We start from the raw sequence: 106,405 nt of genomic DNA, 5'->3' as shown, positions 1-106,405 counted from the left end.
CAGCACATGGCAAAACCCACCAGAAGAGGTACTGCAGAGGGTACTGGAGCACATACATCCAGGATTGCCCTGGTTGAACTTCACATGGTTGGTGATTGCCCAGCCCTCTGATTTGTCTGGGTCTCTGCAGAGCCTCTCTTCCCTCAAGGGAGTCAGCAACTCCTCCCAGTTTAGTGTCCTTGGCAAACTTAGTCGGTGTCCCTTCCAGCCCTGCATCCCAGTCCTTTATGAGGGTGCTGAAGAGCACAGGGCTGAGGCTGGGGCCCTGTGGAAGCCCTCTAGGGATGGGAGACCAGCCTGGTGTAACCCCATCCACTGTAACCCTTTGTGCTGACCCGTGAGCCCAGCGCTCACCCATCCCATGCTGTGTTTATGCAGAAGGATCCTGGGAGAGACAGTATTGAAAGTTTTGCTGAAATCCAGAAGTGTGGGAACCGAGGACATCCCTCTGGGTGCCCTGGATGGCCAGAGCTGCTGGCAGGGGGCTCTGAGACCCTGGCATGCAGCCAAAGACACACGTGGGGTTTTGATCTTAGCCCATGGAGCAAATTACCAACTCTGCATGAAGAATTACAAGCCACACACAAAAGTTTAGGTATTGTAGTAGAAGTAGTCATGAAGTGAAAGGAAGGATTTCTGAGTGCTGTACAGGGGGGTTTTAAGCCTTGTACGCAGGGGTCCAAGTTTTGTACATGGGGGTCAGGGGTTCTAAGATGGAGGATTTGGGTGTGCCCTGTCCTCTTTCTTTCTCCTTCCTAACCTCCATGTCTTTGGTGGTGTTGGCACTCACAGATTGGTTTGGAGTAGAAAGTCACCATTCAATATAGATAGTAGGCATTGGGGAAAAAGTATAAACACCTAACACGTAATATATGATATAAAAGATGGCACCAGCCCCCTGGGAGGGCAGTGTGCCTTTGTCTGAGCTGCTGAACGGGCCACAGCAGCTCAGGAGAAGAATCTTTTAGATAACCAACAATAAACAACCTTGAGACCGGACAACAGAAGACTACTGAGTCTTTCTTTGAAGGCACGGGTTGGAGGAGAGACTTTTCCATCTTTCGGGGTCACCCCAATCCGGGGGCGAGACCCCACACAGAAGGATTACATAACTAGCTCATTAACATTTTTAATTAGTTCTATTTATAGGACTAATAAAACTGAAAAGCTTTTAGATTCAGAAAACCTTCAAAGGTATTTGCAAAAGTATGAAGTCAAAGTGTCCTGTGTTTTTATGGCTTGCTGCTTGCAGCAGAAGCCTGGAGTACTGTGTTAAGGGGCATTAAATCTGATGTTGCTGGCAGAGCATCAACATTCCAATAACAAAAGAAGGTCTGGTGAGTCTGTTAAAGCTGGTATCAGAGATCCAGGCTGATATCCAAGTGCTGAGTCATTGAGTCAGAATAAACGCTGCTATCAAATAGTCTTAATTGTTTAAGAACTTTCAACTCTCCTCTGGGAACACGAGGGAAAGGTGTGGTCGCTTCACCCAACTTCAGCTGTCTCAAACATCCAGTTTGAGGCCATTGACTGTGAAGACAGAGGAGGAGAGGGCACCTCCAGGGCACAGTTCATCCCATCCTCTTTGGACAGGGTGGAATTTTTGGTTTTGTGTTTCAGTACAGAAGGAACCTCCTGCCAGAGCTCTGTCCCAGGGCTGCCTTTTCTCCCCAGGTGCCTCCACAGCCACCTCACAGATGCCTGAAATCAAGTGAGATGAATTCAGGCCTAACTGGTAGCTATAACCTAATGATGGAAATCATGTGGCAGCATTCCAGGAGGTATTGGCAATTCACATAATTCCCAGATTCCTTTTTTTAAACCATCTTTTATGATTTATGTAGGTCAATTATATAAAGCCCATCAGAACACAAGAAATGCTTAAAAATGCTGCATTAGAGAGACATTAATATTAATCCTCCTGAGGTGGTAATGGCTGTCGCCTTCCCAGCCTGCTGCTCTGCCCTGCTGCTTAATGCATCCCGTTTTTCTATTTACAGATTTACAGATTCTATTTTTGGTGTTAACAAAGAATATGAGCACATGTATCAAAGACTGTTCTCACATCATCTAATTATAGCACTGCTGGCAAAGTAATTCTGGAAAGTGCCACTTAATTAAATATAAGCATTAACTTTTTGCTGATAGTTTATCCGAAACAATTAGACTTGAAATATGGGGAATACACCTAGAGTTTATAACTTTCAGTAGAAGCATTAAAAGCACAAAATAACCCATTTTCCCTTGCATTCTCCAGTGTTTTCCTGCCAAGCACAACCTCAGTTTTCATTGGTACAGTGTGTCTTAGGTAACCTAGAGGCTGCAAGTTTGTCTGCACTCCTCTTTGTGTGCAAAAGCCTCGGCTAAGTGAACGCTTTTGAAAGTGGTTAAACCACTTCAGCATAGTTGATGTTTTTGCCAGTTCCTCCTGAAATATCAGATGTATTCTGCTGATTATTTGGGGTTTGCACACAACAACCCAGCAACTATCGGGGGCAGTCAGATGATCTCACAGCTTATGCCAGGTGCTTATTCTTTGCAAAGACAGCTTCATCAGCTTTTATGTTCATTAACTCGATCAGGGATATGCTTTTTGTCCATGTGACAATACGAAATATTAGTTAATTCTATTTAATTTTTCATCAATAGCCAGATAGATCTACCAGATAATTGTACCTGAAGTATCTCTGCAGAACTTTGAGCTCGGCCGCTTTTTGCCTGAAAAGTGAAGAGGGGAAAAAAGAAAAACAGAGCTGTAATGAAAATAATTCTTAAGCAAAGATACAACGGCTAAAAGAAACAATTCCTTCACAAGGTTTGTTTGACAACAATACAGCAAAACTACATAGCAACTGAGGAGAGATGCTTTTCCTAGGTCTAACATTTGGGCAAGCAGCAGCAGCAGGAGGATCTGAAATAACACCATCTGGTGAATGCCTGTTTCTTTCTTCAGCAATCAAGAACTATGTGTAACTATAAACAAGGAATGAAATAGAAATCATGCAAAACTACTTTTCAGTTAAATGTTACACAGAATGAACAAACAGCTGCTCTGGGAATGCAGAAAAGAATGATGTTAAATATAGTAGGAAATTTGAGCACGCTGCTCCTATAAATACATGAACCAACTTTGCAAACAGAATGTATGATTCTGCAGAGCTGTGGACAGGGAAGCTTAGTCCCAGACTAGAGAGCAACTATTCTGGCAATAACTGCAGCAACGATTTAACCATCACACAAGAAGAGCTCATCCCGTGACAGTGTGAAATCAAGCTGCAGGACATCTGTGCCTGCCTTTATGTCCCATTTTTTGCCAGTCAGAATTCCCATGTTTCTCCTGTTTGACTGTCTGATGTGCTTTGCTGAATTCTGGGCTACTCGACCTTCAGGAGACAGTCAGAATGCAGGGCTTTGCAGAAGAGGTTGCACTTGGGTGTTTGATACTGTTGGCGGCAGAAGCATGTATACATTTAGGTGATTTAACATCAGTCCTATGGTTTTTATATCAATGTTTAGCATCCTATCTATAAAAATTTGTGAAAATAATCCAGAGCTCAATTTTTACTAAGTCTGCTGGTTTACATTGAGAAGAGATTTGCAAAATCCTTGAAAAGTCAAAACAGCACTGGAGGTTGAAAAAGCAGAGCCACAAAATCTTGAATCCACCTTACCTGGTAAGTGCCACTGATTGGCAATCACAGGGATCGACAAGGAAGAGATTTACTGTCACTTAACTCAGTCCCCAGACACGTCAAAGTCCACAGAAGGTATTTCGAAGACGCTGCTGGGATCACTAACAAGCAAGGCACTTAGAAAGATGATTAAGGTTTTGGAGGCTGTGTCATATGAGGAGAGGCTGAGAGAGCTGATGTTGTCCAGCCTGGAGAAGGCTCAGATTCCTTAGCACTGCCCCACAGGACAAGAGGCAATGGGCACAAGCTGGAATACAAGAAATGTGTTTAAACCTGATTTAAAAAGTTTTACTGTGAAGTTAATTGATCACTGAAAACAGGTTGCCCAGAGAAATTGTGGATTCTCCATCCAAGAAGACATTCAGAACTCCACGGGTGAAGGTCTTGCCCACCCTGCTGTAGGTGACCCTGCTCTGAGCTGGGGGTTGGAGTAGGTGATCTCCAGACATTCCTCCTGACTTCAGCTACTCTGTGTTCTCTCTAATGGATTCAGCTTGTAACTTCCTGATCACTTCTTGCCTTGTTTTGTCTCTCTACACACACGAGAAATTTAATGCCCTTTCCAGACTATCAGATATGTACTGAAAAACAGGTCAGATACATGGGCATTTGTGTTTTTATTAATGTTACAAATTAGGAAATGCCCTACAAGAGTTTTCTGTAGTTTTATGTTCACCACATTTTTAGTAGCAGATAAGCTGAAGCATGTATGCTGCTATTTCTAAACACTCAAAAATAAATATGCACAATACTAAGTTTATATATTAAAGTAGAACTAAAAGTGTATTTAGCAATGAAAATAACAAATAAACAAAGGGAAGCAGGTAAGTCTAATTATCAAAGGAGATAAAAACTAAATTGCACCTTCAAAGGAGTCCACATGTGCTAGAATTCCAGAAGCTGAAAGAGAAATTTTTGTGTTTGCTGACAGAGTAGCATTCTTCACTATCAATTACAGCTTCTCAGACTTCCACCTATGGAGTTTTATTCTTTCCAAAGATTCTGAAGAAGTTTTTACAAAGCAAGTGCAGAGCACGTGCATTGTTTGAAAGACACCCTGAAACAAAGGTAACCCTCCGAGCTGCAGCTTCCTTGGCAGGGTGGGAAATCACAGCTCGAAAGCTGAAGGTAGGAACCATCCCAAAGCAGAACCATAGGAATGTCTGGAAAACAGTGATGACTGAGTCCAGCCATTAACCCAGCACGGCCAATCCCACCACTGAACCAAGTCCCTCAGTGACACATCTCCAGGAATCTTAAATTCCTCCATGAACGTGACTCCATCACTGCCATGGGAGGCCAGTTCCAACATTACTACCTTCAAGACCAACAAGCAGTTAATATTAGATTCTTTTAGAACCTATTCAGTTTTTAACAAGAGAATGCCCAATTTACTGAAAAAAAAATGAAAGAATGTTTCTGCAGAGTTTCAAGAAAACTCAAATTATTTTATTCACAAAAGCAGAAGTCAATAAAAATATAGTTATCCTGATCAGTTTTACAGACCATGTTAATTTCTTCTCTCCTTCACTGACAGGTAAAAGCATAATGAAAAAAAAAAGTAACAAGCATTTACATCACAAACCATTATTAACATAGATTCATGTATATGAGCAAATACTACAGGTCCAACAAATACTCCTCTTTTTCCTTTTTTTTTCTGTGCTGTAGTGCTTTTCAGTGATGGTAAGAGTATGTGCTGTCTCACTGGTATTTAACTAATAGTTTTTGGTAGAAACTGAAATGTATGAACTCACTGCACTAAGTGTTTCCTCTAAATTCCAGACCCCCTTACAGGATTTATTGAGGATGTTTGTGCTATATTATTCAAGTGATGCCAAAAAAAAAAAAAAAAAGTCAACATTGCTACTAATAGAATCAGTAAGCTCAGCTTTTATTATTCTTATGGACCACCTCCCCAAAAAATACCTGACAATATCCTCCTCATTGAAATCAAACTTCTGTCAGCTCAGTGTTTATCCATGGAACCGGAGGAAAATCTTCCCAATCTTCCCTCTTTTGAAAATATATAAATGTTCCCTAGAAATCAGTTTTGTAACATTTATGCAAGTCTGGCTTTCAGGACCATGATGGAAGACAACAGAGATTAAGGACAAGGCCAATTACAAGTTTGGCTTGCTGTGCTTTATTTTATTTTATTTTAATCCACCTAATAGGACTGAACCCTCGTCTGTAAAAACTCTTATTGGAAGAAAGAGACCAAGGGTTAATTTTATTTCTTTATTCCACTTTTAATGCCTTTGAACTTTGTAGAGATGAAAAATTCGTGAACTCTTCTATCATACAGACCTTGACAAAAATGTTTGTAGAACAGGTTACAAAATTACTAACCCAAACCTACTTGAAAACAACCACCAATCAGAAAATGATTGCTTTTTCAAAAAGCAAGTACTGAACTAGGAGGAAGAAACATTGTAGTACAGAAACTTACTTTATGGAAGGGTTGTCTTGTACAGAAACCAACCCCAAACTCATAATTACTGCTTTAAAATTCTGATGATCAAATCTACAATAAAATTTCAGGTTGCTTGCATGCAGAGTGCTCCTGCCTCTACCTCCCTAAACCCTGGGAGCATCAGCACTGTGGGACAGTTTGCTCTTCTTTTGAAATCCAGAAAATGGAGTTTCACATAGAAACAATTCTTGCTATGTAAGTGGTACAAGAGATCATCTCGGTCCCCCTGCTCCCCAGGACATGACTATGTTACCTGTCACACCTTTACCTCCTGTTCCTTAAAATATCCAGCAATAGGTCACTGAAAAGCAGGAACTCGTGCCTGATCCTGCCTGTGTGGGAACAGCTGGCAGAGCTGGAAGCACTGGCTGCCAAAGGAAAGCCCCACTCTGCTCTCACTGCAGCCTGGATCCTGAAGGTGGTGAGCCGCACAGACCTGCAGTCTGTGCACAGGGAAACAGAACTGCTCTGCTGCCCTGCCTGTGCCAGTGTCACACTTCGTGTGCAGGACACACAAACATCACCAAGAACTGCTGCAGAACAAGGAAATAAAACACCAGAGTACTGTCAGCAAACTCAGGTTCTCTCCTGGAGGTTCCTGCAGCTCCATGACTGCTGCAGTTACAGCTCTGTGCAAGTCACACTTGTCCCAGCCTCCCTGTGGCACCCGCTGCTCTCCTGGCCACAGACAGCAATAGTGGGCACTGGCTCCTTTTCAAAAGCACAAAGTGCACAGTACCAGTCACCAGTACTTGGCATGACTCCAACACAATCTTCAAAATACAAATATTTAATAGAAAAATTAATTTAATTTTACAAAATACAGATACAACACTACTCAATGTAGCAAAATAATGGAAGTGAAAAATAATTTCAAAATATTTAAAGCATTAGGTTCTAAAATAAATAATGCTATCTAAAAGAAGTGTTCAGGTTTTGCAATTAGGAGGAGGCAGTTTCACTATTACTGATCTCTTCAACTTCTTTACAAGTTTCATAATTTATGTAGAAAAATATACAAGAAAAGAATTTGGGATAAAGAATAGGTTGAGCATGTAACATTTAACATAAATAAAAAGCCTAAAGCAAAACCAAAAAGAAAACCAATCATTTTATTTCTGTACATCAAGACTACAAATAGTATTTTAACACTTCATTTATTACCCAAATTAAGAAATTATACATTTTTATATGGTTCCTAGTAAACATCTTAAAACCACTCAGTTCCCCCACATTTAAAAGGATATTGCTGGTTACTGCTTATTAAATAGGAAATCCAGCAGAGTTTCCAGTAACAGCAAAATATTTTTTTGCATAAGAGATGAATACAAATTTGATTGTAATTCTTGATGATTTAAAATATAAAAGTAAAGTTCAGAGGGATGGACTGATGAATCTTACAGTCTGAACTGTAATTCCTTTTCTAAACTCACTGGAGTTTGCATACGAAACCCTACAATGTGCCTACTATTAGAGGATCAGCTCCTTCCATATCAGAGCAATTTTCTCCCCAGATATCAAATTACATTAAGCAGCATATTCCCACTTACTTTTCTCAGCAGAAATACTGCAGGGAAATGGATATAAAAGCTGTTTAATCACAAAAAAAGAAGTTAATTTGTTTAGTGTCTACAGCACAGATATGGCATTTAAGATGGAAAGAAATGATAGGGAAAAGGAATGTGAACACCACAGGCTTCAAATATAAAAGATAAAGCCTGATAACTTTGGTTCAAATAACTTTAATAATTATTACATGTATATTTTTCCAAAGTGGTGATTTCTATATGTACTGTATGCAATAGGAGACTGATTCATTTAAAACCAACCAACCAATCAACAAACCTGTACAGGCACAAAAGACAGAAACAGGACAGAGAAAACCTGGAAAGTCACATCCATTCAGAACAGTGTCCAAGTGATAATGATGCAGCAAATGTTGAACTTAAAATAATGCAAATCCGTTTTCTTCAAAGTGTTTCAGAAAGCACAAATGGAATATTACACCCATTTTATCTCAGTGTCTACCATCTTGAGGGAAGGTAGTAAGAAACAAAATCAGTTCTGCAACAACTGTCATAGAATCATGGACTATGCTGAGTTGGAAGGGGTCAATCAGGATCATCCAGTCCAACTCCTGGTCCTGCACAGGACACCCCAAGAGTCACAAGTGTCTGAGAGCATTGTTCAAATGCTTCTTGAACTCTGGCAGACTTGGAGCTGTGACCACTGTCCTGGGGAGCCTGTTCCAGAGCCCAGCCACCCTCTGGGTGAGAAACCATTTCATGATACCCAGCCTGAATCTTCCCCAATCCAGTTCCATGCTGTTTCCTCAGGTCTCATCACTGTCACCACAGAGCAGAGATCAGTGCCTGCCTCCCCTCTTCCCCTCACAAGGAGTTGTTACTGCAATGAGGTCTCCCCTCAGGCTGAACAGAGACCAAGTGACCTCAGCCACTCCTCACACAGCTTCCCCTCCAGGCCCTTCACCACCCTCATGGCCTCCTCTGGATGCTCTCTAATGGCTCAGTGTCTTCTTTATATTGTGGCACCAAAAACTGCCCCCAGCGCTCAAGGTGAGGCTGCCCCAGTGCAGAGCAGAGGGGACAATCCCTCCCTTGCCCAGCTGGCCATGCTGTGCCTGATGCCCCCAGGACAGGGTTGGCCCTCCTGGCTGCTAGGGCACTGCTGGCTCGTGTTCAACTTGCCATCAACCAGGACCCCCAGGTCCCTTTCCACAGCTGCTCTCCAGCCTCTCATTCCCTCGTCTGTCCACACAGCCAGGGCTGCCCTGTCCCAGGTGCAGAACCCAGCACTTGCCCTGGTTGAATTTCATACGGTTGGTGATTGCCCATCTCTCCATGATTTGTAAACAACTCTGCAATAGAAGTTACAATGTTAGGTTGTTAGAAGTGAGCATTTTCATCCTCTCAGTTCTGGGATATCTGCAAACATCTGCTTGCCTTCCTTCTGAAAGATTAATTACATGATGTTAGCCCTGTCTCATCCCAATGCACCGCACAGTACACAACTTTATTGCCAGTTTGCAAAATTATTTATGTTTGAACAGCACAAAGCCAAAGCTTCATCTTTGGTTAATTTCACTGAGATGTCACTGTTCTTTAAATGTGCTCTTTCTTCACATAAACACAGAAATCAGCCACGCTGCACACAGCATTCATTGTTTTGAGTCATAAAGCAGTGTCAATGCAATATTCAGTAATGGAAGCTAACTAAGAAATCGTGTTTAGAAATGAAACCTATTTGAGGGCATTTGGTAAGACACAAGAGCTGCAGAAATGTAGACAGAATTCCCTTAAAACTGCTTGGGTATGGGTGCTGCTTAGAGTAGGCACTGGTTCGTTCTTCTGCAGATCATCCACGTAAGCATGGGTTGGACTCAGCTGAGTTCGAATCCAGCAGCACATTCAATGGCATAGAGGAGCTTGCTTCGCATCAGGTTCTCGTCATAAAACTCAGGAAGCTTCAGCAAGTTCATGCAGGTACTGGCAGTAGGCAGCCTGTCTAAATCTGATCCTCCGTTGTGAATGCAAAATGCAGGATATAACTCCTGGAAGATGCAACCAAAACAAAAAACAACCACATATCAAAAAAAGGTAGACAAGGCAAAACCTACCCTGTAGCAGCTGGCACACATTTCTAAAAAGTAAATCACTGGATGAAAACCTCAATGACACTCAAGTGGCATTTCTTTCCTTCCTCATACCACCAAAACCACTCTTGAATTGTGTAGTGACTCCCTCCACTTTGCTCCAACATGATCCACTCATTTGGAATACACAAAGCAATTTATGTGATGTAAGGAAAATACAGTGACTTGTTATTGTTCATACAGTCTATGGTACAAATTTACAATGCTACAAAAACATACTATCAACATGCATAGTGAGTCTGTAATGATAAAAACTTTTCAAGCTCTGATTATTCTTCTGATGTGTTAACTACTGATCTGAAGAACACATATAAAGACATTTTCTATGTAGTATATAATTGTTTTAATAATATCCCATTTATCTTCTTCCAAAAAGTAGTATAATGAAAAAGACATTTGTTACCTCCAAATCACTGCTTTTACTGGCAAGACAGTATTCATTTCATCAAAAGCTTGCCTGAGGTAAAAAAGTTCTGATTTTAGAAACTGGAAAAAAATTCCAGCTTCAAAGGCAAAAGGTCAGTGAGATTCTAAGCTAAATTATTGTTCAAATGGAGGCCTTAAAAGTATTTCATGGCTAAAATGTTGCATTTTTAGTGTTCCTTTCAAAATGCTAATTGAATTCCCCTACTCTAGCTTTAAAAATGGAGAAATGGAGTTCTAAATTGAAATGTCATGCCAAGGGCACCATTTGTTGCATAATTAAATACTGTACAGCGGGAAACTGCAATAGTTTGGAAGGGAAAAGTATCATCAATTTATTATGTGACCTGATTGGAACTTAACAATTTCCAACCACACTTTAATGATTTTTTTTTTGATCTGTAACAATCACATCTATTAAACTTATTAAACTTTAACTAGCTTTAGTAATGTTATTCTGAACCTGACTCTGGCAATGAAAGCAGAACATTTTTAAATGATGCAAAGCTAGACTATGTTACCTATAAGCTGTGACCATCAAGATATTTCATAATCTTAAATCAACATGCACTGACTTAAAGAGAACACGCCAGTCCCACAATATAATGCATACACAGAAAACTTCAGAGTGAGAACCAGAAATTGTGTTTCTCTCACAAAAATACAGCACACACACTAAAAATGCAAACAGATTTTGAAGATGGTTTGTGTTCGTGTCTCCCACCAACATAAACACGTTCTCATGCTTACTTGGCTGGTAATACTCAGCACTCATGTGGCTTCACACTCTGCACCTTCCAAGCTCCAAACAACGCACTGTCAGGAGCTACCAAGACATTCCTGCTGATGGCAGCACCAGTCACCCACTGCCTTTCCTGGCAAGCCCCTGGTTTGAGGTAAATCCCTGTTCACAGGTCCTGCTGCAGCCACCAGGGCTGAGGTCGCGCTCAGAGCTGCCCAGCGGAGCGGCTCTAACGCCCTTTCAGCTGCTTTGCTCTGCCAACACTGCTGCAGGTGGCTGAGCATGCAAGCCTCTCGTACAGTGAACTCATCTTTTAACTTACTGCTTTCATGCTGAAAATCTGGTGACTAATCTGCTTCCATTTTTTCCAAGCCATGTCTGCTACAGGCAGTTTGTGGCCCATCTCCCAAGTGAACACACAAACTGCAGGTTTCACATTTAGCTTTTCTTTTGAGTGTGTCACTGTCAGCCTTATTATTTTTAGACTTTTGATTCACTTCCTCCATCTCTTCAAATGTCACACCGGATACCTCAGAGCTGGCTACCTACATCTGCATTTTCTCCTCTCCCCTTGTAATTAAAGAGGATGACAACAAATGGGAACTTCTGCTTCTTTGGTTTCCCCAGTTGTTTCCCAGTTCTCCCTTCCTCATGTGACTGATGTGCACTGTTCTACCTTATCCTGGAGTTTTCCAATTGCTCTTCCTGCTGTCCTGTAAAACCCTGTTCATTGCTAGAGTACTGTACAGTGATATCTGCATGGACTTGGGGGTTTAGGAGAAAAGCCAGCAGACTTTTAAATATGGAATCACATAAATCAATAGACAAATACCAGAGACAGGATTCATGGGATTCAACAGCCATGTCCATTGTCTCCATATCCAGATCTATGGACACTCTTTACTGTTAAAGGGGATCTTCTGGTTAGCATGTTTTGGGGAGTCTGAGACATGACTCATTTCATCCTGAAGTTGACACACGGAACAGTCAGACCAATTACCAACTGAAAGTGTCAGTTCCACTCCTAGAGGTCTATAAAAGGAGTGGAGCTGAGCTGCAGATTACAGATCCTGAAGATGGAGGATGTTGCCCATCCACACGGTAACACCACCACACAGCACTGAATGTTCCCACATTTTGGAGGAAATGATGTGATGGCTGGTTCTTAGCCAAAAATTTTGCAATCCACTGAAATTCATGGGTAGAACAACCTCAGAATTTAGTTTCAAAATGTCTTCACCTTGCCTTGGCCTGTCTTCAGTTTTATTAGCAATACAGCAGATTGTGATACTTAAGCTTCCCTGTAAATAGCAATCTGGAGACTGCAGCTAAATATTTTGCTGCTAAGGGTAATGAGATGTGAGCTATAAGCAGATAAATGGCAATTAGAAGAAAAGAAAATACATGTCCTGCTTCAAATGGTTACTTTCCTAACTTCTATTTTGCCTGACTTAGAAGACACTAGGCTTAACTCAACCTGTTGCTTGAAACTGGTAGCAACTCTCCTTCTGCACAACATGAAATGGCACCTTCCATCACACACAGCAAGTGCTCCACTCAGTGATTTGCAGGCTTATCAAATTTCACAGTTAAAACAGAAAGCAACAGAACACTTCATTACATATTTTAAAACTGTGCTTATTATATATGCAAATGCAAACACTGAAGCTGTTTCTGTAGTCATGGACAAGCATTCTCAAATTGTAGATTCCTAGACAAGAAAACTGGGACCAACATCTGCAACAATTCTAAAAGCTTGCCAGGAAGTCAGAGGACATACCTTAAACCCCAGAAGAGGTGGTCGAGAACAGCTCGTTACAAATTTGAGTAGTTTGCGTTTCTCTTCATCAGTGAAGCTTTCTACAACCCTCCAAAATATTTTAATTACAGGATGGTCTGCTGTGTAGCCACCTACAATGAGATTTAAATGATTTACAGCTAGAATAGTTTTATCTAAGAAATAAATTCTTCAGAAAACCTAGCATCAATCTTGAAGATTTGGGGAATATATTATAGCCAGCAGGGCTTCCAGTACCTACAGATCTGTCATCAGTTTCACTGCTTACCTATGGCTACTATATCCCTCAGCTTCTTAAATGCAGTTTTCTTCACTGAAGCCTATTTTAAATTAATTTTATTTAGTTTAGTATTTAGCTAGTAACTTCAGATTATTGCCTTTCACTCCAAGAGTGTGCAAAATCTGCAAGACCCAGAATGTTACTGAATGAATCCGTTTACCCTGAGGTAAGCCCAGATGTGAACTGATGATTTGGCAGGTACTTTCTTATTACATTCATGATAAATGCAGGGGACAAATGAAGATACCTCGCATTTTTCACAAGGAAAATATATGATCTCTCTTCAGACTGTCTGAGAAATGATAAGTATCTAAATGAGGTGGTAGAAACTACTATTCCAAAGTAATTCACTGACTTCTCTTCAGATCAATCAGACACAGTCCAATTCTAATTTAGAAAAGAAACACCCTCAAATTATCTGGCTATAAACTTTACTAAACTTTACTTTTACTTGCATTTAAGCACATGAAAAAATAAACTGTGTATCTCAATTTCCCACTATTTATAAAATTGAGTTGTAATTTTAGCCAATTTTCGAATTTGGCCAAAGGTAACAAGAATGACCCTGCAACTTTTTCTTAAAAGGTAGAATGAAAAGCAAGTTCAGTTATTCCCAAGTCAGTCATAATAGATTTTTTTACTTAAGTAAAATATGCTTACCTGAATAGTTTGTGAAAGATTTAAGGTCATCCAAACTAATAGGAACTTGTGCACCAGAAGTCAGAACCTGACAGCAAAGGAAATGAGACCGTTACATGAGAGGCAGAAATCAGCAATTATTTCTGTTTGGAGCAGTTGCTTTGTGCAGCTTTAAGCACAAGTACCTGTATTTCCTGCTGATCAAACATGCGCAGCCACTCGAGGTTGACCACGTTGGCCAGCCCCTGGCGGAAGGCCAGGCAGTGCTGGCGGATCTGTTTGTTCAGCCTGTAGTCCGCCACCAGGTGGATGTACGCGATCCGGTTGGCGCTGGTGACGGGAATGTCCTTTCCACCTGGCTTCAGCTCCACCACCTACAAACACAGCCATTCTCATCACCTGGGAAACTGCACCTCTGTGCCCCAACTGTGAAATGGGGCTGCAAACATTCTAGTCAGTGATGGAGCTGGCTAGGATACACTCAGGAATATTCACCGCAAAGGAAGACAGAAGATCAGGAGTTATAAAGGGAGGTGTTTTTTCTGGTTATGTGTAAGAGCACATTCTGTGCTCCCACACCTCCAGCTGCCAATGCAGCTCATCTCATCACACAGCCCCATCAGAAAGCTGGATTAGGCAAGCTGTGCTTGACTGGCTGGGCTCTTCCCTAACTGCTGCTGGTGAATTCTGCAGGGTCACATTATGGTAAAAGCAATGTCTGATGAGTCAAAATTCAAAGTCTGATACAAGCCTGATTTGCAGAATGCTCAGCATTCACAATTCCTCCTGTGGAAAATGTACTGTTGTACATACTCAGTATATTCAATGAAAGCAAAAAAAAACAACCACACAAATCAAGCCTAAGTATTGTTTTTCTACTGGGAAGCTCAGCTTTTGTCCTTCAAGTTCACCAAGGTACCTCAGTATGGGAGAATTTTTTTTAAAGAAATTTTTCTTTTTTTAAAAGAAAAACCCCAGAACTAAAGATACTGTACTTGCATTAAGATATAAACCAGGTTCAAAGATAGCTGTTATCAGAACACTATAGGCCTTCACATATTCTGCTCTTTACTACATGAGGTTAATTTAGTTAAGCAGCAGCCCAACTGGAAAGTATTATTAGAGTACTTAACAGAATAATGAAAAAAACCTAAAAAGCCAAAATACCATCAACTTCTGAACTCTTCTAAAAACTACCGCTTTTCCTCTACACTCTGGAGTCAGCAATTTCTTCATTTAAACCAACAGTGCACTTCAGTATGTGGTAATAATGGCATCTTTAGAGCACAGAGAATTAAACACACGAATAGCTTCTTTTCTAACATGCTACCTAATAATGCGAGCTGTTCATGTCCTAAGTAAAATGTGCAAAATGGTATGATTAAAAATTCACAGTGCTTTTGAGCAGTTTTTTTCTTGATTCATAGCTCTTTAAGACAAAAGAAACCATAAAGATCTGTGAATTCTGAACTCCCAGATGACACAGGCCAGAGGATTCTGTCTAAAGATTCCTGTATTCAACTCCACAAATCCACAGATGAGTTAGAGCACATTTTTAGAGACATGCAATCCTGTGATGGTGTATCTACCACTTTGTTTGATAAGCTACCACAACATGTATTACAGTAAGTGTTGAAATATGTCTTCCCACTTTAACTCTTCAGCTGCAAGCTTCTGGCTTTTGTTAGCTCCCACAGTAAAAAAACTTATCAGTACCCCACCACGTCTGTGTGCAGGTACTGAAAATGCTTAAACCCTACTCGTGCAGGAATTAAGCAAAAGGAAGGTGCCAGTGTAGGTGGCACCATTTCACACCCTGTACACATTATCTTGTTCCCTTCCACAAGAATCAGGGACACAGGAGGGATCTCTCTGGGATGCACCCATGGCAGCACCTGGCCTGGGACACAGCCAGGGACCATTTCCAGAGGGTACAGGCCAGTGCCTGGGGCCGCTGGCTGGCCTGAGGGTGAGGGTATTTTTACTGGTGAAGTCCACACAGAGTATTAATAGAAGTGTGGGGCATGTTCCATACCATAGTGGAAACAGCTGATGAGAAGGGACCCCTGCACTGCTGAGCTCTCTGTGTTTCATCCACTGTAGTAATTTTACTACTGTCACTGACCAGTTAATCATCAAATTAATCCAATTATTGACAATAAACATTCTAATTTTCACTTCAAATCCAATGGGTAAAGTTTGTTCACACCTACTGTCCTTATTTCAGTGTTGAAGAGCTTAATCAACTCTTTCCTTCCTCCTCAAATATATCCATGATGTATTACTTAAGGGCAGCACCTTCATTAATCTTCCCAGAAACTTTTACATAGAACTAAAGACAGTTCTTTTAATTTCCTCCGATAAAATACCTTTTACTAAGCCTAACAAGACCAGAAAGCTTTCTCTTACTTCTTAAATTCTTGTCCTCTTTAGCTTTACAAGATCAGAGCAACCAGTGATGTTCTACATGAACAGATAAGTGTTGTGACCCCAATATTACTAATACTTCACTATCTGCCCACTTACAAACCTTCTCTACTTGTTTTGCAGAACTGCAAAATCCCTTGGGGTTTTGACACCATTTAATACAATCCCTCTCTCTGAGGTATGCACACACTGAATTAGGCCGTATTAAAATGCATTAAAACATATTTCTATCACCTAACTTATGGACACCAACAATACACTAATAGATATCACTCCATGTGCATACAAAAATTTCTCTGAGCTCAGTATTTACACTAAAAGATGCTTGAATTGACCTCCTCCCTAAAACAGCCAAAGGGAACTACTGGCAGGGTGTTCTAGAAAACTTCTGTATTTTAAGATTCATCCCAGCACTAGGTGAGGTAAAATGTCTGACCTTCCCTGCAGGCCAGCAAACAGAATCAGGACACAGATTAATTTACATTTGCACTGTAATAGCACTGGCTCCAAAATGCTCTAGGGATGTCAGGAAAGCTGTGTTCATTCTATAATAAAAAAGCTATTCTCTCCCTAAAAAGCTCTTCCTTCAAAACAAAGAAAAAAAAGGTGTTGCATTCTTTCTGACCACTATTTTTAGAAAACAGGACAAAGTTGTTTTGTTTTGTTTTTTAAATCCTATTATTCATTTTTTATATATATTTTTAAGAAGCAAATCTTTATTTCTGATCCAGCAACATTTCTGTAGCTCCCCTTCCTCCCCAGAGCCTTGAACTGCCACAAGTACAGGCACAGCACTCAGTTAAGAGCATTTCCTGGGGTTTTCCAGAGACCCAATTATACATTTTCAGAGTTTGTCAGTGTGAGGTTAATTTCATCGCTGTTGTGTGAAAGTATCATCCAAGACCAAAACAAAAGGGATAACAGAACACAAATAAATATATTATGCCAAAAAGGCTAAGAAGGACGTAAAACAGAAACCAGTAACGCTTGGTAAGCATACAACTAAAGTAAAGGTAGATGCACTCAGTGTTTTCATGGCATTAAAAGAACTATTGTAGAATTCTCACTTAATTCTAAAAGTCAGGAATGACTGTTGAATAGTTCCTTTTCAAAAAGGCCACAGTACAACTTAATAGATCTTAAACACTTCATCAGCTTCATTTTTATTTTATCCGTCCACTCTTGGCCACTAGATGGGGCAAGACAATAACCCAGGTTACCCGGGACGGCCACAGGAGGAAGCCACAGCCCTGTGTCATCTTTCTGTTCTGCAGATCTAAGTTTAAACAAACAAACAAAAAGCATTTTACCTTGGTTTGTAATCAAAATCGCATGTACTAAAGGCAATCAAACCACAGATATAATTTAGGTAAGAATTCAGATCATTCAGATAAATTTGATTCCCTACTCACTAAGTGCATCTTCAAAATGAAGGGGGAATACCAAAAGGGGACAGAAAAGTCCTGTATGAAGATATAAGACACATTATCTCTTCACAGAATCACAGAACCTCCAGTGCAGTTTCATAAAGCTCTTACAGATATTCAAGAATTCCTACAAGATGAGAATCTTTTATCTTTTCTCTTGGGCTCTGATCACTTTTGTTCACATCACCCCTACAGTTTTTCCCCATTTTAAAAATAAGTCAGTAAAGTTTTTTTTTTCCTTTCCCTGTCATCTGCCTACCAGATGTTCATGCAGGAGTTCCAGGTAAGAGACTGGATGCCTAAGAATGCATTTTCCTTAAGTGTTACGAGTCTGCCTGAGAAGGCTCAGCCTCAGCTTAATTACTTTGCTGCTGAAAAACCTCTAAAATCATCCATCTAAGCCACTACATCCTAGTAAAGAGGTTGTCAAGACAGCAACTTTCAAAACTCTTTTTAAGGCTTCAAAATTTTCCCCCAAAGGAATTCAAAAGCGAAGAGCTCCCCTTTGGTGAATCAGCATATTTTCAGTGACAGCAATGGCATTCACACCTGTTTAAAAAGCCCAAGGTGTCCCAAAACCAAGTTCTGTATGATATGGATTTCCTAGAAACTGCTGCCACATATACTGCACACAGTGCTTCTCTGTGGATTTGCACCTTTACACTTTATTTATGGAATCTTCTGATCACACTCTACTTGTGATCCATGTACTCTCAAGTATCAGTGTGAGACTGATATTCTCAAGCAGAGTTTCTGAGTACAGCATCCAAGATTTCTGAAGGAAGAGGAATGAGTATTTACATCTCCCTCTTGCCCTGGGCAGCCACAAAACTCGCCTTCCTCTCTGAAAGAAGGGGAGGGAGGAAGGTCTGAGGAGAGAAGGTATTTTCTTGAATTTGCTAATCTTATTCTTACAGACCTTTCATAACCATCTCATCTACAAGATAAAAGGCAAAACTAAATCAATATACAGACCTGTAACCACAGGCTGACCTCCTCTGAGACTTTGCTACTGGCCACCATTTTCTGCAGGAGACCCAACAGCTGAAATGTAGGCTGGCATCACTGCATTAGATAGATCTTTATCAAAAGCTATTTGGAGTTGGAAGATAAGGTTGATGGCATGGCTCCCCTAATTAGCAGGTCTAATGTGCAAATTATTAAGTACCTTTTTCAACTTTTGGTGAATGCACTTTGACAATAGTTTAATGGGGTCTAAAAGCACATTACGGGATTGGAATCAATACACTGATAATAGAATTTCCACCTTCTACTACTGACAGAGGCAATAGAGCCCCTTTTGAATGTGTCTTTCATTGCAGATAATGCTTTTGTGTCACAATTGGTGGATGGACACTGTCATGAGCGGAGCTATTTACAATGCTAGATTTATGATGCATTTATTGGCCACTAATTTATTAAACACTAAAGTGGTTGTTTAGCTGAAAAATACATATAATGTACATTCAACATAAGGAGTGCAAATTAAGCTCTTTTCCCAAAGTGAATTAGCCTTACCTTGGCACAATCAATTAGTATGCAATGGTTACCAGTCAAACAGCAGATAAAATGTATTTATCCATATCAGGTTTACTAAGGTAATGAAATGAAGTATAAAAAGAGAGACTTGTTGCACTGAAAGGCAGAAGACAGTGACAAGAACCAATGGGTTCCGTTGAACTACACTAACAGGCAGAGAGCCTCATAAAGATGGCTGATACTTTGTGGGTAAAATGTTAAAGTATACAAACAGCAAAACAACATCAGAATATTTATTGTAACTTACATTTCATCTTCTTACTCAGTAACTCACTAATATATTAAATCTTCCTTTTAGAGTTATGCTAAACAACTACAAATCATAAGTCTTGAAAATGGCAGCCACAGCCCTCATTTTAGTGAGATGCTAAACTGGATTTGTGTTAGCTGTGACCAACAAGGCTATTACTTTAAGTAGAATTAAATACATAGATCTAGAATTCAGACTTTCCCCCCACTGTTAAAATCCCAGGTAATACTGGTAACTGCCATTTGGTGTGCTTTGCTCCCTAGAACGCAACCTCTGGGTGCTCAGTTCAGTACCAGCCACACAGAGCACTCTGAGAATGTGCTTTTGGGTACATCTGTATCACATCTCTATCTCAAGTTTTTCAGTGTTTTTCTAAAGACAGTGCAGGTCAGATGTTTTCATATAGGGAGTGTAATCCAGGGAGGAAAATGACATATGGCATGTGTTTAATATTAAATGTTACTTATATCAGGCAACTGCTGCCTCTCCCTTTTAGTGTGCTTTAGGAATCCCAAATCTGAGAGTACCATTTTAAAATTTAATCCAACCCACATTTTAGGATCTTCCAAAATGCCAGGAAACAGATGACAGCAGAGTAAGATAAAATCCAAGCCTGACACCATTCAAGCAGAAGTCTTGGCCAGCAAACTTGCCATGACTTAAGCAGCCTCAGAGAATTCAAGCTCCCAATTTCCAGGACAGGTTACTGCATCTCACTGGTGCTGCTGCACTGGAGATGTGCACAGTCCTGGCCTCCCTGAGCAGCAGACCCAGAGCACTGCTCACCCCCTCCTGGAGTCTCTGTTCCTTCCTCACAACAGGAGGCTGAATTCAGATGCTGCTTCTCGTCACTATGTGGTCAGGTCTACTTTTTTCATCCAATTATAGGCCATAATCAAGTGTAAGTTTGAAATCCTCAATTTAAAACCCTCAAAATTGAAAGAGGAAGTATGACAAAAGACTTTACCTAGGAGGTTACCTGCATTACACACTAAGGCAGGCTTTTAGAGCTCTAGGGACATTTATTTTCTACTATGAGTGATCTTTAGTAGACACAACAGAGCAAATAAAAGCTGTAATCAAATTATATGGTGCCACTGCATTAAAAGCTCAGACTTAAGGACCTAAGTAACCACTTTTCAGAAGCACTGAACACCATTTATCCCCTCTGACTAATCTGGTATCTCAAGCCTTAAAAAAAAAGGGCAGGGGATAAAAAAAATTGAGGTTGGTCAAACTTCAGGCTTTCTTACTTTGGAAATTACAGATAAAGGAGGCAATGCTTATCTCACAATAAAAGGTCTTTACTATCAGTATTATTTAAAACCTCTCTGATTGCTAACTGCATTTCTAAAACCAGGAAACCAGGCAGTACTTCTGTAGTTTACACATCATCTAAATGTTGCTATTATTAGGGTGCAATTGAAGAAACAATTTTTTTTTCCAAGAAACATTCTCAAGCAATAGAACTTTACATGTATGACTGTTAGAAAATAACCACTGCAGTTTACTCCTTAAAAGATCAGACCTTTTAAGTAATCATCAAAAGTTTTTTTTTTAAGTACATAGTTACTCTCTACTCCAAATATTGAGTCAGAATCCCAACTGATGCCTCACAGCACTTTTAATAGTTGTTCCCATCACATTTAAATTAAAAAATTAGTTAGTAGGAATAGTAAAGATTCATCAGTCACAGATAAAAGCAAAAAAAACCCTCAAAGCCATTCTTACCTGTGCTTCCCCAAGGTCATTATTTACCACGGTGAAATTTAGTCCAAGTTCTTCCACATCCCCTTCATAGCTCTTTAGAAAAAGCAAATTTTTGTACATTTCTGGGTCTAGTGAAGCTAAATGATGAATGTCAACATCAGCACTTGTCCCTAATAATTTTGAGAGGAAAAAACTAGCAAATGGCAGCTCCACCAGCATATTTTCATAAAGAGCCTGAAAAATAAAGCAATTAAAAGCACATTAGATTTTATTGTTTGTACATGCAGGAATTCAGAAGGTTATTGTCTATTTCTCAACTTTTGAGTCATTCTGTCTTAATTTGGTGCCCAAGTAGATTCTTCTGGCACAGAAATAGCTCAAATATATTGCATAAATTTAAGAATATTCATCCAAAATTTGAAATGTGAATATTCTTATGAAATACCAAGGTCCCAAATTATCTGTCATTACTCTTCCTATCCAAATTGCATTTATTTTCAGGAAAAGCAAGGTTTGCTAAAGGACAATGCAACTGCATCAAGAATGCCTTACAAAATAAATTTACACCTCTACTTCCATTAGCACCATCATAAGCAGTATTATTCCATTCATATCAATCATGTAAAACTGTCATCCCCCTCAACCCCTTAGAATAACTCTGTAAACCCAGTACATTTTAGACTAATACAAACTATCTGGTGCATGTTACAGAGATTCATGGCTGCACATTCTCTGAATTCCACTGCTCTAATGCCACAAAAACATCAAAACATCCTCATTTCCAAACCAAGAGTTGACCAGTTCTCACTGTGTCACAGATCCAATCCTTTCTGTGCCTGACACTGCTACAGTTGTCAAAAATGAATGAACTAAATGTGTACCTGACCCAAATCTTTTGACTGCAACCTCAAATTATCCCCAAGAATTTTCAAACTCCAGCAACACCATTCTAGGTTCATCTTCTATATGAGCCCATTTCCATGTAATGCAAAGTATCTTTGCATTGTTTTTTATTAAGTCAGTAACAACTGCTTGCATGGAAGAAAAAAGTACTTATTGGTAGCTCTCAGAAGGAGAGGTGCACCCTTCAGAACTAGTCTGAATAAAGGTCCACTGCTTTAAAAAGACCCATTCCTGGCACATGCTCCCTTTCTCATTGTGCACTCTGTTTGCCACATTAGCATCTCTACCAATGACCACCAAATCTTTACAGAACATTAATAGCACTGCCAGGCTGATCACACAAGGCATCACCAACATAACATCATTGTAACATCATTGGTTGCTCCCTGTCAACTCTCCAAGAGCAGAGTTTTGGTGTTACTGAACTCCTCCCTAATCTGCTGCAAACTTAGAAAAGGAATCTCACTAAGGGGAAAAAAAACCCCAAAACTGAAAAAAGATGAATAGATGTAGCTCTAATCACTCAATGATATTCCAACAAAGACCTTAAGAAAAATATCCACAATTCCTTAAACTTCTGAAAGAACATTCTTCTATGAGGTGAGTTAGACCTTGCAAAAAAACCTGAGAATAACGAGTTCAAAGCCAAAGGGTGCATTATATTTAGAGGCATATGATTTATTCAAGGTGTAGAAGTCAAAATCCTCATTTGTATAGCTGACTTTAAAAGCAAACTAGAGGGATAAATCATTAATTTGCAATGTGTAAGGTCAGTGTTTGCTGTTCCTGCATTAGTAACAATAAAGCTATTGTAATTCCTTAAATATATCAAAGCTACCCGAATTTAAAATGGAATTCCATCTGTGACTCATAAAATGTAAATGCAGAGGTGTAATTTTTTACACAAGGCAGGTTTAAGCCTTTAGAGCATTCAATATACAAGGACTAATAAATGATAGCACTAAAAACTATGATCACATCAGCTAAATGGATTATAAATTAAATTTCCATAATGTATGCAAGTGAAATACAAATGTAGACATAAATCAAGGTATTTTCTAAACACAGGTTAATTACACAAATTCAAAACCTGTCTATTTTTTATGCAAAATAATCCACTTAGCATTTTTCAAACTGGTCTTAAGTCTTCACCACTTGCAACACTTGATCCTAGAAGCCTATCAATAATTCCTTGTCAGGAAAAAAACAGCAATAGGTATATTGAAGAAACTTGTATGTTATTTTTCAAGTGTCTGTCTTTTATGAGTGTTTATTGCTAGAAATTGTGCCAAAATGATTTGAAATAAAAAGGATTAATTATGGTAGAAGCTTTTTAATATAAGTGAGTGCAGCTGCAATGCAATTAATGCAAATTGTGATGCTATCAGGAAAATAAATGTGAACAACATCATGGGCTATTTCTGTTTGCTGCCAAATAACTTCAGTAATTTACTACATTAAGAATCAATAAAAAAATAATGCATTTCAAATGCATCACTATTAATCTTCAGGTAGTTCCAAAGTGAACATTTATAACTTCATCTAAAAACTATATAAAGCATTTTTAAATAAACTAAATTGTGCAACTTGAGAATAACTTTAATTAGTCCCTCTCTTAGCTAAGTGATTGCAATATTCAAAATAAAGTATTTTTGGAAAGAAGACAAACAGTAGTGTTTTAATTAGTCTGAAAGTCAAGCTATCCTAATAAAGTTTAATAAAAAATGCACTAAAACTCTGGTGAATAAAGTCATGATGAACTCTGGTTTTGTTTCAAAGAGGTGAAGGCCACCATTACAGCCCCAGCACTGCGCAGAGATGCTGAGAAGTGCTGTGTACAATATGAATAAATAAACTGAAACTTTATTTTCTGGATTCCATCTAACTTTCCTGTTTCTCAGTCAGCACCAGGTGATTAAACTACCTGCTGTTGCTAAAAAATGTGATGCCACATATTCCTGCCAGGGCAACAAAAACATCAGCTGCTGATTTCCCTGTGTTGGTTTGCAAGCAGGGCAGTTGCAGAGTGGAGGCTACAGGGTCATTACAACCTGAACAAGGTTCAAAACTCTCAAATTATTTGTGCTGTGCTTTTTTTGGGCTGTTGGATTTGGGGTTTGCAGGGTGGGTTGTGTGTTGGTGGCCACAGCAGGGACACTGAGGTTTCTTCTAAATTAGAGGAAGATCCAGCTGACAGATGGTAACTATCACTATACCATTTAAGTACTCCATAGTCACACAAGGTATTGCTCAGGTATGACACCAAGATTGGGGAACTGCTCTTCAGAAAGAGAAGATTTCACACCATGTTTTAAATTTGGACAAAATGTAAGCTATTGGAGTAATTTCAGCTAGATTAGCAATACACAGTAGAGGTTCTATGAGCACTACAATGTGCTGAATAAGGTTCAACAAATTGCATAAACAAATTCACAGATGAACTAATTACACCTCCCTCCCTGTAAGGCAGCTTTAGTGCCTTTACTTACACTTTCAGGTCTACAACTAATTCTCATTTATTATTTCAACTAAAATCTTTCTTAAGAAAAATAATCAGTCATTGCTGCTACTTTCCATTAATCCTTCACAACCCAGAACTGTATTTTAAAGCACAAACAATGCTAAAGTCATATCCTTGTAAAGATGCACGGCTTTTGGAATAAGGCAGTAAATGACTGGACTTAAATTCAGTTATTTCCATAATCAGTCCCCAAGACCATAACCCTTTCTATTTCAGTAATTTTAAACAGTTACTATTAAATAATACTTAGCACTTACAGAGTGCAATAGATCTTCAAAGCTGTACAGAACCATTAATAAAAATGATCGAAAAATAGCAAAACCATTAGAACTTCCTTCTACCTTATTATTTATATCCTAGAAATATTTCATCACACTCACAGAGCTTTTGGGGGCAGCAGAGACTTTTCAACCCTAATGAAAAAGATTAAACTAAAAATGCAAGTTAAATTGAAATCAACATGTACTCATATTTCAAAGCACTTTTAGAGCTACTATTTAATAATCTCTAGATAAAATAACTTCTTAAAGATGTGCTTAATAATGTGTTTAAAAGTGAGCAAACCCCAAATGATATTGTTTCTAATGCCAATACAGTAAAATAAAATTTTTTCTCCCAGGTGTGTGTCCCAATGCAGTGTGTCCTGTTACCTTGGAGCTCTAAGCCACTGCTTCCAATCCTCTGAGCAGCAGCAGATGTCTAGATGCATTTGTATTAGCACAGTAATGGAAAATCTGGTGCAATATCTTCCCTGTATTACTGTGAAAACTCATAGTTCACCTTTGTTCTGTCTTTTAAAAGAACAGGAGTCCAAAATTCCACAGCTTGATGCGTGTAATGAGGCTTCTGCGAGCTTTAATAGCCCTTGCAGCAGTGTGAATATCATTACGTTTTAAAATTAGTTATTGTTTTTTTAGAAAAAGCCTTTTGAAAATTGGCTTTACTTTGAATTTCCCACTCAGTGTGAATTTGAAGGTCAGCAAGTACAAGTTTATAGAAGTTTCAGAGATTTAAGGGGGGCAAGACTCAGGTGTAAAGGATTTGCCTGTCACAGCTGCCGCAGTCAGTGCAAATCCCTGAAATGGATGGCAGGGGTGTGGCAGCACAGACCAAACTCCTAACACAGGACCAGGAAAATGTAAGGATCCATTCTCAAAGACTTCATTGGATCTTATCAACTGTAATGACCTTGAGTTGATTTTTAATATTAAAATGGAAAGTCATGCTAGTGTTTTTATTCTAGGAATTGAGGATGTCTTTAATTACATTAATGTTTATTACTAAAACAGAGTGCTTCAGAAATGCCAGCACGTGCAGCAAACTGCCATTTCATCAGTTTGATACTTTCTTTCTCATTTAATAGGAACAGTTATCTCTGTAACTTATGCCATAAATATGATATAAATTGCTATTAATATCATTTGGGAGGTTTTGAGGGATGAGAGAGGAAAGCACTATGGATACCTGCGGATGTACTGGATAACTGATAGTTATCATTCATTACTGAAGTTCCAGTAACGGCTTAATAGATTTTTCTTGTCTCAAATTTAAACATAATTTAGGAAGAACTTGAAGATAAAAGGGAAACTTCTCTTCGTATTTAAGCTTAATCTTCTGACATACTGAAACACTTAATACTATATAACTAACCTCTGGATATGCTTCTAAGATAAATCTGTATTTTAACAGCAGTGAAACTAGTAATTTCTGAAGTCCAAACCAATGTAAGAATTTCAGTAAATATTCCAAACCTAATTGATTTAAATGGATGTAGGTGTTCCCAACTGTGAAAAAAGATCAGGATACCATTACCACACACTCTAACTGTTTATTTATTCCCTGTCTAGGAACCTGATTTAGAGGCAATAAAATGCAATCAGTACACAAACCAGAAGCAGGAATCATCTGCTAATGGAACTTTTAATTGAGGAGTGACCACTGACATGAGGTAATTCTTTCCATGCAGAACTCCTTGCAGAGACCTCTATGCACTTTATCACGGTAAACAATCACTAACATATGCATTAAAGAAAATTTAAATACATTATGACCCAATAAATATCACAATCCATCAATAAACACTTTTCCTCCCTAAAGATTTAGAGTTAAAATACCACATTTCAGTAGTCTTTTAGCACTAGACATATATTTACAAGGTTACTACTAACATAGCTATTTGTAATCAAAAGATAATTGGTTTTGTTAAATGCACCAGTACACAAAGGAATTGTCGAGCTGAAGAACTGTGTCAGAAAATTGATTCAAATCAGTTTACATCTGCATTCATAAATCATGAAATAACTTCCATAAGGTATCAATTCTGCTCTCTTAGGATTGTGTTTCTGCACTGTAAGTATATCATTAAAGGACCACGCTACTTTCCCTGGTAAATTCCTGGTTTGATTCCGTATGAGATGATTCAGGATTTTCTGAGACAAGTGATCATCAGTTAACTTGCTCTTAAGCAAAATGCTGAATCTACAAAAACATGTGAGAGGTAATTGAAATTAATAAAACCAAGAATTTATATTAATTACCTCCTCTTTGCATCAGTATCACCAATCCCATACCTACTGTTCCAGGTACTAGTAGTACCAATTGTGGCTGCAGCACAAACTAATTAAGGGTATACTGACTTAAATCAAGCCAAAGAGAGTCTAATTAAGTGAACAGTAAGAAAAGGAAAAGGGCAGCCTAAAAATCAGAAGGAAAATCCCACATCCTCCAAATCAGAGTGGCAGTGCAATGCTTGACACCAAACAATCAAGTATATGAAAGCCAGTTCTCACTGTAATTTTCTTGCTTTGTTTTCTTTCCACAAGCTTTTGGTGCATAAACAGCACTCAAATGTATTATTAGAAACATCTCCTTGAATGTTTTAGCTCCATACATGCAGCTTATTTATAATTTAAGAGTTGAAGATCTGATGCTGACCTTGCTGTGGAAAGACACCCTTGACTGAATACTTCCTAGATAAGGCCTGAGAACGATGAAGAACTACTTTAGTTTACCTGCAGAATGGATTCTACAGACACTGCTCATCTCAGAATTGTACCTTCCACAGAGGCACAATATTCAAAGTTACAAACAGTAACCATAAGGCATACTCTCTAATACATAGAAGAATTATCTAACCAAAAATTAGGTCCCATTAATTTACTTGGAGTGTAATAAAACACTTTCTCTGTGTTTCATCTACTATTACTCTTCTAAAGCTTCCTTTTACTCAAGGACTTAGTTTGTACTATTTTTTTTCAATTATATATATTTAATAACATTTACATGTGTGCAAAGAATAGTCTGTTAGATCTTAAATCAGTAAACTACAAAAACTCATAGGAAAATAAACAACTTTGACTTTCATCAACATAATATCCACAAGTCCATGCAAATTACTGACCTCCTATCTATCATTTAGTATTAATGATCAAAGAACAAAACCTAGACTGACCATCAAAATAATGCTAAAATTTAAAATGAACACGTTAGTTTTTCTCAATCCTTGCTGCTGCTTCTATGAAACTTCTTTACTTGGTTCCACAAAGGAAGGACTCAGCTCAAAACAACTCAAAAGACATTTTGTTCTCCATACTGCTTTCCCAATCATTGAAGACAGAAGTTGGGTCTTGGCAAAACAAATCTAAATCTTTACAGAAAACCTCAGTGTCTTCCAAGCACTGCAGGTTCTATTGTTTACTAAAAGGGACTTAATATTATATTGCAAAAATAGATGTTCTTCGGCAACATGAATGTGTGACTCACGAGTGCTATTTAATATTCTGGAATAAGGGAGGTGGTAGAATTCAGTAAATTCAGAGACACTGAGTGTATTATACAAAAATCTCTACTGTCAGTCACTTTGCTTAATATGCAAAGACAGTCACTGTCAAACAAAATAAATGCAAGAACTAGCAGGTTTATGTCAAAAGGGAAGAAGAGGAAACCATAAAAATTATCATACCAATCTATCTATGGATTTCCTGACATATTCTTAAACTAACGCTGATACTTCATGAAATTATCCTAAGAATTAGCAGCTTGATGTCAAAGAATTCCAAATGCAAATAATGTCCTTTTCCACAACATCTGTCACAGTAACATCACTAAATAAATGCAAATGTAAGCTGGAAATGGAGAAGTATGTTGTATACTAGACTGAGTTTAGGTCAGAACATGGTGAAGTTCAGATTTTAATTCTCTGTCACTGTTCTTCAACCTGGACACTCTTTCTGCTTGAATGGTTAACCAATGTTTCCCTCTTAGGTTTGCAGCAGACAACTCAAGAATCAGCATGGAGAAAACCCTCATTTAATATTCTCAGGTGTTGCTTCCAAATTCCTTGGAAATTTCCATTTGTTGCTTCTTGGCAGTCTGTCAAAGCACCTTTTGTGTTCTCCTGAGCCAATTCCACTACAACCCAAACCTGCAGCAGCAGAGTCTGCACGTGGGGAGACTTTTAGTGCAGCCAGAACAACTTCTGCATTTGGAAAGGAAGTGGAACCAAACCAGGAGCCTGCCCACAGCCCAAAGAGAGCAAAAGGATCACATCCATCCTTCTGGGACACCACTTGGGACAAGAAGACTTTACTTTGCAGAGAGGACAACAAAGAGGATTTGGGGTTAGAACTCCTCTGCCTGAGCACTCCTGACAGCCCAGGATACCCTTGGCTCTCAGGCAAAGCCTGGGACTCAGACAGTCCCAGCTGTGCTTCCAGTGGGCAACACTGAGAGGTTCAAGCCTCTAACCCCTCTGGCTGTGGGAGACTCTCACCAAAGGTGTGCACAGCAAGCTGAGCTTTAACTTTTAAGGAAAAGAAAGGAAAATGCTTACAAGGCACCAGAGTTAAGGTAATATTTACATTTCAGGGTAAAGTCACTGACAGTTGAGAAATGTAAACTTTGGAAGTGTTTGAGTAGCTGCTGTTTAAGCAAACTCATTTCTGTTTTTTTTAAAGGATGATTTCAGACAACATATGCAATTACATGATCACAAAGTATTATTTCCACAAAACCTTTTGCTCATCCAGTGACTACAAAAGCTGCGTGAACAAGCTATGCATTTTGTACACAGATTTTAATTTCTTCATTAACTAGAAAGATACCCAAAAAATCAGTAATTTATTCAGAATTAAAATTATTTATATTTTCAGATATACCATTTGTAAGATATGTTTTATATTTTAAGATGTTTCTGCTTCTGAACCAACCAATTAACAAAGAAGATTCCAAGCTGTTAGAAACTTCCTGATGAGAAGAAAAACTGAATTAGGTGTAACTTCATGGTGCTGAAAGTTAAATGCATTTGGATATTAGTATAAAGTGGTTACCAAGAGACAGAGAATTTCTATAAATTATTATATTTTAATGTATTTGTTTTCTGATAACATTGAAGCTTCTTACGTGAGAGTTTTTGGTGGCAGCACTCTTTGCACACTGATTTCCACAAATAAGAAATTGCTGTGGATGCCTGATTGCTTCCGTTGCATTATATCTACTTTGTTTGCAAAGGGGCTTTTAATAGTTCACTATTGCTCACAAATAACCCTGTGCAAAGCATAAAATGGACACATTTTTGAAAACGGATGAGTGGGTGTTCAATAACCTAACCAAGATCATAATACCAGCAGGTTTGGAATAGTATGGTCGTGCCTTATCTTTCTGTTTAATTCATCAAGTCTCTAAATACACTACTAAAAAGGTGTCTGTGCACCTGGGCAAGGGTAATTATTAAGTAGCACTGTCAATTCTTACCTTATCTACACATACTGCAAATACAAAAACAATTTATGTTTTCAAAATGTTAAATAAGAGATTCTCTGTTTAAAAAAAAACTCAAAAAACTCTACTTGTAGCACTCGGTGAGATGAAACATCTTTTGCAACTTCTGTCTCTATGCTAATATCTGAAATTCAGTTACAGAAGGCAATGTGTTGTTTTGACAGAGGAAACTGAAGACTAAAAAATACCATCTTTTTTTAAAATAATGTTTCAAACTTTCCATGACAGTTAAACCCTTCTAGATATACACAAAACATTTTTGTGGTGAAGTAATCCCCTTAACAATACCACAAGTGTTTGCTTTCCCACTCCAAACATCTATACATGCAGAAAGACAATGAAGCTTGGTTAAGTAGTATCAGAGATAATTACCAATTATTGTATTAGTACTGAATCCATCTCCCAGCAGGAGGTTGGGAATAACACAAAGGTTATTTATTGAAACGGCCGATTAGTAATTTCATTGTTTAGGAAATTCGGATATGGCAGTAGCTGGGATGCATTAGCAGGGTATTTGCTTACAAAGAGGCAGCTTGATCTAAATCAGTTGACTGGCAACTCCCAAGCACAGCACTATTTCAACAATTCACTGTTTGCCAACATCTCTTGAAACGGCTTCCAGCTACCCTCCACAGACATCCAACTGCACATCAAACCTCACTGCAAGGCAGCAGCAGGATTTTAGCCTCCAAAATACTGCAGGCAATAAATGGGACTTTTACATCTTAAATACCTTCAGTATTAGACAGCTAAGTAGCAGTTAATACTTTTTTTTTTCCTGAAATGGAATTTGTATTCCAAATTTTGTTTCACAATTATTATCTTTATAAAAATTATTTCGAGTGCTTAGAATGAAATAGCCTCAGTATTAAACCTGACCATAAAAGAAAATTGAATGTAATTAATGTTTGTAATGGTTTCTGTCTTTGTTCCTCTCCCTCCATTTTTCATCGAGCTCAACAAGCATCTATTAGCCTTTAAGCATTCATATCACTGAATTATCAAGCACAAAAACTCCAGAAATATGCAAAATGTACAAAGCCCCAAACAGAATATGTGAAAAGCAATTTGCATGTGCCTTCTAAGTATGGCACATGCTGATGGCAAATTTTATATGCTACCAAAAATGGTACACCTCATACAACTATTAACTGTTTAAAACATTCATTTCATATATTCCAAATGACAGAAATGTAAACTGCAGTCATATTCCTAAAAGCTCCAGGTTGAAAATCAAGGATAACATGAATTTCCTGTACCTCCGAAGTACATCATTTATTAAAATCAACCAGAAATTTAGTAGTAATGTTCATACCTAATATCTGAGAGTTACTGTCTCTCAAGTCTGGGAAAATCTTTGGGTTTTCCCATCCATTGCTCCTAATTAGATAAAAACCAGTACTGAATCATTTCAGTATTGCTATAGCTTTGTATTCCAGACCACTGGTTTTACCTTTCCAAGCATTCTCCCAAGGAAGTAGTAATGTCGGGCGTACGAGTCTCCAACCAGCATCTGGGCAGCAGGGTTAGGGTAAAGCAGTCCCTCATTGGTGGTCTTAAAGAAACCCTGGTTAGGGTTAAATCCTGATTTGAGGAGTTCGTTCAGAAATTCTCTGAAAATCCCACCACCATCAATACCAGCTTCATCAAGACCGTGTGCATTAAGCAAGTGAACACGAATGCGCTTTTTTAGGTCAGGTTCTGCAGGGAAAGGAGAGAGACAAACCCAAATGCAATTGTCTGTTTCAGCTTTGTAGGGATAAAAACACATGTAACTACAAATACAATATGTGCTAGAATAAAAATTGACCTAGTAAATAGCAGCAAAACCGTTATTACTGGCTTGAATTTTGGAATATTCCATTTGTGAAATGCTCACTTCATAGAAAAGGTATTGTCTTAAGAGTCATCAAAAAAAGAAGTAGATAATACCATAGGTAGGGGAAGAAAAAAAATCCTACAAAATATTAAAAGAGACCAAGGAATAACTTGAAAATTGTATTTATATAAAATATTGTGAGTACAAGATCACACAGATTAATACAAACATGTGATTTAATTCAATGTAGTAAAATTTATAATACTACATCCCATCATTAAAAAGAGCCCTGCACTATTATCAGACATACTGTACCAAGCAAGTCCTGTTCAGTCCGTATGTATTTCTTGGCAAAGATTACCAAAGCAGATACTATCTAATGAATTATATAGAAAAATATAGAAATTACAATTATTTGGATGAGCAAATGGGTAGAAAAGCACCATAAGAAGAGGCTGTAAAGAGATCATTTAGACTGCAATAATCAGAAATAATATGGGTGAGAATTACTTCTGTAAAACGAAGGAAATTTCACTTGTAAGAACTTTCACATCTCAGAGCTGATACACCTACAGCATACCAGTCAAATAAGCAAATATAGAACTACATGGTAAGAACAATTAAGTGTTGTAACAAGCTGGTAACTGTAAACCTACCATTCTCAGGAGAAAGTTTATCATAAGCATCTTCATAAATATAATTTCTTCTGATAGTGACATTAATTCCATCCAAAAATGGCCCATCTCCTTGAACTTCTTGTTTATCAGCATAGATCAGCCTTTGAAAAATCTGTTTAAATGAGTGAAAAGAGCAATCATGTAATTGTGCAGATCTAAATATTCAGTGAGAGATGGTTATTCACTACTGTTACTGTCCTTTGAGCTGCCTCTGGCACTCACTTTCAAGTTATTTGTCTTCTCTCTCATTGAGCTGCAGAAACTTTATACAGAGCCATGACCCATGGAAGGGAAGGAGTGGGACAGAAATGCAAAGAACTTTTCTGTGCTAACATCCTCAGTTCTTTCTACAAAAAGAAGCACATCTACAGACCTTGTGCCAGTGCTTCCAGTTTCCTCTCCCTAACTTTCAGAGTTCTGAAATGCAAAGTATTCAAAAACAAATTTAAAAAGTCTCATGAGTATTTCACACACACAGAGGTTATTCTCAATACTGGTAAATAATTTTTTGTTGCTGTTTGCAATGGTCAGGAACATTCTCAGTAATAAGAAAATATTATTATGCAGTTCCCCTTGTATAAGTAGTGAACAAATAATTCAGATTAAAATCATGGATATTACTGCCATATTTAAAAAAAGAACGAGAGCATCATAAAAATTCAAATCAATTTTTCCAGGTGAAGCACAAATTGAACTTCACACTGTCTATTTTCAAGTCTTCAAAACAGGGAACCTGTTCCCCTGAAGAGTAACTGTAGCTCACTGTGTTTCTATGCCAACATGTAGCATGGGAGGGGGTTGCCCAATGTATAATAATATTTCCTCTATCCATGGAGTGGTAGGTTTACTATCTTTTCTCTTGCTGTCATTCCCCTATTCAATAAATAGTCTAGCACATTTTCCAAGGGATATAATCTCCCAGTAATATGTCAGACCATTTTTTAACTAAGAACATTAAGTAAGAGTCTGCAGGGATTTTTAAAAACAACAAATTTACCATGAAAGAGGAAATCTGACCACAGCAAACAAAGGTAGAGTAAGGTCTCAAATCTACTGTTTTTATGTGCAACTGTTGCTAGTGGAGAAGATGCTTTCCAACCAGGAAGATTACAGTATGGACAAAGCAGGAATCTTTCCTAAGGTACACAGCAGGAAAACAAGAGAAAATAGTCCTAAGCTGCAGAAAGAGAAACAAGGGATGGACACAAAGAAAAAAGTTCATGATGGGAGTGATTAGGTACTGGAAAAGGTAACACGAGAATCTCCATTTCTGGAGATAGTCAAAAGTCATCTGGACAAGTCCTTGTGCATGCTGACCCAAGTCTGAAGTTATGCTTGTGTGAGGAAGGATGTGGACTACAGTACCTCCAGAGGTCCCTTCTGGCCTAAAGTTTTTTAGTTTTATAACACCAAGACATATAGTCACAGGCACCTTTTATGTACAGAGCGTGAGAATATGTTCACCACCACTCTCTTTCCTGAAGCAGGACTAGATACAATTTATTAGCTATTGTTACCCAGCTGTAGATGGAAAAAATCACCTGGTATAACATCTCATAGCAAAACTCATTTTGGTACTGACTCTGACTCCCTACCTAACCCAATGTTCATGGGTATGTTAGTCCTGAGAATGAGAACTCTAATGCACAACTGAAGCATTCGCAATGACTTCAGACAAACAGAAAAACAAGCAATGCTGACTGAAGCACACACCGTGGCAGTAGCATCACCACAGGCAAGCTGACCAAAGTATGGCCTAAGGAGGTGAGAACCAAGGCACTGCTACAAATTCGATGCATTATCTCCCACAGACTGAAAGGTGCACCCCAATGTGCCTTAAGGCTGAAGGGGAAAACACTCCCTGGGGCCAGAAAGCTGAAGAGCCTACCATGGAACTGGACTCTGCAATTGCTTAGAGTATCTGTTATCTGGTAAGTCAATGTAAAAATGGCATGAGGAAGTCAGAAAATGAAAGGACATATGGAACAACGCACACACACAAGGAGCATTGAGCTCACCATATTAAATTACAGAGCAATAGACAGCAACTGACCAAAAGGAAAAAAAAATCTTATTATGGTAGTGGTATTTTCTTCCCTTATTGCAACTTGCTCTGTAGAGGCAGTGGGAGACTCCAAGGAATGCTGACTCCAAAATATTATACAAAAAGAACTGTACACACTTGTTCCAAAACACAGTGTAACAGGATCTCCTCTTTGAACTATAGAAGGTCAGTTGTAGCTTTATCCTTATCTCCAAGCTCTCATGACATTGTTACTTCAGTTCTTGTGATAAAAGCACACAAGGTTCTATGAATTCCAATTGCACCAAAAAAGGCTTTATGAATTCCAAAAACATAACATGTATGCGTCTCAACACAGCTTTAAGAATTCCAGAGGCTGGAAGGCAGTGACTGAGTCATGACATAGAGATCCCTGCTTGAGATCAGTTCCTATCTTTTCCCTGTAATCCTGGTGTGGCATTGCCATACAGTAATAAGATGTTTTGTTGGAAAAACTGTTCCACAGAAGCCTGAGAAAAACCCACACATTTTCTACCAAAGGTGCCGCTGTCTGTTTTGACAAATAAAGACTGACTTTCCCTATTCCCTTGATGGTGTCTTGAAATGTAACATTTCCAAAACAATTCAGGGACAAGTTTTGAAATAATTGATATTGTTGAAAAGTAAACCAGTTTTAAAATAATGTGCTAAACAGAAAAAAAAGCTTTAGGAATATTAATGATGCAAACTGAAACAGGTAATGGAACTAACAATTACAACTATAAAATCTCAAAAACATTCATAAGCAAATCAAATCAATCAAGTACAAGAATCCTGCAAGTTTAAAGCTATACACTCTATTAAAGTTCAGATACCCAGCTATGAATGCAGGAACTTAATCTGTAGGTGTGAATTTCCCAAAATGGAGATCCATAATCTCATTTGGAGCAAACCCACCCAGTGCCACCGAGTCTCCAGCTGTGACCCTGAACTCTGGTACACACAACTGGCCGCTGCTGTGCCACCACAAGAGGGTGCAATCACGTAGAGCCATCTCAGCCGGGACTGCAAACTGCTCTCAGCTGTCTCAGAATAAAAGTTCCTAACTTTAATGCAAATGTTATTAAGGGGAACATAAGCAGGAAAGTAAGAGAGAAGTCACTAACTTCAAATGTTCAGTTGCTGCATGAGTGCTGCAGAAAAACAGTGCAGAGTGCCATACCATTCTGCAGGGAATCCATCCAGTTTCTACTTCACTAAGTGCTCTTTTTACATTTACTCAAAAAAAAAAAAAACAAAACAACTGCATATTAAATTAGAAATTAGGTACCTTTACTCTTTCTTCAAAAGGAACTACAAAAGGTAGCTCTGTCAGAATTGCAAGTTGTCGTTCTTCAGATACAGAAAGAGGTGCTGGTTCCAAACCCACTTAAAACAGAAATAATAATTTTAAAAATTTTGGAAAGAACATTTTTTTAAACAATTTATTTTGTATCAAGTGACTCAATATACTTTGTATAAAAATACATACATTAAAATAGGTTATTTATTACATACTCACTCAAAGCCTTACCTCTCCTTAAACACTGGTTGCTACAGCAAACTTAAATACGAGTGAAAACACACAAAAATAAAATGCATACAAAAATGCATACTTCTGTACCTCTATTTTATTCAGAACAAAAATCTCCTTATTGACATTTTAGCTTAGGAGTTAGGAAAAAATGTATGATAGAAGACAGCTAGTAACTATGATGAGTTAGAATTTTCGTTGCAGGAATATACAATATTCCTACTCTCATGTTCAGAATAGTTAACAGTTATTGCGCCTTCAACCACATAATCTACTTTCCATCAAGTCATTTTAGGTAAAAACCTTAAGAATTAAATCAAATCTAAGGAAAACAACAGAAACATTTATTTCAGTGAGTTTTCTCTCCTAATAGCACAGTCACAGTGACCACATTAAATCCCAGTGACTGCAGAAACAATGAAAACATCATCAAGAACCTGTATATTGTATTTAAGACAAAAATCTTGGAGAAGAATTCAAGAAGCCACAGCAGAGAGGCTCATTCATGCAGTTCCCAAACTACTGCGCAGCTCCTTTGAACTCACTCACAGGATATTTTTAGGAAACAACTCAACTTTTGGCGATGCACAGTAGAAATGACAATCCTGCTCTAACTTTATGGGAGGAAACTCAGTCGGTGAGCACATACCTGACTGTAAATTAATTAAGTGCAGTCAGTACTGCTCACTGACAAGCCACTGCGGCAAAAGGTCCACCTGACTTCAGCCTACAGAGGTAACAACACCCACAGCTCCTTGGTTGTTTCATTTTCACATTTAATAACCACCTCTGAAGAAAGACTCCAGAGTCTAGACAAACACAGTGTATTACAAAATAAGTAAATGCTTCATGTCACTACCCTGTCTGCAAGTTTTTGATTACAGTTGCCAGGGTTTTTCTTTGGCTTGTACCCATGGTGACAAGCATCTTGTGCAATCTTCTGGACTGAACACTTCAATGGTTTTTTTTGTTTGTTTTTTAAATCCTCAAAGCACTTTAAGTAGGGATATTTTAAGCACCAATTTAATAGGATATGACCCTAAACATCACTAATCTTGATATATATTCATTGGGAGCACGTTTCAACACTGCAAGCCTTTGGAATTTCTGATAAAATGCTGATTTGTGATTACCTTTAGTTTACTTAGTAAACATTTTTAATTAAAGTCAATGTATGAAGCCTATTAGGCTAACAGTTAAAATCATTTTAAATGAAAAGTGCATGTACAGCAAAGGTAAACTACTACATGACTTCGACAGTTCAATTATTTCAGTCAATTAGTCAATTTTATCTGCATTTCTCCATCACAGCTTCTTTCTTTAGAGAGAAATATGGCATGGAGTCATCAATACAGAGGGCATTTAGAACTCACAAGTCTGCCATTTAAGTAAATGAAAAAGCACAAATAAACATGACCATATGTGATTCAGCAGTACTTTCATGCTAATTGGCTTTAACCCATATGGAGTCAAGAGGAATTAAACAAGTCATGTGCACAAGGTTACCTGCTCGTTTTCACACGTTCATGTTGACTGCACCTTCTTTTTAGCCTGACTTTATATGAAAACAAGGTTTACATGAACACACTGCGCCATCTTTCCTCACCATCCTGCCTCCAACACACCTCTTGAGTTCATCAGCTGAACTTCAATTTTGACAGACAATAGGGAGACTCAAAAATACCAAGTACTGTGAAAATTTTCAACAGGCCAGAGAGGAGAAATTCCTTTAGCAACCTGAATAAAGGCACAGCCAGGAGAGCAATGCTCAGTGTGCCAGCTCACCTGGAGCCAGCCAGGAAAAGGAGGGCACACAGCTGCTCACACCAGCACAGCACAGACATGCCTTATCCCCCAGCTGCCCACACCAGGAGAGGCATGAAATGGAGGGAACTGGGGCATCTGGGGAAGGAAGACCTGGCAGAGAGCTCAAGGTAGTGTAGGTGTGAGGGCAAGGAGAGCAAGAGAATGTGGAAGTGACAAATGTGGAATAGGTTTGGCACTGGAGAACTTCCAGACAGTATAAACAGCCGTGGAGAGTCATGTAGGTCAGTGAAAGAAGCAAGGATTGCTGCTGTGGATGTGGAGAAGTGGAGAAGCTGTGACTTCCAAAGAAATAAACTAACTGGAAAAATATAAAATCAATGATTCTCAGCAGTACTTGAACTGAGCCAACTAGTTATTACCTGGCAACTACACTAATAAGGTAATCAAAATAAACTTTTACCTTCGTAGCTACTCAAATGAAAATTATCACTGCAAGTCTTTAGGTTTCAACCCTGGCCAAAGCTCTTAATTCTGTACAACCCTACAGCAGCATTCAAAGGCTGCAGTCTCTCCATGATCTACTGGATCTGGCTAAACTAACTCAAGCAGATTGCATCACCTTGAAAGAGAGTAAGGACTCTTGTAGATGAATCATTTTGCTGCTTAAAGGCCCCATTTTAAATTCATTATTAATTCTGCACAAGTGCCAGTGATTTAATGATTATATTACCTTATCACAGAGAGGTAAAATTCTAGAATAGAGAAACTGAAAATTTATGAAAAGCTGGAAGAAACAGATTATCTACATGAGAAAGCATATTGGAACAATCTAGAGTAAATTTACCCTGATTGCTAAGTTTGTCCCATTCTCTAATCTTTCTCTGCAAGTTCCATAAAATCCTGATACTTTGAGTATTTCAGAGGTTTACATTTCTGCCTTATCTAGTTAGACACAATATTTATAAACAGGAATTAATATTTACCAGGAAAAGCCTGTTTGTTACAGTTTAATACATAACAAAAATGTTTCTTTATAGTATACAGTAAAAGCGAACTCGCAATGCTTTACATCTTCTGCAACTGTATTCATTTTCTGTTCTATGCAACTGCCTTTTATACATATTAATACATTATTTAAAGAACACATCATTTCTCCACCTCATCACTTCCCCTCATCAATGCCAGTGGAAGCTTGGGCAAAGAAATTATTAAATTAAATAACATGACATATTATAAAGATATGACATGTTATTTTTTACAAGAACATGCATACAATAACACAATTTAAAAAAATATCTTAACCAAAATTATGAAAGATTGTCCTGCTTTTGGTTAGCAAAATTTTACTTCTAAATACTCAACTGCATTCTAGAAAAGACAGATTTCTCTGCATAAGGCAATCTCTTATTTTGACTTCGCAAAGCTGAAATTGCATGGACAGTGTCTTACCATCCAGAGTGGACTGCAGTGGTCCTATTCTCCCCATCCTCCTGACTCTCCAGACGTGTCTGGCCGATGGCACATACAGCTGTGTGACCTCACAAATTAACAGGATTTCACAGTTAATCAGGACTAATTACACATTCTCATTTACTGCTGCATACTAAATACACAGAGCTGTCACATGCAGGAGTGTGTCTGAATGCCTTAATTCGCAGAATGACTGGGCTGCAAAGACCTTCAAGATCATCAAGTCCAACCCCTGCTCTAACACCTCAACTAAACCATGGCACCCAGTGCCACATCCAGTCTTTTTTTAAACATATCCAGAGATGGTGACTCCATTCCCTCCCTAGGCAGGCTATTCCAGAACTTCATCAACCCTTCTGTAAAACACTTTTTCCTAATATCAACCTTTATTTCCCTTGACACAGCTTGAGAATCTTCATTTCTGCTGATCCCTCCTTATACTTGTGCCTTACAGAACAGCTGCACAATCAACAACAGTGCAATGTAAATCCCCTGTATTTAAAAATATCACACAATATTACATTCAGTTCTGGTATTTAGGACACTAGTGAAGCCAACTTTGAATTTTGAGATATCAAATATTCTGTTTATTTTGTACTGAGCATGTGTCATGATTCAAAAGAATCTAGTCCACAGCAACTATTAGCTTTTTCTTTTGCACACACATACACACTTTTTGAGATCTACGTAATTTTTAAAAGCTCTTAGGAAAAAAAAAAAGTCATTTCTAGGTAAGTACAGAAAATACTGCTAAATTTTCTTTTATTTTGGAAGAGAATTTTCCCCACTATAGAGTAATTCTTTCATTTAGCATTCTTACTATGAGAAGATGCTACCAGATTCCCCATTCTCCTCTGTTATAAATGCCAATTATTTACACTCTTGCACTGTAGGGCAAGTTCCCCTTTATGGACTGGAAATGTGCTTTAACATAAAAGTTTCTTAACAAATGCAAGACTCTTACATTAGAGAAAAGCAACATTATTCCAGGTTTTAAACCATACAATCTGTGCAACATGCAACATCACCAATACTGTCAAGAATCAAACATTTTACCACTGAAAATTTGGCACCTGTAATGCTTTGTGGAAAAGAATATGACTCTTACCTTATCTGCTTTAATGTTTTCTTGTTCTGAGAGCCAGTGATTAGGTGGACAGAAATTTCTCCTTGTATCTCTAGATTTCAACATTTTCACTAAGTTTGTGATGACCTAGGTGTCAGAAACACATACATTCAGTATACACTTAGCACCGTGAATGAAATTACATAATTCACAAAGCAAAAGTTTTTTTTAAAAAATCAGTAACATATAAAATTGCCACTTATTTTCAACTCACAAAAACCTGCTGTTAGACTTAAATACCTTAGAATGAAATTAAGTAATCATGGCTCACTTGTAAGACATCAAAAAACCTGGCTTAATAAAGTCTCATTCCAAAATTCAGGAACCAGCACTACATAGGATTTAGCAGTACTGCACACCTGAAGTGCTGCATGCCAGTTCAAGGAAGCATAAACAAATCATTATCAACACTAAACTATTTGTTTAAAGAAAATAACACCAAATCAAATATACACACAATGTATATTAGGTATGTATATAATGTTCTTTTATCTTCCTAGCAAAATTGAGAGGCTGAGAAAAATTGTCATCATGGTCACTAGGGTATCTTTGCAATTTTAGTGTTTTTCCTGGCAATTTCCTCCAACCCAGAAAAAAATAAAAAAGTAGAGAAACCCAGCTAACAAATTCTCCATCTCAAGCAGAACTGCCATACTCAGCTGCATGTCTTCTGTCCAAAGCTGAATCAAGTTCACCCACCACTACATAAAACATAATTAAGTGGAATCAATACAATAGTAAATTACTAGGCTAAAAAGACATTATCACTGCTACAATGATCAGCCATCTGTTTGGCAACTTCAAAGTACAGCACTTGAAAAATGAGTAAGAAAAAAGTGTACAGAGAGCTTTTCTGAAATAATCTTGCTAAAAGACAGTCTTAATAGACAGGTGTCAAGAGTAACAAAGTTCAATGGGACTTCTAAAAGATTCTGTGTCTAGATGCTACACAAAAGAGCTTTTAACATCCAGTTTTTAAGGTAATGTCTTTATTCAAGACAGAACAAAGAATGCTATTAAGTGAACTGTCTAATTACATGGGAATTTTCATCACCTTTCCCTTATAAAATTCAGTGCAGGTTACATGAATCACTGAAGCTCTCTGGTCCCATTACCACTGTAAGTGAGGCAAACATTTTTAAAAATTGAAATAAAATCAGAAAAGACTATCCACATGAAGACCATGAAAATACAATATTTTACAAGCAGCTAAAGAAACCTTAAAGGAAGCTGAATCAGATTAGGTAAAACTGCAGCTTCTCCTGCAGAATGCATTGGTACTGAGAACGCTAACCTAGGTGCCACCCCAACTCAGCATTCCTTTGTAAAAATTTTTAGAACTGTGTATTCCATGGAAAGAGAAGATATACTACAACTAAAAATATTAAAAGGTGTATTTCTTTCCAATAAAGTGTCCAGTGCAAGCAGCATTTAAAACTAAAATTCAGCAAAATTACAACCTTGATTTCACAGGATTAACTCAAGATAGTGAAATAATTCTTTTGTTTAACAAAATCCATTACCATATACTCATAACTTAAGATCTTCTATGGAATCTGTAACAGTTGACTATACTGCTCATCATTCTACCAAAAGTCAAAAATGGGAGAGTCTGTTAAATGAAGACATTTGCACACATAAATCTTACCAAAGGCCTCCAATCTGTTAGCAAACATGCAGGTCATTGTTAGCAGCCTCCCTGTTTCCAGATTTACCATTACAGCCTATATTTGCATGTACATATGTGTGTGTTTATATATATATATATATAATTTCATTCACTTCATATATACACATGTATTTCACTAAGAAGTGAGGAGGTAAAAGAAAAAAGAGAAATTAAGAGCACAGATAAGGAAAGAATGTGGTTTTTTCCACCAGCAGCTTGCAAAAGCTTTAGCAAAGATAAATTCCATATATTTGATAGATATATTTGACAAAGTGCAAAAGAAACAAAAAGCAGTTGCTGCTTGCATTTGTAATTAACTACTTTAGCTTTGTTTTAATGATTTGGAAGAAGGTACTGCTGCCTGCTTACTGGCAGGAAGCAATTTTGAAGCTGCTGCCAGGAAATACTCAGTGCTACACACAGGAGTCTTCTTGATGACATTAACTTTAGCCATGTTCAACTTTTATCTGTAACAACAAACATGCTTCTGAAGAAGCAAACAAGGGAAGCTTTGCTATTATCTTCTTTCTGGGGTAGAACTGGAGCCTTCCAGACACCCTCAAGATTTGTATTTCCAATTCAGCTGAAGGAAGACAACCCTGGCTCCTGAACATAGTAAGAGTACACCCAGTTTTGACAGCACTACAAGTTTAATTTCAGACTGCCAAAGTGGGACAAAGTAACTCAGAACTTTACAGATCACTGAATGACAGCAAAATATGATCAAATTCACCTGAAATCCACCAACTTACACAAAGACTGATTAAGCATAACAAACTAAAGCAAACGAAAAGGAGGCATGATACAAACTGCATGTAAAAAATACCCCTGGTCTGACATCTTTCTCAGAAAAAAAACACATAGTGGGGGGTTCATTAGTGACCTTTAGATCCAAAGTTTATTTGGCAATTTAAAGACAAGTAATTAAATTACATTGTGCAAACATATATTAGATCAATCTGTGCAAATTACAGATTCAGTGGTGCATTAGGACTGTATTCAATGCAATCAAAACATTATCAGTTACTCTCGCTGCTATTAATGCTTATGCTCATAAGTGAAATGTGTTGTAAAATCAGGCAGAATAGGCTGGATAGAGGCTACCTTAGACTTGTAGAATGAATAAGCATTCCTTAATTAGCCCATCAGGTTAAGTGCAAGCCTTAATGGGCCTTTCCTAAAGTCTAGCATGACATCTTTCTCCAAACATGGCCAAGAAGAAAGTTCCATTAGCAATATTAATACAAGCTTAGTTGATCATTTTCATTCAATTAACTTCTTTCAATTAAATAGATAGCTTGACAAAAGCAGTGATAAAAGACCTGAAGGGACAGCTGATGACTCGAACTGAACATTAGTGTGCGAGAGGTCGCCAGTATTAAACAGACTGTAAATCTAGCATTCAATTTGGAAAATGCATTTCTTCTGCTCCCACTTCTTTAATGAGCAATTTTAGCTGACTAGATGTGTTTGCTGCAGAATTTTCATGACAAGTCAAGCACTCTTTTTTTTTTTCAGCAACAGTTATATCAGAGGTTTTATTCTGCCAACATTTTCAGCTTCTCTTAACTCATGTCTTAGCTAGGATGCCACAGATAAAACCAGCACAAAAACACTGGTAGATATCCAGAAAGAACATACATTAAATTCACATTTGCTAAGCCAGATTCACCTTCCCTTTAGTATTCCAGCAAACCCAAAATGAAGAATACCAAAAAAACTAATACAGCATGGTACCAGTATAGTGAAGTCTCTAATACAGAAGTACCTGAGTAATCATTAGACTTTGTTAGAATTTCACACCTATACAAAGTTATGACAACATGCTTAAGCATCTTGGTTAATGGGAGTCCAAGTTAAACCCCATATTTTACACAGTCACTGTTTTACAAACAAGACAAGCAAGAAAAGTAAGAGTTGACAGAAGGAAAAAAATTTATTACAGTTATTAGAATTTAGGTACTTGAAGTTTAGCATATATGCCAATAAGCAATCTTCCCAAATCCATACTCCTTGTTGCAACAACAATAAAACCAGAGTAAAAAAAGTATCTAATTTCGTATCTTCAGTAGAATCATGAAAATTTTATTCAGCTATGTTCTGAAAATTGCCACCATTTACCTTGAATAACTGAATCCACCTTTTCTGTTCTGTCTGTATACATTGCTGCATTTCTGTGTTTTTTGTTACTCCAACACTTCGAAATGCTGCAATATATTCCTCACGAACCTCTGGCTTGGTTTCTGGGTAAGCCAACTTTATGATTCCTAGACATGCATCTCGAAGGCAGCGGGAGAGTATTACAAGCTCTTCTAGTGTAAAAGGCATCATTGATGATTGTCTTTGACCTACAACTACAAGAAACACAAGCTTAAGTTTCCTAAAATGACTTTTAAAAACCCTAATGATTAAATTACTTTTAAAAACCCTGATTATTTATTCAACTTTAATATTCACACACATAATCTAAATGTAGAGAAAAGAAACATCACCCAAAAAAAGAATGAGTAAACATTTAGAAAGGAGATCAAATCCTGGATTGTGTGTAGTCACAATTATTTTAATTACAATATCCCCTTGATCTCCTTTGTGATTCCTGCTATGTTAAATTGATACATTAAACTACAAGTTCAGTCCAGAAGAAGTTCACTCTCTTTACTAACTCATTAAAAATTATCATGATTAAGAACTTCCATATCAGACCCTGCGTAAAGCTAGGGTTCCCAAGGTGCAGACCATTAATTTTTCTCTTTTTTCTAAGTGCAATCACCATAAAAGAGCCAGCTGACAGCTGAGTGCTCAGGGGACCATCAGCAAGCCAGGCCAGAAGATCCTTCCTCCCAGATGTCAGCAAATCATTGCCCAGGGAGCCCTCCAGCCTCACACAAAAACATTTTACAATTTACTGCTATTTAGCATGTTCAAAACTCACCTTCTATTGGGTCACCAAAGAATTCATTATCATGAATAGAAATAAGTGAGTGACTAAACAAAGAACTGAAAAGGTAGAAGAGAGGGATAATTCGGCTGGAATCCTCTAAAGACATCGGAGAGCCTCTTGAAATCACTTGAAGGAGTGGCACCATAGACCTTAAAATATAAAATGCAGTGTAAAAGTGAGGGTTAATAATCTATGACAGTACTACCTTCAGCATTCTAATAAAAGAATGTAGTAGTAGCTCCAACAGCAATATAACAATGGTGTTTTCAGTTAAATAATTACTGTTTTCAATTCCTGGAAAATACAGTTACTCTTCACAAGTTCTTGTCACTGGTACCTCAGTGTCTCCGTGACAAATTAACTTGGGCATTAACTAATACAAACTGCAGATAATTTGGAGACACAAAGCTAAGAGAATAATTCTCTGCATGCCAGCACACACCTGTAGTGCCTCAGCTCCCAGGAAAGTGCTTCTGCCACCATCTACTTCTAGACTAGTCAGAGCATGTGAGATAAAACTCACACACTTGGGATGAACCACCTGGAGCTTCAGTGTTTGTTACACTGATGCTTGTAAGCACTGCAAGAACTACAAAATATTCAACTCATTTTAAAGATAAAACTCACAAACTTGGGATGAACCACCTGGAGCTTCAGTGTTTGTTACACTGATGCTTGTAAGCACTGCAAGAACTACAAAATATTCAACTCATTTTAAATAAGTATTTTTTAAATTCTGATTTCCAAGATTTTGCTCGGTTTTATGAAATCACAGGAGGTAAGTGACCATACCTCCAACTGTCCCATTCCCTTTTCACTAGATATGCTCTATTTTAACAAAGAATCAGTTCCAGAAATGGTACAATACATACCCTGTAATCATCCGTGTGGTCATTGAAGATATCAAATACCAAAGATGCCTCAGGAATCTGGCATTAAAGGCTAAACTATAGAGAAGCCTGCAAGAAGAAGTTAAAGTAATTGCATCTTCCAAAATTCACAAAACACAAATGTTTCTATAAGAACTTATCAATCAAGCATTTCTCAGAAATTAACAGTTTAAATGTACTTTTCCCACATGAAAGGTCTTATTCTGATCAAATGTGGTGAAAGCCCCAAAAACTGACAACCAAATATATAAAACCTTATACTAAAAATAACTTTCATTATCTCAGCAACAAACCATACAATATAAACCCACATTTCCAGTCTTTTGCTGAATTCAACATATATTAATAAAAATAACATAACACTGAATTAATTACCTGGGACCTTTTAAATTGTAATATAGAAAGTTACACCAAACTGGTTAATAGGTCACTTCTGTGGTTCTTCTGACAATAACAAACAGAGCAATTTTTTGCAGAAGGTAGATTAAAATATTTTCATTTATGTCAGAAACATAGCAATTTCACTGATATACTCAGCTTGGCAGAGAGAAATAGAACATCAATGGAACAATGTCAGGACTGCTATATGTAAAGTAACCCATCTGCACACTGAAAATTGTTTATTGTTTGAAAATTTCTTACTAACTTGTAAATGTGTCATTTCACAAGCCAGCTATACACGGGACTAACTTTAACCACATTACTTCAGACACGATTACACTATCGGAAACTTTTTATAGAAAAGAGAAATAAAAAGCTTCCAGAAACTAAAAAGTCATCCCTAGCATATTTTCTTCCCCTTGTAGGATACAACAAATGAGACACAATCATTTGAAACAATGTCTTCTAGGAACCAAACTGGATTTCACTGACTAAAAAGTCATTTTTTCAGGTATCAAAGAACATTATTCAGTTAGTTTTTCTAGATGCTGCTTTCCTAGGTCTCCTAATTCCTATCAGGGAATAAGTAAAACAAATACTGGGTCAACATCTCTCAGTGGCCAACAGTTTTGGAACATCAAAATTCTCTGCGACCAGGCATACAAGAGATGGGAGGCTGGGAAATGGGAGCAGGGGCAGGGAGGGGAGACTACTTGCTGCCAGAAAACAAAGTATTTATTGTGGGCCATGTGGAAATGAAAATTTGCCAGATGGCAAAAGGAAAAGCAGCACACATTTCATTAGAGAAAAAAAGTAAAATATCAATAAAGGCTTAAAAACATTGGAGAATGGTTTAACTCCCACACAAGAACACCGACACACCCTCTCACAAGCACCCCTGAGTCCTGGCTGGCTGCTCCTCCTGCTGCCTTCCCACAAGCACAGCCTCAGTCCTGAGCCCTCAGCTGGTCCCTTCCTCGGGCTCCCAGCTCCCCTGCATCCCCCAGACAGGATCTGGGCTGGGATGCAGCAGCAGGAGGCGGGCAGAACTCCTCACTGAGCACAAAGGATCCTTCCACAGGCCCAGGGAGTTCTGGAAACAGACTAGGGCCACGCAGAAAAATGGGAAATGAAACAAGCAGCCTTGAGTTTGCAGTGTGCCTCTTGGAATTTTAATGCATAGATCATTACATTTAAAAAGAGTTGGGAGCTCCACTTATTTCAAAGAAATTGCACATAGGGAACATTACCAAGTCCAAGTCAAATTTGAAGCAACTGCAGCCAAGGCCAGTTTAAGATATGCTTTGCTGTTACATTAAATTCTACTATAACTATGCAATTTTTTTTTAAATTCAACCTGAATTTGATACATGAGAATTCCATCCCCTTCTAAAGTCACATTATTTTGACATTTGGCAAAAATTATGCATTAACATGTAAGGACAGCCTTATCATACCTAGCTAATTTAGAATAAGGATTTGTATTTTAATGTTTAAATATCTGAATGATAGCTCAGATGTCTTGGTTTCCGAAATGAGAAATTTCCTCAGTGACCTTCAGTTTTCAGCCTCGTATTTAAAATGAAAAGTAATTTGGCACCTTGCCTTCAGGTCTCACACAGCTTCCAAGTAAAAACCTGGTAATTTCACAATCATCCCTGGAAATTATGTAACAGTTTGAGCAGAAGTGAACAAACATTATGGACAATGAACCTATCATAGTGCAATTCATTTTTTAATTCTAGCAATATTCAGCAGTAATGAAGGGGAAAAAAGGAAAAACCTTAAGAGCTTATAATAATAACCTTTGCCTAAGTTTAAGCCATTTTTATTCCATATCTGTGATTCAGAGCAGTAGCAACTGCTCTGTTTCATGGCTCAGATCCAGAAATGCTGAATTAATTCAACTTTCACATTTCCCTTTCCTGAAAATCTGGTTAAGTACAAAAATGCACATTAGGTAGAAGACGGCACCAACAGTCTGTTTCAATAATATGAAATAATTGTAAATATGAAGCAAATTCCTGTGTTCTAAAGCTTCTATTCCAAAGTTTCTGTGCTGTGACCAGAAAACAAACACAGAACTGGAAACTGAACACAGAATGGTGAATTTGGCTGTGTGTTAAAAGAGATTTGCATCACTAGATTCACCTGAAATTTAATCCATTGTAAAAGTAAGATAGCAGAAAAAAACAGCTACCTTCCCACTCCAAGTACAGAAGCTGGCTTTTGAAGTTGAAAACGACAACTGTAATAAAAAAATACAAAAAAAGAAACCCACCACGAAATGCAAGGATGACTTTGGAAAGTTGTAGCTACACAAAACTGGCTGTAATAAAGTTTCAAAATTTTTGATTTCACACTGACAAAAAAAGCACTATGAAAAGCAAAAAAGCAACTAAGTAAAAAAAAAAACCCAGAGTAGGAGAATCAAAATAGGTCAAAATCTACCTTATTTGATCTTTTTCCTCGGCAGATAAAAGATGTTACGTGTTTAAAAACAGCCTTTCCAGGTACATTAAAATGACACAGTGCAAAAATGCCTGATAAACTGCAAAAGAGTAGAGGGATGGCTTATACATCCTGAGGAAAAAGCCTTATGAATCCACAAGGTTTAGAGATCAGCTAATATAAAGCCTGCATGTCCATACAGTCTTGACCACTTTTTCCTTTAAAGAAAAAACAAACCAAAACAAAACACACACACACACAAAAAAAAAAAAAAAAAAAAAAAAAAACCAAAAACACAGAAAAAGAACTAGAAATAAAAAATTACAGACATTTTGATTTTTATGTAAATTTCTGTAAAATCTAGCTCAGGGGTTTCATTTTCAATATCTGCATTATTCTAAAAATAACCCAAGCTGCTCAAGTTTGAATTCCTCATATCTGAAGGTTTTTAATTTTCTTGATAATCTCACTGAATGCCACCAACTTCTTTTCTTACGAGATCATTATACATGCTTTATGTAATGGATTCATGAATAGATTTTCTGTGAAGTGCAATATTAAGATTTAGCATGGTCATTTGGAAGAAAGAAACATTTCTCTGCTACCAGAAAGGATAAACTTTTTTCAAGTGCAAGAACACACACTGCCTCAGGCTCAGGCTGTGACAGAGTTAAATTCACTTCAGTGTTTCCTGTTAAGTACCAATTTTAATCATAGCAAATTAAATTATCTGTTCCCAAAAGTAAGTACATAACGATCATTTATTTAGGACCTTGTTTCTCTCTCTAGGTATCTAATTGTCCACAAAGGCCACATGATTTATGTCTACTTGCCAGATTAGCATTTTGGGCACCTCTGGTTTAAAAAAAGTGTCAAATTCCTCCTGTGCAATGGGACAGATTAAATGACCCATTAAGCTTAATTTAGCTGAGGCACCACTACAAGTTAATTAGTTAAAGGCAAGATTTTCAGTCTAGGTCATAAATTGGGCTCAGTTTCCCACTGAGACCATTTAAGTTAATGAAGAGAATCCAGCAGAATGAGAGGAGCTCATACAGCCTGCGACAGGTCACTGCTGCTGGGGCAGCAGATTGTCACTGCTGAACTGTGAGGTGTCACAGGTATGAGACAGCAGCACAGCCATTGGTAAATAAACTGTCCTGCTCCCTAGGCTGCTTGATGCTTCTACCTTTGCTTATATTGGACCATGAACATAAAGCAAAGCTTAAAAAAAAATATTAAAACTGCATATGCAATGATTTTGGCTTTAAGAAAAAAACAGCAGTGTCAGAACGCTGCCTTAAGAATGACCCCAGCAGCCCCACATAAAGCCTGTGTACCTCAGCACACATATCAACACAGGCTGCTCAGATCACACCAGAGTGCCGCTTGCCACACAATGCTGAACCACAGGCTAAGATGAGCAGTTTCAGTAACCAAGCAGCAGTGAGGAACAGGGACTGTGCAGCTCTTAGCCCAAGGCAAGTGAACTCAGACGCTGACAGCGACTGACGTCCCAGCAGCAGCACAGCTTCCACCACCATTTAACACTCAGCTGAAACACAGCTCAAGTCTAACGTATGAAATTACACCCCAAAATATCTTACAGAAACAGAACTTACTTATTTAAAGCATCAGTTTGATGAAAAAGTCTTACAAGTCTCTCTGTAAGAGCTACAGTCCAAGACACAAGTTCTCTTTTTTTTTTTTAGAAAGTGTTTTCAATAATATGTATCAACCTCATCCTGGAAAGATTAAAGCCCCATCCTTTTTGAAAACAAGCAGAACTCCCAATGGCTCCTTCACAATCACGATTTTATTTTACACCTCTAATCCAAGTTACTGAACACAGGCTACAGTTTTTTTGTATTTCCTATTTGCATTTTTACAGGCTTTTCTTGTATTATGACCTTCTTCTTTAATTTGGCTTAATTGCGTATTTCCAGAATTACTTCAGAGTTCATCAAAATTCCTAATAACTAACACAAAGCAATGCATTTTTTCAGTTATCCACCTCTGAAAATATAGATCTCTACACAGATCTAGATTTATATCTCTGTCTAGAACATCAGAAAATAACTTTACAGGCTTGCTCCTTTCAAAAATACATTATACTTGTGGGCATCTTGTTTTGGTCTTGGTGCCTGTTACAAAACCAAGGAAAATACCGAGCTGATTCAGCAACACCAATGTTCCTAACACCACACAATATCACCATCAGTCAAATTATAAAAATACTGAGAAACCTCAAGGAAAAAAAAAAAGCATTCAGCTTTAACAGAGTGACACAAGTCTATATTCTCAAATTCTCATCTTTGTCCAAGAAGGGAAAAAAACCTCAGAACTATTAAAACAATACTGAGATATTTGTCATTTGCTCCCTTCTAAATTGTGTCTTGATCTTAGCAAAATTATTTTCAATTATTACTGTATTTATCATCCCATTTTCCAGATTTGAAGCTTCTGTTTTTATCATTTTTTTAATATCACAGATATGCTATTAGATAAACTAAGTCTTTTTAACAACTCCTATTTTAAACCATTTGACCCACTATGATTTCTAACACAAAAGAGCACTATTAAGCTCTTAGAATATATTAAAATAATTTGAGATTAATTATTTTTGCTTAACTGTTTCTACATGGTTTTATTAAGGAGATATACTTCACTCTGGATATTAAGTAATTTAAAAGTTTCAAAGCAAATGCAGCATCTTTCAAAAGACAATAATTAAATTTGATAAAATAAATTGGGCATTAAAAAAAACAGGCAAAAAAGTGAAACTTAATGACAAAATGTATTTTAATTACCTTTTTAAATTCCACAAATAAGCATCAACTATCCTTCAAAAAACACTCAAAAATTATGTTTAGACTAGCTACTTGGTAACCAAGGCCATGTCTAAAATGCATTGAGAATAAGACAGAAGACTGAAGTGCTGAAATGATGATCCCTGGCAAACTCGGCACTTACAGCTGACTTCTAAGTCAGAACTAGTAATTAAATGTCTACTTTAATTTACCAGATATCTGTGTGACTTGAGTTCATTTTGACCACAAAAGTAATTGCACTGGTATCATAGACAGAAATCTTAGTATGTACTACTCATTTCTAAAATTCAGCTATTCAAAAGTCACAATTTGTAAATTATTTTCTACTACAAGATGCTGAGTAGAACTTTCATAATTCCTGAATTTATCCAATTTGTAAATAGCTTGTTACCACAAATAATTGCAAAGACCCAACAGAGCTTCTCAGAGGAAATAGATGCCATACTCCTACAATTAAAGTTCGGTGACTTCTTTATTCATTAAACACCCTTTTCCACACAGTTCACCAGCAAGCCTCCAGTCAAAGCAGTGATGCATTTAAGCTCAGTAATTACTATCCAAGGCAATGTACTACTTGCAACAATAAAGCTGGCACACTAATTCAACTGCTGCTATGATCTTCAGGTCTCACATCCTGCTCTAATGCAATTAGTCTACAAAGAACTAATTACCCTAATCGAGCAATCACAGTTTCACTGACATCTTACTTCCTCTAGCAGCTATAAACACCATTGGGCTAAGATAGCACCTAATTAGTTTTCTGTATCACTGTTTACAATGTAGTTTGAATTATGTTTACAACATTCCCTGAATACTTACTTTACTACCAGCAACTACATAGGTACTCCAAACTACTTGCACCAGAACAGTGTTAATACTTATGGGTCTCAGTCTGATAATAAAAAGGTCAAAAATCTTCTCCCATTGTTCTCACATTTGTAGTTTGCAATCTTTGTAAAAGAATACTGCACAAATTAACAAGTCCTTTATTTTCATCTCAGGTGCTACACCCTCCCCAAACAACAGTGATTTTCAATAGTTAGCAATTATTTTCATCTGAAGCAAGAGATTTTGGCATATACTACAGAAGGGTGTGAACAAATTGGTTTCTGTGCTCAGCTAGCCAGAGAGACTGGGGAATTCAGAGAACTGAATGTTTTAGAAACAAGGTAATCCAATTTCTTCTAGAATGATACTCAACACTGCCTCTGAGCAAGGGAAGAGATAAAATGCTTACAAGAATCTTGAGAGGGCATAGTGACCAGCAAGAAAAGTAAGTAACAATCCACTCTTTGGTTTGCCTGGAATTACTGTTTAAATTCTGAAATTCTACTTTATTTCAGCTAGTCGTAAAAGAAAACACAGAAAAAACTCCACGAGGAATTTAAAACAAGACTAAGAAAATTTTAGATGTGCTACAGCCCAAGATGACTACCATTTCTACTTGCCTGACTTTTGGCACCATCATTCGGTGTTGTACCATTAGCGTGTGGCAAATTGATGCCATCAGGGTAAAGACCTCTTCACTGGCTGAATCTCTCCAAACCATGTTGAGTAGAGTGTTTGTCTGCTGCTTTGTGTCCAATTTCTTGAGGCACTCCTCAGTTATGTACTGGACTGATATTCTCCCATCACCCTACAAACACATCAAAGGAAAGTTTACTTCTAATTCTTTTTAATGATATCCCCAATTTCTATAAAAATATACTTTCAATTCTAACTAGAATGAAGCTTTCTTGTACAATAAATAAAACAGAAGCACACATGAATATGTACACATATGTATATCCAAGTTTTAAAAATATCAGATCCAAGAGCCAACTTAAAGCCACAGGCAGGTGAGTGTTGAGCTTTGGAATCCATCCTTCACTGAGGCCACTGGAAATACTGCCTTTACTGTAAGTATACTTTGCAACACTTGCTTATAATTAGGCAAAATCTCTAACTGGCATGAAACATTTGAATGATCATCTCTTCGTCACTGACATCAGTGAGCATTGGACATGAAACCCAGAAATGGATGTTGACTCTTAAGTCCTTTACAAGGAGTATTTTCACATTCACAATTCTTGGATTAACAAATGACAACAAAGTTCAGGGTGGTCAGTACATGTCTGGGTAGTACCAGCAGTGTGTGAAGAGGAATGCTTTCTCTTGGCATGCAACTGAGTAACTGAGTCCAGTTAACCTTTTCCTAATTTCCTATCTTTATCCTGCCTCCAACTGAGCAAAGCTGTCAGGCTTATTAAGGACACAAGTTTGAAGGACACCAAGTTAACCAGTTATAAATTTTTAAGAAAGCATGGTTCCCCACCCACTCACCTTTTTTTTTTTGGTAAGACAAGCATGCATGAAAATACAGAATACATACAAAAAAAATCACAGGAGAAACACACACAAAAAAATTTGCAATAAATAGTATTATTTATATAGAGCCTCCTCAGAGCAGATTTTTTTTCTAATTTATGAATTAGTGTAAGTTATCTGTGAAGAGAAATTACCGTTTTGTTTTTACCTAATCACCTCTTCAGCATCACTGATCTCTAATGCACAAGTAGAATCTGCCAGTATTTACACTGCACACAGTGTGTGTGCCTGGCAAAGAAAACATTTTATTCACACTGCAGTGGTAAAGATTTTGGTGTGACAGCAACATGCAGCATTTAAGAACACTCAAGTAAAGTGCTGCAAGTACTCCCTGGCAGCGTGGTTCTTCCTAAGTTTTTTTAATGGATTTTAAATATGGTGAAATTTCTCACTTTCTATAAGGAAAGCATGCACACTATGTCCTTTGAATAGCTGTGTCTTCTGAAAGATTACATGAGGGCCAGTAAGAAACTGCTGAATTTACATCTGTCCAACTTTGGTTAGTCAAAGCCTTGATATGAGTAGTAGGAGGCTAAAGTCAGCACAGATTTATTCTATAGTTTAAACTATAGTAAAGAAGTTCTACGTATAACAGTGTCTCTTATGTATCATTAGAGAAAGCAAGTGGTTTCCCTTTGAGGGCTTTTGAGTTAGTGTGTATATACTGACCTATTCTACAGGATAAAGACTGTAGTTATTTCTGTGAGAAAAAAAAATGAAAACACTAAGTTGGAGTATCAGCGTATTTCATGATATCTCAGCTTCAGTGTGGACCTACAGAATACAGAGAGCAAGAAAATCTCTGTAAAATATAAAAGGCAATTTTAAGCCTTTTTTAAAAAGAAGCTTTGTATTTTCACAGACATGCTACCTGTATTTTTGGATCTATTATTATTGTGAGGAGTTTGCTTTAATGTAAACAATCAGTTCCATTTGCTTGCAGGGAACAGTCATCAATTTTTAAGAAGCAAACTTCTACTCCCTTCTACTCCTATAGAAAAATAGTGGACTTAAGAGTGATCATGTTTTTGCCTATCTCTGCTGCTGCTGCTGTAGCACAAATCCATGCACAGGAATTCTGACTGCTTACTGGTGTAGTTGTCATTTTACTGATCTCTTCATCCTCATCTTCAGAATCACTGTTTGCATCTTGACAATTTGTACCAGCAGCAGACACAGGCAGCTGAGAGAGAAAAGTTTGGAGTACCCTCAAATACACAAGAAGTCCTTCCTCTGAAAGGGATCCTAGAGCACATACATAGAAACAAAAGATCATCAGTGAGACCAAATGTGCTATAAAAAATATTTCACCAGAAATACCTGACCAAAACAAGTTGTGCCAAATCTTATCAAACTACTGCATTTTTATAATGAAAGGGATAAGAAGAGGTAACAGATCTCCCCAACACTTTTATCCACAAACTGGAACCATGGCAAGGAACCATGCTGAGGAAATACAAGGAACCATGGCAAGGAACCATGCTGAGGAAATACATAACTTATTAACTCCAACATGAAATAACCAATGAAGTGTCCACTCAGCTTGCTCACCCAAATATGTTTCTCCAACTGTTAACACAAAGTAGAAAAGCCATGGGGCTTGATCACTTCTTCTTGAACATCCACTTTCTGCTAATAATAGTGCATTCAGAAAGAGTTCATAAGGGAAAATGGTCTGCACATCAGCAAGAGCTGGAATGATGAAATGGAATATCTGATCTGTAAAAGGTGCTGCCAGAAACTCCTCTGTGAAGGCTGCAAAAATCTGCTGCCTGAAAGGAAGAAAAATTATTGCTATAGAAAATACAGGCAAAATTTCCCACAATTATATCAATAGAATAATAGATCATTTTGCAAGTATGAGCACATCCATCAAGAGGACTGCAAAGATGTGCTCCATTAATTCCATCCTAGTACATAAGAGTTCTCAGATTTCTCAAAAATTAACTTCTTACACTAAATCCTCTTCCTAATCTTACACGCAATTTTATCCTTTAAACTTTTCAGGAACTGGAAGAAATCTATTATGAAATTAAATACATTTTTTATAATATTGAATAAAACAACATACATCTAAAAAAACCCTTTTATACAAAATCCTATTGTAACAAAAAAAACACTACTGCATGTGATACAACCTCAATTCACGTTCCCTCTGTCTACATACCTGACTCTTTCTGCTTGTAAGCTGCCTCAGTAACTTCTCTCCATAAACCTCAGCTCATCTGTCACAAAGTTCTTTTGAACTCTAGAATTCTTTTCATCTACCTTTACCTACATCTCTGCTCTCATCTTAATTTTCCACACCCTCATTCCTGTGTACTGCTACCTGCTATTCTCTGAGCTCTGTTTATTGCAGCATTCACATTTTATTGCCTTTTTCTTAAAAACACCTGAAAATGCATTGTTTCAGTGATGCACAGTGTTACCAAAAAATCATTACTGTACAAATAAATCAACAAGCTGCACTGAAAGAATGGCTGGACACTAGACAACAACAAACTGCACATCTGACTATAGCAAATGAGCGCACAAATGTTTCATTTTATCTTTATTTACCTTGCACCTTCTGGACAGGAGCAATATGTAAAGTGCAATGGCTTCAGAACATTCTCCAGAAGTATTTTTGCAATAGGGACACGAGAAACATCAGAATACTCAATACTCGAGGGAAGCTTATTGTTAATTAACAAATAAAGCGACTTGTAGTAGCCTGCAAGTAAAAAATAAAAAAATCACTTTTAAACACAGCATTATTTTTCTTCTTTTCCATATTAAAAAATACAAATGAAGTTGAAAAATACTTTCTAATTCATTACATGAAGCTTGACTTAGGAAGACATTAGTCCAAGTCACATTCACATAATTAACAGGCTATATCAGCAATCTCTATGGAAACATCACATTATAAAATCATTCACAGATAACCATATTCAGAGTCAGTTTGATTTTGAAAGATCAATCAGCTACTGCTGATGAAGCGACTACTTTGATTTTTAAAATTATTTATGACAAAGATGTTTTCTTCTCCTTTGAGTGACTCTAGTCACGTTGTCCTTTCCCTCTTCCAGAAATTAAGAATTTTCTACTTATTCCAAAACATGACTGCATCATACAGGCAAGAGGCCTGCTGGTAGAATGTCCCAATTCTGTGACCACCTTGCCTTAGTAGGTTGAAGAGTACAATCACTATTTCCAGAGCAGGGCTCTCTCAGACAGTAATAAAATGCACTATCACCCATGCCATTAAGACATGTATAGACAGTAATTTATTTTTGTCTCACTGAAGTACAAATGGAACCACGTGATTTCATTCTTCTTAAACCAACTTCCTTCACGCTCAATGAACTCCCAACCTAAGACACAAGTTCCACAATCACAGGAACACTGTAAATGCATAAACAGTGTCACATCACTGAGAGTCCACTCTAAGAATCCTTCTCAGGGACCACCTAACTTGTCACAGTGGAAGTCCCCATACAGGAATGACTTAGCAATGCTGACCAGACACACATGGAAGGCAAATTATATCCAAAAACACACACCAATGAAAACTGGTCACAGATTCTTTACAAGTTCAGCATCAAAACTTATTAGGAGACAGAACATTTGCAATTGCACAAAACCACTTCTTTTTGTTTTCATTATAAGTAATCAGAAAGCTACATTTTAGTAAAAAAAGTTATGATTCTATGATCTCAAACTTTCATGTATCAGTTGTGAGGACAGAATACTATACTAAAAGAATAAATACATGCATATTTACTATATGAAAACCAATGGGACAAACATACAGTTTTTGTTAAGCCAAGGCAAGTAAAATAAATGTGCTACATTTAAGAGTGACTTTTTTTCCTCATAGTGACTTCAACATACAGTCCTCAGTAACAGGATTAAGTAGCCAGGTCCACTGAAAGCACTGTAAATATTATATAGAAATATTCCAAAACCAATGACTGGAAGATGGTCTTTCTGCATTTTATACCAAAGAAGCTGGATCCCAGAGATTTATTTCAAAATGTTTTTGTCTTTCCTCATGATCCACAAGTTTTGCAAACTCAAGCCACCATATCAAAAAGGCAGAATCATTTATTTTGGACATTCCCAGAGTAATAAAGTTTCTTTGCAACTAAACATCATTTTGGTGTTAACTATCCAATTCATTAACTTTTGGTATGTTTGCACAGGTGTCACTGACTCCAGTTTAGCAAACAGTTTTGCTGATGATGGTAGGAGAGAAATAAAAGCCAGGCCACCATCCCCGCTAAGGTGTCTGAGTGCTGGCAGGACAAAAAGCTAATGCCAATCTAGAATAATAATGAATATTAACACTTACAGTACTGCAACACAATGATCAACTTTTACACAACTGAAGCTTAGATCTGCCACAGTGTGTGCATTCACGAGAGAGAGTTAAACATCTACTAGAATAAAACTTCTGTTAGGCAATATCCACCTACTCTCAAAAGCTGTGCTACAGGTCTGTATAAATAACTCAGTAGAATATTCAATTTATACAGAGAATTTCCAAAGAAATCCAGCAGCAATTTCTCAAGCCATGACTGTATTACAAGGACAATATTCACCTAATGCACAGGTTAGTGTATGCAGCACTTTAATCATTGTGTCTGTGGTAAAGACAAACATTTTATTAAACAATATGAGCTTCAGGTATTCAATTTTTTATTATTTCCCAGAACTTCTGGTTCCTAGCTACTCACCTTTCTGAACCATGTAGTGCAAAATTTGTTCAATTAATGATGTCACATAGCTGACATCTTGTAAAACAGGCAAATACGTATTCTCAGATGAAAATACCTCAAGCATTCTCATAGGAAGTGCAACATTCAGACTGTCATCATTGCAATTTTGCAGTAGCCTATAAATGAAATTAAAATTATTTAACAAGATATTTCTCATTTTTCACCACACATTCTGCCTTAAAGTAACTTATTTCTATCTACTTGGTTTCCAGGTGCTCTCGGTGGTTTAGCTACATCTTTTTGATGGCATCTTTATTATAATAACTCCTGATTTTCAGGTAGCTATGAATATGGCATTTCACCTTTAAATCCTATTAAATTCTTGCTCTGAGTGATTTGAAAATTTGGAAGTCTACTGCATAAACTATCAGAGAAGCAAAGAATAATACATGTTTTACCAACATGTACCACTAACCACGTTACAAATGAAGCCACGAAAGCCCCAGAGCAGCACAAGCTGGGAACAGGTGTTAGGGAACATCATGTGCATAACAAACACAATATGTCTTTGATTACAGACTGAAATATGAAAAACACAACCATTCCCACGCTTTTAACAAGTTGCTTATGTAACAGCTACCAGCAGCCATAGAAATTATGATGATTAAGAGCCTATTTAGAATTCAAAGTATTTTTTAGTACAAGATGTGTATGGACTGACTTGTCCTAACAATGTGCTTTCTTCCCCATCATATTAAGAGCTGCATTTACAAAAACACAATTTCCACTGTAGTGAAAATCTACAATTCCATGCAGTGGCACCACATCTGTGTCCCACTGCACAAGGACTTTAAAGCCCACCACCCAAGTCTTCTTTAGAATCTGGTGTCACTGTTTCTCATACATACAGTTTACACACTTACAGGAATACAAGCTTCAGTGACTTAAATTAAACAATTTTCTAAAACATAAATATTTTAAAGCTCCGCAGAGTGTAACTAGTCCCTACTATTGATAAGAACAAATATATTGTTTTCTAATAATAGAATAACAATAGCTGCCAGATAATCAAGTCACCTTAACAGATTTGCCTTCCTGTGATCCTCCCACTACAAATAATAAATTTAATGCTGAAGCCAATAATGTAACTGCTCAATATGCCTTCAGTTCAAAATAAAGTGTGAGGAAGGCCATATTCAATTATATTCATTTCAAAACAACATCTATCCAAAGCATAGCCTTGGAACATTAGTCGACTTCAGATAATAACATCTAAACACTATCAGTTCCCAAGAAAACCTGGTTTCCACAAATATTGTCAATGATATCACTATACAAAAACAGTTAAGAACATACCCAGGCCTATCCTAGGAGAGCATCCCTTAAGCACATGTTGAACTTGAGTCAACAGAGCTTCAGAACATTGGATTGTTCTACATAGGAACAGGTATCCTATACCATGGCCGACACATATTTAATATAAACAGTCCTCTACATAAAATTAATGTACATTTAATACTTCACTAGCTATAAAAAGAAACAAACAAGTGCCCAATAATTTCTGAACACTTTTTATGTAGCAGCACATAGAAAAAAAGAAATTACCTGCAACACAGCCCCAACAGTCTTTTTATTTGGAATAAGCAAGTAAGTCTGTCTGGACCATCCAATTGCTTAACAAACTGAGAACTCTGTTTAATTAAATTCTGACACATCCACACCTGCAACAAGACATGCACAAGTTTACAGTTTGTAATGACAAGTTCTATCATCTATGACAACTCAAGACAGGGATATTTCAATGCTGTTATGGATACCTTTGGAGGACTTAAAAAACAAAAAATTCAGACTGAATCATGTTCAGTTGAGAAAAAAAAAAATTGTTACTCATTATAAACTCCCCAACCACTAGTACTAAATTTCCAAAATTAAGATTGAGTTACACACCTGGTAATTTTTTGTTTTTAAACAGCCATAATTCTTTAATGTCCACTATTAACAGCCACTACGAATCACACTTACACATTTGGGAAGATGGCAGTGACTTTGCAATTGATATGCCAGAAATACTGAACTGTGAGAAAAAAAAAACACCCAAACACCTTAGGAATGACCATGGGGCTAAGTAGAAATACTGTCTAAAAATTAAAATCCTAATAGAAGTACAGTATTTTTAAAAACTTACCGTGAACACACACAGGATTTTTCAAGGCTTCATTTCACATACTATGTATGCATGTGGGCACACACACTTGTACAATCTAATTTTAAGTTATTGTGACTAAATGAAAAACAGCAGAGTGCAGTGAAAAGTGCACTTTTGAGTGAAACACTACTTTAAAAGTGCACAAGTGCAAGTACTACAGATCAAAGCATGTAGCAGAACTCACCAAACGCTTTGAATCCTCATTCTGTCTGTAGAAAAAGAGTAACTGGCGAACTAGAAGAGTCAAATTCGCTCCATTAGCAGTGGAAAAGGTTCCTCCAGACTGAGCCAAATTAGCACAGCGATCAAATTCACTTCTTTGGATAGAGTACTTAAAAACAAAACATGCATCAATACATCAGTAACGGTTATGATTTAAAACAGAGCAAAACCTCAGCTTCCCATCCAGTGACATTGCAAAGTAGTAAAACAGATGCAACACATTTGTACAGAGATCAAAACATACACATGATATCACAGTTGAAGCCATAACTCCCTTCTGTAACTCAGAAAGTACAGTTGCAACTAATCTGTTGCTTATTAAGCATTATCACATCAAATATTCTAGTCCAGTTTATTCAAATTAACGAATTCAACAAAAGCTCTTTCTTAGGAGAATCTATCCAACAGCAACTTAAAACAACTTTTTGACTCAAACTACCACCTTAACCATACTGTAAAAAAAATTAAAAGCCCCACCAGTGTGTGAAAGTTCTTAATACCTAGTGCTTTTTATCCAATTTATCAGCTAAAAAAACATTGCAGGATCCCACTCAGGTCCAGTCACATTGATGATGCTTTGCAGAATACACATTTGTTGATTAAAATATTCAATTTGAAATGAAAATGCCAAGAGGGAAAAAAGAACTTCCCCTTGCTCAAATACTCAAAACGACTTTTCAATGAAATTATTTATTACAAGAAAGTCTCATTTTCAGCAAAACTATTTAGCATCTTTCTAATTAAATAATCAGGTACTGACTTGATGTTTTCTGTCTCTGTACCCTCTTACAAATGACTGGATTATTATTGCATTTTTCAGCCTCCGCCTTTCTTCCTGTAAAACAAAGCAAGAAAACTGAAGTCAACATCACAGGACTGACTTTAATTTCTACCATTTTATCAAATAAATTTGTATTCAATATGGCCTTTTCATGAAAATTAAGCACTAATCATTAGTCAAATAATTTATTTTAATGTTTGTACCTAATACACATACATCAGTGAGAATGCTTTTTGTTTTTAAATGCAAATTTACCATTAAGTATTGCAAAAGAATCTTTAATACTCAGCATGTAATATTACAAAAATCAACATAAATATTTTATTACTTTGCATCACTTTATTGTTAATGCATTTTATTAGACAAAGTCTTAATACTATGTTGAAAAATGTTGAAGGATTCATCAAATTCAATTACATCATTCCTCTTTCTGCATAGAGCAGCAAACACTGACAACCCAGTTATTTGTTTTCACTCAAATAATATAAAAGCATTCTGATGCTGGCATGGTTTAGATGTGGGGAAAACAATGAAAAACATCAGTTATTTGGAGACAGTACCACTGTCAAAAGGAAAATGAGGCTTAAAGCTCACTGTGGCCCAGATGCAGTATACATAAATTATTAAAAATTCTTAGTCTCTTTTCCAAACCAGACATATCTAGTGAATCCTTTCATGACATCTTCCTCAGAAAGTGGAAAGAGTAGCAAAAATCACCCCTTTACAATGGCCCTGAGGAACTGAAAGCCAGCTTGCTTGAGATGCTATGGAAAGAGCTCTTGGAGGGTTCCCTGAGAACATCCTGGGCATATCCCATTACAATAAATATCTATAGGAAGTGGCTACTGTAATTCTATTTCTAACAATGTCCATATGGTTCCTTAGGGAATAAAAGAGGGGAAGTAAAGAGTTGTTCATGAACCTAGAGCTACAAAGCAGTGGTTGAAGGAAAAGTACAAGGATCAAGAAGCCTGCTTTAAAAAGAGGAATTTTAACCTAATCAATCCTTAAACTATATTGAACCAATAATTCTGAGAGTCATCAGCAAAACAGAACACCAAAATGTTTTCATAAATTGTATTTAAGTACTTCTGGAAAGTTCACATAAACTTTCAAGTCCCAAAATCTTGATTTCCTATTTATTGTTCTATAAAGACACATCCAAGTTAAAAGCACGACCTGGACTGACCAGAGAGAACACCAGACAAAATTGCTATTCAAGGCCTATTTTATTTTTCTTGGAAAACCCTGATTCTTAATGCAACTTATCAGAATAAGCAGATTCTTGAAGACTAATGGTCTCTAAATCGTGGACCAAAATCAAAATTTTGATAAGCCAAAGGGTATTTCTCTCTCCAAAACATTGACAGTGAAAGTGCAATCAGGAGAGAGTTTCAGAAAAGCAGTGTCTCTTCATAACCATAATGTAAGGCTCAACCAAAACACAGATAACTTATCCTCCTTTCTAGGTACTGGTTTTATCTCAGAACACATAACTGTCAATTACAGACTCCTAACTGCAAAGGTTTTAAGTCTGAGGTCACTGCTAAGATTCTGCTACAGGCAGTTTTTAAAAGCCACAGCTGATTTTATTCTCAGAGGAGTCATTCATTTAGTGAAAATGTGCCCCATGCCACAGCAAATCACTGTGTGCACATGTGTACCTGCACTGGAGGAGCGTGTGACTCTGCATCAGCTTTGCACAGGACAGAGCCAAGAAACTGCAAGGCCTTATGGAGCGCAAAGGACAATTTTTATATATGTTGCTAAGAACTCACTGATCATAAAGCTGATTCATAACATGGAATTCTGAACTAACGGGTGAAATCCCAGTACTTTCATACCTGAACTTAGTCCGTAACTACAGATCCATGCTGGAGAGAAAAACAAAGCACTAACTGTCCACAGAAACTGAGGAGCCACTGCAGAACTTGAGCTTAATCTAGCATGGGTCAAACACACCTTTAAGGGCCAAAATGCTGTTTTCTTCATGAGCATGAAACCTGTATAGTTGCATTTTTTAATCAGTATTTAACACCAATTTTTTTTCAACTTACATAGGAGGGGTGGGGGGAAAATGACAAAATTAACATATTGATTCAAATTCCATACTACTAAATTTTGGGTTCTGCATTTCAGTGCCTATTCCTCCTTTGCATTATTCCAGCCTGAACTCTCCAGAGCAGTAAGTTCCCATCGTAAACCAGTATTAAGGCTGCTTAAAGCCTCACACATCAGCTTCTCACTGGTCCTTCATTATCAGGTGATTTCAAAGCACTCGAGGTTTCTTGAATTCTTTTTAAAGAATTCAAGAATCACTGTTCTGATTTTAACTTCACAGAACTGAGGTACACACTGGGGAAGTGAACTACTAAAGGTCAGCCAAGAAACCATAACAGAACCAGGAACAGAAGCAAGTTTGCTGAGACTAACCCATAGTAACAGATTATGAATAAGGAAAAATTTGCAATTTACTAGCCAAATCCTTATATTTTCTCAAAAAAAAACTAGATCAAATAAACACCAAAATAAAAGGGAAATTTCCCTTTGCATGCTTATCTTCTTTTGAAATGAAAAGACTTCTAAGGAACAGCTTTAAGCACTCAAATTCTTTTGCCAATTCTAAGACTATACAGAACTTGCAAACTCAAAGAAAACATTGCTGAACTAAATATGACAGCAGCAGAAGTACTTTGCACTGTAAATGTAACAGCAAAGGAAAATCCAGCAGGCGGGCAAACGCTTACAGGCTACTTTACCTCTCGTTTTCTCCTTTCTTCCTGAGTTCGATGAAGGAGAGAAGCCTTTTCTTCCTATAAGACACAAAGAAAGATATTACTGCATTTTCATTCAAACACACTTCAGCTGTGTTCGGGATATTTAATGCAGACTCCAGGGATTGCTCAAAACGCATAGCACATAAAACATAGATAAAAGCAGGTGTTAATCATTTTCTGAACTCACAAATACATGGCAGGCAGCCCTCTCAGAAGAACAGTGATGGAGGGGAAGTTATGTCCCTATGAAAAAGCACCAGCAAAGAGCAGCAAACTGTACTGATCCCTGTCCGTGTTTGTGCTCTCAGCACCCCAATTACCCTGGCAAACATCAGCCATTTACAAACGGCAGAGCTGGAGCACAATAAGGTCCCAGTCCCACCAGATCACACCAGAAGTCTGAGTGTTTTCCTTGCCTGCAGGGTACATAAATCCCTGGCCCAGGTGCACACAGCAAGCTGTGGCACGTTCAGAGCAATCACATCCTGTTCCAAAGCCCCTTGCTTTTGTGTTACTTACAAAAAAGCATGAAGCTCTTGTATTTACTTATCCTTTTTCTCAAAGCTTGTCCAGAAAAGATGTCAAGAGAGACACAGCATAAATGGCAGGAATTTTTTCTTTTAAAATTTTGAAGTCTTCACCCAAATTAGGGCTACGCATCGAAACTCTCAGTACAATGCTCTCACCAACAGAGAAAAAGACAAGAATACTTAAGTATTCATGAGGCCTCAAAACCCAATATTATTACAACAGAAAAACCATGCATTTGCTTTTAAACCACAGTCTTATACAAGTACTCACAGATTACAACAAATAAATAAAGCTTTACTTGCAAGAGTCTCTTATTGGATGGTTCTGGGTAATTTCCAAGGAAATATACAAAATAACTCAATTTTGATGCACAGTATTCAGTTTCCACTGCAGACAACAGGAGATGGAAGCACCCTAGCACCTTCCCAAATCCAGTCTAAAACATATGGCAGATTTAAGAAAACTATTTTCATTTTTTGACACTACGACACAAATGACAACTTCGTTTTGCTCTGTATGCCCATATTAGCCTAGAAAAGTTAAGAAATTTAAAAACACTCAAGCTGAAAATGTACTGTAGCTCAATGTAGAAAAATCTATTTGAAGTTGGCAAACAAATGTTTATAAAATATTTAAGTACAGCTGAAAAAACTGTGCTGGAATACTTTCTTCAGTGTCCATCAGCAGATACAAAACATGAGACCAAAACTCTTCAGCACCTCTTTTTTGAAGATACAGATGAAGCAAAGTCATGATTCTCTTGTTTAGGATAGAAAATACTCCCCTAACTGACCACCAAGAGAGTGAAAAACAAAAAAAGCCCACAAGAAGGTTAACCATCTTTCCTCTAAAGACAGTATTTATGGTCAAAGACACCACTAACTACAACTATTGCCCTCTAAAGACAGGGTTTGCTCCATGTGTTAAACACAGGACAAACAAACTTAAGGAAATCCATATATAAGGATGGTGAATCTCCACTCAAGCAGTACAGAAAGGCACACACAAAGACAAAACAAGGTACTAAATTAATAACCAACAAATGGCTTAAAGTTTCAGGACTTTTTCAACAGCTGATACCTGAAGCATTAAAGAAGTTGGTGAAATGTCCCAGCTTAGAAATTATTGTGCTGCAGAAATGTAAAGTGCATTTCTGCTTAGAAAAAACATTTTGTAATTTGTCCTTACACTTCAGAGAGAAAGTAGAAAGAAAAAGCAGAACAAAACACAGGAAAGGGAAAACAAGTTGCTATGTGTGAATAGAGAAGAGAATGGTATGAAAAAACACAAAGTCAGACAATACAAATTATTACTAGATAAAAGAAAATAAGTGGTCAGAGGGTTTATCAGAAACAATCAATTTCAAATCATTTGAAGAGGGAGGGAGATGTAAAAGGGCAGTGTATCCCTAGTGTATCACCAGCTTTTCACTGATGAAGAACTGGGTCTCTTTGTAGCAATCAGTCTTTAATCCAATCCACTCTGAAACTAAAGTTACGTTTTTAGTCAGTAGTTCACATACTTGCTTTGAGTACTCCTAAAGAAAAATGCCAACTTGTTAGATGCTTGGATGCTAAGATGTCAGTTTAAATTAAATAAAATAGAAGAACTGTCCTAAGATAATAAAATATTCAGGTGTAAGTGCATCCCACCTTTAACAAACTACTATGGGTAAAATAATACTGTTACTCATGTTCACAAGATATACACAGAGCATAACTATGGCTAAAGAACACATTTAAATTAAATTCAAGAAAACTATATCCCCCTAAAGAGTTATTAAACCAAGCTGGAATACACTGCCTCTTCAGAAATTAAAAAGTAACCAAGCATGTGCAAAAGAAAACAAACCTGCAGTAGGAAAGAGAGGAAAAGAAACGCGAAATAATCTTCTTCCAATACAAACGGCATTCTAGTAAAATCATTTCTTAAAGAGACTTAACTGCAGACACCTCTGAAACCCTCCCTGGATTGGCCCTTGACAACCAGCACTGTGAAAAGGAGCCAAACTCAGTAGCTGTTCTGTGGCTGGCTGTGAACAACAGCGTTACTCAAGCGACATCCGTTTGACAACTCCCACCCAGAGCCTCCCGGCGACAGCCGCAGCACCTCTCCGGCTGCCAGAGCTCCTCACAGCAGGAGATGGCCCGACACAACTCCCAAAGATCACACCTGGCTCACTCCTGCTCCCCACCTTGCCCTGATCCTGGGCTGCTCATGCCATCATCCTTCTTCTCCTGCCAGACAGGCACACGTCTGGTGTTGAGTCTTTCTTTCAAGGCAGGCAGGCAGACAAGGTAGGGGGAATGAAGCATGAGCTTGTCCTGACTCTGTCACCCCTAACTCAAAAGGGGTGAAAAGCCATTCCCTGAATCACAGTCCTGACTTTTTATGATGTGGTCTTCTTCCTTCAGAGCTTGGCCTCCCAAGTGCAGAACAGGGAATACACCATCCATGAGTTTTCACGCAATGTAGGACACATCTGGCTGTCCCTTTCCTGCCTGATGCTTTCTCCAACAGAGAAAAGACAATCAACCTCCTGCTCTAGCATGCGAGCTGCAGCACCATGAAAAACCCCATTTGAGAAGTTTACTGTGGAGCACGGCACAAAGAAACAAGAAAGAAGAGAAGTATGTGACGGCAAAACACAGAGCGACATTACAGAAATGACTACGAGGGAAAGACAGAAGGAGGGAAGAGGTGAAAACAGAGAAGCAGATGGAGGACAGTACACAGAAAACATGTGACTGCCACCAAAAAATGCTGAGTGCCATCTGAAGTGCTTATTTGTACACGGGGATAACATATACTTCCATGTACTGCACTGTTCATCACAGCCAAGCTCCTGGTGGCAGAACTGCTCTAAGGCAGCAGTTGGGAGCAGCCACATCTCACACTGCAACGTCAATGTCAGTGCTTCAAAACCAGCAGTTCAATCCCTCATGAAAAAAGAAAGTTGAATTCAAGTTTTCTTATCCTTGTTTTGCTGAAATACACTTTTTGGTTGCAGAAATACATTTGCAGAACTCCTAGCTTTCACATATCCTAGCCAAAGACTGAATAAGGCACACAAATATAGAAACTATTACTCTTTTCCTTCTGCATTTGAACACTTTGTCTTGAGAGAAATAAACTTTCAGCCCTCTTGGCTCAAAATCCAGATTCAGAAAAACAAAATGTACACATAATTAAATCCTCTTCAACACATCTAATATTTGCTGACTCCTAAGATCTGAAATTAAACACTCTTGGACAGCTATTTACTTGCTATCTTACAGCAAATAAGTTTAAAATCTAAATATGCCCAGATGCAAAGATGAAGCTGAATAATTATTTTCAAGTACTAGCTAAACACAGATTATTTTTTTAATTAATAATAACACATTGAAGAAAAAATCATATTATTGATAAACATTTGATGCTTCTTTATAAATGAAGAGGGTTTACTTTGGTTAGTAGCTGAGAATGCTTTGTATTTCACATTACAAGAGGCCATGCAAAGTACAAGGCATGACTTTTTATGAAAATTTCTTTAAAAACAAACAAAAACTTGACCTTTTTTAAATTTTTGTGGACAATTATAAAAACTTGTGTGGTTTTCATCTACAGAATCCAGGAACATGAATCTTTTTTTCTTTCCTTAAAATGAAGAACACAACTTTGCAGCTGAATTTAACTTGAACCACATAAAAATCAGTAACAACTCCCAAAACAAATGAAGTGACCTAAGCAATTTATAGAATAAAATTCCTTTCAACACAAGTATTCAGTAACTCCAGCCAATAAATGGAAAGTTTTTTAACATTTTTTCAAAATAAATGTGACCACTGGGAAATATCCCCCACCTTCTCAACAATGTTTCAATCTCCTGACATTATTTTAGACCAGATGAACTCTAAGTGGGTTTTTTAATCTGAATCAAAAAAGAAATTTGCATTTTAAAAGGCTTACAATGCCTTGAACTGAACCTCAACAATTTAAACTCCATTGAACATGTCTGAGTATGTCCAGCAGCCTGAAATCTTCTGCTTTTAACCAGTTTGTGATTCTTCTTAATAATGATGTAAATAATTAGATAAGTTTATATGTGGAGCAGACAACCTTGCAGAAGAAGGGAGTTTGAACAATGCCCAGGAGAGGCATTTGGCCCTGCAAAGCCTCACTGAAGTCACTGCCACAGTGCTTGCCAGAAAACACCTCAGCATTTCAGCCGAAATTTACTGTGGGATGCAGGGAGGATCTGGAACTTCTTCTATCATGGTACCCACAAAACCACACAAGGGAGAACCAGGATTTGATTGGAGGCTCCAGAGGCCAAGTGAAATGCAAGAAAGCTGCTTTTACACTTATGCTCAGTTTGTCCCTATTATGATTGTAAAGATGTATATTGTACACAGAGCTGTAGGTGAACCATTTCTAGTGGGACATATCCCTGCCCAAGGCAAGGGGGTTGGAACTGGGTAATCTTCAAGGTCCCTTCCAACTCAAACCATTCTGTGACTCATCATTTTCTCAGGAACAAGTGGAGGGAATGTATTTATAAAAGCAGAAATTCTTGATTTGAATCTGAAAAAATAGCACATAACTGAAAATAACAGCATAATCACTGCTGTCATCTAACTACAACTCCATCTTTCGTAGCTTGCTTTCAAATGAGGAGAATTTCAAATGTTACAGAGGAAAAAAAACGCCTAAGAATTGAGGATGCAGTAACTGTGTAGTTTCCTACTGCCAGGCAGTCACTATTTTACAACATGACAGTCTCCTCATACTTCCACACCACAGATCTGAAATTCCAAGAGTATTTCAAGACTTGGCCTGTGACGCTGCAAGATTCCAGCTGACTCAGAGTGAGGTGTGTTCCTGCACACAGAGCTGCACCATGTGCCTGACAGGACAAAGGTCTTAGGGAGCAAAGCACTGAAATTCTTTCCCACCATTCAAAACTAAACATTCAATTTGTAATTCTAATCTAGAATTCCCATATTATAAATCCTTACCATCATTTCACTTCCATTGTGGCATGGTGTAGGGTCAAATAATTTATAATAAAATAGAAATGATTCCTTCCTGAAATTATTAACTATTTTATTCAATCCATCAGTAAGAGAGAAACAAAACTGGTTTTTAACTGTCCCATCAATGCTTATATCCTACAGGCATCTACCACAACAACCAATCCCAACATGGGCAGATCTCTCCATGCACTGGCAATTTTACAGCCTACTGTTTCTAAAATTTTAATTCCACAAGAAGCTATTTCATGTGTAGAATACAGACAACACAGAGCAAAGGTGCTTCTGGAATTCTAACTCTGCACTTCAGCTGAAAGCAGGGGGAATATAAACAATAATGTTTAATGCCATGCTACTAATTTAAGCAAGCAAATCAGAAACTACTAAATTAAAATATAAACAAACTTTGTCAACTGAAGATCTCAATTAGTAAAAATGTCCATATTAGAAGAAATTACTGAGACTTTTTAAAATACAGACAGTCATCAATATTTGCTCATTAGCAAGCTTCTATGTCTTCCACAAAAAAAACCCCAAAGATCAAAAAGAACCCCAAACTCAATGAAGTTGTTTTCACTTTCACTTTCATGACCATGGTAACTCATCTGTATTACAGATTCTAAAAAAGGAGGGAGTTTTTTAAATCATCTAATAATGCATTAGAATTTGAAAATACTCCATTTTAAACAGTCTTGGGATTTGTAAAAGCATGGTTTACATAGCTCAAGTGATACTATATATTTGACTTCATATTCTTTTACCCATTTTTCCAGTTAGATTTCCAACGTGTCATTCATCCATTTCACAACTCAATCAAACAATGTGGAGCTACAGAGCCCCCTGTATTTCTCAGCACTGGCCTGGGGATCGCCTGCATGGATGCACTAAAGCACTGCTGCCTCAGATGTTCTTAATATTACTGAAGTTAATGAAATAACACTAGGCCTGACTGTCCCAAGTCATGCAGACGTGGTTAAACCAGTTCTGTGCTGTGTTCAACCTCATGCTAAAATCAGTGACAGCTGACAGCTGTCCCCAAAAGGCCCGGTGACACTCCACCTAGCAGAAATATGTTCACTGCACGGACACAGGGGATGGGCTGGGAAGCAGCCAGGGGAAGGCACCATCTGCTCCAGGCCCCTCACAGTTGGGTTGGGTGAGGCCAACCCGAGCTGCACCCCAAGCCAACCCTCCATGCACAGCTCTGCATTTCCTGCCTAACACACCACAGACTCTGCAGCCACAGACTTCAAGGCAACAGTTACTGTCCTGCACAAAATGTCCATGAGCAATTCAAGACGTGCCCATACTGAACTCCAATAACAACACTCATTTTTGGAGGCTACTTTACCTAAGAAGCACAAAAATATGGTTTGCCAGTTACAACTGAACTAAATTTGAAAATTTCTTTTGATGAGCCCCATAAAGCAAAGAACCATGTTTTAAAGCTGATGGTAAATTACCCCAAAATAAAAACAAATAAATAAAACCCTCTAAAATTAGATTATCACGTGGTAAATAAAATCCTGTATCTACACACTCAAACACATATAACAGGGCAAACAGTCTAGATGAATCAGCAGATTCTCCAAAGTAGGTACAGAAGGAAAAGTTCAAGCAATACCACCCACATTTTTGCACTTTTGTACAATGCATTATTGTAATGCTACAATATTCTGAAAGGATCAGTCACTGAGGTAGTAATTTTGAGAACATTAATTTGCAGCCTGTCACTAGAACAAAAACAAGTGATGCCTGATATGGGTGGGCTGAAGTGCCTCTCAAGAGCATACACAATTCAGACCATAACACACATGAACATAAGATGCAAACAGCTCAAAAACAGACCCAAAGCTCACTGCTTTTGTAATTCAGAAATTCCAAAACAGCTAGTGATGAGAAGGCACACTAGATTCAGCACCTAACTGCCACAATTATGCAAACCCCCAGTTTTACTTCTATCACTGTGCTCCTACTGATAGAACTTATTGAAGTCTGGCCCTGTGAGGCCTAAGGGAACACTACAGACACACATGGCAATGCCAGACAGGTGTCAGCATGTGAGCTGTGACCAACACAATCACTGTTTGCAGCTGCAGTTCCACCAGCAAAACCACACTTCTAATAGTGCTGCTGATCCCTAGTTTGGTGTAGCTGTATCCCCATCAGGCCCCACTGGCACCTTTAGCACTGACTAGCTCCTCAAACAGGTGTCCCCATGTCCATACAGGGAGGTTTTGTCATTGCTCTGCAGTGGTGCAACCACGTTTGGGAAACTTCCCCAAACTGGGTACAGAGTTATTCTTAGCATTAAGCAGCCTGCATGGCCCCAGTGTTTCTGAATGGTGCCTTCTTCCACCAGAGGAATCACAATAGGCAGCACTAAGTATGCAGCTATCTGCCAGAAGCATGGCAGAGGCACAGCATTGATCCTTCTAAAGTTATACATCATTTGGGAGGGCAAGGGCATTTGTCAAAAAAATGAGAGTTTTTTGTATGTGTACCAAAAGCTGGAAGGAAATAATTTACAATTCAGCTTTCTGTAAAAATGAAGCTTACACGTATGAGACACATGATCCCAAGGAGCCTGTGATGTGAAATAATGAGAATCTCACATGATGCCTAATTCAGGCTTACCTAGAAACAGAGACCAAAGCTAAAAGATAAAAGCAGATATATTTAATGAAGGGCCTTCAGGTACATTAAGAGCAGATGAAGCCTCCCCAAAGGGCTACACCCAAAATGGGAATGGTCATGAGTTTTTCAGACAGATATAAGTTTGGTCTGTTTACATATCAGGGGTTAATCCTCCAATCACAGCTTCAGGTAATGAAGTCCTATTGCCCCAGTTTGCACCCTCCCAAATCACTTCTGCTGATACTTTTCGGGGCCTGAGGCTGTAGGGTGTCTTTGGATAACAGGCCCAGAGGGATTGTTTTGTCTAACCAAAATGTGAAGACAGTTAACTACAGTTTTTATGGAGTTTACAGCGATGCACTAATGCAGTGTAGGATTTGAAAAATACAAGAGCTAAAATCTTAAGGCATCACATGGAACCCACAAACACTTCCCACAGCAATCTCTGTTGCAGTACGTTTTCACAGAGGTTCAGCTAAACTGCATTTAGAAGAAATTTTTATTCATTCAAATAAATTCCTTCTTTAGTACTGTACACAGCTTCTGAAAATCAGCAGCTCTTTCAAGGACACTCTAGGATGTCTGTGTAACCATGATGCCCAAAGCTGCATGTAACTGATTTGCACTGATGCAGCACAAGCACTCTGGTGAACCCATGTAGAATCATGAAATCTGTGCACCAGTCAGTATCAATCTCATCATGAACCACAACTTCTACTGCACACAGTGAAGGTTATGCATCAATTTCAGCTTCCAGTCCTTCACATGCTAGTATTTGCCCTTGGAAATTTATACCTGCATAACATTAATAAATTTGTCCCATATAATTAAAATAGACATAATTCTGATACATTTTCATGAATTACTAAGTGTAAAAGATGATGTTATGGCAGTTGCTTACTTCTGTAGGAGGCCACACCTTCAGCAAGAAACACTATCAGCATATCAGGGTCAAAAGTTCCAAAGTACCTGAAGTGTACAGCTGAGGACCAGGGCATGTTCTGCCAACTCCTACTTAAGCTGGGGAGTATTTATGGCATTTTGACTCATGCAATGCCAGTTTACGTGACCTAATGAACAGACATGTCTTAAGATAAACAGAAGATGAATCAGAGGAAAAGCTGCATAATATAAATACAGTTCTGTATACAATCTTTTCATATTAAGTCAATATGCCAAAATGCAAACTTCATTGTGATTTTAATATCACACATTGCAGTATTTTTTCTCATTTCCTCATTGAACTGCCAAACCTTAAAAGTTTCCAAGAATCAAACTTGCTTTTAGTGCACAGTAATAAAAACTTATTTTTTTTACCCAATTAAAATTCAAAAATACTAATGGAAACGCTCACTGGCTTCCTACACAGTCATCTCCAATGACAACGGGGAGACTCGGTATTTTCACAGTGAATTAAAGTGACCCCTACAGATCAGGCCACCTCTAAAAACACTTTGTCCTTTCTGTCGTTCTTCCGAAGTCCTGTGCCCTTCAGTGCTCGACTAAACATTTGCTTACCCTGTCCAATGAGCAAGATCTGAATAAATCATCCTGCTTCTTTCCCATCAATAAACACGAGGAAATCAAATAGCGTAGTACTGCTGACATTTAAGTGCTACTAACCCTGCGCACGACAAATTGACTGAACCTAAACTTGACAGAGCCCAGCGCGGCGGCCCCGGCTCACGTGGATGAGCCTCCCCCGGCAATTCGGGCTGCGTGAGGCTGTGGCGTCCCACATCCCCCCGGCGAGGCAGGTCCACGCCAGACATCCCCTCCGGAGGGAAATGACAGCAGGGCTCCGAGTCCTTTCCCCCTGGAAGACCTGGAGAGCGACTGCTGGGGAGGTGCCACGGGTCACGACAGCCGGGATCGATCGATCGCCTGCGGGGGGGACGAGCCAAGGAGACATTTCCTCGCTTCCCACAATTCTTACTACACTGCAAGCCTGGGATGGTGTGGCCTGATTATACAAAAAAATAATAATAACAGCGAGGCAGGGAGATCAGAGATAAACACATCATCAGGAGGGGAGGGTTCGTCCCCTCTATTAAACCTTAGTCATCGCTGCTCCCATTTCTGAAGGCCCGACAGTAAAAGCACCGATAACAGGGCGGGGGGCGACGGAACCGACACAGACACGGGCACGGCCGGGCGCCGCTCCTTACCTTCCTGCTCGCTCCTCCGAGGGACACCTTGGGCCTTGTTTTGAAATCCCCTTCAAAGCTGAACATGTTTACAGCTTATCCCATGGGGAGCGGGGCCCGGCCGGCCGGCAGGGCGAGCGGAGGGGCCGCACGAACCCCCCGGGCTGGCGCCCCGCGGCCCGCCCGCCCCCGCGGGGCTGCTCCCCCGTCCCCCGCCTTCCCCGCGGCCTTCGCTATCCCGGTCGCCCCGTTCCCGACCGGCGGCGACGGCGGAGCGTAGTGGGAGGAGGGAGGCGGAGGAGGAGGGAGCGGAGGAGGGGGCAGAGGCAGCGCTCCCGCCGGCCGCGCAGAGAAGATGGCGGCCGCCCGCCGCCCGCCGGGCGCGCTCCCGACACACGGCCGCGCCCGCCGCCCCGCCCCCGGCCCGCGCCGGCCGGCCCGCCTGTCCCGGCTCTCCCGGCTGCGGCTGTTCCACGGGAAACTTCCCTGCTCCGCGGAAATTCCTCTGCTCCGGCCTCCACCGCAGCTGCTGCGGCTGTGTAGGGGCGGCTGGGGCTGCACTGCGCTGTGGAGCCGCGTCCTGCCCAGACGGGCCGCGCTGAGGGTCCAGCCAGGCTTTGGCATAGGGCTGCCCCCCTCAGCGTCGTTTGGCTACGGGAACGCAATTGTTACACACGCACACATATATGTATATAATTTGCACTTTTAGTAGCCTAAGCATGTCACCGAATAAATAAGGCTAAAAAAGATCTCTGAGATCATAGAGTCGAACTTTTGACCGAACACCTCCATCAACTAAGGGCTACATCCAGCTCCTGAACAACTCCCGGGACAGTGACTCCGCCTCCCCGGGCAGCCCATTCCGATGCTTAGCCAGCCTTTTCTGTGAAAAGATTCCTCCTATGTCCTACCTGAGCATCCTCTGGTGGAAGTTGAGGCCAGTTCCTCTCGTCCTGTGCTGGGAGAAGAGCCCGACCCCAAGCTGGCTGCACCTTCCTTTCAGGGAGTTGCAGGGAGAGATAAGGTGATTCCTGAGCCTCCTCTTCTCCAGGAAGAGATGGACATGTGATGGACCTGGTCCCATTGCAAAGAATTCGCGATCAGGGTGAAGACTAAACACACCAACACAGGCTTCTGTGTGGCCATGAAAACTCATTTGGGAAAGTTCCATGATAGAGGTGGGCTCAGGAATGGGACCTGAGGAGTGGAAAGATAAAAAGGGCTGTAATGTAAAAGCAGCAGACCCAAATGGTGAAACTACACCTGAGGCTGCTTTACATTTCTTAGCCCATTCTCCATTTTTTCAGTGTGGTGACTGCATCCCTCCTGATACATAGGTGGCTGGTTACAAACCACAGTAACAAAAAAGCAGGTACTCAGTCGGCAACTCAGGGTGGTAAATAAATATAGGTGGCCAAAACCACCTTGCATTCCCTTCAGTGGAAATTTGATTTCACAAGCTCTAGCTCGTGAATTCTCACATCGGCATATCACAACAAACAAACGGCAATCACCCACGGCAGGAGAGGATCTATGTGCTTTGCAGCTGCTCATATCAGTAGCACAATGCTCTTTAACTGTTGTCAAGCTGACTGGAAAATGAAATGTTTGATCAGATTTCACTGGATTTGGGTGATTCAGAAGAGTCTAATTTTTAAAATTTCAGACTTTCCATAAAGAAAGGAGGGCTTAGCAAGAGTAAGCATTAGCCTGGCATTTCCCCAGATAACATCATCTCAGTATAAGCGAGCCTGGCCTCCTTAAATACTGTTTACAAATGCAGATGGGGTTTAGGATATTGTGAAATACCATGTCAAATGTTTGTTCATAGTTTCAACACATTGCATTGCTGATGAAATATCCCACCACTCTGTATTGAAATGATAGTAAGTTTTTTTTCCAAACATGACAAGATTCTTTTCAATTTGACTTTGGCCTTCATAAACTTTATACATCTCATACTGAAATGGACTGGTCTAGGTATCTCTAGCAGTTAATTAATTAATTTTAATTAGCACAGAAGCAATCTGTTAGGTCATGAGTTTGTGCCATCTTTATCAGTAGCAAAGACAGTGTAGGGATGCAATCTCTCCTTATGTAAGGAGTGAAAGAAACATGAAACTACAGAGAGCAGAGTTTCTAGGAAGTAGGATTTTTACTGATACACACTTGACATGTTCCAGCTTCAGTATTAGAAGGCCTCAAGATCTTCTACTGACCCTGGCTGTTACCTTCTGCAGAAGTGGTTGGTAAATGACAGAGGCCCGAGTGACGAGTGTCTGAGAAGTCTCGGTGTGGTGATTTCTGGCATCCCCAGCACAGGAAGAACATCAGCCTGTTGGGTTGAGTCCAGAGGAGGCCACCAAGAAGATTAGAAGGATAGAGCACCTCCCATATGAGGAAAGGTTGGGAGAATTGGGGTTGTTCAGCCTGGAGAAGAGAACATTGTGGAGTGACCTCATTGTGGCATTCCAGTACCTGAAGGGAGCCTGCAAGAAAGACAAAAAGAAAGTTTTTACCATAGAATGTAGTGGCAGTATAAGGGGGAATGGCTTTAAACCAAAAGAGAGTAGATTCAGATCAGATACTAGAAAAAGAACTCTTTACATTGAGGGTGGTGAGATGCTGCAGCATCTGTCACAGTTGAGACAGCCACGATACACAGAGTGCCAGTATACAATCTCACAAAGCTTCAACCCATATAGACTAACACCACATCAGAAGGCTGCAAATGTCTGCTCTTCTTGCTCTCTAGCTCAACCTTTTATACCCCTGATTGTTCATGCATTGCCCCTGTGTGCCCTCTGTTCCCTTTGGTGGTTGGTCACCTGGGCACTCCATGGCTCATTGCTGTCAGTGCTGTCCCTCTGCTTCTCACAGCTGTACCCACTGGGGAAGAGGCTCCCACAGCCCCACTCCCAATCACCACAAACTGTGTGCCTACAGCGAGGTGCTGGAACAGACTGCCTGGAGAAGCTGTGGATGTCCCATCCCTGCAAGTGTTCAGGGACAGGTTGGATGGGACTCTGAACAACTCGGCCTGGTGGGAGGTGGGTGTCCCTATCCACAGCAGGGGGATTGGGACTGGATGATCTTTAAGGCCCTTTCCAACCCAAAGCATTCTGTGATTCTATGATTTGCATATGCCCCTCAAGGCTGTGACTGGTTTAATATTCTCAGGGAGCAGCAAGAACACGTTCCATGAAGGAAACAAAGCGGATGCCCCTGGCATGGGCCCTCCCAGGTCAGAGCATAATTCCACAGGATCCAGAGAGAGGGGGCAGAGCCTGGCAGTGGTGACACAGGATTCAGACCCAGGCAGGGTGAGTGGATGAGTCCTGAGAGGCCAGACAGTGCTATGATGTAGTCCAAGGTCCATCCAGGAGGAAAGGCTGGAGACAGTACACCCGAGGGTACCGATGAGCAGTGGGGTGAGTGAGGGGGGGCCCCAGATGTGGCTGTGCAGGGCAATCCAGGGCCCTGACAAACACATACTCAAGGATGTAGGAATATTGCCCTTGTATGCGTGATGTGTTTACCCACCTGCCTCACCTGCTGAAATCTTTCCCATCTTTTTCATCTCTTTACTGCACATTCCAAAAGACATTTTGTGTTCTCCTAGTCGCAGTTCTTTGCCCTGATTGTACCTTTTTGCCTCTGCACACATATGTACACACTGCTCCCAGGTACAGATGGCTTGATCCAGTTTTTTGTCAGATGCAGTCTATTAAAAAGATGTCATTCCTCAACATTTTCTTCACTCCCTGCTATCAAGTTTCCCAAGTGTGTGCAAATACCATCTTTTTCTTGCAGATGCACACCACAGAAATTAAAACAGCTACGCAAAGGTAGTCACAGTTGTAGAAAACATGGGCAAATGTGTTTCAATCCACATTACAGAGAAACTTATCCGTAGGGTGTCCCTAGGGCCTGCTTCTAGGTGCCAAGGGACAGGAACAATCTGTGGTGCCCATATGGGTGTCGAAAGATCTTCCTTTTTCACTGTGAGTGGCTCTGAGAAAAGCCATCTTCTAACAGTCGCTTGTTGACACTTCTGAATGTCTCTTGTTGAGCAGAAGAAAAAGAGCATTGAAGATTTGGTAGGTAGCAATAATAACAAGAAAAATTATTCCTTCCCAACAGTGACAAAGATCTTGAGTTGCTCTGCTGGGTGCCAAGGATAATATTACAGAGGTGGCTTACAAACTTTTAAAATTATGAGCTCCTGGTACCTTAATGTAAGTAGCAGCACACTCTGCCTCTGCCAGGGAGATTTTTTTATTTTTGTAAATACTCTTTCTGCATATTAAAACAAATCAATGGCACTTAAATTTTAGAAGGAAAATAAATATTACTCATGTTTTACCCTTTTAATGAGCACTGGTTTATATCTACAATCTTTTTTCTATTCTCAGACTATCCCCAAACAATTTAAGTTCTGATGCATTGTCCTTCTGGCCTCATTCTGCGCACACATTCCTGATTTAGACAGGGTAAACAATCAAGACTGTATTTGGCAATTGCTCAGTTCTGCAGGGTATGATGGCCAAATTGTCACCACCTCCCCATTACATTCCATTCCCTATGCAATTATAATAAAGTGTCCTAAACTTTTTTGCTGACTTGCTGAAGTCAGATGAAAATCTAAGATGCACTGACAGCGCCTCATTATGTGCTACATTATTTCCCAAGGTACAGAAAGATTTTTTACAAGAGTGCATAAAAAATGAACAGTAAATAAGTTAGAAATGCTTTAATTTACAGGAGATGAGGCTTGAGATTAGTCCAAATGCTGTGATAGGCCAATATCTGATTTTTAGTAATGCTTTTAGTAAGGTTTGCTACCATATGGATTGACGGTGGGAGGTAATTTTTTTTTTTTTTAATTTATTTACTCTGAGTAAAACACTGAAAATTAAATCTATTCTATCAAAGAAGATACTGGCAAGACTGTAATGTAAAAAGCACTTCACTTAAGCACTTCCTTTAGTTAAACCTGAGTGCCAGTAGACACTGCCAAGGAATGAAGACATTTTATTTAAAATTACACTGGCAAGAGACCATCAAATTATCCTTAACATTTTCATTAAATTGAGATACAGATATAGTTAGGATAGTAAATCTTTTCAATACAAGGAGTTTATTCCTGAGCCAAGGCCAGATTCAGCAGTAATTGTAGGAACTATTAAGACCTAAAGGCTCATCTACATTACCAAAACAACTGTTCAAGGCTTTAGCCCAGTTTTGAAAAATGGACAGGCTCCATCCTGTACTACAGAGCTAATCACATCAGCAAACTACAGTGATGCATTTGGATACCAGTCTGGGGCCATCATTCCATGTTTTGTTGGCTTGGTTCAGTGAGATTTTGGGGGTTTTCATTAGAAATCTACAAATATCTATTGGTTGCCTGCTGTCCCTGCTCTTAAGGAAGTAAAAAAGCCAAACAAGTGGTTCCTTTTTCAGTATTGATGCTTTACTCCTCTAAAGGCATGTTGAGCTGATGAGGAACCTTATAACCACAGTTTCTAAGATGAAAAGTTTATTAGCCTATAGTCTCAGCTCCTTTATAATAGCTACACTGCAAAACTCACCCCCCAGATGAGCCTACACTGCATTCACAGCTTCTGATGGAGCAAGATCTTTTATTTTCATAATCCAGTCTTCTGAGGAGCACTGGGGGTAAGAGCTTTTTATAGTTTTAGAGCTGTAGTTGTAAGACATTATGATGTTTTCTGGCAAATGTTACTTAACCATAAATTCTGTTTTGTTTTCTAAGGTTTAAAAATATAAACATATTTAATTCAAATGCTATTGCTGCAAAGATGTTCAGCTAAATAGTAAAGATTAGGATCATCTTTTCAAGTGTGCCTAAAACCTGAACTATTTATTTTAATAGGAAGGGAGCATTCAGGATTCTTATATGTCATTGAAAGTCCAGTTTTAAAGAATAATTACCCTCAAGTGAATACAAACATAACTTCATATTTACCTTACTATCTTTGGCTCACCTTTGATACACCTGGAAGCTTTCCCTAAGCATAAGCATTAAAAAATTTGCATTCCTAGCAATTCCAGCATGTTGATTTTATGTTGAGAGAAACATGTGTGCTATGGGTGAGTACACATCTAGCTGTTGTTAAAACGTGTTCCATTTAATTTCCTATTTAAATTGGTTGGAGTATTTTCACCCTCCCTTGGTGCCCGTGTAAACAAGAACCTTGTTGAAGTCAAATCTTTCATGTGGTTTGAGAAAAAAACCAGACCAGATTATTTCTTAAATTAGATCACCTGAGCTTCCTTGTGATCCAGAAAAGCACAGGCACACATGCATACCTACACATGTATGTATTGATACAAGGATTTATGGATGTGTTTTCATGCAGGAATCCACAAAAGAATTTAAAGAGGTCTTTCATAACAAATTACTCATAATTACAAATGTTTACAGTCTTAAATGTCTGAAGAAGATCCCAGTACACCCCAACCTCTGTTCATTAAATATGAACACTCAGATGGGTTGTTTGTTGCATGTGGCCTGGGCTCCTGTGAGTGAAAAAAAAATAAAAAATGAAAACACCTATTAATACCATGTCCACTCAGAAAGTAAATTTTCTCTGACCACTTTTTATGAGATAGAAGTGGCCGCCTTCATCTGGAAGCAACTTGAAATTAAAAGCAGCCAGTAAATTCTTGTTCTGAAGACTTGTTCAAAAAGTATTTAAGGGACACAAATTATCATCTGGTGGAAAATAATTACGAGAAAGAAAAAAAGAAAGGCACAGAAATTAGTATGGATTACTAAGGGGAAACAATGGTATTTTGATATTTTAAATTACTCTGGAGAATTTACTACAGCTAGCCGTGGGATCCTGAACAATTGTTCTGATTTACATCTGTGTATCATTCAAGTGATTTAGATTCATTTTCTGCATGGGTGTTTTAGCTTAATCCTATATAAGATGTATGGGTTCTTCTCTAAGTTTGGATTTTGCATGGCTCAGATCCATTCATTCAGTTTTGCCATTGATAAAAATGAGCATGGGTACACAGAACTCAGTAGGAGTAAAGACAGTTTATGCTTCCTTAGAATAAAGTTCCCGAATTTTACTCCTACCTACTCTTACATTTCTTTATAAATGACATCAGTGTAATCTAATTTTAGCTGTCTAAATATTCGGCATCTGGTCTAACGTCTTCACCTGGACCTCTCCACACAGGGAGTCGTTTCCTTCCTCTTCTAAACTCCTCCTTTACAAGGGGTTCAGGTCACGGGATGTGCTGATTGACTGAAAGTTCATTATGAGACTGGGCACTTGCCATGTGCAAGGCTGAAGTTAGCTGCAGTCAGTTCACTTTCCATGCAACTGAAAACAAGCAAGTTAAAAAAAAAAAAAGAAAATAATAAAGAAAAAAATTTCCTTTATCCTTTAAGTAGGAGCAATGATGTTGAAGCACTTCTTAACAGATTTTAAGACCTAAATGACAAATGAGCAATAAAATTATTCAGAATTATTATTGATGTCACAGAAGGATGTTGTGAAAAGTATCAGAGACTGCTGAATAATTCCCATTTTACCAATTCTGAAGACTGTAGTTAACATCTTCTCTAGAAAAGACACAGAAATGACATTTTTCTTTTGATCTCTTCCAGTAAATTTGGATTTTCAAAGTGCCATTAGGAAGAGACGAAGATGCCACAGGATTTGAGAGATGCAGCTTAAATACCAAGCACTTCCACTAACCTGCTGTATAATCATACCAAGTAAGCCAGCTGAAAAACACCTGTGCACAGAAGGGCCTGGGCTCCAGCTAGGCAAGAAGTGGAACATGAGTGGCCAATGTACCCTTGCAGCAAAGAAAACCAGCTGTGTAGCAGGTTATATCAACTAGAGCACAGCCAGCAGCTTGATGGAACTTCTCTCTGCACTCTTTGCACTCACTTCTCTCTGAGAGTGCATCTGGAGAGCTCCATGCAGTTCTGGGCTCCTCAGGGCAAGAAAGATTTTGGAACACTGGAGGAAATCATCAGAGGACCAGCAGCACGATGAGGGACTGGACTGTATGATACAAAAAGAGGCTGAGAGGATTTGGTTTGTTCAGCCTGGAGACCAGAAGCTGAAGGAAAGACATTTGATTACCATGTAATCAGAGTATATAGTGGAGGAGGAACCGAGCTCACCTTGAGGACACAAGTTGCAATGGACACAAGTTCCAACATGGGAAATTAAATTATTTTCTGCTAGATATTAGGAAGAAATTTTTATTGTTGTTAGTGGTGAAACAACAACATCTCTGGATGGGACCCAGAGAACTACCTTGTGAAACCTCTATCCTTGGGGACATTCAAACCTACACTGCACAGTGTGCTGAGCAATCTGTTGTCCTGCTTTGTCTGCAGATCCCTTCCAGCCTCAGCTCTTCTCTGACGCTTGAGACTCAGTTCACCAAATTAATGGCTGTGTGTGGCTGTTTGCGTCTCATCTGGTTGCTCTGGGTTCCTTTTGGGATCTCTGTTGTGACTCTTCCAGTGCCAGCCTCACGATGACACTCACCAGTCTGTGGTCAGGATAATTGCTCTGTTGCTGAGATCTTTCTGATAACAAAGGGGTGTCTCCTCTAAGCCACGACTTGGTCATATCAGTCCCACACTTTTCAGCTCTCTTTCACACTTGCAAAGCAGAGAAACCCCTACCTTAATACGTTTTGGAGGAATACTTTTGTTAATATTTGATTCTCTCTCAGAGACTGTGGTGTTGGCTGTTGTATATGAAAAGAGAAGAAATAAATAAGGCCTTCCAGATGATGACAGCACAGTGGCTCCCTCCTCCCCTAAGCAATGCCAACAATAATTTAAAATTAGCCTTTTATCTTCAAATGTATTTCACAGCCACTTCAGAGTGAGAAGAGCTTCTTAACATATGAACTTTCGGATGGGTGGGTTGAAGAAAATATGGAGCTTTCCTTTAAACAATTAGAGTCCATTTTGCTAATCAATTTTTGTCAGGCGCTTTGAAACATTTTTCATTATCAGATTCCAAATTGTCTTAAACAGTACAAACTAATGAACTTTTGTCAGTCCAGTTTGGGGCACTCTGATACATCCCTGCTTAAATTAAATAAATCACAAACCTTAATTAGCAAAGACTGGCATGGCTGCAAAAGCAATGAATTAGTTTGTACTCTATCTGAGAGATCACAAACGTACAGTAGTTACAATTAATGGATTTAATTTTAAATGCTAGGGCTCCAGCATGAAAGTGCCTGAGAAGTCAATCCTGGCATTCTTATTACACTTTAATTATAATTGATGTACCTGGGAAAGATGTCAGCAATGTACATTTTAACACAGGTGCTGGTTTCCCTTAAGAACTCATAGTCCTTGCTTGAAACAGTCAATGATATGCAACAAGATTTTGATGAAATCCAAATTTATTAGGGTTATTAAAAATTATTAATTATTTGGCTCTGTAGAGATATAATCTGGTACTATTTTTTAATAGACAGCTTTATATATTTAAGTTTTGGAATTGAGGTTTATTTTTAGTTTAAAACATTTCTGTCCCTCTTGGCCCCCTCCCATCATTCCCACTTCTTCAGATTTGCAGATTTGGGTTTTTTTCCCTTCTTAGGCCAAGCTCTTATCTTCCAAGCAGGTATTTCCAGATATTTTCTATGGGTTTTTCCTAGCCTCGAGAGAGGTCTTCACTGCTCCACTATCACCATTCCTGTATGAAGCAGCTCCCTGAAATTAAGTCACTCAAGTCTAAAAGATAAAGTCAGTGAACATCAGCAGAAAATAAATCCATCTTCTGTAAATTGCATCAATCTGCTGCCATTGTTTGAGGTGGCAAGCTTGAGCTGAACATAAGTGGCCCTAAACTGAGCATTTTCCAAGGGTAATCCTCTTCTTTTCTCTATCCCACACACAGCCCAGCAAGCAAGGGTGACACCAGGCACAGATGAAGTCACAGTCTGACAGCTCTGCTCCCACTGCACCCCTGCCTGTGCCATCTGCAGAACAGGACCAGCAGCTCCTGCCTCTGCAGGGCAGAAAAGGTGGCAGCAGCAAGGAAGGAGGTGGACAGTCCCAAGAGCAGACACCATCGCTTCCACCCACCTATCCCCTGAGGCACAATGGCAAGGACAGCTCGGCTGGGATCTGTACCCCACTCTCCCTCCCAGCTTGGTTGGTCATTCCACCTTCTCAGGGTTGTCTGGACCACATTCCCAGCCCTTAATTCCGGGGCACTCCTGTGCAATTCATCAAATCTCCCTGTGAGACACTACCCTTTTTCTGCAGGATGAGTTTAAAACAAAAATTTGCTCTCCAATTGACTGGAGACATTTAAACTGGAGCACAAACCTTATGATAACTTGTCCTTCTCTTATTGCCTCAACTCCTGGACTTATTAGACTATGGGAAAATTCCATCAGTCAGTTAAAGAGGAAAATTAATTTTTTGATTACTGAGACTGGAAATGGCAAGTAGGTGAGTCCTGAAGGCTCATAAAAAACAAAAGGCAATTAAAACTAATCCCATATGGATTTCGTCATTGACTTTACAAAAGATTTGTCATTGAGTTTAATGCAGTCAGAATTTTCTTGATTCCTTTTGAAATATAATTTTAAGAATGTGTCCTGATTAGTGGGATCTCATTCACGATTTTTGAATATTTTGGCTTGGCAATATAATATTTTGTAGAACTCTGTAACAGAGGTACAACCATTTGCTAGATCTTGTGTACTATGCATCTCTGGAACACAAACCTGTGATATGAAAATTAAATTTTTTGAATCAAATAATGGATATACGATCTACACAACCGGATTTTGTGTTAATTAAATACTCACTTTCATCAGTTCTATTTTCTATGCTTACCAATTAGTCTCTACAGCATTTGAAATCAATAACAGCAAAGTGATGGATGTTGGAGAATAAAAGTGAAATATTTTTAACTGAGAAATGGAAAACTTGCCTACAAGCTGTGTTTGTTTTGCACTATCTAACACCCTCGTCTTAAGCAAGGAAATATTTTGGCCAGGTAAGAGTGCTCATTTGGTCTCTTGTGAAATAGAACACATGGAATTTGGTTCATTTGCCTCTGCAGTGATCCATACCCTTTGGATCTAGGACTTGGAAAGGCATCCTGCACCACGCATTCTGGTCCCCTGCTGCCTCACATTCCTTACATACAGTCCTTTGCACAAATTTATGGAGCTCCATCCTAGGAACACTTAGACTGTTTGGAGCGGAGACTGATGTGTTTCTCCTCCAGGAGTTTGGCCATTCCCTGTTTGGGCCCATTTATCTTATGGCCTCTGTAACATCCCCCAACAGCAGAATCCTGTTGCTGCATGCTCATAAATGCTCTGTGGGTAAAAGAGTTCCCTCTGTTCAAAGTTTTTTACTTGAGCGTTTATTAGGTGTCCCTCAGTGTTTATGTCTTTCCCATTTTCTTGACTAATCCCATTGGAAACTGCAGAATCTGGCTAGAATCTTCTAACTTGCAGCCCAGCTCTGTTCATGGCCAGTTTATGTCCATTTATTCTTGCAACAGCACCAGCTTCTGTCTTATCTGGTTGAATGTTGGTAGACAAAATCTCCTTTCTGCCCTGTCAAGTTTTTCTAGGCTGAGCAATCCTTGCTCTGCTGAGTTAGGTGAGGTTGCCAGGACCAGGCTGAGTCAATCCATCCGCTTCTTGGCATTGAAAGAGATGATCCCTGATTGTCTTCTCCTCCTCCTCCTCCTCTTCCTCCTCCTCTCTCTCCTATCCATGTGCATATTTCCTGTGCAACTGGTTCTGGCTCTTGTCTGACTAGTCAATGTAGGTGATTAAATCAATATGTAAAATAGGTGATTAAATCAATAAAATAACCCAGCAGAAAATACAAAGCGTTTTCTGCTGATTTAGAGAGCGGGATCAGTTTGACAGGTGGTCAAAACTGGGCTTGCTCAGGCCACTGTTAGGAGCCACTCTGTCTTCTTGTAAGATCAGCTCCCCACTCCCAGCATCATCTCATTAACCCTTCACACTTTTTGTCAGGATATCTGGGCAGAGCTGGGTGACAAGTTGCAGAGCAAGTGTCCCTCATCAAATTAAAACTTTCCTTGTGCTCTTTGAAATACTTCTGCAAAAGCATTTCCATTCACTTTTCTCATTTCTGCATAACATCGCTGTCTCCTAATAGTGCTGGTACTCACTGGTACATCCTGATCTTCCATCTCCTCAGACATTCTCAGCTGGTGAGTTCAATGTACAGCAGAAGTCCCTCTGATGGCTCTCCTAAAGCAGGACACTTTAGCACAATGAAATTTGGAGCCAGCTTTTGATTCCAGCACTTTTGGTTATTCAGTACTTTCTTTGTCCTGGATATTCAGATCCCTTTCAATATCAACAGTGCCTCTCAACTTTTAACTTTTGGCAAATTCCTGACATGTGTGTCATGGTCATTGAAAGAAAAATTGTTCAAGACAAGGCTCAGGCTGGACAGGCGCTAGAGAACATCTCTGGTGACCCCTCAGCTTAGACAATTTCTGCTTGACTGGAGTTCTTCACTAAACTCTGATTACAATAATCTTAAGGAAAGTGCAATGTTGCAAAGCAGACAGATTAGGTCAGACAACTTGACCTTGATTTCTTTCCTCCCCATCCAAATTACCATAAAGCCTAAATATGAGGGAAAGTTAAAAAAAAAATTAAAATAGTAAAAATATACAGGTTAAGTGCAGTCAATTACTGTACTGCTCTAGCTATTTTCATTTGTTTATGTGAAGCTTTTTTAATCGAGTTTGTTTCCAGGGTAGATTGCCTTTGGAAGGCTTCCTGGAAAAAGTATATTTAAAAGTTAACTTTAGTGAATAGAAGGTCATGAATTTGTTTCAAAAGGAGACTGGCCCGTGCAGCTGATCTCCTTATTGCTTAGAAATGGTGTTAATAATTTTCAGGTGAGGATGCTATTTATTGTTATTTATTTGGCAGCCAGCTAAATCCCCTGCCTCCACTTTATTTATTCTTAAGTCACAATGACATGGCGTGTTAAACATGGTTGGGAGTCATCAGGTACTACACCGCAGATAATCTTCAGATATTTACTTACCTGACTATAGAGATGGAAGAATGAGATCTTGAATATTAGCTAGTCGTCAGCTGTAATTAAGTTGTTTTTAGAAACTGCCATGATGATTTTTCTTCCTGACTCTGCACCAAACTCACACAATTCCTAGGTAAATCTCCTGCCCTCAGGAGCCACAGAAGCAAACAAAACACCCTGGGATGCAAAAAATTATTCAGCCTTTGATATGCACTTGTTGGCCCTGCGCTGTACGCTATCTATCTAGTATGCAAAACGGACAAGGGAACCAAATTTTATGGATATGTTTAACTTTTGAACTCAAGAAAAACTCTATCTAATTTCAGACTGTTCCTGCTCAAATAACAGTTCTGCAGAGCAATCTTATGCTGTACTTGATACGCTACAGCAAAGTGTCACTGCTGGTTACTAATTTACTAAATAAAGTATCTCTGGCAACAATTTTCCAAGACATGACATCTTCTATAGATTGTATTTTGATTTTAAGAACATTAATCTCAAGAAGCCCAATAACAAGGCCTGATGGAGAGTAACATTTTCCACAGCATAACCCTGGTCTCTAGAAAAAGAAAACAACTGAGTGAATGCAAGGAACATATAATTATATTCAAAGAGCAATAATTGCTGTACTTGAATTAACCTTGCAAGTCTTGTGCCTACAATGCCTATATAATGTATTTTACCTGGCATTTGATAAGGAAATATGATGAGCAGATCACTGTAGCAAAGGGTGATCAGGAAATGCTCACAGATGACCAGCACTGCTACAAGGTGCAGGATCAAATGCTGCAATATGGAAACAAAAGGTAAAAACATACAAAGTGACAGGTAGGGAAAAACAAGGCAAGAGGGAGAAATGTCAAGAATTCAAGTTATTTTCATTGTGGTGGATCATCTAGAGGCTTCCTGAAATTGGTGTTTCATTTTTCAATGAAAAAAAAAGCTTCAAAAAAGCTCTGATTATTGGTGTCCAGGCAACCAAGTGACAAATACCTTTGGAATTAAAGGAAAATAGACAGGTGGCTGGTATTTACAGCAAAGCTAGGTGATGTCATCATTGAAGTGTAGTTTCAAGTCATAGTCAAATCCACACACAGAAACTTTTAATTTACAGGGATAATGTCTTGAACTCAAATTGATTAGGCCACTGGGGTAAAGAGGCCAAAGCAGCCCAGTCCACACTCAGTTCTTACACAGTCACAAGGTAACGTGAGCCCAGACCAGCTCTATTCAGCCAGGGCCTTTTTAAAATCCTCTAGGAGTCCAAAGTGCTTCCATGTTCGCTGGGAATGAAGTTGCTCAACAGATGAACTTTTACGAGTGCTGTGAAATATAAAACTTGTCTTCGTTGGGCAAATGAATAAATGCAGAACAATATGGACACAATTTGAAGGTTAGTTCACAGAATAACTCAAGTGAAGATAGCTAAAAAAAAAAAACCTACACAAAAATAAACTCTATTGCCTCTGTAGTGATGACAGTACTAAGACAAAATTAATTCATAATTCTTATGAACATTGACCCCCTCCTATTATCAGATCATAGCTGGCAAATGATGAAATTGTTCTTCATCCAAAAGAAGTACAATGTTCATCTTCAATATTTGACATTAAAACTGGATTAATTCATTTAGCTATTCAAATTTCATTTCTTTACACTTAATATTCTTCTTGTGCTGAAAAAAAATCAAAGACTTTTCATATTATTTGTCCTGTATGCTTGATTTCTATGACAAGATTACAAATGGAGTTTTGGAGGCAGCATTTAATTGTGAAACCACCAAGATGCTTCTCCACTGACAGTTGAATTGAGATATGCCCTTAAAACAGGAACTTAGTTTTCTTTGAGCTACAGAAAAGGTGCAGTTAACTACAGTAAGTTTGCTGAAAATTTACAAATGCATTTGTCTAGCAGCTTGTATAATAGAAGAAAATCAAAATTTTCTTCTGGGGGTTTAATTATTTTTCTTTTTATTTTTAGATTATTTTGTATATAAAAATATTTTTTTAAAAAGAGGGTCTGGACATGTTTACCCTGTACTGAAGCATCCGTATGAAAAGGACTGTTAAAGGTACAAAAATACATTTCAGAGATTTACTGCTGTGAAATCTGGCTGCTGTTCTGTAGCAAAACAAAGACTGAAGGTACATTCTGGTTATGTGAATCTGCTAATGAAGCATCTCTAATTCCATGGATTTATTGTTCCTTTTTAATTATGTTCATGGCAATGGCAGTATGCTATTTTTAAATTTTGGCAGTTTAAAAATCTTATAAATTTGGAGAAAGATTGAAAATTCATTCACTAATATCTTTTTGGGCCTTGCCTCTGCAATCTGCAGGTCATCATGTGGGTGCTGTCACTTAATGTTCCACTGATTACTATTTTAGAAAAGATGCTGTCTAATGTGACAGATTAATCACAAATGGACTCAGGGTTTGGAGGATTAATGGATTTGATGACAAATATTTAAAAGACAGCCCAACACTTGGGTTTATATGGACATTTGTTTTTAAAATAGGAATGAAATTGTTTTCTAATACATGAATAATAAGATGTCACTGTCCCAAACTCTTAGTCATAGGAAGCTAAAACCATTAGATGAAAATGTTAGATAAAGCCATTACATTATGTTCTAGCCATTTTTGAAACAGCTCCTTTGGAAAATTTTATTGGCAAATAAAATTCTTCTTTGGATCTGTCTAAAGGTAGTTTCTGAAGTCTGAGGGTTGAAAAATGATCCATTTGTAGATTATTCTGAAGTCTAGGACAGGGACTATTTTAAGGTTTACTAATGAATACATTTTGGCTTTCATAGAGTCACCACAGTTTCACATTCCAGAGTTTGCCATACAACAGCCTTCCCAAAATGTATCTGCTAAAAATTACTTTCAAAATTAGTTTGTAATAAAGTTTTTTCACAGCAAATACTGCATCACAAAATTGCTTTCGTATTCATTACTTGTGAAGAATAAGCTATGAACTGTATTCTTCCAGGACAAGCCACACAGAGAACAGCAGAGATAACAGATTTTATCAGAGGAGTAACTTGAGCTTTGCCAGTTGAGTGATTCAGCATTTCACTGAGTTTTAAACTCATGGCCAAAGAAGCCCCTCTGCTGCAGCCCCCTCACTGCAGTCTGAGCCCCAGACTTGCCCTTTTTCTGTCTCCCTGCCCTGTCCTAGAGCCAGTGGCTCTGTGTGATTCCCCTTTCAAAATCACAGCTCCCACAGCACTGGAGAAAACTTGAAATTCAAATCAACCAAGGATGATCATTTCCTAGCAATAAGTTCTCAACAATTCATGGATTTTGTTAGAATTTTTAAGCCATGCAAGGTCTTTCAAGAGATCTTTCTGAGTGACTCAGAGGAACACCTTCTCCATTTCCATGGGGAGGATCCTCCCACAGGGATTTGAACCCATCATTGCCACAGCAACCTCATATAGCAGCTCCAGGGCCATGGTGAAGATGCTCAGCCACAGGTTTGAAGGCAAAAGCACCATGAGAAATGGATTTGACACCATTGAAATAAACCCAAGGAAATCCACCAGCAATCCCACTCCTTTCCATGAACAATCACTCCATGGTGCAGAGGGGCTGATGCCAAAAATTCACATAGCCTCATCGTGGCTTCTTCCAGTTAAGCTATTTTAGCTGTATTTGTTATCTGACTATTGTACAAGTGACTCTGTGGATGTGATTATCTGGCACACGTGGAGAAAAAAAAGGAGGAAATGGGATAAAACAATCTCAATAAGGGCTAGGAATCATCTCTTTACACAATGATTATCCCTTTACACAAAGATTTCCTGAAATTTTCTCTTTTAAAACTGAACTTGCATCCTTTTTTTTTCATGACAGGGAAGGAAATCTCAGGCATTTATGTAGTCTGAGAAAAATTTTTAGGGTATGCTATTATTTCTTTTTTTTTCAGCCAGCTCCTGGCTGGGTCAGCAACCCATGGTGCCTTGCAGCTGGTGAGTGAGGACATTTCCAGAGGCAAGAGGCTGGCAACCATGGAGATGATCTGTCAGATGGCTCCAGGGACCCTTGGTGGGTTTGCTTTTCACAGTTGTTTCATTGCAGTTGCAGGTGTTTGGTATATTAGACATCAACTCTCTCTCTTGGAGACAGATTACTCCCACCCTGGCACCTGTGATCAGAGAAATCACAGCACACACCTTCCACATTACCCAGCCCCATCTAGGAAAAGCAGAAATGACCAACCATCTCTGCTAATTTTGAGGCAATAATGAAGTGGAAGGAACCTTTTATTAAAGAAACAAGACAAATTCTCTCAGTGCTCTTTAGCTGCTCTTGAGAGTAATTTTCATGTTGCTTTTAAAGCACAAGATGGAGTAATTGGGTGTTCTGGAAGCAGAAAAAACCCAAAAGAAATTATAGAGGTCATTTTAACAATCAAATTAGCTGTGATTAATACTCCATACTTTTATGCTTTCCAATCCTCATAGAGGAAACTTCAAATGACAGAAATGTCTGATGAAAGATGGCCATCAGCTGGAGTTTCCTTCTCATCTACAAGATTTTACATGGAGGAGATTGAATTGGCTGGCTTCACAGCCCTATTTCCTCTTGAGCTCATTGCCCCATTCACTCAGTCACTGCCCACCATTTGCTGCTGCTACAGCTGAGAAATTCCCTGCAAATGAACCAAAGACGGCATCGGAGAAACCCCCCCAAAACCCTTTCCTAAGAAAAACCCCAACACCTCAAATACTTTTTAAAAACTTTAACTGTATTCCTCACTGGTTCAAAAACATCAAAAACCAGCAGTGAATGTCAGCATTCACCCAGAGCCCTCTGCCACTCTGGTGCTGACCCCCAGGAGCAGAACTGCAATGCACCAGTGTTCCACTCAGTACCCACACCATGAAGCAGCAAAATGTGGGGCTTTCCCCAGCATGGGGAGGAGCTGTTCTGTCCTGTCAGACCTCAGATGCCCACGAGATGAGAATCCCCCTGTCCTTCAGGTCCCCATCCCCTGTATTCTCACTCCCCTGTATTTAAAAACACCTATGGCTAATCTGCACCCACGGGCATTTGCCCTGCATTTGCTGAGAAAAACCCATGCTAAGAGCTGTGGCCTTCCTCTCCCTGCTTCATTTTGCCTTGCCAGGACCTGTCTCCAAAATTCTACAGAGCTCAGCTCTCCCTGTAGTGTCCTTGGGATCATGGGAAGCTGTAATAAGGAGGCAAAAGGAATGTTCACGTTGCTCAAACTGGGTCTTGATAAGTTTGTTGGTTTTCCAGTTGTTTTGGATCCCTTTAATCAATTTTGTGATAAAACAAGTCTTCTCAGGTTTGGAAACTTTATTTGAGGCCATGGAGCCCCTTACAACATAACACTGTCAAATGCAATGAGCAGGCTGAAGTTTACAAAGTCTAAATTCATGGTTACAGAATTATGGTGGTCTGGGCTTCTTTTTTTCTGTTTCTTTCAGGTCACATCTGGTACAGTTTCAAATTTTTTTCACCTGCAAACTACATGTGGAATTAGAATGATAATAAAGCTGCAGCTACAGAACTTGGGCTGATAATGAATAAACCAGAACAAGAATCCAAGAACCTGGGATGGAAAGCATTGTAACTTTGTTAGATGGTTTTTCTGCCGACTTAGTTCCCAAAAGTTTAGAAGTTGGGCCTCAGCTTAATCCAGCAGGATTTGGGTCCTTTATTATTTTTACTTCTTTTTAGGGTTGTTGGGGTTTTTTTTTCTTTAGGTTTTTACAGCTTGAAGCTGCCACTCAAGTCTCTCAGCAGTTTGCATAACTCACACAGGAAGGGTGGAGGTATTTTGTCTGTCAGAAAACATCCCCAGCTCCCCCAGCTTCAAAGAAGGCCTGTCTGGATCCTGATGGTTTGCTCTGCTTCTTTGTCAGAAAACTCTGCTTCTCACAAGGTTGAGGCACCACTTCACAAATCCTGTTGGTACATGATGATAGTACAAGAGAGCTGGATTAGCCAGTCAGGCTGGGCTGTGTTCAGCGTGGAGAAGGCAGGAGAACAAAGGAGACCTGGACACGCTCATCCTAATCCTTGGGCACTCAACTGTTCATGAATCCCAGCTGCCTGTGGCCCCCAGGATTTATGATTCCCCATAACACTGGGATTTTGGGCTCTATCCCTTTTCCTAGGAATGTATACAAAGGTCAGGCTAAAGCTGACTTCCAGGGTCTTTGTGATGTTGAATTGCTAGAAAATTATTGCATAAGTTGCAAAATAAAATTAAATGTCTCCTCGCAACTCCCATTTGCTCTGATGCCTGGTGAAAACTTTGTGAAAGTTCTCATACTCTGGAACTGGTATTTTTTGTGGTTCTTCATCCTGATTTTGTGCTTACCTACTTCTCCATATTCTCCTTCAATTCTCAGGCTTAGAACTGTCTTGTCTTGAGTTTGTGAAACACCCAGCACTTGAGACTCAATGCAGACAATAAATAGAGGCCAGTGTTCAGTACAGACAGGGGGAAATATCAGATATTCCTATACAAATAATTCCTGAGAGAAAGCAAAAGCAAGGTCTTTTCCTTTCTTGGCACTGAGTCACCGATGTGACTTCAATTAGACTTTTCAGAAGCAACAAAGATCATGATATGAATGCAGTTTAATCAGTCATTTTACAGCAGCAACAGTAGCATTAGAAGTGGTTTAGTACTTTTAGGTCAAGATTTAAAAAGATAGAATTTATTGCTGCTGATTTAGATATAAGTGTGCCAATTAATCAATTACTCAACATAAAGAATTGAAAATTCATTGACATTCTTTTTCCAAATGGCAAACTACCGTTTGATAGTTGAGAATTTAAAAACATATATATGGATCTGGTACAACAAGTCCTTTGGAAGAAGTGCAGGTGGGTAAAAATAGGCTAAATAAAAATAACATTGAGAGCCATTGCAGTTTTCATCAACCTCTGTAGCCACAGGGTTATTGCAGAATGAAAAATGAGATGCAGCATTTGATTTTTGTGTAGGACACAAACATACTCTGCAGCAAACAGAGCTGTGGTTCACAGGCAGCCTAGGAGTCACCTCCTCCCAGACCTGGTTCTGCTGTTTCCTTTCCTAAGCAGCTGTCAGAAGGCATTTAGGGGAAGTGGAATGAATGAATAACATAATAGGCAATCCCCCTTCAGTTTTCTCCTTGGGTTTGGCCATACCTACCTTTCTTGCTACTAAATAATCCAGCCTGCCTGTTAAATCTGGGCTCCAAAACCAGCTGTTCTAGCAGATGCCCTGTTCTGTTGCCAGCAGTCAGAATTGCCTGCAGAGCTATTTCTGTTCTGCACAAAAGCAGAGTCCAACTTTGAACGGTGCCTCCAAACCAGCGTTTGTGTTGGTGTTAGGAGAAATAGCACCAAGGAGTTAGCGAGCCTTGGGATTAGTGTGAGAGGAATCTGCCCATAGCTGCCGGTGTGATTCCCACCTCGCCCAGGAGGGATAGAGGTCGCAGTTTCCAAGGTGCTGAGACATCACTGCCCTGTGGGCTGCTGGCCTCACTCTGGTTTCTCTTGCCAGAAAATCCTGTCTCAGTAGTCAAAACAATGGGGCTACACATACTGTGCTACTCAGCCAGAAGAGTATACACCTGCATATTAGGAATATTCACGCCTCTTCGTGTTGCTGGAAAGAGAGAGAAAAAGAAGAGAGTCAAAGATCCAAATTCCTTTTGATATGAGTATTCCTACACACAGGGAAATTGTATAAATGCAACATGTTGCAGGGTTGGGTTTGGTTTTTTTTTTATTTGAATCAAATCTACCTGTAGGAAATGGATGAGCAAGAGAGAACTTTTGCATTTAAATAACTTGGTAATGTCTAGAAACCAAAACAGTCACAGAACAGCAGTAAAGAGCCTCTTCAATTGTTGCTGGAGGATGTCCATAAAGAGGATATAATGAAAAAGACTGCCCAAATGTGCAAGGATAATATAGTTAATGTATTACTTCTTTTATTATTTTATCATCTTTCATTAATTGCTGGCATCTTTCCTGCAGAAGCTGGTTCCATGAAAAGGGCTTTTAGTCAAATGTCCTAAATGAAACAACCACTTAGAACCCAAGAACAAGGTTGAAATAAGGTTCACTTGACTTCTCTAAATCACACTGGAAGGGTGAGGGCAAGCCTCATGGATTTCATTTTTGGCACCCAAATGTCAGCACTGAACCAGACCCCACAGAAAGGTGTCCCCAGGAGCACAGCTGTTATCTGTATCCTGAAGCAAAGACCCGGTCTGAGAACATAAGAGATGTTTCTATCCACCTGGGCTTGGGCTTAGTAACTGTTTTTACTGAATTCTCATCGAATGAAGCCTGGGATAGATGCTGGCCAGGTGAGCTGTAACATTTTTTACCCTTCCTAGCTCAACGGCCAGCCCAAGAGTGAGGCACTGAGCAAGCTTGCTCTCTCCCCTGCAGGGAGTCCTGGGCTCAGACTCGAACAAACAAGAACAAGCTTTGGCCAGTGCAAACACTTCCTCTCAGTCAAAAGCTACCAAAAGTCAACAGCTTTTTTCCAGAAACCCTCTGAGAACTTCACCAGGGCAGGGGAAGCAGCCAGGAGGAGTGTCCCTGTTCACACACAGCTATAACAGCAGGTAAATGGATCTCCAGGTGAAACGTGGGGAGCAAAGGCTGGTGCTCACGCTGGAACATTCATCGAGGTCACTCTTCCACCTCTCCCACTTTTCCCCAAAGCCAGCAGAAGGCTGCTGTGAAGAGTGCCCATGATGAGCACAGCGCCTGGAGTAAGCCAGAGGCTCAGGTAACATTTGGAAAAGCCCATTCCAGCTCTGTGCCAAGAAGTTTCCATGTGTGGGCACTTCGGAAACAGAGCCCAAGGAAGGGCACGTCCTGCCTGCTCTGAGGTCTGGTCCAAGTCCAGGGAAGTCTATAGAAACATTCCCAGTCCAACGCAATGGGCTTTCAGTCAAGTCCTTTGTGCAGGAGGACTTGACTTCAGAAGCAGCAGTCACCACTCCTCTCCATAATTTTAAGATCCACAAATACACTTCCAAGTGCAATGGTTACCCCCATTTCCTCACTAGAGAAAGGTCATGGACTTGACGACATCAGGGATACAGGAGTCACTGATCACATACAGATGTCACCCTTTTTGACTGACTGATTTTTATTAAAACTCAGTGAGAGTCAGCGATTTCCCAGTGTTGAACACAGGTACTTCCTCAATCACAAGCTGGCCATTTTATGTTCCCATTGCAGTCATTCACAGTTCTTCTGCAGCAGAGACTTTCTTCCAGCTACCAAACATCCAGTTCACATTAAAAACATAAACCAGTAAGGATTTTCTGAAATTTATGGAGAAAATGTCTAGAAAGAAACCCATTCACTGATACTGGAATAGGCACCACAGAGACAACCCAGCAAATCAGAAGCAGCCAGGGACAAAAGAAATACTTTCTTTGTCAGACCAAATTTTATAAAAATCCTGAGCTTTTGACCTTTAGACCATAACAACTGATTTTAGTGGAATTGCTCCCAGGTTGCTTGACAATAGTTGGGAGGAGAATGAATCCATATGTCTTCACTTTATATTAATTTCTAACACTGTCAGGAAGACTAAAGGGCTGCTTTACCCCAGGCAGTGTGAGCAGAACAAAAGAAAAACCCCTGACTCTTGCACAGGTTATGTTGCTGCTTTTGCTCAATGACTCTGATGAAGCCATACTCAGTTAACTGAATTTAACTGTCTAGCTAAACTGATTTAATGCATAAGGGAATTGATTATAATCATTGGGACTGCACCAGTTTGTAACCTTCTGGTTTGGGTCTGTGCATGCCCCAATTCTTGCTGAGTTTGGTGTCAGGATGCACCAGAACCAAACAGGAACTTTTAAATTAAATCCTTTCCAGTTGGTGAAGTGTTTGGCAGAAACACATCAGTTTAAAAGAAAATGTTTCCTCACTTCTGGTTGGAATTTTTGGCCAGAAAGAGGAACAAAAAATATTGATTTCAGGACTCACCTGTCACAAGGGAAAAGGGTCCAGGTCTCTCACCCAAGCAAGTGCTGGCAGCTGCCAGGTTTGGTTAACAAGGGCTGTGGAGAAAACCTGGTGCTTATATCTGAGGCAACTGCTGTGGCAAAGCAATTGCAATGTCACCTGAGGTAGCATGAGGACCATCAGGCATGCTAAGTTCACGGGATTCCATCCAAACCCATTGAAATATAGGAAAGTTAATTCCAGTCACTTCAAATCATGAAGTTGCTGTTGATCAACAGATAAGGCAAGTGAGATAAAGAGCAGCCATGAGATTTGCCTGCCTCAGTCACAAGTAACATCCACTGTGCTTACAGAGGATATTTCTGCAGAAGATAAAGGATTTGTAGGCAGTCTTTTGCTGAAAAAAATTAACTTTCTGGTTTATTCCTTTGCAAGATCATTTAGAAATTACCTGAGAGCTGGCACTGTGTAGTTAGGTCAGCAGTTTCAGCTCATGTTCATAAATTATAAAGTAATTTTTCATGAAATATTTAGTCTCTCTGACATGTGCCACATGGCTGATAGATAGGCAAGGTGAAACTTTGAGCAGGGCAAATGTAATGATTTGCAGGAAAGGCCAGTTTTGGTAAGGAAAATGAAGTATCCCACGGGCAAAAGCTGACCATTGTGTGGTGACTCAGAACAAGGGCAGAATTCACACTTCCCCCGCAGACACGAGCCACACACCATCCTGTCCCTGAAGAGTAAATTAGAAGTTTAGGTTGTTGAGATCAGAGATCCAGAAAAAGGTACTCTGGTTCCTCTTCCTCATTGACAGCAGCAACTTCCACTATTAATCACACCAAACTGGAGCTTTTTCACTGCATCCTTTGGACTTGGTAAACAGGGCTGTGCAACCATCCTTCTCCAGGGATTTGATTTCAAAGCTTTTGCAGTTTTCTTCTTTCATGCATACTTTCAGCCATTGCCAACTTTCCCTTTTTTTTCTTTCCACCCTTCCCATGTCTAGGCCTGATGGGACATCAGTCCTTCTTCACTTTTTAAGGGTTTGGCACAGAGCCACCATCTTGATCCCTGTGGTCCCAGAGTAAGTTCAGTGATCCTCTTCTGCCACAGCTCCTCCTCTTCAGGAATGGCTCCTTTTCACTACAACTTTTTGCTGACTGTGTTGCTTGCTTTCTCAAGAGTTTAATAATAGTAGGGTTTGATGATTCTCTTTCCCTGCTTGCCAAAACCCAAAACATTTAAATGCTTACCTTTCCTCCCACAATGGAAAGAACCTGATGTGCTTAAACATGGGTTTGGGAGTTTATAGGCAAGAGGAGATTGCCAATGTTTTAAAGTCATTCATTTCCAAAACAGAGGGAAAAGCAATTCTGTCATTATCTGTATTTTATTATCTAGCTTATGATTTGTAAGCCAGGAGGACAGAAGGGACATTTTCTCTCTCTTGGATTGGCCAGAATAACTCATAGCTCATTTTAAAATCAATTATATTACATAGCAGATTTTCAGCAGTTCAGCCTGGAACTGCTCTCAGATCTTAGAAAATAGGATTGTCAAAGACCTTGAGAAGCCCTTGATTCAGCCCCCAGGGTGTGATCAAATATATCTATGTAATCTCTGATTGAACTTTCGTTAGCCAGATCTACTAAAAAATAATTTTACTGCATTAGACTTCAAGCCCCTCCTGCTTCTGGATCTATCCCTTCATGCTTTACAGGCTGCTCATGCAGGAGAACTGACCTTCTATATAAAACCCAGTCCAGGATCTGACTTTGGATCTGTCCATCACCTTCAGTTCCAACTTTACTGTATGCCTGGTGCAGAAGGTTTATTCTTAAGACTTTGCTTTCATTCAATAAAAGTGTAAGTCCCAGAAATATGTTTATTTGATGCTCTGTAATTGTGTTTCCCCTGTGGTTCAGTATTGGTACTGGAAGGTTCTGAATGTTTAAAGACTAGAGCTACTCTTAAATATTATTTTAAATTATTTTTTTTAATCAGAACAGATGGTTTTGTTGAGTCTGAAAGACCAACAAGCAACAAATCAATAACCTTTTCAAAGATGAAATATCTGAACTCCTGGGTAAGCCTCCAGATCATTGCAAAACTGCAGATGGGAAGTGGGACCTGTTTTGCTCCCAGCCTGGCTGTCTGCAAGCAGACCCCATTCCCCACCTACAAAAGTTCTGACTACAGGTTTAAGAAAAGGGCTGGCCTTGGTCATTACTACCGTGCTTGACCCTTTTTTTCATATGGGTGGGATGGCAAGAGATGACATAGCAGAGACTGGAGAGGCATTGGCTGTCTGACCCAAGTGAGGAGATTTGTTTGGAGCAAACAGTGAGGCCCTAGGAAATGAGCCTAAAACCAGATATTTGGACAGGAGGCGGTGTTTCTGTTGGAGTGGGACGAGGGATTATATAACCTCTACTAACAGCTCTCCTAAATAAAACTTCAGCAGAAGCTTTGAATGGCCATCCTTTTTTTTTTTTCCCCTCCTCTTTGTGCAAGGTTAAAAGTTCTGTGTTTAGTTAAATAAAGTTTCATTCAATTCCAGTGGTGAATGGCAGCAAAGGCGAAAATCTCAGCAGTGCCACGAAGTGAAAACCTGTTCTGCTCTAGGAGAGCTGCTCCCTTCAGCAGCCCCCTCTCTCCCTGTCCTGCAGAAGCAGCTGCCAACACTGATGGGCAGTTTTGCAGTGGGTGACTCTTCAGCCACACCCACCTGCACAGCAGAGAATTTGCTCAAAAGTAGCTTGGTTACCAAGCCCAAAATACCTGTGTCTGTTTGTGTCTGAAATGGCCATTGCATTACAGCCAACAGTGCTGATAAAGGTTAATTACTTAGATAAATTGAAAAATCTGTGTTCATTTACAAATGGACATAAAATGAAGTCTCAATTATTATAATTTATTTACACTGTCAGCTTAGATGACAACATATTCAAAAATATTGCTGAAAGCTGGGGCCCTGGGGCCTGATTCTTCAGAGCCTTACCCTCTGAGTAGCACCACTGGAGTCAAAAGAGTTAAGAGAGAATAAGGTTTGTGTTTTGTGGAGAAAGAGAATTTAACTTATATAAGAGTAGAATGCATCACAAATTTCTTCCTTGCCCAAAAGTCATGCATATATTTGATTTGGATAGTCTAGAGAATTTTTGTGCTACAGTAAATTCACAGCAAATATAAAAAGACACTTCCATGTATTTATTACTCCAGAGAGACTTGTAGATGGATTTCACCTCACTTACCATACCACAAGCAAATTATGTTGAAATCCTTCCAAGATCTGAAATGATATGTTTATAAATTCTCCTTATTGAACTCTTGGCCTCAAGTAACTTTATTATAATAAAACATTTAGGTGTTTATTTTATTTATTTATTTATTTTTAAATGCTTTCTGTTTACTGTGAGAGAGGTGGAAGCAGTTTGTAACTTCACATCCATCGGCCGAATTTTATGTGGCAAAACAATCATAAAGCAGAATGAACCAAATAAAAAAATATCACCCCAGCATATCAGATATGTAATGAATTTCTGTGTGTACTGTTGTTTTCATTATGCTGATTTACAGCCACTTTAATGTACCCAGCCTTCTTAAACAACTTAGAGCTGATTGTTCTGGAACTAGACTGTGATTCAAGATAGCACAGTGGCTCTTTGCCATCTTTTAGGAAAATTCTAAACCCCTCTGGGAGCAAACAGTCTTGTATTAAACAGTTTGGGCTATTCAACATACAAATTATGTCCCAGCCATTAACACTAATTGCTCAAATGTGGTGGAAGCAAAGTCAACACCCCTGGAGCTGGAGACAAGCAGGCAGGGGAGGATTAGTGTCTGCAAGTCACACATCAGTCCTTAGGTGCTGAGAGTTCCTGGTGCACTCACAGTAATTTCACTTGAGGATTTCCCTTTAATGGCACGATGCAGTTCTGGCGTTGCTGTGGGTTATTTGTATTCCCTGCAGCAGCCTGGCAGAGTCCTTTTTGACAGTGGCACTCTGGCTGGTGTGTGCAGGCAGCAAAATGCAGTGACAGCCTTGCTGCAGGAAGACAGAGCTTCCCAGCAAGGTCAGCATTTCAACCAGTGGCCCACATTTCCAGAGGCTGGAGGAAGGAGACCCTTTTTGGAATGCTATCAATATCAATGTACCTGCTACACTTCCAGGAAATACTTGCATCCTTCAAACAGCAGAGAAAAAAGACAAGTCTGTATGTCCCAGAGACAAATCAATGGCACTGCAAAGCTGCAGCTCTGCTAGAGAAAAGCATCATCCTGAGCTTTCATTTTCTGACCACTGCCAGTGGTTTAGCCCAAGGGTGGCTTTCAATGTTGTTTTTCCATTTTCCCATCCACCCCACCACGATGTCCTGTGATGTTGGCAGGTGCCTGGCATTCCTGCTGTGGATGGGGTGTGCCAGACCCAGCTCCTCCCTGCCTGCCTGGAGCCCAGGCTGACACAGCTGGAGCCTTCCTGCCCCACCAAGATGGCCCTGCTCAGCTCCTGAGGATGGCAGGGAGTAACACAATTCCAAGAATGCTTCTTCAGGTGCTGCAGCTCCTCACCCAGATCAGCACGAGGCTGAGCCAATACCTGCTGGTCAGCACTGTGGTTGAACCAAATTAGCTGGTTAATGGCAAGGCCTGGGAAGCCAGCTATGAAACTCAATTAGACAACAAAACAGAAACTCAACTGGACCCCACAAAACCTTGTGAACCTCACATTTGCAAGAGACCATGCCAGGAGGGGGCTCTGTGCTTTCCTCCTTGAGCATTTCCCTGTAGCGTTGCTGTCACAGTCCCTGTCACTGAGTCCCTCTCCACCTCCCTCTGCTTTGTCAAGACAGCTCTGAGGAGCAGCCATTAGTATCACCAGCAAGAAAATCTCTCTGATTCATTCCCAAATCTGACTTTTCTTGCTCAGCACCCCCTGTTTCCTTTTACCATCCAACACCCTTGCAGAATCAGGCCCTGAAGCTACAGAGCCATAAATGCCAGCAGTGGCTGAGGCAGGAGTTGAAACAAGAGCTGCACCAGAGCTTGCTGCCAGAAATGTCACTGAAATTACTACTCTCTTCTCTCTTTTAATCTTATCTCTTTTACAGGCTCTCTCATCAGCCTCTCAGTGAGCTATAAGCATTGTAATAACATTAATTAGGTGTCCATTAGTATCACAGATATCACTTTTCATGCAGCATTACGGAGATACAGATTTATACAGTGTCAATATTTTCTTTCCCTGCGTTATGTTAATCATGCTGTGAGTTGCCACATGAATGGGCCTCGTGGAGGCCGTGATATTTATGCTGATTTAACATTTACAAGCCGCCAGTCTGCCTGGGCACTGTGGTCTGCACAAACATATGTGAAAGGCTAATGGGCTGGACTGAAATATGTGCCTGACTTAAGTAATTTTATAAACCCTTTAAGCACATTAGGACACTTACACTGCTCTGCAGACGCAGGGCCTGGTCCTATTCACTGTCAAACTGGTGGCAAAATTCCCACTGAAATCCCTGAGACCCGGTTCACTGGGCCCCAACTAAACAAATGTGCAATAAATGTGCAATAAATGTACAGTACATGTACAGTAAATGTGCAGTAAATGTAGAAAATGCAGACTCGCTTCTACCCAGAGCAGAGAACACCTTGAGTCCAAGATCCACAGGGAACCTGCTGGGAGATGGGACCATGCACGGGCTGGGCTGAGCCTGCCATGTTGAGGAGGTGTTTACACAAGTGCAATGTTTGGAGCAGGGTTTATTCCTGCCCAAATTCCTTCCCAGGGGAGGTGCCTGCAGTACCTGTGCTAGGTGAAAGCTGCCTCACAAATATTTGTGAGCTCTGCCACCCAGTTCCACATTTTGTGGTGCCCTTCTGGCTCAAGGCTGGACCGAGTGGAGTGTGACAGAGCTGGGCTGCAGTGTTGGATAGACAGGTGGATCAGGACACAGCCAAGAATTCCCCAAGTGTCACCCTGCAAGGAAGTAAGATGATGGGACGTATCAACTCATCTCCCTTAAAAATATTGATTACCTTCTTAAACTCACACCTAGTTAGAAAAGGTCTTGGGTGACTCCAACATCAGCTTTTCCTTCCCATCAGCATCAGCTTGCCAACTCCCACTCCAGTCCCCCAGCCCCCTCCCCTTCTTCTCTGTGACCCCATGATTCCCCAGAGCATCACCCTCCTCATCCTTCACCTCTCTCCTTTGCACACAGAAAATTCAGCGAAGCAGAGGCTGCTGCCCCACGCTGCCCATTGTCCTTTGGATTGTCCTTGCCATGTCCCCCTTACAGATACCTGCTGTCCCCCTCTGTGGCAGCTTTCTGAGCCAGGAGGGGCTGTGCAGGTCTGTGTTTGCTCAGCACGAAATGCTGCAGGGATTGATCCACCCCAGGAGCTCCCAGGCCTGATGGAGCCCAGTAGCTGCTCCTGCTGCTGTCAGCGTTTGTACTGGAGGAGCCTTGTTTGTTCCTTTTTGTGAGAGCAGTTTCTGTTGCCATTGGTTGGTCTAAATGTCAGCATCATGGTATCCTCATTTTGCAGCACTTATTTCATGTAGTCCTGACATGATAACTGTGTCCACTTAATCTTGCCTGGAAATTTCTTTTCAGTGCCCATTGGCCTGCACTGATTTATGCAGACACTGCTTTCTCGTGTCACTGTGAACTGCTCTCCATAGATTTTCTGTGTCATTGATTTGCCATCATCTCCACAATCCAATACAATTTTCCTCCACTTGCATTTGATATTCTTATGTTGACACCAAAGACCTGCATCACTAATATTGTATTAACATCATTTTGACACGGGAAGAAACCCTCAGGCTAATAACATTTACTGATATTAACTCACCATAATGCAGTTACCAGTAATTTGCTTCCAGAGGATTGAGTCTTTGGACTTGATGTTCACCCATCCTCTTCAAAGTGCTCCTGATGATTGGACCCTGCAATGCACTTTCCTCCCTAAATTGCATTAATAACACAATAGCAGTAATCTTATAGATCAGATTGTCAAAGACACTGCGAGCATTTAATTCTCACAACAACCTAGGCAAGAAATATTCTTCCTGTTGCATACAGCAACAAGCTGGAGAGGTTTTTAAGTTTGCTTTATGAAAAACCAGTAGATGATTCTTGGAGTAAGGAATAGCCCAAGGGCTTTGTCAGTTGTGTGAGAGCCTCACAGCCCTTCAGCTCCTCTACCTGACCCAGACAGGCTCCAGATGGCTGCCCTGACCTGCTGGCCGTTCCCCATTCAAAGATTTCATTTTTTGTTACAGTCAGAGATTCTGGCTCAGGCCCTAGCAATCTCTCTCAACAAAATTTAATCAGTACTGATATGTTCCCATGAAAAGTTTCAGTTTTAATAAATCAGCATTTTCCAAGAGAAAAACATCTGGTTGGAAAACTCCCAGCCCACTCACATCTCTGCTATCAGCTACAGAAAGTCAATATTATTCTCCATCATCAGGACCACCTCTACACTCCAATTTTTAAAGAAAGTTAAACTAAGGTCCCAATAAAGAATATGGTTTGTTTTTTTTTAAAGGTGCCCAAATGATGGAAGACCCCAGCAATTTCAAAGGACTCCTGTTCCAAAGTCACTCGTAAGCTTTTGAAAATCCCAGTTTAAATCTATCATTTTGAAGTGCAGCTTGATTTTTACAGTCTGGGATTCAAAGACATGGCAAAAGCTAAACAAAGCTTTTTTGAGACCACAAAGCAAGATGATACTGCGCACAGAGTGGTGAGAAGGGGAACATTTGAGCACTCCTCTCTCTCACGTGTGGATAGGGCAGCAAACCTGGGCTCTTTGCAGGTGGAGACAGATCTTTTTTCTTTTTAATAGCCACGTTTAATAGCCAGTGGAACTGGCCTCAGTTCCAACATCATTTGAACGGTCAAAAAAAGCCAGAGCAGGGCCCCTGACAAAAGAAGATGTTGGAGCCATGACCCACAGTTACCTTTTGGAAAACTACACTGAGCTCGGCCAGCAGAAGCTGGGGATGAAACCACTCCTCTGTGTGTTATCCACTGTCAGAGTCATGGA

The 106,405-nt window shown here is 39.1% G+C and overlaps 1 protein-coding gene across 1 annotated transcript; it reads right to left on the bottom strand.

Moving 5' to 3' along the window:
* Positions 1-5,837: 5,837 nt before the first annotated feature.
* UBE3C (ubiquitin protein ligase E3C) lies at positions 5,838-75,638 on the bottom strand. Its single transcript, XM_038124946.1, has 23 exons — positions 75,283-75,638; positions 64,914-64,967; positions 62,134-62,208; positions 61,336-61,482; positions 60,551-60,666; positions 58,964-59,121; positions 56,802-56,955; positions 55,794-56,014; positions 55,333-55,487; positions 53,324-53,511; positions 46,195-46,281; positions 45,314-45,471; positions 44,503-44,735; positions 40,695-40,799; positions 39,566-39,653; positions 36,107-36,204; positions 32,754-32,886; positions 31,732-31,979; positions 21,098-21,310; positions 13,909-14,097; positions 13,745-13,811; positions 12,787-12,917; positions 5,838-9,739 (listed from the first exon to the last, which is right to left on the bottom strand). The coding sequence occupies exons 1-23, from the start codon at positions 75,346-75,348 to the stop codon at positions 9,569-9,571; spliced, it is 3,255 nt and encodes a 1,084-aa protein (XP_037980874.1). The 5' UTR covers positions 75,349-75,638; the 3' UTR covers positions 5,838-9,568.
* Between the last annotated feature and the right edge of the window lie 30,767 nt (positions 75,639-106,405).

Source organism: Motacilla alba, chromosome 2 (genome assembly GCF_015832195.1).
Source record: "Motacilla alba alba isolate MOTALB_02 chromosome 2, Motacilla_alba_V1.0_pri, whole genome shotgun sequence".
Classification (NCBI taxonomy): domain Eukaryota; kingdom Metazoa; phylum Chordata; class Aves; order Passeriformes; family Motacillidae; genus Motacilla; species Motacilla alba.
The sequence above is the reverse complement of the archived record's forward strand: the minus strand, read 5'-3'. Positions and strand labels throughout refer to the sequence as shown.

Coding starts and splice junctions, on each gene's coding strand:
- UBE3C (XM_038124946.1), bottom strand. CDS start 75,348: ATGTTCAGCTTTGAAGGGGATTTCAAAACAAGGCCCAAGGTGTCCCTC. Junction 64,968..75,282: donor TCGGAGGAGCGAGCAGGAAG/GTAAGGAGCGGC, acceptor TGTGTCTTATAG/GAAGAAAAGGCTTCTCTCCT. Junction 60,667..61,335: donor ATGAGGATTCAAAGCGTTTG/GTGAGTTCTGCT, acceptor GTCTTGTTGCAG/GTGTGGATGTGTCAGAATTT.